General features: G+C 43.0%; 1 protein-coding gene and 1 pseudogene across 4 annotated transcripts; both read left to right on the top strand.

Moving 5' to 3' along the window:
• Positions 1 to 4,555: 4,555 nt before the first annotated feature.
• LOC132227434 (large ribosomal subunit protein uL11-like) lies at positions 4,556 to 5,204 on the top strand (annotated as a pseudogene).
• Positions 5,205 to 10,371: 5,167 nt separating this feature from the next.
• KIT (KIT proto-oncogene, receptor tyrosine kinase) lies at positions 10,372 to 95,554 on the top strand. 4 transcript variants are annotated; one of them, XM_059671005.1, is made up of 21 exons: positions 10,372 to 10,544; positions 48,361 to 48,630; positions 51,764 to 52,045; positions 53,116 to 53,252; positions 57,371 to 57,542; positions 61,967 to 62,156; positions 64,192 to 64,307; positions 76,433 to 76,547; positions 80,714 to 80,907; positions 82,075 to 82,181; positions 82,276 to 82,402; positions 82,660 to 82,764; positions 82,859 to 82,969; positions 84,292 to 84,442; positions 86,385 to 86,476; positions 87,000 to 87,127; positions 88,199 to 88,321; positions 92,747 to 92,858; positions 92,973 to 93,072; positions 93,411 to 93,516; positions 94,621 to 95,554. In XM_059671005.1, exons 1-21 carry the CDS (start codon positions 10,478 to 10,480, stop codon positions 94,747 to 94,749), a joined length of 2,934 nt encoding a protein of 977 aa, XP_059526988.1. In that variant the 5' UTR covers positions 10,372 to 10,477; the 3' UTR covers positions 94,750 to 95,554. The 4 variants fall into 4 exon arrangements, with proteins under 4 accessions (XP_059526988.1, XP_059526995.1, XP_059527004.1 ...); XM_059671012.1 differs by having other exon boundaries at positions 10,373 to 10,544; positions 57,374 to 57,542; XM_059671021.1 differs by having other exon boundaries at positions 10,373 to 10,544; positions 80,714 to 80,895.
• Positions 95,555 to 131,142: the final 35,588 nt, after the last annotated feature.

Below are 131,142 nucleotides of genomic sequence, written 5' to 3'. Positions count from 1 at the left end.
ATCAGGACTCTGTTTTTAACATTAGTACAATAGGATTACCACACCTTACAATAAAAGTAGTACTTAATAACACTTTTTTTTTTTAATAGTTGGTTTGCAGCAAGCAAGTTTTGAACTTTCAACAAGTGCAGAACACTGTGGAGCACCCAGGGATGGTGAAAAGCAGCCTGTACCCTTTGGTTCTGAACAGTCCGGTATGACGTTGAAAGCCTGCTGTTGAAGTGGTGCAGAGGGCGGTGCTTGCTCCCTGGATGCCTGGGTTCTAAGCCTACGGCACCCTCTACCCAGTGACCTCAAGTAAGTCACTTGACCTATCAGTGCCTTTCTCTGCTTATGTGCAAGATGGGCTAATAATAGGCCGACCTCAAAGGGTTGTTTGGAGAAGAAATGGGATCATATAGGCAAACACTTAGATTAGCACATGAAGCATCATAGTTACTCAATAAACATTACCTATTATTGTGATATCTCAACATGGTCATGACCCGTTACTAAGTCATAAAGGCACTTCATAGGAGAAAGGTGGGTAGTTCTGGTTACTATGTCACTAATAATAATAATAATACATAATAATACTTATTATGGATGATGATGATGATTTTGGTCAGGATTTATTTTTTTAATGTGCAAGTCAATTAAAATTAATTGACTTTAATTGTTCATTATAATTAATGTGCAAGTGTTTTTGCACTCATTCTCGAGCGCTCTCTCTCTTTCTCTCCCTCTACTCACACCCACCTCCAAACTGAGTTTGGAAGGACTCAATTCCAGCATATTATGTTCAAGGTATTTCTTTCCTATAAGACCTAAGGTATACAAGAGATCTGATTCCTAATTGACATGGGATAGCAACAGAGTGGTTACTATAATCTCCATGGCTCCAATGGCTCAGGAGAACCATTCATCCTGGATTGCTTGGTTCATGCCTGTTGTCCCCTTTCGCTCCCCAAAGTATCCCAGTTTGGATGATAAATTATATGATCACCCTACTATATCCAACTCAAGACATCAGGCATGGTTAAAAACATTTATCTCTTGCCTACCCCACTCCCCTCTCCCACCCCACTGCCACCTCTGCCCCCCTTCCACCAACCACCCCAGCCCTCCTCTTCTGTGCTTTCATCTCCACAGTCAGTCTAACTGCTGGGAGCCAGTAGATACTAGAGCTATGTCTGTTGCTGGGAATGGTTTACGCTACAGCACTGGTGTAACAAAGGCCATGCTCATGTTGTTACCCTTGCCACTGTGGAAATAGTTTCTATCAATCAAGAGTGGGGGGCGGGTCCCTAATCTGAGCCCATTTTGTTGCAAATTTTAAGAATTGCACATAGATTAAACAAATCTACCCCCTCCCTCCACCAATCAGGGTGCCTGATTTATCTGTACTCTTTTTGTGTTAAATACATTTTACCCCTTGTATTTATCCAACCATTTAATACTTTTAATCTTAGGCAAGTTTTTCTTATTCCTGCAATGTGACTTAATCAGATTCTAAGGAAAATGTAAGAAGGTAAAAAGGTCTTGGCACTCAGTATGAGATTAAAACAGATTTGGATTATACAAATTTATGACAACAATAATAATTTGCAAAACAAACAAAAAAGAAACTGGATTTCTTGAGCCAAAAACGAATCCTGATAAAATAAAAGTCATAGGAAAAGGCAACCAGATGCATGGCTTGTCAGTAATTTCATTTTGCAGACATGCGGTACCTACTGTGTGCATGGCTGTGTCTGGGGCAAGCCCTTCAGTTGAATTACAGCAGTTTCTTGAAAGAATATTTAGTGGAGAGGCTATGACAGGGTTACAAATAATTCTACCATAAGGCAAGGAGAGATATATGACCTCCCCTGTGCTGTAGGATTTATGGAACACCAACATGACTCTGAAGTTTAGAAATATTCCTAAATTCTGGGAAGTAGCATGGATTTAGATAAGAGGCCCTATCAAGTTGTTATTTATTTATTTATTTTTGTACAGTGCCCCAGGCATGGGAAGTTCTCAGCAATGGTTGTTGATAATTATGACAAAGTAATCTTTTAGCGTCTTATTTTAGCTCCAGGGTTTTTAAATGAACCCATACACTTCTTCCATTTCTCACTGGACTGTCCCTGTTGTTTTCTATTGTCCGCTCCTCCATCTTGGTTTTAGACTGTGTTTCCATTTCCCCTTTTCAACCCTCCTCTGCCACCCGCTGGGCCTTTTGACTCTCCCTCTTCTGGTGTTTCCACTTCATCCTACAAACGCCTCAGGGCTCCGCAATCTCCCCTGGGTCTCTTGCCTCATCCCCTCCTTTCTTATTCCACTAAATTGCTTGAAAACGTATCAAACAATAAATTCTTGGATTCACCTCTTCACTTGTATGGTATTGCTCAACCCATGGCAGCCTCAATTCTGGGCCTACAAACTGTGTGTGTGTGTGTGTGTGTGTGTGTGTGTGTGTGTGTGTGTGTCTGGGTATGAGATTGTGTGTTTAGTCACCAAAGATCTCCAGGTCAACTAGGTGAGTGAGTTATTACGGTAATTAAGCACAGGGGCTGTGCAGTCAGCCTGCCAAGGGTTTGAATCCTGACGTAAATTTGTTCAAGTTACCTAACTTCCTCGTGCCTCAGTTCAAATTGGGAAACTAAGAGTACCTCCTAGGTAGAGTCATAGTGAGGGTTAAATGAGTTAGTGTATGTAAGGGGTTTAGAACTGGTTAGGTGCTGTCTGTTTTTAATCATGATTTCAAACTCCAATCAATGCATTTCCATCCTTATCTTATTTGACCTCCCTAAGAAATAGGATACAAGGGAAGACTATTTTTTAAAAATATATATTTTATTGGTTGTTTTACAGAGAGGAAGGGAGAGGGATAGAGAGTTAGAAACATCGATGAGAGAGAAACATCGATCAGCTGCTCCTGCACACCCCCTACTGGGGATGTTCCCGCAACCAAGGTACATGCCCTTGACCAGAATCGAACCTGGGACCCTTCAGTCTGCAGGCCAATGCTCTATCCACTGAGCCAAACCGGTCAGGGCAAAGGGAAGACTATTACTTTCCTGAAAATCTTTTGCCACAGTCCTCTTGGGTTCCACCTTTCTGAGTCTGACGTATCAGGATCCTTCGTGGGATCTTTTTTCTCGTGCTTGTCCATTAAATGAGGGTGTTTCCCTAGGTACTGATTAGCCCTCTGCTTTTCTCATGGTGTGCTCTCTCTCTCTGGGGTGACCTCATCCAAATCCTACAGCCGCCTTCCTCTTGCCTGGCCCTCTGCTGAGCTCTAGGCCTGTGTGTCTAGCTTTGGAGAAGTTCATGAGCACCTCAAACCCAATAGACTCAACTCCAAATCCTTCCCCTTCCACTACAAACCTAGCTGCATGCCTTGCTGAAGGGATACGCATTGCACCAGAAGTTGGTGCACCATGCTAGAGTCCCTCTTCCCAATCACCTTCCCCAATACTGTTAGTGATGAAGGCCTCCTTAACATCGCTCTCATTCACCCCTCTCACCATTCTCACCACCACAGACTTAATTCCGTTCACATTCTCCCAGGGATCACTGCTTTAGGCTTATTATTTTCTTCCTGCCTCAAGTTTTGACCCCTTTCAATTCATCCTTCACTGAGCTTCTCACATCTGGCCAGCAGCCCAAAGTCCCCTAGTGACTCTTCATAGCTCAGGAGGTGAAGTTCAAGTTTCTTGGCATGAGTGGCTCTTGTTTATCTCTGTGGTCTCCACTCTCCCCGTCTACGACAGGCCCTGTTTTTCCCTAACTGTGTCACACTCCTGTGGTGCTTCCTCTTCTCCAGGCTTTCCAAGCCTCTCGTGTGCTTCCTACCCTGGAACATTCTCCTCCCTGCTTTGCCTTCCTCTCCTCCTGATCCCTCAGAATCTAACTGCCACCTCTTTGGGGAGCCTTGTGAAGTCACAGTACAATCACTTAATGCTCCTCTGTGTTCAAACATTACCCTGAACATAGAGCGTTCTTAGAGTATGTATAACAATGTGATCTTCAACCCCCTGTGTGTGTGTGTCTCTTTTTTGTCTGCAAGTCCCATGAGGGCAGCATTTGTATTTTGTCTAACTTTGCACTCCCTGCACCTATGGTAGCATATCTGGCACAGAGATGTTCAATAAACACTAAATAAAAGCTTGAATTAAGAGCATATATCACCTTTCAGCCTCACAAACTGTGAGAAGGTTATTGTTTGTATAGTCTATTCACTTCTCCCATTTTATGGACAAAACACTTTCAAATGGTTACTGGGAAAGCAAGGACTATTGAGTAGCAAACTTGAAAAGGATTATACCTTTGGTATAGTAATTTCACCTCTAGAAATCTATCCTAAATAAATAACCAGAGGCAGGGACATTTTATTCACCAAGATGTTCATCACCAAGTAATTTATGTAGGAAAAAAAACTGGAAAAAATAGAGAAGTTAAACATTCAGAATTACGGTGCATTCAATTGGACATTATGCTGCTGTTATATGTTATGTTTTCCAAAGCATTTTTAATAGTTTGGGACAATGCTTATGTCTTGTTTAATAAAAAAGCTGGGTAGAGGAGGAGGCTCAGGTGCAACTTTCTTTGGTCCTCCCAAATCTGGGTTCATCAAACACCAGCCGCCTCCACCATGCCACCGACATTTGACCCCAACGAGATCAAACTCATATACCTGAGGTGCACTGGGAGGAGCGAGGAGGAGGGGTGGGTGCCACATCTGCCCTGGCCTCCAAGATCGGGACCCCTGGGCCTGTCTCCCCAAAAGTTGGTGATGACATCGCCAAAGCAACCGGTGATTGGAAAGGTCTGAGGATTACAGTGAAACTGACCGTTCAGAACAGACAGGCCCCGAATGAGGTAGTGCCGTCTGCCTCTGCCCTGATCATCAAAGCCCTCAAAGAACCGCCAAGAGACAGAAAGAGGAAAAAAACCCCACAAACAAACAAACAAAAAACCAACCAAAAAACATTAAGCCCAGCGAAAATACCACTTTTGGTAAGATTGTCAGCATTGCCCGACAGATGCAGCACCGATCTCTAGCTAGAGAACTCTCTGGAACCATTGAAGAGACCCTGGGACTGCCCTGTCTGTGGGCTGCAGTGTTGATGGCCGCCACCCTCATGATACCACAGATAACATCAACGGTGGTGCTGAGCAATGCCCGGCTAGTTAAGAACTACAAAGGAAAATGTTTCAATTAAAGATTATTTGACAACCAAAATTAAATTAAATTAAATTAAATTAAATTAAAAAGCTGGGTAGAAAAGTAGCAAATATTATAGAATCTTAAATTATGTAGAGAAACAAATCTCCTTAGAAAAAAGAAAAAAGACTTGAAAGAAACATAACAAAATGAATTCTTCAGTAATTATATCTTGGGTGGTTTTGTTTTGTTTCATTATCATTTTCAGTATTTACTAAATTTTCTACAATGATCATTTTATTTTTACAGTCAGAACTATAAAAAAAATTAGAGATTCGGGCTGTGTGAGACTATAATGAACATCTTTTGTTCTATTTGTGTAGCACCATCCCTCCTCCTTCCAGTGAGAGTACATCAATTTTGGGGCACACATCCCTCTCCATTAAGAATGGCCTCATGATGTGGACATAGAAGACACCAATCCTGGCCCCAGGCGTGGGTATGTCACTTGGCCAATCATCATATTCTTTCTGGCTTTAATAACTGGATCCAGATGGGCATGTCACTGAAGCCAAGTCAGTATTTTTATAGGAAATGTTCAGAAAGGCAGAAGAGCTTTGCTTACATTGGTACTAATCCTATATAATAAAAGCTTAATATGCAAATCGACTGGTCGGCAGGGGGGCGGGGCCAGCTAGTGGGTGGCACCATGCCAGCCAAGGTGGGTGCCAGCGGGCAGAGGGAGGGGACCACGATCGAGGGGCAGTGGCGACTGGTGGCAGCAAAGGGGCAACCGGGGGGCGGGGCCAGCTGCTTGCCGGCCGGTGCTGGCCCCCAATTGGCCTGCTGGTCGCCTCCCGCAGAGGGAGACCAGACTGAAGCTTAGGCCCACTTCCCTTGGGTAGTGGGCCTAAGCCAGCCATGGGCAAACTATGGCCTGCAGGCCAGATCCGGCCCGTTTGAAATGAATAAAACTATTGAAAAAAAAGACCGTACCCTTTTATGTAATGATGTTTACTTTGAATTTATATTAGTTCACACAAACGCTCCATCCATGCTTTTGTTCCGGCCCTCTGGTCCAGTTTAAGAACCTATTGTGGCCCTTGAGTCAAAAAGTTTGCCCACCCCTGGCCTAAGCCATCAGTTGGATATCCCCTGAGGGCTCCCAGACTGCAAGAGGGAGTAGGCAGGGCTGAGGGACAACCCCCGCCCCCCCGCCCCATGTGCATGAATTTTTGTGCACCAGGCCTTTAATATATATATATATATATATATATATATATATATATATATATATATATGACTAATATGCTAAGTGTCCCTCCCTCCATCCCACTGGTTGCTATGATGCACACTGACCACCAGGGGGCAGACGCTCAACGCAGGAGCTTCTGAGCTGCAATGACTTGGCAGTGGCAGTTCTTGGGTGATGCACCCCGAAACCAGAGAGGAGAAAGTCCGATTCCTTGCAGGCCACACGATTCCATCTTCGGCCATGGGTTATGTTGTTGCTGGGGCACCGTTGGCCTGAATCTGGTTTACTGCACACTTGTGTTTGCATTCCACACCCTATACCAGTGATGACAAACCTATGACACACGTGTCAGAGGTGACACGCGAACTCATTTTTTTTTGGTTGATTTTTCTTTGTTAAATGGCATTTAAATATATAAAATAAATATCAAAAATATAAATCTTTGTTTTACTATGGTTGCAAATATCAAAAAATTTCTATATGTGACATGGCACCAGAGTTAAGTTAGGGTTTTTCAAAATGCTGACATGCCGAGCTCAAAAGGTTCGCCATCACTGCCCTATACTACAGAAACTTTGCAGAGTGCCCTCTTGCACTCCAGGACCCCTCTGGGGATGTTGGAGAGCCAGTTTCAGGCCAAGCTGAGGGATCCCACCTGCCGGAGGGACCCCGTTCACTCTGCAGACGCCTTTTGAGCCATGGTGTCACCCCAGGTGCAGCTGGCCCCGGAGGGACTGTGGGAGTTTGGCCTGTCTCACCCAGGCCCGCCCCACCCGCCACCTTCTAATTAATTTCCTTTCAATGTGCACGAATCTGTGCACCGGGTCACTAGTGAGCTATAAGCCTAGAGCTGCTTGAGTGTACACAAGTATAGGGAAGCAATACAGGAAAGTACAGAGATTGTTCTCCAACAATGCATGCGTACACACACACACACACACACACACACACACATCTTTCAAGGCCTGATGACCTTGAGTTCCTGAATCTAGGGAAGTCTGGAACACTATCATTCCTGGACTTTCCAGTTATAAGAGCCGACACATTTTAGGTTTCCTGTTTGTTTGCTTAAGTCAGTTTGAGCTAGGTTTCTACAAGTTCCAATCAAGAGTTAATACAGTTAGCCATAGCCGGTTTGACTCAGTGGATAGAACATTGGCCTGTGGACTGAAGGTTCCCTGGTTGTATTCTGGTCAAGGACGCATCTCTGGGTTGCAGGCTCCATTCCCAGTAGGGGGCATGCGGGAGGCAGCCAATCAGTGATTCTCTCTCATCATTGATGTTTCTATCTCTCCCTTTCCCTTCCTCTCTGAAATAAAAAAAAAAATAAATATATATTTTTTAAAAAGTTGTTTTAAAAAAAGAATTAATACAATTATGAAAATAAAAAATATAAGGTATAATTCATGAAAGGGTCCAGAGCTATCACAAAACAGGGTACAGAACTGGGCCCACACACCCTACCTGAGGAAACATTAAATGTTATAAAACATTTCCATCATTGCAAATGTTTCTGTTGGACATGATCTAAACTATTTCATTCCCATAGCAGTTCACTCATAGTGCCTTCTAGATGCCTTCTTTTAGTACACAGTGGCAGGGAGTATTATTAAAAATAGCTAATAACCCTAAAGGCACAGGGCCTGGAAGCCCTCTCCTGGACCTGGCATTAAACCTTTATGGATCTGAGGAGATTTGGGGTATCTCAAGAAAGGGGTTGGAGTGAGGGGACACTTAGATATTAGGGGAATGGCATTTTTCTAATAAGTACCCAAGGACTTTAATATTCTAACCGATATGGCTAACTTGGTGTGTACTGGCTGCACCCAAGTCCTGTTAGGGGATATTATAGTTTCTGCTCCCCACCCCGCCCCCACCCCAGTGTGATCTTCTAGGGAGGGACGTTGTTTTGTGATTGTTGTAGGTCTTGTGCCTATCTAGGTGCTCAACAGAGGTTTGTTGAATGGTGAATATGAAAGACAGTCCAGCATTGTTTAATTCTCTATTCTGGTATTTTTTTCTGATAGTTTCCTGCCTGGAATTAAATTGCAATATGGTCTCTTTTCACCCACTTTTCTGAAAAGACTTTTTATCCTTTCCAATATCAGTTGATTGAAGAAGAAAATTGTAAATTTTCTCTCTCAGGCATATTGTTGATATTTTAACTCATAGTGATTTTTTTTCTCTCACTACAAAATGGATTTTAGAAATAAATCAAGATCCCAGAAACTTGTGATTGCTTTGAGTGGTAGCTTTTATCTCTGCCATCCTAAGAGATATGGTCCAATGGCCCAGAACACAAACAGAGAACTTTGAATTTCAGTTCTCCCACAGCTGTATGATTTGAACCATTTGCTAGGACATTGCGGTGTGGGTTCCCACACTTGACTGTAAAGACTGTGGTAGGGCCCACATCTATTAACAATGGTATTTTCAGTGCCTAGTGCCTCCTTGTTCACAGTAGAAACTGAAATACTTATTGAATAAATAAATTTATATAGAAGCAATCATACATATTGATCGATTAGGGATAATTTTTAAGCGATTAGCTTTAAAAATCATTTCTCTTAAACCAACTTAGGTCCTATTAACATCAAACAGGAGAGCTTTCAATATTAAAGTGGAGGGGCTGGTTAGTTATAATTTTTGGATGCTACTTTAGAGAAGAATTTAGGTGTATCAGAATTATTCAATTGCTTTTTCAGGTGGCACCTCCCACTTATTTTCCATTCTTAAGTTCTCTGAAGGGATGTTTTACTTGTTTATTAGACTGCGTTGGGAAAGCTCATCAGACCTGAAGGTCAGTCTTAAATGCCTGGGTTTCCCGTCTGTTAGCTGTGGGGTCACTTTTGGAACGAAAATAATAAACGTATCTGCTCTACTTCACAAAGCTGCCACAAGCATGAAATAATATTCAGCGTAAGAAGGAACTAGAAAACCCTATACAGATACTGTTGTCGCCTTGGATAAAACACTTCCTAGGCAGTGGAACCTGGCTTAAGAGAATCATTTTACTGAGAATATTAAGAGAATAATTTTGCTCTTGGTACAGCTGAGAGGAACCCTGAGATCCTCAACCCTCTAACAGTCGCAGTCAAATAGAGAGGCAAAGAAACTGTATGCGAAAGGCGAGGGGAGGGAGGGAGGGAAGGAGGGAGAAAGAGAAAGGAGAGAGAGAGAGAGAGAGAGAGAGAGAGAGAGAGAGAGAGAGAGACGCCCAGAGGGCTTAGCAAAGACTTTAGTGCAAAAGGGTTTAAAAGCGCAGGCTCCCAGAGCAAACTTCACAAGGCACCCCTCCCCCACGCTAAACCCCGTCCCCAAAAAGGCTCAGCAGGAGCTTGTTGGGCGGAGGCCGCTCAGACCAATAGAAACCAACTGTGCTCAGACAGGTTACGGAGCAGGTGGAGAAACTGAGCATAAAGAATCACAGACGCTCAGGCTCAGCCTTTCACCGCGGTGCCAGGTGTCCTCTTGGTCCCCTTGGGCTAACAGGAATGAATAAGAATATCGAGGCCCAATCCCACCCCCTTCCCCAATCCAATCTGATCCCTGCACCACCTTCGCCGCCAGCAGCAAACAACCTGGAGCACGCTCGAGGGCCGGGCGGCCGACCTTTATTGTCTGGGGAGCACCTGCCAGGTGGCGGGCCGTGTCCTAATGTGAGCTGGGTGCCCAGCTTCACAAAGCGAGCCGGCAGCACCCCCTCGCCCGGGAACCGCCTCTGGCGGCCGGAGCGCAGCACAGGGAAGAGAGGTGGAGAGAAGGGGCTGGGGGTCGGGAGCGGGAAGCACATGCCGGCGTGCCCTCCTCCTCCCCGCGGCCTCAGCCCCCGGGGATTAAACGGGTCGAGGGAACTGGGGCCACAAGCGGACGGAGGGAGCGAGATCTGGGCGCGAGGGAGGGCCGCGGGCAGGGCAGGCGAGGAGGGGCGCCGAGAAGGGGCGTGGCCGGCGCGCAGGGGGAGGGCGCTGGGAGGAGGGGCTGCTCTCCACGCTCGCGGCTCTGGGGGCTCGGCTTTGCCGCGCTCGGTGCACTCGGGCGAGAGCTGGAACCTGGAACGGAGCTCAGGTCCCAGCGCAGCCACCGCGATGAGAGGCGCTCGCGGCGCCTGGGATTTTCTCGGCGTCCTGCTCCTTCTGTTCGGCCTCCAGACAGGTGGGCGAGCGCGGCGGCCACGGGGCCGCGCCCCCTCCGCTGCCTGTGCCCCGGAGAGCTCCAACTCGCTGGGGTGTTTCGGGAGAGGTGGCTCCCGGCTCCCAGTGCCCGTGCGTTACAACCGCCGGAAAGATTCGAGGCGACCCTGGAACTCTCCTGCGTCCAGCCTCGCTCACCTGCGCGAGGAACCGCCAGCCCGTGGTGGTGGGGGTGCTCGGCTGGGGTCTCCCGGGAGTGGGGGCAGCGAGCGGGGGGCTTAGGCGTCAGCGAGGTGCAGGCTGAGGGCGCAGGTTGCGTACTAGTTTGGGGTTTGCTTTTGTGCCGTGGGTGCGCGGGCGGGTCGGGGGTTCGGACCCAGCGTTATCTCCGCCGTGCGAGGCGCGGCCGCCGCTTCCTTTTGTTAAAAGTTGAGCGTGTGTGACCAGCCCACGGGAGCATCGGCCCGCAGGTTCTCAGCCGCGCCGAGGGGAAAGTTGGAGAGCCTTTTCTCTGCTCCGTGGCTGCTGCTTTCTGACCGCGGCCGTTCTTTGTGCCCCAGAGCTGGGGACCGACCCGCTGCCGTCTCTTGCTGGCTGCGTCGTCCGCGGACACGAGTCGGAGGCTGCGGTGTCCCCGGACGCCCTGCTTATGCTTTTGCGCGGGGCGCGCGCGGGGCGGGTAGCTCTGGGGCCGGACCCCGCGAACCTGGAGGTGGCGGCTACAAGGACAACTTGGGCAGGGTGTATAGCAAGCAGCCGCTAGGTTGCAGACTTGGTGCTTTTGGAAATCCCATGCCGGAGGCTCGCCCCTTTCTACGGAGGTGCCGTTTCTTTCTTGCCACGCGCCTCGGAGCGCGGGCCGCTTGCTCTCGGGGCGGGCAGGGCCATAGCGCTGGGACACTTCGGTCCCTGACCTCGGCTGTCTCCGGCGCCCGGCCAGAGTCTCCGGCCAGGCTGGCGGGGCTCTGCGAGCCCCTCGAATTGGTGTCTGCGACCTGTAATTGTAGGTCCGTTTTGTTTGGGGATTTTGAGATTTGCTACACCTCCCCCCCCCCACCCCCACGAGATACCTATACTACTTAAGAGCCGCTTGAGGTCGGGGGTGGGAGGTGGAATGGAACTTTCAGCAAATCTTGGATGTTACAGCTGTTGTGAAAATCCGGTTATATGCGCTTGGGAACTTGGGTGTTAAGGTGGAGAAGGATTGGCAGGCTCCTGGGAGCCCTCAAGCAGATTCCTGCCCCCTCTTCCCCTTTTCCTGGGTGTCGCTGGTGCGTGAGTCAGTGCAGGTCGCCCTGCCAACCCCAGGAAGACCCGCTCTCTCCCAGGTCACTTTTTTTTTTTTTTTTTTTTTAACGTGAAGGCTACTCTGATGATGTAAGGTTAGAAAGTGAGTCTGAGCTGGAATTCAAGGGCTCCAAAGGAAGCATCGCCATGAACTATTGTGGGGCTCCCTGGACTGCTGCTCAGTTTTCCCATAAAGTCTCAAGATGCAGCCTCCTGCTTCCCGATCTTGCAAGAAGGCATTGTGAGGGCTTTCCTGTGGGGGAAGAGGCCGTGCGTCTGGACCCTGGTGAGGTTAGGGTCGGAGGGATCCGGAGCCAGTGCTCAGATTCCTGAGGTATTTGACCGCCTAAGCTTCAAATGACACGTTTGGTCCTGACATCTTTGTGTCTTGGCATTTTAAATTTCAGTTAAGATACGTGAATTGAACCACCAGGAGGGCACTAGAAAGACAAACCACACAGAATAGTTCCCTTTTTAAAAAAACGAAATGAATTAATTGCTTCCTTCTTCCTCATAATTAGCCTGCGCCATCCAATAGATTTTGGCAAAGGGAATTTTAAGGTCTGGCTTTGGGGAAGGAGGCGGGGGCAGTGTGGTGTACAAAGCCTTCTGCTGCCCTCTGGTTTTTCTTTTCTCGGCGGGGTATTGGCTGTGTGCCCTTGGCAGGTTGCTTCAATTCTGGGGAGCCCTCAGAGGACAGTGAGACAGCCACATCCCAAAGGATTTTTGGGTCTGGAATTCTCCTCTTCCCGGGTTCTCGGGGTAGACTCTACACCTCTTCTGACCCCTTTCCCTGATTCCTTTGTGCCTCCTTGAAATTCCTCTGCCTCTCCTGGCCACAGGGACCATTTGGTGGTGTCTCCTAGTCTACCTCTGGCTAAAGCAGGGACATGTGGCTTGTGTGCTGCCCTCTCCTCAGTCCACATGTGCCCATCTACAGTTTTGCTTTGAGGTGCCAAACTCCACAGGATCCTTCATCCTCTCCCCTCCCACAAGTATTTACAACTCTTGTGCCCAGCAGGATGAACCTGCAAGGAGTAGTGAATCATGCCTTCCCCTCCCTCCGCTCCTGCAGGTGTAAGACTATAGATCATCCCCAGCAGCTGCACGCATTCTGGATGATTATCCTGTTGGGAATAATATGATGGCCTTATAAAGGGAACCAAATAAGTCATCTATCCCCACTCCGGCCTTTTCCAGTCACCCACACATTTGTTCTTATGGTTTTATAAATCATGTATGCCCTGTCATTAGTACACTTTTTCTGTGGCGTCTGGAATTCACTTTAGGTGTATGGTACATCGTTGTTGATCTACGATTGGGAACGGTGTGCCCAGCTCTGTCCTGGGGCCTTCCCTGACATCTCCAGTCTTCTCAACAACAAGCCCAAGAGGCATCATCCCTACCATTTTACAGCTGGAGGAACTGGCTGGGGATCAGTCAGTTCCCCAGATAATCAGCACTGAGGCCTGCGGTTAGTCCCTCAGAAAGGAAGATAAGCTGTCACTAAAATGATGGCATCAGTTTGAGCAATTTTCCATCCCCCATTCCAAAAAACAAAAATGGTCTTAGCGTTCTAAACTTGCGGCATACTTGTGAAAAGTAAAACCCTCAGTCAGGGGTAACGGCGTTGTGCCATTTACCCTGAATGAGCAAGATGAGCTGGAAGGGCAGGCTACCACTCATAGCTTTTATTCTCTAACAAATTCTGTGGGGGAAGCGGCCAAGTGTTTTGTGGCTTCCCTCGGAGCACGTTCATGTACAGATGTTGTTGTGGTGATGGATTTTGCTGCTGTTGTTGACAGCCACTAGAAGTTGCTCGTAGGATTTTGACTCATTTCCTCAAGTCTTCCCCCAGCTGATTAAGGAAGGACAGCAGGAAATGAGCTGCAGCGTTACTAAATGGAGTTCTTGAAGCTGGCCTGCAGTGTGGGGACCCCTCAAAGGCAGTGAATTCTCTCCAGGATGAATTTAGTTTTAACAGTCGACAGGTTAGGACATGGAAGTGCTTTATTTTGTTGTATTCATGTGTGGTAACTTTTTCAAAAAGGAATTGAAAGACATTTGAAGGAATCTTAAGCAAAATTTCATATGCAATCTGTAACTTGGATTTTTTTTTTTCATGGCTGCAAATCCAGAGTGGGGAGGGGCCTACAAGGGAGTTACCGCAGGTAAAGGTTTGTAGGATAAGTCATTGTTGAAAGGAGAGGGCACTTGTAAGCCTGGCTTAGCCCCTCTGATTTCTGATACTTTGGACATGAGACAGCTCATCTTTGGACTTTAGACTCTTAATAAATAAAGAGAAGTTGTAAGCTGATAGCCCATGGACATGTTTTGTTTGGCCTACATGATACTTTTTAAGAAAACATTGAGGCAATATTTAAAAAATATGAAGAATTTATATCCAAATCTCTTGGAGAATTGAAAACTGCCCCTTTAGATAAGACCTGTGCTCTTGAGGTTGCTCAAGCATGTCAAACTTGCGGCCGGCTGCTGCTAAACGAGGCATGTAGGCCCCCGCCCCCCGAGTTTGACATGCTTGCTCTAGGCCAGAGGTCCGCAAACTGTGGCTCAAGAGCCACATGTGGCTCTTGGGCCCCTTGAGTGTGGCTCTTCCACAAAATACCACGTGCGGACGTGCGTACAGTGCGATTGAAACATCGTGGCCCATGCTCAGAAGTCGGTTTTCGGCCTGGGCGAGTCTATTTTGAAGAAGTACTGTTGATATTTGGCTCTGTTGACTAATGAGTTTGCCGACTACTGCTCTAGGCAGTACCGCTCTTTACTGCCAGTCCTTGAGCGTTAAGGCATGTAGCTTGGGCCCTGGTAAGCCCAGGGGTACCACACAGCTCCCTAGTAGAAGGAGCACAGGCCCAAGGAGTGAAACAACTTTGAATTAGTCTGCTGGCTCTGCAGCTGCCAGTTTTGTAGCTATAGAACAAGTTCCTTAACCTGCTGAACTTCACTTTTTCATCCTAGTTTTTTAGCTGTGTGACTTTGGGAAAGTTACTTAACCTCTCTGTGCCAGAAATGTGTTGCTACATATAAAGTTTTTAGAATGGTGTTGCCCGGCAGGCTCATAGTACAACCTTAATATGTATCAGCCATAATTATCTGCAAAATAGGAATTATTATTATCCCTAAGATGGGAATAATGTCTTCACTGATATGATTGCCCTGCAGAGTAGAAAGAGATTGTTGTAAAGATGCTTGGCACAGGATCTGGGGTAGGATAGGCACCTAACACATGCGTAAACTCCTCTAGTATGTAGAATTTGACTGCTCCTCTTTATAATCCTCGTACGCAGGTACCAATAAGTACTAACTTGACAGCTTATAAAACGGAACAAACTTTAATTTTTGCCTTGAGTTTTATACAGCTTTTGACATAACAGTTGGGAAGCACTAGTTTTAGAGATTGAACAGATCTCGGGGTGGGGGAACCAGAAGATTTCTCCAATGAAAACATTTATACCTGGTGATTTTTCCATTCATCTTATGCTTACATTTGGTTATGACACACTTTTGTTAGATCTCTTCCATTGCCTACCTTTCTGTCAGCTAGATTTTCAACAGTTTTGCAAATTTTAAAGTTTAAGTTGAGTTGATATTTAGGGCCAGTGGCATTAGAGTTAGTTAACAGCTTGGCCTCTGAAATTGACAACCTGGGATTTTATGCAGTTCCACCACTTGCCGGGTGTGTGATCTATAAAATGGGCATGGTGGCACAGGGCTACTGAGAGGAGTAGGCGAGTTACGCACATACGGGCGTAGCACAGTGCCCCTCGCAGGGACGGCAGGGTACTGCACCGTGAGGCTGATTTTGTGTTCCTCTCTCAGCTTTATCTCTTATAAAAAAATGGAAATGGCTTAAAACCAGATTATCTAGAAGTATGTTTTGGTATTAAAATGAAGCATATACATTTAATGTCTAGTTTTTTGTTTGTTTGGTTGTTTGTTTTAAGCCGATAGTTCGTAGTAATGCATACTTCTTTAAAAAGCGAGGGCTTTTTATTTAACCTTATTTGACCTGCTTTCCATGAAAGGGGATACAGATTACTAGATAAGAATTTAGGAGGGGAAAGGTCCGTAAATGGCCATTTTCTCAAGGTGAATAAGTAAGTGTAGCTTTCCTGGGTTCCACGAGTCCTGTTAACCTTGAAAGCTCCTTGAGGTCGGCTTTTCTGTGACTGCCTTCCCTAGGAGTGAGGGGCCACGCTGAACTTGTCCGTTGCTCCAGGCTGGACACTGAGTGGTGCTCAGTAAATATTGGTTTAACATCTCTCCGCTTCTCCAGCTCTTGCAAAGCACTTTGAATGCAATAAATGCTCAGTAAACATTTCGGATTCTGTTTAACAAAGATTTATCAGTCTCTATGCCTTGGTCCTTGCAGGGACTCCAGGAACTGGCTAGGGACTGGAGGGGGACAGGTAAGAACACAGCCAAGGATTCAAAGTAGAACTGGTGTCTTAAGAAGTGGAAGGAAGGGGGAGGCAGGGGAAGGTGGAGGTGAGCCAAGGCAGGGAGGAGGCCTCCTGCAATAATGTCAACATTAAAACCATTTTAATGAAAAAAATAATAAAATAAAATACAAACAAGTGCAAAGTGCTTGGGCAAGATTTAAGAGGGGAGGTGTTTCTGTCTTGGTGGGTGGGTGCTAGAGATCAGGGATCAGTAAAAGTGTCCATGTGGGAGATAACATTTGAGATTAATTTCTAAACCTTAAAAGAGAGAGGGCAGAGTGTCTGTAGTTGAGGCTTCAATTGGAAAAAGCTACAGAAATAGAGAGCAAGACATTAAGATCTTATTTGCGGCTTGTCCAGTCTTTCTCTCAGTGTGATGGTTGGGGTAGGAGTTGGAGGGGAAGACTCTGGTTTAGCTTCAGGGAACATTTAGTGTTGAGTTCGGTCCAGATTCTAAAACAAGGTTTGAGGTTCAGGCCAGGGTGGAGGTGACTCAGTAGTGGTCCTCGGCCTGTGTTATTGGTACCGGGCTGCTCGCTCCCTCATTCCGTCCAGGTAAGCCCTCTCCGCAAATGTTCTGGAAACTTGGACACCCCCAGTGGGCAGCTGAGACTAAGGAAGGGATGTATGTTTAAATTTTATTAAAATGCACATAATATAAAGCTTACCATCTTAATCATTTCTAGGTGTCCTGCTCAGTAGTGTTAAGTACATTCACATAGTTGTGCAGCCAGTCTCTGGAACACTTCAGCTTGCAAAACTGAAACTCTGTACCCATCACTCCCTGTTCTCTACCACCCCCAGCCCCTGGCAACCATCATTCTACTTTCTGCCTGTGAATTTGGATACTCTAGGAACCTCATACAAGTGGAGTCATTCAGTACTTGTCTTGGGGACTGGCTTATTGCACTTAGCACAGTGATTTTCAATTGGTATGCCGCAAGAGGCACGCTGGTGTGCTGCAAGAATTTTTAAAATATGCAATACCTGACTAGTCAGGGACACTGACCTTTTTTTCCTTAGGTTGTCAAATAAAAAAAGTGACAACATCTAACACAACAAAAGCCATCCAGTGTGAATAAATCAAAATTATACCCCCCCCTTTTTTATCAGATTGGCAAAAAATGTGTTTTTTGGTGTGCCGCAGAATTTTAGTAGTTTGTTTGTGTACCATGAGATGAAAAAGCTTGAAAATCGCCGACTTAGTATAATATCCTCATGGTTCATCCATGTTGTAGCCTGCTGTATGTAGATGTTTGTGTATGTACATATCCCATTTTATCCATTCATCCACCAAGGGACACTTGGTTGCCTCCCCCTTTTGGCTATAATGACTAATGCTGCTGTGAACCGGAACGTACAGATACCTAAGGGAGAGTTTCTTTTCTGAGGGGCCTCTTTTAGGGTGGTGGAGCTCATGGCCCAGGCAATGAGTTGGTGGAGAACTGGGCTCAGGGATGACCAGACTCTTTAGGTGAAGGAGTCAGGGCCTGGGTGTGAGGGTGCGGGCCCTGGAAAGGAGAGAGCACATAAGGGATGGGAGAAAGATAAAGGTGGCAGACTTAATTCAGTTGGCATATTACAGGCACCTTGAATGTGTCAGGCACTAAACTTTAGTGACTAAAGAGATCAAGGGAAGGGGAGCGGGAGTTATTGCAGGGTGCATAACTGGGAGAGCTGGTGGTGAGGTGGAATTAATGGAAACAAACAAACAACAGGAGGAGGGAGCAGCCCTGTGGTGGTGGAAGGGTTTGATGTTGGACTCTGCTGTTTTTTCATTGGTTATTTACAGCTGCATGGACTTGAAACGCAGCTCTGCAGGTGGTAGACACGCGTGAAATTCTTCCTAGGGTCAGGTCCATGAAAAAATAAAAGCTAAACCCCAGAGGTATGGAACATGGCTCTCTGGTAGGATTTAGGGATTATAAAGAATTGTATGTTAAAAAATAAAAGAAAAGGAACAAAAGAAATTGTGTGTTGTGCAGCAGTGATATAATAAAAAGTGAATTTTCATGAAAAGAATACATATCAGGAAGATATAACCCTGCCTGTATTCTCTGCATTAGGCCATTTAAAAAGTATGTTTATAGGTTTCCTTAGATAATAAAATGGACATTCTGGATATAGAACAGGACATAGAGTTAATTAAAGCTTTGGGAAATAGTTGCCTTTGAAGGCAACTTAAAGAAATTGGATTTATTAAGCCTGGAGTAGATAAGGTGAAGGAAGGTTTAGTGAATGACAGTCTTCAAATATTTGTAGTATGTGAGTGAAGAATGGGACAAAATGCAAGTAGTTTAAATTGCCCCAGAATACAAGATTTTTTAAAGGAAAATTCTTTGATTGGAAGACTTGCCATCTGTGATGCAATTTGTTGTAGTTGTAATGTGGTCAATTGGTAGCTTACTCAGAAACAACTTTAAAAGATCATACTTTTGCATGTTTTACCTAGATTATATGCTCAATTCAAATCCAGAGCAGGTTCCAGAGTATGTACTTTGTGTTACTTATAAGTTTAGGGAGAATTACAGTGCCCACCCTGCCTACCCCTTAACTCCCAGCTGAAATAACAGGTTTTGTAGATTCAACATCTGATAGTGGCAATAGATCAGTGGTTCTCAATCTTGGCTGCACATTAGAATCACCTGGGAATCTTTTTAAAATCCTGATTTCTGGGCCTCATCCTCTGGAAATTCTGTTTTTTTTATTACTAATGTTGTGGCCTCACCCCATAACAAGGTTGAGAACCACTGCAATAGATGATCTTTGACTCTACTTATTAACAGATTTTAAATTTTTAGATAAATGATAAGCGGGGTATGTAGCAGTCTGCATAAATTCATTTGCTAAATACACACACACACACACACACACACACACACATTACCCCCCCCCCCCCCCCGCCACACCCACCCAAACTAAGCCAGCAACAAGCAAAACCCCCAACCCTTGATAAAGGCCCTGTGTGGTTTAGGACATCTTAAGACTATCCTGGGTTCACAAAGGCTTGCATTAGGAATTAATTAGGGACACTGGTTACTGCTCACAGCTAAGAGGCTAGGGGAGGCACAAGCCTATCATTTCAGGAAAAGGTGTGAGTGATGACACTTGCCAAGGAAAACCTTGCTCACAATCAAGGGGGAAAATAATAAGGAAAATGAACCGAGGAGAAACCCTTACTCGTTTTCTAAGTTTTTAGTGAGGTGAGCCATCCAGCTAGCTGCCTTTGGGTTTACCCCAGGTGAGTCAGGTTATGTCAGAGGGTGTTAAAACTTCAAACAACCCAGGGCTGCCAGTAATTTCCATATAATGGCCTTTGTAGAGCCTTAAGCAGAGGAATTACTTAGCAGAGGTAGAACAATGGAGGTGTTATCACAAAGAGCTTTGGAAATGATTTGGTGTCTCTTTATTGGAAGGAAGTATTTATAGATAAGGATCTAACATAGATTTGGCTTCTGGGGAAAACTGGTGGATTTTAAAATTGTGATAGGTGGATGGTGGCATTATTTATTATTTGGCTAGTGAGTGTTGTTGTTTTTTAAATATATTTTTATTGGTTTCAGAGAGGAAGGGAAAAGGAGAGATAGAGACATCAATGATGAGAGAGAATCATTGATGGACTGCCTCCTGCAGGCCCCCTACTGGGGACCGACTCTGCAACCCAGGAATGTGCCCTTGTCCGGAATGGAACCCAGGACCCTTCAGTCCACAGGCCAACACTCTGTCCACTGAGTCAAACCGGCTAGGGCTAGTGAGTGTTTTTAAGAAAACAAGGCTTAATGTTTTAAAAAAGTTGAGGAGTAGTCCATTTTGAAAGACTATGGGTACTGGTAGAGTGATGATAATTTTCAGCTTGTAAAATGTTTTAGCTGTGTTTCCAGTGTAATTTTCGCAATGTAGATTTCTCTCTCTCTCTCTCTAATAGCTGATGTTGAATTATGTACCTGGGGAAGATTTTCACTTTAAGAAATGGCCTGGTAAAGCCACACGGGTCTGCCTTTAGGCCTTTTGTTGTTAAATTAAAGCAGGCTTCTTAATCCAAAATATGTCTTTAGAATAGCCACTTGAAAATGGTTAATTGGGATGTTTAAATGTTTTTTCTACTTATTTTAGTGCAGTTGGTATATTTACTGCAGGGAAATAGACACATTTTTAGCTTGACTAAAATGCACGAGTTTCATAGAAAAGAACCACCCCTCCCTCCTGCTTTTTAAAATAAACAAGCATATGTAGAAGGGCTTGTGCATTTTTTTAGTAGATCGGAATGTGTAGCCTAATTTACATGCCAGCATTTTGAAGGGACATTATTTAGAACAATCACCTCAGTTTCAGAATGACTGCCTTCTACAGAGAGGCTGGCCCAGGAGTGGACGTATGGATGGGGAAGTGTGCCTGCCATCAGGTGAGGCAAGCCCAAGGCAGGGCCCCCAAGGCAGGGCCCCAGCTTCTCTGTGTCCTTACCAGAGACCTGGAGCAGCGCTGGCCATGCATCTGTAGTGATTTACAGCTTCACTCTGTGGTCCCTTCTTGTCTCTTTGAAACTGACCCAATACTAGGAATTCATCGGTGGGTTCACAAATATTTACGGAAGCATCAGGGGGGCTATAGCAGCGAGCACACCAGGCAAACATCCTTGTCCTCTTGGGGCTTATGGTTTAGTGAATTCCCTTCCTTTCATAAGCCCAGGCCCACAAAGAGCCCAGAAAGGGGGGAAAAAGAAGGTCTAGAGCAGTGGTTCTCAACCTTCTGTCCCTTTAAATACAGTTCCTCATGTTGGGACCCAACCATAACATTATTTTCGTTGCTACTTCATAACTGTAATGTTGCTACTGTTATGAATCGTAATGTAAATATCTGATATGCAGGATGGTCTTAGGCGACCCCTGTGAAAGGGTCATTCGACCGCCAAAGGGGTCGCGGCCCACAGGTTGAGAACCGCTGGTCTAGGCTCTCATAGAAAGCAGCTTAATTTAGCTTTATTTCAGTTCTGTGTTATGGTTAATGAAGGAAGGGAGCTGAGAAAGGCTAGGTTTCTCAGCTCAGGAGGGACTGGGTTCAAGATGGGAAAGAAGGGCCAGAGAAGGCAAACTGGGAGCAACAGGGACAGGAGAGAGACGGGCAGGACTCAGCAGGAGCTTTTTGAGGTTTAAGTCTCTCTGCCACGGGTCCTGCCCTGGGAAAGGCTGGGCATTCTCCCTCTGCTCAGCTGTCCTGCTCCAGCCTTTGCAGCTCCTTGGGCAGGTGTTCTGATGGAGGGACCCCAGAGGGGGTTGCGCAGTGTGTGCGGCGGGAGCACGGACAGTTGTCTTCACGTTCAGGACGTCAGGGAGCCTGGAATGTCACGTGCCCGAGTGATGTGTTTGGAACCATTTTCCTCAGAAAATACCAGAACGCCTTTTCCCAGCTGAGAGATGCTTCAGGGGTCCAGGCTGCATGCTCTTCAGTGTGTCTCCAAGGGCAGGAGGGTCTGCACCTCCTTTTTAAATGGTTTCATCTTCGTCTTGTTAATATCTGACCATCATTAGTTTTAATAATGGGTTCAACCCATGGCACTTTGTGTCTGACAAAGTGACATTCAGCCACCGCCAGTCGTACTCTGCGTCACGTGTCACCTCTCCTCTGTCACCAGCTGGCTCAGGTTGAGTCACTAGCTGGCCCAGGTTGACGTCATCTGACTTTTTCCATTTTAGCTTCAGGGTAGCCTTTGTGGGGCCCATGAATGATAAGCTCTTCAGTTTCAAATCAAGGACTGACTCCCCAAATAACAGTTGACACTTGAATTACTCAGGACTGGAAAGGTCCTTGTCTGTCAATTGTTGGGCATGCAGTTAGGACTCTTGCTGCCTTTAGTACTGTTAGGAAGGAACTGAGATGAAGAACATTCAGGATAACTTGAGAGAAGCAGTAAGGCGGATTCCTCAGCTGCAAGGGATGATGTCAATTAAGGATGTTGATGAAGCTACCAGCTTTAGTTATACAAGTAAGGGGTGCTTAAGAAATAACATCAGTTGCCTGAAAGTACTTGCTCTAGGGTTGAGGAAAGGCTCTAGTGCAGCGGTTCTCAACCTGTGGGCCGCGACCCCTTTGGCGGTCGAACGACCCTTTCACAGGGGTCGCCTAAGACCATCCTGCATATCAGATATTTACATTACGATTCATAACAGTAGCAACATTACAGTTATGAAGTAGCAACGAAAATAATGTTATGTTTGGGTCCCAACATGAGGAACTGTATTTAAAGGGCCAGAAGGTTGAGAACCACTGCTCTAGTGTTTCTAAGCCAGAGTTTGTTTTTTTTTGTGTTTGTGTGTGTTTTTAATCTAGTGTAATCATCATTGATAGTCATTGGTTAGCACCTATTGTTTGGGGTGAGACGATTGGGGGCCTAAATTTAAATAGGCTTTGTTTAAGTTTGCTATCAGTTGAGACTAGGGAATAGTAAAAAAAAAAAAAAAAAGCAGGGGACCTGTAACTTCTCTAGGCTATCCCCTTGGTTGTTTGAAAACCTATTACCAGGCATTATTTTTCAAGATGGAGGAATTGAACTTCTCAGTAACTTAAAAAATATATATATTTATGATGGGAACATTTCACACATAGAGAATAGTGCAACAAACCCTTATATACTCATCATTCAGCTTCACCAGTTGGATCAACAAGTCTTTGTGCTTTACCTCTGTCTACTTCATCCTCTCATTTATTTTCATCCTCTCATTATTTTGAAGCATATCTCAAGCATCATCAAATTTTATCTGTAAATATTTTCAGCATGTAGCTCTAAAATACAGACTCCCACCCCTAAAATAATGCTAATGTCACACCCTCCAAATCAATATAACTCCACAGTGTCACTGAGTATTCAACATTCACATTTTCCCTATTAAAGTAAATATAAAATATATACAAACATAAATATTTGATATATCCAAAAAAGATCCACATATTGCAATTGCTTGATATGGCCTTTAAGTCATTTTGTCTTTACAGGTTCTATTTCCCTATTTTTATTGAAGAAACTTCTTATTTGTCCTGTACAGTTTTTTAGTCTGAATTCTGCTGATTCCATTTCCCTGTTCTCTGTATTTCCTTTAAATTGGTGATTTAGTTTTGATCACAAATTTTTTTATTCACACAGCATACAGTTAACCTTTTTTTAAAAAAATATACTTTTATTGATTTCAAAGAGGGAGAGGGAGAGAGAGATAGAAACATCAATGATCAGAGAGAATCATTGATCGGCTGCCTTCTGCACCCGCCCTACTGGTGATCGAGCCCGCAACCCAGGCATGTGCCCTTGACCGGAATTGAACCTGGGACCCTTCAGTCCGCAGTCTGATGCTCTATCCTCTGAGCCAAACCAGCTAGGGCCATTAACCATTTTAAATAAACACAGTTTTACTCATTCCCCACACCCCACCCCTTTGGCAACCATCAGTTTATTCTCTGTACTATGGGTCTTTTTCTGATTTGTTTTGTTTTTTTAGATTCTACATATCACATATATGATTTTTTAAAAAACAAGACTACTTAGTAGATGGTGTGTTCTATTCAATTTTTTTCTCTCCCCCCCTTTTTTGTATACCTTGCGGACTTAGATTTGTATTTTGTATTTGTATTTTGTTCTAATGGTTTACTTTATAGAAATACCTTTATATAATACCCTTGGTTGCTCTTTGGAGGATGGTGGTTATTTTCTATTAGTTTTCTACCTTGAGTAACATTTAAATTAGCTAGTAGCTTGTTTTTGCTCTCTTTTCTCTCCCTTGCTATGATTCAAAGATCCTTTTACTCCCAGTTACTATCTATAAGGCAATCAGCAAGCATATTATGTTTTTCAGGTATGTAATCTTTCCTCCTCTAATTTTTCTGATAGCTATACTAAAATTACTTTATCAGCATATATAGCAATCACACGCTCTACTATTTCTTTGTTATCACCATTTAATCTTCATTCTACAGGTGAATATATATTTAATGCTTGCCACTAGTCCTTACGTCTTGTTCTTGACATTTTGGTCTTCTTTTTTTTTTTTTAATATATTTTATTGATTTTTTACAGAGAGGAAGGGAGAGAGATAGAGAGTTAGAAACATCGATGAGAGAGAAACATCGATCAGCTGCCTCCTGCACATCTCCTACTGGGGATATGCCCGCAACCCAGGTACATGCCCTTGACCGGAATAGAACCTGGGACCTTTCACTCCGCAGGCTGACGCTCTATCAACTGAGCCAAACCGGTTTCGGCGACATTTTGGTCTTCTTAAGCACATCCTCTAACAGATGTCTTAGGAAGCCCTCTTGGGATGTATTTTATGAATTATACTAGGGCACTGCCCACCCTCTAGTTGCCTGTCCAGCCCTGCCTCGCTCCCCCTCCCCGGGACACGCAGCAGCCACAGCTGCTGCTGGTCCAGCCCTGCCTCCCTCTCTGGCCCTTGAAGCAGCTGTTGCTGCCGCCGCTGCTGATCAGGCCCTCCCCAAGCACCAGCACTTGGAGGTTCCTGCCACCCTGCTCCCGATGCTGCACGCGCAACCTCCTCCTGCAACCTCCTCCTGTCCAGTGGACCAGCGTCCCAGTTAATTAGCATATTTCTCTATTTTATTTATTTATATATATATGTGTGTGTGTGTGTATATATATATATATATATATATATATATAAATACACACACACACACACACACACACATATATATATATATATATATATATATATATAGAGAGAGAGAGAGAGAGAGAGAGAGAGAGAGAGAGATGTTTACAACAAATTGTCCATAGCCTTTACACTTAAAAGTTAGGTTGACTAATAGATAAATCCTTGCAATCTTTTCTTTGCTCAAGTCTCTTTAATAATTTTACTGTATTGGTTTTTGCCATAAAGTGTTGTCAAAGTCAGCTGACAATCTGATTTTCTTTCCCTCACATTTAACTTGGTATGTTTGCCCAGATATCCGAAGGAATGTTTTTTACCTTCATCTTTTGAAGTCCAGTAGGTTTATAAAAGTATTGGTTGCTCTTGAGTTGATTTTTTCCCCCCAGTGACATGATGTGCCAGTTTAATATCTAATTACAAGTGTTCTTTTCAAGTAAAGTTTTCTTGTAGTATAGCTTTTGCTATTCTTTGTTGACTTTAGGAACTCCCATTATGTGTATGTTAGATCTTCTTTGCCTGTCTTCTATATCAATCACTTTTCCAAATCCTTTTAATGTCTTTGTAATTTGTTTGAATTTAATTTTTTCCCTCTTTACATCTTGTAGTTCTTGTAAGACACTATTTATTTTATTTGCTCTTTTTTTAAAATATGTATTTTTATTGATTTCAGAGAGGAAGGGGAGAGAGAGAGAGAGAAACATCAATGATGAGAGAGAATCATTGATCAGCTGCCTCCTGTACATCTCCCACTGGGTGTCAAGCCCACAACCTAGGCATGTGCCCTTGACTGGAATTGAACCTGGGACCCTTCAGTCCATAGGCCGATGCTCTATCCACTGAGCCATACCAGCTAGGGCTATTTGCTCTTGTTTTCTTTTTATTTAACACTAGAGGCCCGGTGCACAAAAATTTGTGCACTCAGGGGGGAAGGGGGGTCCCTCAGCCTGGCCTGTGCCCTATCGCAGTCTGGGACCCCTCAAGAGATAACACCCTGCTGGCTTAGGCCTGCTCCCAGGTGGCAGAGGGCAGGCCCAATCCCTAGGTGCAGCCCCTGGTCAGGCTCAGAGCAGGGCCGATTGGGGAGTTGGGGCGCCGCCCCCTGTCATGCACAGAACAGGGCAGATTGGGAGGTTGCGATGCTACCCTCAGTCACGCTCAGGGTAGGGCCGATTGGGGGGTTGGGGCACCGTCCCCTGTCACACTCAAGGCAGGGTCGATGGGGAGGTTGTGGCGCCACACCCTATCACGCACAGAGCAGGGCCCATCAGGGGGTTGGGGCTCCTTACCTTGTCACGCACAGAGCAGGGTCGATCAGGGGGTTGGGGCGCCGCCACTCTCACACTCAGGGCCGATGGGGAGGTTATGGCTCTACCCTGTCACACACAGAGCAGGGCCCGTGGGGGGGGGGGCGTGGTTGGGGCGCCGCATCTTGTCACACACAGAGCAGGGCCAATCAGGGGGTTGGGGAGCTCCCCCGTATCAGGCACAGAGCAGGGCTGATCAGGAAGTTGGGGCGCCTTCCCCTGTCACGAACAGAGCAGGGCGGATAGGGAGGTTGTGGCCCCACCCCCTGTCACACACAGAGCCGCAGGGCGATCAGGGGGTTTGGGCGCTGCCCCCTGTCACGCTGATCCCAGTGCTGGGAGGCATATTACCCTTTTACTATATAGGATAGAGGCCTGGTGCATGGGTGGGGCTGGCTGGTTTGCCCTGAAGGATGTCCTAGATCAGGATGGGGGTCCCCGCTGGGGTGCCTGGCCAGCCTGGGTGAGAGGATGGTGGCTGTTTGCAGCTGGTCACACAACCTTCAGGGTGGGGGTCCCCACTGGGGTGCCTGGCCAGTCTGCGTGAGGGGCTGAGGGCTGTTTTAAGGCTGGTGGGTGACTGAATCTCCCAACTGCTCCTTTTTTCCTTTTTTTTTTTTTTATTCTGGGCCAGCTTTAGCTCTGGCTCCAGCTCTGAGGCCTCTGCTACTGAAAGCAGGTATCGGGTTTGTTTCGGTTCTATAATCAAAACAATGTATAACTCCAGCTCTGAAATCCCAGCTCGCTGAAAGCAGGTTTCTGGGGTTTTGTTTAGCTTCTATATTTGTTACAGTGCGTCAAACTGCAAGCTCAGAGGCCGGCAAGGCAGGCGGGGAACGTTGGTTTCCTCCGTCACTAAAGCAAGCAAGCAAGCCTCATGTTAGTTTCAAGCTGCCTGGCTGCCAGCCGCCATCTTGGCTGGCAGTTAATTTGCATATTGCCCTGATTAGCCAATGGGAAGGGTAGCAGTCGTACGCTAATTACCATGTTTCTCTTTTATTAGATAGGATTCATTTCTAAGAGGGCTTTTTTTTCTAATTATTTACCTCCATTTTCATATATTTATCTTCTCCAATCAACTTATTTCTGAGTTTTTGAAATTCTGATTTACTCTGCCCTTTTATAGCTTTCCAAATTCATTGAATTTCTTTTAGCTCATTTTGAAATGTTAGGTTATAGTTTTCATTTGTTTCGTGTCTTTCTGGCATGATTTTATTGTCTATACTAGGGATGTCATTCTGTTTCTTATTTTTTCTTTAAATAACACTTTGGAATTCAACTGTGATTCTATTCTGTTTACTGTGAGTTTTCTTATATTTTTAGTAGGGCCAGTATAGCTTTTCTAGCCTCACAGTTCTAGAGTGCCCACTTGTTTTCACAAAGTGGTAGAAAAGATGGATTCTACTTTTCTACATCCTAAGATCTTATTCTGTTTCCATTTTCACTACCCCCACCCCCAACCCCTCTTGAACCTTCCCTTTGTCCCTATTTTGCTCATCTTAGACTCATCCCCAGCAGTTTCTCCTCTGTATGGAACTGTCCTAGGTTTAGTTCATAGGGATCAGAACTCCCCTACCCCAGCACATCCCAGCACCTTAGACATACATGGGTAAGATCCCCTCTGCACTCGCTAGTGAAACTGAAACCTGCCAGGTCCTGTGCCAGTTTATGTGGGCCTTCTCAGCAGGCCCTCTGGGCTCTCCTGGGAGTACTTACTGGCAATTCTTGAAGCTGTTGGTAGCATGTCCCCGCCTCCTCATACATAGGGTTCATGGGAATACCTTATCACCTCATCTTGTAGATTGTGTCCTTTTTGGTTCTGCTCTATTTGTGTGTTTTAAGGTTGGGTGGGGGTTGGGTTTGGGAGATTCAGTAATTATGCTGCCACTACCATCTTGCAAAAATCTATATGGACTTTTTAACATAAAATTTAGTAATCTCTGAGCCTATCAAATGGGGACCAGTGTAGCAAAGTCTTGACACATTAAATCACGGGTAGTTGTCTTTAAAAATAATTTTCTTTCGAAATAGTTATTAAAAATGTGTTGTAGAGAGAAAAGTCAGTGGTCATAACTATCTGAAAATGGAAATTGAATATTGTGGCCTATGCAGCATTAGCTTTCCAAGCTGATTATTAATGACAAAAGGTTGAAATCATCTGAATGCGAGGGAGCTTATATCTGAGCTAGTGTTACTGAAGAAAACGTATAAAAAGTGACAGATTTTTGCCATTGTTTGTTTGGTGTGATATTCCTTGTGTTCTGAAAGATAATAGTTTAAAAGCTTTAAACTAGAACTATTTTACTTTGAAAGTTTTAAACCTCATTTATATTTTTAATACCATCTATTAAAGATAAAATCATTACTTAATTAGGTGCATTTTTTTTCCTTTTAGCTTTTTCCCCCCAGTGAAAAATTTGCATATCTGTAATTATAGTGATTTGAAAAAAGTGCTGCCAGGGTTTGACATAATATTAATTTAGATTTCCAAAAATACTAAATTTCCTTCCTCCAACTTGAGTTTCCTCCAATTGGCCATTGACTTAAATTACATACTAAAAGGTTACAATTTACGATAGGTCTCTTTCCACCCTCACCCCCCCCTCTTTTTTTTTAGGGATAGCCATTATTCTAGACTAGAGCCATATAAGGAAGAAGTAAAACTTTCTCAATGGACATATGGGAAATTTTTTTTTTTAATTCTGGAAAATACAGCAAGATCATTTTAAGACATTCGTCTTTCTTGAGTGAGAAGAAATCATCTCAAACATGGGGCTGGTCAATTAGGAATTCTTTGCAGAAGGGTAGCAGGCTTAATGTATCGCTCTAAGTGAATGTCACCCACGAAAAATTAAGGGAAAAGTGAACACTCATTAAGCAAATTGACCAACAAGTGTTCTAATGAATGTTACAACAAATTTGAATAAACTAATTTTGTCCATTAGTGTGCTTTTAGACCAATGTGATTGTTTTGGTCTAATTATTTTTTATTTTGTTTATTCAAATGTGGAATGGATGCAGAATTAACTGTTGCTGCATTTATCTGATTAGCAATTTAGGAAATTGGCGAAAGGTATGGGACTATTCACCAAGGAATGCCCGGTATTTGATGGGGCTGTGTGCAGGCGCATTACAGTATAGGAGAGGCCTGCGCTGTTTTCTCTGTCTCACCCACTGCACATGGGACTCGGACCCTCCCTGGATTAGCACTGGCTGTGGACGGTGGGCTCTGGGTGCTCAGATGTAGTGTACCAGATTGAGGTCTGATGTGCTGCAGAAGTTGTCTTTGCCACCCAGTGTCACTCTTCTAGAGTCCCGTCTCTGTGACTGGTGAATTCTGCAACATTTCCCACTTCTAAAGCTTGGGGATTCGAGAAATCTGTGCCCGAGTGGCTGCCAAAGCTTGTCAGGGGGACCCAGTGCGAGGCCGATTTCTAGGTGTAAAAGCCAGGCAGATTTGTTCACTCAAGACAATCTGTTTTTGCAGGTTTGCTTTGATTTCCAAGACACAGATACTGGTAAAAAATATTTTTTGAGGCACTAATGCCATGGGTTTCTTCTGGCAGCTGCCTGTCTTGTGGGGGAGGGGGTCCCTGGTTATCCATGTGGGGCCTGCAGCAGCCGCATCACTAGCATCGCCTTGGACTCATCAGAAATGCACGCTCCCTCCGCACCCCAGAGCTAGTAAAATCGGAGATTCTGGAGCAGGAGCCAGCAGTCCATTTTGACAAGCCCTCCAGGTGATTCCTGGACCAGCTGAAGTTTGGGGGTCACCCGTCTAGAGTGTTAAAAATGGCTGAGCTTTGTCGCAGCCGTGGGCTCTGAGCATTAAAAAGTTAAAGCTCCTGTGGTCTCTTGGAGCGTCAGAGGAGGGTGCAACTCTCAGTTCTCCTTCTGCTGCACCAAGAAGATAGAGTGTCAGTTAGTCCAGACAGGAAAACAGACAACTGCAGCACCGTGGGACAGTGCCTCGACGGAGGCTGCAAGAAGCCTTCAGAAAGCGTGTGTGCGCGCCTGGGAGAGGGGACAGGAAGGCCCCCCTAGAGGTGGATTTTAGAAAGGACAAATGTGATTGAGGCTCCTTCTGGTTAAAACCCAGTGCTCTTGGAATAAAATGTGTGCACGCGGATCCAGTTCAGGGCCTCCGTGTTTCCTTTTGATCTCCCTTTTGCACACACTACCTCCCTTATCGATGGCTCTCAGTGCTTCTTCTTACTCCTTAAAGGCCTCCTGCTCCATCCAGCACTGCAAGGGGCACCACGCTCCCCCCTGGTCTCCTAGTGCACTTCTGATCCCAGCTTATGTTTCCTTTCGACCCCCCAGGGTAGGTCAGGTCAGCTCTCCTTGTGCAGTGCACGTCTGTGAACTCATCACATTGTAATTATATAATTGTATAATTACTATAGTTTACTTCTCGTGGGGGGGGAGAGACACGTTGCCTTGTTCAGCTCTAGCGGGAGAGCCCAGCACACAGCAAGCATGCATTCAGGAAATATTTTCAGATGAGTGAATGAATGATGGAGCGGGGTGGGGGGGCAGTCCCATCTTTATCCCTGTGCTATCGGGCTGGTTAATGTATGAAATTTTGGTAGAGATGTCACCTAATGAGTTTTATCTGCAGGAGCAATTGCCACCACCATGCAGTCCTATCACAGGAAAGGCAAGTTCCTTGCACAGCGGCAGCAACATTTCATAACTTGGTTCTAATTTGGGGTCTGGCCTCTGGGATACCCCAGAGAAGTTCTTGAGTAATATTATTCCAAGGATGTGAGAAAAGAGAGAAAGCCTCTGATCTTGGAAATGTTCATAAGTGCATGGACCAGAAGCCGGCAGCCAAGGTGGTAAAGGTGGCACCTGGGAAGTTTTCAAGGAAATGACTTGTCCAAAAAGAGCTGCTGCTTGCAACTCACAAAATTGATGTTGGGGCATCATATTCTTCCCACCCACTTCTAATAGAGGAGCCTTATTGTAGTTCCTTTGTTTTGGCTTGGAGAAAGCTAGGGCTTTTCATTCCTGCTCTAGAAGGTGAATGCATGGGGTTAGCCTTCCAGAGGCAGCAGCTTCAAGGCGGGGCATCTGCCTCGAATAAGACACCGAGTAGGCCTTGTTGATATTTAGTAAAAGGATTGCCAATAACAAACACATGTGTAATTTATAAAAATATATTTAGAGTGAGGACTCAACTTTTTTTTAAAGATAGGGGTTTCAATGGGAATATTGCTTTCAATAGAGGAACTGATGACCATCTGTTGACTAATGTGTTAAATTTGTTGATTGTTGTGGGATTTTTTTTGTTTTTGTTTTACATTTGAGGTTCAACATAGTCTTTTAGACCTATTGTAAACTCCTTTTAGAATAAGTGAATGTGATAAACACACTAAATGTTGGAACTAAAGTCCTAAACACAACTTCTCATTCGGTGTCACAACAGCTATAATCTGCTGAGTTGGCTAGGAGTGTTGATGGCATGAATGGCTATAATTTTATGTTTTAGTGCCTATGCGTTTATCTTATTTATCTTTATTAGATGCCATATTCCCTCATACTTCAGTCATTCCACATTCCTTCCTCCACCCCTATGCCTTCCCACCCATCCTGGATCCCAGTGTGGCTCTCATCCTTTCTCTGGTACTCTCTTACCTACCTTTGTTACTATCGAGCCCGGTAATTACAGCAGTAGTAATAACAGGACCGTTTATTGATTGCAGGCTACATAAAGGCGTTGGAGATGATGTAAGAATCCTGAAATATTTTAACCCCAATTTATAGGTGTCAAAACTGAAGCTTGGAGAGGTCAGGTAACTTTCCCACAGCTCATAGCTTGGATTGGAATCCATGGTTGTCCGGCTCCAAACCCCACACCAGTTTTTCTATATTCCTATTGCTTTAGCAGCACCATCTTCTCTAGATTCTGAGCTTGCCGCAGGCTGAAAAATGCTGCTAAATAAAGTTACAAAAGTTGCAAGAGTAGTACAGAGAATTCCAGAACGCCCTTCACCTAGACTCACTGATTGTTAACATTTTACTTTGTCTGTGTAAATGCATGCTATTTTTTCTGAACCATTTTGAGAGTAAGTTGCTAACTTTCCCCTCCCCCCAAGACCAATTCCAAGGAAACTCAGCTTTGTATTTTGTGAGAGCATTGAGGCCAACCAGAATGAGTTTCCTCCTCTGCCCTCCACCCAAGTGTGGCCTTCCCCCATCCAGGGTCGAGGCCCCTCCTGGGAGGTACACTCTGAGCCTCTTGCTCTTCTCCTCAGTCTTAGCCCTCGTCCTTTTAATTCAGCTCAGACCCTAAAACTCATCCACTGCGTTCCTGGAAATTGGCTCTCTCTAGACTCTATAAAAGCGGAACCTCTTCTTTGGCAAAGTAACACAAAGGCGAATACATAAAAAAGGGCTCCCTGTAGGTTTCTACCTGTACTGTGAAAAGAGGGGCGAAAGGGCCCTTGCCTCGGCCTGTTATCCGGAGCTGCAGCTAAACTGTTTTGCTCCAGCTCATGCAAGACTGCCTGCAAGACAGTTATCAATGCTGGTAACCTTTTCTCTGGCAACTGCCTCAGATAAAATTCCTTTGTATTATTGCTGCTATTGATGCTTTTGTTTTTACTTCCTTTTACTGTCTCGTGGCTATAAAATGACATTTTGAAAGTGTAAGTAGAAGGAAAACAAGCATTCTCTCCGTTCTCTGTATGGAATGGAGGAGAAGGTGCGATTATCTGACGGGTCAATTAAAAGCAGGGTTTAGAGCAGTGATGGCGAACCTGACACTCATTTTTTTGGTTGATTTTTCTTTGTTAAATGGCATTTAAATATATAAAATAAATATCAAAAGTATAAATCTTTGTTTTACTGTGGTTGCAAATATCAAAAAATTTCTATGTGTGACACGGCACCAGAGTTAAATTAGGGCTTTTCAAAATGCTGACACGCCGAGCTCAAAAGGTTCGCCATCACTGGTTTAGAGTATATCCACCAGTAACATGTATTGATTTACCCATTATGGTGAGAATTAGCTTAAATATCTGTTTAAGCCAAGTAGGATTCCTAGTGTCTTTCAGAACTAGAAAATCAGAGAGGCCTTTCAGCAGTGTAGATCACATTTGAAGACAGATTTTTAAAAAAAGGCCTCAGGCAAACAACCCAAATGTCAGAATGAATGGGTAAACAAAGATGTGGTATATACATACAATGGAATATTATTCAGCTTTCAAAAGGAAACTGACACATGCTGCAGATGAACCTTGGAGATATTATTCTGAGTTAAATAAGCAAGACACAAAAGGACAACTATTGTATGGTTCCACTTGTATGAGATCCTTAGTCAAGTAGATGGTGGTTGCTGTGGGCAGGGGAGGGGGGTGGTGGTGCAGGCATGGCAGAGTGGCGAGTTATTATTGAATGGGCAGTTTCACCTTGGGATGATGAAAAAGTTCTGGAGATGGATTGTAGTAATGTTTGCACAACATTGTGAATGTACTTAATGCCACTCAACTGTACAATTAAAAATGGTTAAAATGGTAGACTTTATGTTAGGTATATTTTACCACATGAAAATAATTCGGTGCCTAGTTGGCATCTATTTATGTTTGTGTCTGTAATGCTGACTCCCTAGTCCTTAACTTTATGGTATTTCATTGGATGTCATTAGAATGCGATGCTGCAGAATTAGAGCGAGAGCTTGTGGAGTCAGGTATCTTTACGTCTTAAGGTTTTCATTTGCCGCTAGCACAACCTCATTTCCTGACAGCACAACCTCATTTTTCCTCCTGAGCCTGGGAATTGACATTTTGGGCAATTCTCAGTTTCCTGGTAGGAGGAAATGGTAGGGTGATTAGTTAGTATTGGAGTGCTGCCCACACTCTCCGCACGTGTGCAGGACAATGCTAATGTGAAGGCAGTTTACACCTGCAGGTCCTTCTGTAATACCTTGTGAGGATCGGCTGTAGCCCTCCTCTCTGGAGTGTGCACCCAGGAGGGTCTTCTTGGAGGTAAGACATGCACACACAAAGCTCTTCCTTGGTGCTTGGTAGGTAGGTCTCAGGGGAAAGCTGGCCTTTGACTAGCATAGCTGACCTTGGCCATGCTCATCTTGCTTTTTTTTTTTTTTAAATCCTCACCCGAGGATATTTTTTCCATTGATTTTTAGAAAGACTAGAAGGGAGAGGGAGAGACAGAGAAACACTGATGTGAGAGAGACACATCGATTGGTTGCCTTCCGCATGCCCCCCTGACCAGGACGGGGAGCCTGCAACCGAGGTATGTGCCCTTGACCGAAATCGAAACCGAGGCCCTTCAGTCCGCAGGCCGATGCTTTATCCACCCAGCCAAACCCGCAAGGGCTCATCTTGCCTTTTTACTTTGTTCTTTAGTCCTTCTGTAAGTTAAGGAAGTTAAGGTTGAAAGAAGTCAAGAGCTCCCCGGCCTGCACCCCTAACTTCATAGAGTGTGGGTCTTGTTCTGGTGTTTACTGGATTTGAATCCCAGTGCTTCTTATCTGGTTCAGGTTTCAGTAAGTGCTTCCCAGAGCTCAAAACAGGGAAACCTACATATTCACAACAGGACCAGTTCTGGGCTATTGGGAAAAACCCACTGGAAATGAGAAAGTTCCTCTTTGCTGCGGGGATGGATCCTAATATATTGCGCTTGTCAAATCCAGTCCTTATCTGACTCCCCAAAGACCGACTTCATAATGGCAGATAAAGGTTTTCCTGTCTGTACATATCTTTGGCTGAGATCAAAAGGGGAAGTCCTGCTTCCTCAAACATGGGGCTGTATTTTTCTTCGGATGAGTGAGTAGGAAATATATTAAGTAGCCTTTGGTGCTGGCGATGTGTGCATGTCTAGAAGACATTTTGCAAGATAATATACTGAAGGGGGTCCTTTCCGTGTTGAATGATATGTTTATCACAGTTGTTCACTTCATAAGCTGTAAGAGCCAGGGATTCCATGTTTAGGTCTTTATTCTGTGTTCAAGCAGCAGTTTAAAAACAAATAGGTGGTTAGTCATATTATTGATGCCATGAAAGAATCACTGCTGTTAATTCTCACCACAAATAGTTTAGTACCTTTCATGTCCTGCCACTGGATCTTTATAAGGGGCTTTCTCTTGACCCTTTTATGGCCTACGTGTTTGATTACAGATCCTAGAATCTTCGCGCTTTTGATGGCTTTTACTGGGCTCTTTGTAGTTTTTCAGAAGGGGAAACCAAGGCCCAGAGAACCTAAGTGACTTGCCCAAGATTTAGAATCCCGAACTTCTCTATGTCCCCATCATTGTCTTTCCTTTCACCTTCCACTAGCTACTTTAGAGTGAAAACATGCAGTTACACATTTCATCTAAAGTGTACAAACATTAGATATCTTGGCAGACACCAAACGATCACTACTTTTTCCCTCCTTCACCTTGAGGAAAGCTGTGACCGTTGTCACATCTTTAGAAGACATTGATTGGCAGCTTGAAGTTCTGCTGTCCAGTCCTCGTAGTAAGTTTCCTCAGAGGCATGTAGAAGGTTTAACGCCCCCTTGATCTTGGGTGTCCTTTTTCAAAAGGCAAAGCAACCGGAGGGCGTCTTCTCTTGCCACCAGATGGCATGCTTGTGAATCCGGAGGAAGGAGGAGGCAAGCATGGAGGGTTCAACTGCTGAGAAGCCCCCGTGGGGCAGTGCTGAGGGACCTGAGGCGGGAAAATGCTTTATAGCAGAGCCTGAGGTCTGCGTGATTTTCCCAGGGATCACAGTAACCGCCAGAAAAGCTGCAAATGCAAATGCTACAGGAAAGGTGTGCTCAACACAGGTGATTTATTAGCATTGGGTTTGTCCATGTGGTTAAAGCAGAAAATAGAGGGCCTGACTTGGTCCCCAGGAGGAAACCACTCTCAGTAGCAGAGGCAGGAAGGGCCCAAACCACAGGTGAATCCACCCAAGCTGAAAACCCACAGAAAGGTGAGCCGGCGAGAAGGTGGGGTGGGGGTGGCGCCGCCTGACCCTGCCTCCCCCGAGAAGGCCACCCCATTTGCTGTGGGACATCCCTTTCTGGTACCAGGGAGCCTGGTGCACCCACTCTTCCTCCAGTGTCCGTGGGAAATGTGGTTCCCCTAGCTGCTTTGTGCCACTCATGCTTTCCTGAAAAGAGTAGGTCCAAAGGAGGAGGGCCTTAAAAAATGGTACACCCCCCCCCCCCCAGCCTTTGATGCCTTTGAGTCAATTGGCTCGTGCACCTCATGGCCGCATTCATCAGACCTTAGGAGCTTCCAGGCAGGCCTTCTCTGCCAGTCACCTCTCTGTCCCCGCTTCCGGTTCCTTTCTTCTTTACTGTTCTCCCTGGCTGCCTGCCTCTGTGGATGTTCATCTCCCAACTCTTCATCCGAACCCCTGTGTGCACCACCCGTGTCTTCCCCTCTGCCATTAGCCCACAGCCTTCCTTGATCACTGATTCCAAGAGCCCCCCCACCGCTTCCTCCTCCTCCTTCTCCTCCCCTCCACTCTCCTCCCCTCCTCCTGTTCCCCACAACTCGCCCGGAAGTTGCTGTCTCCAACAGTACATGTAGTCAAGCTCCTCTCCCACATCCTACAACCTGCAATACCATCAGAGGCTCTGCTGTGGTTGGTGTGGGGCGGGGCGGGGCGGGGCATGGCTGGGACATTGGCCATTCTAGTGTGCAACCAGGGATGCGAGTGAGAGATGTCAGTTACCTGACTGTCCCTCCTCACTACTGTCAGTGACAACCCTCCTGTGTGCTTAAGACTTGGGGGCTGGTTCTCTGTCCGTTTCTGCTCCCCTGCCTGCCGCCACGTCTTCAGAGGTTCCGCAGTCCATGTAAAAGGCCCTCTGCACCATCTAGCCTGGAATTTCCTGGTTCTCATTGCCCTCTCCACCCTACTGTAGCCACCTTGGGCCATGTCTTTTCCTTCTCTGCCCCTTTATCCTTCACATTCTTCACTCCCTCCCTGAGTGACTTCATGGACAGCCCCCATTACCCGCTGTGAGTATGTCTGCAGTCCTGGCCTCCCTTGTACCGCCTTCTCCCCCCAGCCCTAGATGCTTCCAGCACCTTCCAGTTGCCATCCACTGGTCCACATGTCTCTACATTTGTTTTTCCTCCTCCAATCTGTTGGCACTCATCTCCCCATCACATAAGCAAAAAACAAGGATCTCTTTCCTCCTCCTCCTCCTTTCTTTTCATTGCCCAGATCCAGCCCATCCCGGGGCCCCCTATTCACCTAGTAACCACCCATCTCTGCTCTCGGTCCCCACACCTCTGGCTTATGCTGTCATTCGCTCTTGTCTGGATCTAGCTGTCCTTGTCTCAAGTTCAGCCTGTCAGTACTATCCTTCACTGCTTCCAGAGGGCCTCCCCACAACATACATCAGTAGATCCCCGTCAGACAGGTTCACCCCCTTACATGACAGAGGTGCCACTGTGGTCCTGCCCTTAGTGCCTCCTGGCCTCACACTTCTGTGCTGTCTCGATTCTGAGGGATGCTGGGACCTTAGGGTGCTGTGTTATTAGCTCTCGTGGTCCCTCCCACCCAACAGACCTTTCTCTCCCTCTGCCCCAAGCTTGGCCAGGTCATACCATTTTCTACTTTGAGCTCTAGGAATGCTTTTCTGAACCCTCTTCCTGCCCACCGCCTCTGCTTCATTGTGTGATCATTATCTGTGCCACGGTCTCCCCCGCTGGGCTGGGAGCCCCAGCTCTGTATTCCTGGTCCCAGCTCCACCCAGGCCAAATGGTAGGAGCTCGATTACCATGTCATCAATGAAAACCCTTTCAGAAGTGCTTGCTTTGTTACCGAGCCATCTCTCTCTGCCACTAATGACTAATGCTCCAGCTTTTATTTCTCTGTCCTTCCCTTCACTTCTGTCAATTAGTTCATAATCTTTACACCAACACCGCAATGTGCTTAAGGAGCTGCTTTTTCAAATACTTTTCTGCGGTGAAGTCTTTGTTATTTTGTGAAAAAAATTTTTTTAAAGCGACTTTCAAATGGCAGATCATTTACAATGGTATATTGCTTGAAACCGTAAACTGTCTCAAATATTGAAATGGATTTTGTATGATCATTAAATATCTGTACCTAATATCCTTATGAGGCCTGGCATGCAGATAGAACATTCCTTTCTTTTTAAAACACTAACTACAAATCGGTGTTGTACCAGGGAATTCTTCTCTTCAGGCCCCATCACCGGAGTATTGCAGTGGGTGACTTAAAATGCAGTGAGGAAATCATGTCAAATACCTATTATTTACCTCCTGTCTAAATTTGAGTATATTTTAATGAGTTCTACCCAGATAAGAACTTTAATCTCTGTATTGAAAGATTAAAGATACATCTGAACTCTCTCTTACCCAGAATCCTCTGGAAATAGAATTGTGAATCCAGATTCACATGATTCATTTAGGACTGTTCTCAAACTTGTCCATGGAGGCAGTGTTCAAGGCTGGAGGCAGTCGGGAGGTGGGTGATGTGTTTGAGAGTATGTGGTTGTAAGGTAGTTCTAGTTCTTTGAAAGCTCATGGTTTCTTCCCCACCCCACCCCCCTCAAAAATGCATTTGATTTTACTTTCTATTTTATGCTATATAATGTAATATAAAAGAATGTTTAACATTATTTGCCACTGACTGAAACTGACCTTTAAGAAAGTGAGTTAGAAACACCGTAGATCAGAGAAGCATGTTCTGTAAGATGATGTCCCAGAGGATCTTCCCCTATCCTGTACCGCACATTTCCTAGATGTAGTCATTCCCTCACGGAGCTCTTACTGGGCATGCTCTGTATTCCTGGTGTGTGAGGATTTGAGACTAGAGATGGATACAGACCTTGCTTTGGGTTATGAGAGCTCATAGTTGTGTGTGTGTGTGTGTGTGTGTGTGTGTGTTGTTGTTGTTTTTTTTGGGGGGGCGGCCCTTATAGTACCTGCTTTTCCTGAATCACTTACACCTACTGAGAACTTTGCCTTTGCCTCTCCCTACCTTGATTATACCTGCCAACAAGACACACGCAAACACGAAGTCTTCAGGCTCAGCTTTCACAGCCTCTCCCCTGGAGCTTTTTATGGTCCTTTCAGGCAGAATAGTCGCTGTCCCTTTGAGTCCTGGGGACATATTCATCAACTTTCAGCATTTTTATTTCATTTGCATTGGATTTGTCTTCTACACAAGGCTGCCCATCAGTGTCTAGTTCACTGCTGCAATAGATGCATGTTGAAGTGACAGACATGCATGGCTGTGGTGGCCTGGCCACACCACGGGGGTGTGGGGACCATCTGGGGTTCTCCACAGCATGGCTTCCTGCAGTGTGTGTGGGTGATCCAGAGTGGATTTACACCTCCCTGCCACTGGGCAAGAGCATTTTTAAGGACATGAGTAGTTTTCACTGAGCTCATAATCCTGTTTCCCCCAGCTTTATTCTATTTCCAGTATCATCTACTGTTGGAAAGCCTCATGGGTGTTGTGGGCAATTACTAGAATCCTTCCATCTTGCTTTTTTATCTAGTTTATTCCTATGGGGGTATAGAAGTATGTCAGAAACAGTAGGGTATACAAATCATTAGCTTTTTTATTACAAATTGTGGTTAAGCAGTACATGAACCAAAGAGTAGTTGAACTCCAATGGAGTTTACAGCTCCGCCTTAGTCACAGTTCTTGCTCTACTTCCCCAAAACTAGAGGAGGCCTCTCTATGTGGGTTTTCCTCCCCACCGTTATTTTGCTTGATTCCTTATATTTGTGTCCCAAGGACAAAAGGTTTTGAAATGACTTCCTTACTTTTAAACTCAGTTGTAAATCAGTCTTTGCAGCTTTAGGCGTTTGTGAAGGGTGTGAAGACTGGTGGTGGTGGGGGGGGGGGACTGCTGAGACTCTAGATTGCAGTAGTGGTTGGCGTGGTCCCGCCCCTACTGGAGGCGACTGGGAAGCACCCAGGCTCAAGCAGGTCGCTCCCACTTACACACGTCAGAGAACCTTCGACGGTCAGAAGCCCAGGCTGGACTATCAATTTGTCATTTAATCCACAGATCACAAGCAATAACAACACAGGCATACCTTGAATATTTTATTTTCACTTAAGAAAAGACAGATGAACAGCTGCGTTCTTTTTGATGGAGAAGTAAAACCTTTTCTTTGAGTTTTGGTTGTCTGAGTTTGGCTTTGACTGATGGGAGTTGTGAGCTGCCGTCCTCACCATACACCACACCCAAAATGCAAGGCCTGCAGTTTCTAATTTCAGTTTCCATAAATACAGTGCTTATGAAACACTTGGAAGGTAGGCTCCCCGTGTTTGTGAATTGGAGGCCCTCCCATAATCCTCAAATGTTTTACTCACATTTAATTGACAGTTGTCTTTTTTTTTTCAGTTGAGCCATCTTATAAAGTGTTTCTGAGTTATCAGAGACTTCACAGCTCTCCCCAATGCACACACTCATATTTCATCAATATTTAAAACATGTACTTAATTTATACTAGTATATAGTAGTGCCAAGTCGAACTTCCATAAACAGGTTTGAGAATAGAACGCAATGACTCAGATGGTGTGAGTAGAAAAGCAAAAGTGTAAAAAAGAGAACCTGATAGCCTTGAATGTTCAAAGTTTCCTGGACAGTAGTGGCCAGTGTGGTTTAAAACTTAGGTTATTGAGTTCAGCGGGTTAACAGCTCCTGCTAGAAATGGCGACTTTGTAGAAGGCGATAGAGAGATGGGAATGAAGATGCCATTCATGCCCCCTCAGAACTGCATGGAACAAATAAAAATGATGACAAATTTAAGTTTTACATGAGATGGTTTAAAACAAAGTTAGGGGCTCACAGAGGCTGATACTGGAGGTCAGAGTGATCCAATGAGAAAGAGCCAAGATAGCTGAGAAAGTTTGAGGCTTCACATGGGCCTTGAATTTTAAAAAGTGTTGGATTTTAAAATTTTGGCTTTTCAAAATTATGCTAAAATCTCCATAATATATATAAAAAGTACCATTTTAAGTGTCCAAGTCAGTGCCATTAAGTACATTCATGGTGTTGTGCAACTGTCACCACTATTCATTTCCAGAACTTTTTTTTGTCATTCCCAACAGAGACTCTATACCCTGTAAACTCTCTGTGCCTCCCTACCCCTAGCTCTTGGTAATCTCGATTCTATTTTCTGTTTCTGTTCATTTGCCTTCATATAAATTCCACTTCATATATGTGGAATCATACAATATTTGTCCTTGTGAGTCTGACTTATTTCACTTAGCATAATGTCTTCAAAGTATATTCATTTGTAGCATATGTCAGACTTTAATTCCTTTTTATGGCTGAATAATATTCTGGTGTATGCATATACCTTGTTTAGTTTATCCATTCATCTATCTGTGGAACTTGGGCTGTTTCTACCTTTTGGTTATTGTGAATATCCTATATAATAAAAGCATAGTATGCAAATTGTTCCCTTGACCAGGAGTTCTTCTGGGAATTTGACCAGGAGGTGGGGCCAGCCAGGGAAATGGAGGGAGCTAGGACCCTGCCAGTGCACAAATTTTGTGCACTGGGTCTCTAGTACTGCTATAAATATGGGTGTGCAAATACTTATTGGCATTCCTGCTTTCAATTCTTTTGGGTATGGTTGAATTTTATACTTGCGAAAGGCTCTGGAGGGTATGTCGACCTATAGCTTGAACTCTTATTATTAAAATTTTGCATTGTTGACTGGTCACAAGTGCCCCTTTCCTGCCTTGTTTTTGCTCTTTGAGTACAAGGACTGTCTTCTAGGTTCAGCACTGAGGAAGGTACCTGGATAAGTACTTTCTGAATAGTTCCTGGAGTTCCTAGCTCAGAGCCGTCATTGACTAGAGCTGGTCCCCAGAATGGTGGTGTTGTTTTGTTTTGTTTTGCTCATTAATTAATGTGTTCAGGGAACAGAAAACAACTTTTAATATTAGCCTTAGCCAAACATAATTAGGGAAGTACATTTTCTAATGCAGAGTCCTGAGGTAGGTAAAACCCAGTTTGACAAACATCTGTTGAGAACTTGCTGTTCTCAGACACATTTCAAAATGTGTAATTTCAGAGCAATTTCAAAACTCAGCTGGAATGCCTTATTGGTATTGAATTTTAAATATAATGAAGGTAGAAAGGTAAGTCTGTGTGTACACACACACACACACACACACACACACACACACCTTTTAACATGAATCTCCATAGTCTTTTTTATTTTTTTTTATTGTGAGAACATTATAACAATATTCAAGATAGTTTGGAAAAAAGAGAATAAATAATACCCACAGTCCCACTTTAACATAAGCTCTATTTTCATTTAAATAGTGTGAGTTTGAGGGTTGAACTTATACATAATTTATCTGGAAAATAAAACTATGAATGCTTATGGTGGTAATGATTTTAAAAAATTTATTTTTAAAAACGCACCCTAGGCATAAAGCATAAACTAGTGAGCTCAAATTTGGAAGCTCCTTTTTTGCAGGTATCCATGGTAGTATTGGCGGATGAATTCATCCAGTCCCTTTGCTCAGTGAAGGTGCAGAGTTGACCTCTGTCCTCTTTTGGAGCCAGGCCACTGGACAGTGGACATCTGTTACAGGGGCTGGGTGTTTAGGAACCTGACCTCCCTCAGTCTTCTAAATGTCAGGGATTGAAGGGAGTGTTTTTATGACTATGCAAAAGAGGGAAAGTACAATTTCGAATTCTTACTCTGAGGCCTCTAAGACTTGGGAGTAGGTAGATAAAGACAACTGTTGCGCATCAATGCAAACCATGTGGTTGATGGGGCTGGACATGGCGGTGGGATTTAGTGAGGACAGGTGATTGTGACCTGAAGTGGTGAGGGGACAACATCCATGAAGACTGGGCTATTCCAGATGACAGGGAGGTGAATTGGTAGAGCAGGCAGTTCCTCGGGCACAGGCAGGAAAATGAGAATGCCAAGGATAAGGAATGTTTGCAGAATCCACAGCCAGCATCCTAAGGGTCTGTCTTATTAGAGAGGCAGGTTGGATCCAGAGGGAACAGCTAGCAATGAATTTCAAGAAAGTGCTTTGTAAGCTGTACCTGATGTCAGTGTTAGCTGCTGTCTCTGGTAGGGTTTTTGAGACTTGGGGTGGGGTTGTTGAAAAGGTGGTGTTTTTAACATTGTATGCGGGAAACATGTTTACACCTTTTACGTATTTATACGTTCTACCAGTGTAGTAGAGCGCGGGACACGTTTATACACTAGCGGTAGAATGCGGGTAACGTATAAATACGTAAACTAAAGTTATCGTAATTTTACTGAACATTGCCGTTTGCGCAAAAAATTAGCAAAAATGGCCCCCGCCACCTGTTAGCGCGTGATAAAAACTACCTGCAAACAATGTGTTAACTGGTGGATCTCAGGGTTATGAAATAGAATGAGTTGGGGGTGGGGTAAGCAAGAGGCTGGAGTCATGGAGACCTTATAGGAGAGGATGTTACCTCTCTGTGAGGAGGTCCATGAATGGCTACTATGGGGTGGGGCAGCAGGGGTAGAAAGGATGTGCGGTAGACATTTCAAAGGAAAGCTTGCTGGGATTTGCTGCCAAGGAAGGTGGAAGTCAGGCAGGAATCCATTTGGGAAATGATGGAACCGTGCACATCCATAGGAAGTGAGTAAGTCAGGACTGATTGGAGGGATGTTAAGAGGTTCTGTTTTCAGAATAATTGTGCCAAATATTAATCATGTGCTTTCTATGTGCCCAAGCACAGCTCTGGGTGCTTTACATAACAGCCGTATGAAATAGGTGCTATTACTGCCCCTACTTTACAGATGAGGAAACTGAGGTAGAATTGATTAGTAACTTGCCCAAGTATTACACACTTAGTGGCAGAGCCAGGATGCAAATCTAGACAGTCTTAATTCAAGAGCCAAGCTCTTACCTAGTATGCTTTACTGCTTCTCTATAACAGCTAGCACTTACTAAAAACTGCTCAGTCCTGTGTCAAGATCCTTGCATGTATTTACTGCTTTTGGCTCCCAGAATAATTCCCAGGAGATGAAGGTATTTCATCATCATTTTTCAGATGCGGAAACTTGGACACAGAGATGTTGAGTGACCTACCTTAAGTCACACAGCTAGGCCTTGCCTATATTGGCATGGTAGGTCCCCAGAAGGCAGTCATATGTATTTGCCTGGATTGCAATATCTACATATGTCCTCAAGATTCAATCATGAGAAAATTGAATTGGTTGACATATTTGGGATATAAATTCTGTAGTAATTTTTGGATTGAACTTACTGTCAATGTCATTCATAATCACTTGGAACTACTCTTATTTTAAGGGGGGTAAATAATTGAAATGATAGTGTCTCTATTTATGGCTGTGCCTGTTTTCATTATTTAATACTCTGGATGACTTTGAAAATAATCCCAACCACTTCATTTCCATATTCTGACAGTTCCATTTAGATGTTGAGCCTACTGGGCTCCGGTCCGTTCTTGCCTCCAGCCTTGTATGTGTGTGGAGGGGACACACATACTCTGCACAGGAGCCATTTCCTCCAAGAACCTGCAGAAGTGATAAAAGCCCTCCCCTGCCTCCAGGGTGTTGTTTTTCTCTTGCCTAGCCCACCACACCCAGGGACCTTTACTTCTCTCTCCCTCACCCAGGTCACCCATGACTCAACCTTTTGTATTTTTAATTGCACTAGAACCTAGAACAGGGGTGGGCAACCTTTTTGTGAGTGTGTGCCAAAACCAGCAAAATCTCTGACTCAAAATTCTTCTGCGTGCCAACCCTAATTTTTTGAGAACATGTTACGCCTACTTGATATCTCTTAAGGTGTGCATATGTGAAGAACCTTGAAGAAATAATAAAATTCATTCGAGCGACAAAAATACAGTATATGATAATGAAAAATACATTTATTTTTTAATTTATACATGTACACTGATAGTCCGACAGAAAACTTTATGACTTCGTTTAATATTATCAGTGGGACTTTTGCTGCTGCATCACTGATGACAGAGATTTTACATCAGGTTTATATTTCGTGACCTTCAGAGATATGCACGAGCTACTACTTTCATCCGTCAGGCTACTCCTATTACGAGACTTAACAAAATTCATCACTGAGAACAAAGATTCACAAGCGTATGTGGATGAAACCAAAACACTGGTTGGATCTAGGAAGGCAGGGAGAGTTAAGGCAGAGGCATAGAAATTGCTCTTCCCCTCTCTTGTCAATCCATGTCTATGGTCTTTAAGATAACTTGTTATGTAAAATTATTTATCTAAGATGCACCTACACTGAATTTATCTGAAAAATAAAAAAGTCAATATTAAGAAAAAAAATTATAAATGGAAGATTATAAGAGAGGGTTTTGCGTGCCAGCAAAAGTTACTGGTGTGCCATGTTTGGCACGCATGCCAGGGGTTGCCCACCCCTGACCTAGAACCATGAATGTGTTCTTCCTCTGACACAGTCTATAGCACTTCTCATGTTGTTGGTGCTTAATAACATTTTTTATTATAATTGACCTTATTGCTATCTTCTTCAAATCAAGGCTGCTGAGTGTCTTCTGATGTGGGGTGTACTTTGTTTGAACTCATGGTTGTAAAGCACCCAAATGAAATATTTGTCTGGATAACAAACTGGTCTTGAGACTGGTCATCTGTAGACACCTGCAGGGGACAGTTTCAGCCTTTTGGAGCACATTCCGTGTGTCCCTCTTCATGGATCTTACTTTTTACCTTCAAATGTCAACAGGTCTTTGATGTTCTTTCAGTTTTAGCCTTTGACTACAGACCTGTTTCTCTGTTTCCTCTTGCTGTAGCTCTCCAACGAGAGGTCTGTACTTGCAGCCTTTAACCTTGGAGCAAACAAATTCCCACTCAACTGAAATTGTACTCTTGGATTTCCTGTGGTCTCTTCTAACCAAATTTAGGGACTTTTGTTCATGTTCGTTCCCTTTGATCTTATACAGCATCTGTCCTAGATCCACCTTTTCTTTGAAACCTCTTATCTGTTGCCTTCCTTGCATCTTTAGCCTTTCCCCTTTCTTTCTGGTGGTCTTTTTTTTTTTTTTGGGTCTCTCTTGACTCTTCTACACCCTCTTAGCTGGGAGCGCTCTCTAAGATTGGTACTCGGTGTGTTTCTCTTTGTTCCACAAACACTTTTCCTTGATTATCTGGCCCCAGTCTTTTAATTTTACACATTATTGCTCTGCTTCCACCACCTGAATTTCAAGTCATTGAGTGAGAAGTCTGTCTACTGCCCAGGTAGCGCCTGGGAACAGGTCTCTTGCCTCTCCTGTCCCAGTCCCTTTCTGACTGTCTCCATCTCCCTGCCCCAGCCATCCTGAACTTGCAGAGGGTTTCCTGGTATGGCTTTCTCTTGCTGCCTTTGCCTCCCTCCAGCCCCTTTCTCCGCCTTGGACTTGGACGGCTTTAACTCCTCCTTCAGAGCTCCGGTCCGTTCTTGTCTCCAGCCTTGTGTGTGTGTGGAGGGGACACACATACTCTGCACAGGAGCCATTCCCTCCAAGAACCTGCAGAAGTGACGAAAGCCCTCCCCTGCCCCCAGGGTGTTCTGATTTTCTCTTGCCTAGCCCACCACCCCCAGGGGCCTTTTCTTCCTTCTCTCTTCCTCGTCCAGGTCACCCATGACTCAACCTTTTGTGCTTTAATTGCACTATCACCTAGAACAGTGATGGCGAACCTATGGCACGCGTGTCAGAGGTGACACGCGAACTCATTTTTTTGGTTGATTTTTCTTTGTTAAATGGCATTTAAATCTATAAAATAAATATCAAAAATATAAGTCTTTGTTTTACTATGGTTGCACATATCAAAAAATTTCTATATGTGACACGGCACCAGGGTTTTTCAAAATGCTGACACGCGGAGCTCAAAAGGTTCGCCATCACTGACCTAGAACCATGAATGTGTTCTCCTCTGACAGTATATTTCATCTTCCTTTTGAGTCTCATATCCTTAATGTAGGTCCTTATCGCTTTTTCCTCCCTGAGGACCAGAGCTTTTCACCAATCTCCTTGAATCAAGGTGATGTTTGGTATCTCATTTATCTACTGAAAAACCTGTGAGGACTCTACATGGTCTCTGAGGTACATTCCTCGTATGTAAACCAGATGTCCAATGCTCTGGATGATCTGGTTCCATCCTACTTAGCCTGCTTAGTCTTACCTCACATGGTCTCCACTGTGTTCTCTTCTGCCTCCTCTTGATATTGTCAAGGTCCAGCCCATTTCTTACTTTTTCTTCAGCTTGTAGCTATGTTTCCCTTATTCTGACACTTGAGCAGTGTGTTGTAGCTCTGGAGTTAGGCCCACCTGTAGGGACCACTTCCATGGACTTTGTCCCAGCACCTAGCACGGTGCTTCTGCAGATTATGAGAGCACAATTAATGAACAGATGTTTGCATTTATGCAACAGGTGCATGAATGGATGAGTGAATTGGCTGCTGTGAATTTTCTAAGGTTCAGGCTTCATGTTCAGAGTCTGAAGTTTCCATCTTTAAACTACCAAAGAAACTTATCTAGACATTAGGTTGATTAGCCTGCAACCCAACATTTGCCATGAAGTATCTTGCGGTCTGATCTTTAAAATGGCATTTTTATTTTCTGCCTTATTGTTTGAAACTCGTAAACAGTTCTCCTTTTGATGACTATCACAATATAAGGAGAACTACATAGAAATAACTGAATTCACAAAGCTTTAAGAAAAAGCCAAGCTATGTCATGGTCATGTGCATTTTGCCAAAAAGAGTGACAGGCCAATGGTTGCTTTTTTACAGTGTGGGATTTTGTTTTTTGTTGTTGTTAAGCCGGGTGGGTATCTGAGTGTTAGCATCATCGCAGTGGCCCATATTCAGAAAGGAAACTTGACCCAGCTGTATGTTTGACCCAGAGAAGGCCTTGGCATCCAGCAAGTCTTGGCTTGTAACACCAAGTGTTACCTCAGGATTAATTGAGGGTTGCAGAAAATAACTTAATTTTCTAGAGGAACTTAAACTTTAAACAGAACTCTTTCTGACTATAAATAGCAGGGCAGCTTTGTCCTATTTTTATTGTACACAGAAGATGAAAATCAATATTGGAAGAGATGCTTTATTTCGCCAAGGAAAAAAAATCATACTCAACACAATTCCCATTTTTCTTGGCAGGCTCTTCTCAACCATCTGTGAGTCCAGGGGGACTGTCTGCACCATCCATCCATCCAGCAAAATCAGAGTTAATAGTCAGTGTTGGCGACGAGATTAGGCTGCTCTGCACCGATCCAGGATTTGTCAAATGGACTTTTGAGACCCTGGGTCAGCTGAGTGAGAAAACACACAATGAATGGATCACGGAGAAAGCAGAGGCCACCAATACAGGCAATTACACGTGCACCAACAAGGACGGCTTAAGCAGTTCCATTTATGTGTTTGTTAGAGGTAAATGCTCAGCTTTCTTTGATGCTGTGCTTCAGAGAACTGAATATCCTGTTCTTAATTATGGATGACATATCGATGACTAAGCTGTGGGTAAACCATTGCTGGCTGGATCAAGGAAGCCTAAACCAAATTTTTCTTTGCTAGTTTCTCCATCTTTTGATACCTAGTGGCTTTGGATATGATTCCAGCTGGAGGTCTGCAAGGCTGTGACGCTCTTCCTAATGAGATTACAGTATGGTCAGCCCGTTTGTCCTGGTGCTCTGGGTAAACCCTGAGAGTAAATTAGGCCCTTTGGGAAGGCTGCATTTTAATGCCTTGAGATCTCAGATACTCCCACGTAGTCAAAAACGCTTCAGGGAACGAAAGGTCTCCAAAGGCCTCCACGAGACCAACACTCGAAGAGAACTGACCCACTTTTAAGGGATAAACTCAGAAAAATAACTCAGTCAGCACAGCACCCCATGTCCTTCCTCGGTTCTTAATAGATGTCAGTTGATTCATTTGAAAAATGGTGACCTCTTAGAAACAAAAGAAAAATATGTTCATGGGTTTTCTGTAACTCATTTCCTGTGATGAAGTCAGTGATTCAGCTGTGTGTCTTTGTCAAGAGGAGGTTTGCGGGGGTGGGGGTGGGGGTGGGGGTGGGGGTGGGAGGTGAGTACCTTTTTGTGTTGATGTAAAAACTGCAGCACTTGAAGCTTAAGAGAGACAGTCAGGTTATAAAGAGACATACAGGCCCACTTCTAGTCCTGGGCTGTACCTGGAGTGGGGCTATCATTGATACAGGCCTGAGGAGGGGGCCTCATCCATGATATTGTGGAAGAATAATGAATACATTTATCCCAAATCATAAACCTGAGCAACCTCAAGAGTCTCGGTTCCTCCCTGCAACATTTAATAAGATCACCTACTCCAGTGGTCGGCAAACCTCGGCTCGCGAGCCACATGCGGCTCTTTGGCCCCTTGAGTGTGGCTCTTCCACAAAATACCACGTGCGGGCGCGCGCATACAGTGCGATTGAAACTTTGTGGCCCATGCGCAGAAGTCGGTTTTCGGCCTGGGCGAAACAAGTATACAAGACGAGTGTGGATGGGAGAGTTGGAAGGGGTCGACCTCAGCAAACGTACCTCAATCAGATTGAGGACGTTTTTAGCAAAGGCCAGCTTAGGGGTACCCTAAGTAAGTTAATAACAATGTACCTACCTATATAGTTTAAGTTTAAAAAATTTGGCTCTCAAAAGAAATTTCAATCGTTGTACTGTTGACATTTGGCTCTGCGGACTAATGAGTTTGCCGACCATTGACCTACTCTGTCTTCTTTACCTAATTGTCATTAGGGAGACAGAATGGTGCACATTCCAGCTTTATCAGGGTTAAATAAGATGACTCACATGGTCGCCATAAAGGGTGCCATGAAATTGACTCTGCCTCCCCTTAGCTTGTCTGTTGTCTTTCCTAGTTGGATGGCGGAAAGGAGTCCACATTGATAGTCCACAGCTCGGCCTCTGGACACAGCTCCATAGCTGTTGAGCCAACCTGTGCCCTGTTCTTTGACAGAGGTTCTCTGTGTTTTCCAGGTGGTAATAAGCATTCTGCTTATTAATAGGATGGGTAGACAACTGACTAAAAGGGGAAAACTGCTGAATTCGTCAAATCAGTCTCACAGAACTCACCAATTTTCTGTACAGGGGAAGTTGTCCTCCATAACTTAGAACTAGACTTAATTATTACTGGCTTAAGAAGTTTGGATACTTACATAATCGAGGTTACAGCAATGTAGAAAATAGGGGCATTGTTGTAAGGGCCAGACTCAAGCAGCTGAGAAAGAGTAGATGGAAAAATGACCAACACTGGCCTTAGACCATTGTTCACCCACCATGAAGAAATTTATTCACAAAATAAGTGAAAGGCTGAGAGCTACATAATTCATCTTAGAAAACTCTTTTTCAAAATTGGTCCAAATTAAATGGTAAGACGTATATTTCAGTTATATTAAATTGATTTTTGTGGACCATCTAATTTCCAGATTGGAAAGATAATAAAACACAAATCTGTTGGCCCGACTGTGTATCTATATTACCTGTAAACGGTGGCAGCATATGGTGGATACAGAATGAGGTCTGTCTGTGCTTATATGGGGTCCCAGTCTGCCTGAGGCTTCCCCAGTCCATCCGACCCCCTTTCACTCATAAAGGTTCTGATTTAGACAATAAAGTAGTTGCTACAGTATTCCTGAAACTCATAAACTCCCCTTGTGTGTTTGAAATTATTTTATTTCCAAAAGTTATACGTAACTTTTAAGGAGTTTGAATAGAGTGAGGCCCCATTGTTATTTGTACTGGGGTGGTCGGCTGATAGTTTTCTACATTCTATTCAGAAGCCAAAAGATCCTGGAGACTGGGAACTCTGGAAAGGGCCCTGCCAGAGGGGTTAGAGCAGGGGTGGGCAAACTTTTTGACTCGAGGGCCACAATGGGTTCTTAAACTGGACCGGAACAAAAGCATGGATGGAGTGTTTGTGTGAACTAATATAAATTCAAAGTAAACATCATTACATAAAAGGGTACGGTCTTTTTTTTTTTTTTTAGTTTTATTCATTTCAAACGGGCCGGATCCAGCCCGCGGGCCGTACTTTGCCCACGGCTGTGTTAGAGGAAGGATACCTTCCCCTGACCCTAATGGGTGTTAACAGACCGCTTACAGAGAAAGAGTGATGGTTATGATAAAATATGAGCGCACACATTTTGGTCTTGGTCAGAGCTGGGTTTGACTTCTGCCCAGCCATTTCCAGGCCACAACATTTTAGGAGAATCACTTTTTTGAGCCTTCAGTTTCTTCATCTATAAAAGGGGGAATGATAGTGCCCATCACGTAGGGGTATTTTGAGAATTAAATGAAATATATGGTGTGTAATGGTCCAAGCTTAGTGCCTTACACATGGAAAGTGTTTAATAAACATTAACTCTTACTTGTTAGTGTTATTTGGGTAAATCCTACTTTTGCCTGCAAAGAAAAGAATTCAGCAGCCATTTGATCCACTGGGAATGGTTGTTAGGAAAGGTAATGTTTTCGATCTTTGAAAAGTGTTTTTCGGTGCCTGTGACCAGATTCACTGATTTTTTTATATGTCACAGATCCTGCAAAGCTTTTCCTGATGGGCCTGTCCCTGTATGGGAAAGAAGGCAATGACACGCTGGTCCGCTGCCCTCTGACTGACCCAGACGTGTCCAATTACTCCCTCACGGGCTGCGAGGGGAAACCTCTTCCCAAGGACTTGACGTTCGTCGCTGATCCCAAGGCTGGCATCACCATCAGAAACGTGAAGCGCGAGTACCACCGGCTCTGCTTGCACTGCTCTGCGGACAGGAAGGGCAAGTCAGTGCTGTCGAAGAAATTCACCCTGAAAGTGAGGGCAGGTACGGGCCCTTGATGACTTCCTTCTGGGAGCCGGAACACCCGTTGATCGAAAGAGGACTTCTCTCTTCTCAGTGGTCCATCTTAGCATAGTCAGTCGGCAGCTGGCTCTTTAATTCCCCCAACTTGAAATAATGTCAGCGGCTTGTGAATTCTTTATTCCCTAGGGGACCAGCCCATGACTGCCTCCAGCTGGGTGTGTCTCCCAGAGATTGGCATTTAGACCATACTGGGGACAGTCATAAAACCTATTGACTTTAGGACATGCCAATTTCAAAATTGCGTGAAGTGTTCTTTCCAGGAGAAACCCACTGGGAAGCTTTAGTTACACTGTTTGAAAAGATTAGCGTACACATTTTCACTCCCTTCTTTGCTATTGATATATGGGCCAGTTTCTCCTCAGCTATTTAACGTTAATGCATTCTCAAACCATTCCTAATCCGAGGAGGAAAGTACCAACTAACTATGGACCTCATTCTCATGGTGACATTATTTTGGTTGCAGGTAGGTATCTAGATTTTTGTATTTCAGAGGCCGTCTCACTCAACACCAGTTGGCAATCAGCTATTGAATAATTTTTTATTAAGGCTTTTGAAAAAGTATGCTCACTGTGGGATTAAGGGAAAATTTGATTATCTAAGACCTGGGATTTTCACAAACGAGCAAGATACTATTTTTACAACACATGGGAAAGATGCCTGTTTGGTTAGAAGAATATAATTAGTTGTAGGTCACATCCTCATGAAGCTGTCAGGGTTGTGTGAGATGAAGATGAAAGCTGTGTCACCTCGCCTGCGCTTCCACCTATTTTGAAATAACGTTGACCTGGAGCGGTATGATCTCAGAGTAGACACTTCTGTTTTCCCCACTCAATATAAATGAAGGATGATGCGTGGTTACATTGTTGATGTCTTTAGATATGCAAGTAATACAGATCTGTTAGCACCATACTTCATATTTTTACTTCAAAGATGCCAAAAGAAGCTGTGTGCATTTGAGGAAAAATGGCAAGTGAAAATTCCATGCTCTGATAGGATGCATTATTTGAGGGCCACGTCTCTTTTCATTCTAGCCATCAGAGCTGTACCAGTTGTGACAGTGTCCAAATCAAGCTATCTTCTTAGGGAAGGGGAGGAATTCACAGTGACCTGCTCCATAAAGGATGTGTCTAGTTCCGTGGACTCAATGTGGATAAAGGAAAACAGCCAGGTGAGTGAATTGTTTCCTTCATTTTTCTCAATATATCATTCTCTGCATGTGGGAGAGTTTCACGTTTTTTTTTTTAAAGTCTATTAATTGTCCTGGGGGATGGCTCAGCTGGCGTGTCTGTCTGAGGCGGGGACTGTCTGGGAGTGTGTGCAGATGCATATCTTCCCCTTTCATAACACCATATGTGGCTGTGTGCATTTATTATTGGTAAAAAGTACATGTCATTTTGTACATTTGTTTTAGATCATCTACAAGATAACTTCAGGATTATGTTATTGCTTCATGCTGTGCCTAAAACTTTAGTTAGGGAAAGTAAAAAACACACAAAACTAATGGTTAACTGCATAAATACCTTGATTTTCAAGGCTGTGATTGATACTCTTCAGGCCAGATTGTTTAAAACATTGGGAAGAGTTGCCAGTTTTTTCCCCTTCCATATTTAAAAAGAATAATTCGTCTCAGATATTTACCAGGAAGCTCTTCTCTCCCTCGCAAAGTGGCTCATCCATTTGAGAGATGGGTTTCTTTTTGTATGGCTCTGATTGCCTCCTCTGAGGCTGGTTACCTGAGATCAAGTTGCTAATGGTTTTCTATTTGTTTTAGTTGCTATTAATAAAATGGTTATCTTTAATCTGAAACATTTGGACAGGTTTAAGCTCTCATTCATTTAACAAATGCATATTGAATGTCTACTATATGTCAGATTACTATGTTAGGTATAACTTAAAATAAAATAAATTTTAGCCAGTTATATTTGAAGTCCCCCCCCCCTCTCTAAATACTCCTATTAATAGCAGGGTCTTTAAAATGTCTAATTTCCCTAATATTTTGTTTACAGTTTTCATTGACTGAGTTATCAGTAATTTTTGTTTGAATAATCTTGGCCGTCTAGTAGTTAGTTGTCACAGTGATTTTTCCCCCCCCAGTACCTATGTATGCATCATATTGGAAAAAAGAAAGGCTATATGTTTCTCCTGTTTCTCTTCTTCCTCATCATGCCCTGTATTCAACAATGGCAATTTTATGCCTTTTAAAAGAATTCTTTGCTAAACAAGTAACCATGGTGATTAGCATAATGCAAAGCATCATGATGGTATTCATGTGGACCTGTGATGAATGGTACCTTGATAAATGAAGCCTGCCATGGACTAGAAGAATGGATTGTCCTGTGGACTTGTTCTTTCAAACCAATGGCTCATAGAAATGTTTTAGTTTCCATATCATATAATTTAATAAAAACAATAGCTTATGTATGGACTTTCGACTAACCTTCCTGAACACAATCCTATATTAATTGGCTTTTTATAATTCTTGATTTCAGATGAGAGAACAGTTTAGACTGTGTGTGTATTTGAGCTTCAACATAACTTGAAAATTAGCCTTTTTGAGAGGAGAAATTAAATCGCCCCAGGCGGTTTTGCTCTGAACCATTTTTCCCAGAGGCCCTGCATGCCATTCCCAATTAATCCACTGGCACTGGTAGATAAGCCTTCAGTGTTGGGAGCTCTTTGGGGAAATCCCAGTGTGCGCCCCTCCAAGGGTTAAGGAAAACCAAATCACGTGCAAGCAATATGTAATGTGTGACTTGCAGATGGGGCTCGTGGCTCTGTGCCAAGGTTCATCTATGAATCTTTTATTGATATCCGTCGGCTTAATTTGGAATACTTAGCACTGTTGGCGCTATCAAATTTTCTTCAAAATCTATAGTATTTGATTAACCATTTAGAGTACGTTTAGCTTGCAATGAAATTTAGGGTAAACTGTTTTAGAGTTTTTGCAGTTGTTTTGTTTTAAAATGTGAGAGACTCTGAAGTTTATTCAGCACTTGTAAATCTTGGTTAGCTTTTCTAATGCTTATAAATCCTTGTATTTTTACTTGCTTTTGATGATGATCTTCGACAGTATCCACAATTATGGATACTGTCGCAGATCATACTTTGGGTATGTGTTGACATTGCATCTTTTATGTCCAAGTCATTCCTTCTGGCGCTCACATGTTCAGTGTCCCTCTGTAGCTCCCAAGGGCAGACTCTTGGGCTCTTGTAAGAACTACAGGGAAGACACCTGAAATCTGGAACATGGTATGTTATCTGCCCATTGTCACTCTGCCTTTGCAGAGAGAAGACTGTGACATGATGGACTGGGAAAGGTTAGAGAAAATGTCACTTCACCTTGCTACTGCATTTTCTTAACAACTGATCTTATGCAGTGAAGTGGCAGATGTCTGCCAATTAATTACCAGAAGAATCTCTTAGAAGGGAGTATTTTTAAATCTACACAGTGCTCCTAACTGGAGAGGCCTTTAAAAACCCTTGTTCCCTCGGTCCCTTTTAGAAACAAAGGGCTGGTGCTATTCTTGACTTGTCCGGGATCTCACAATTAGTTAACAAAAAGGTTTCTTTTCTTTTTACTCAAAACATCCAACGTTGGCAGTCAGCATTTATGTGTGCTTATTTTAATGTAAAAAACTTTCCGGAACTACCCTAATATGAGAAACAGAAATAGGTTTAATGCCACACTGTGTATAGTAGTGCTGTGCCATGGAAATACAATGGGAGCCTCCAGTGTAATTTTAAATTTTCTAGGAGGCACATGACAAAGAGTAAAAAAGTAAAATTAATGATTTTAATAATATATTTTATTAGACTCAATATATTGAAAATATTTTTATCATGTTATTAACATAAAATTACTAATGGGCTATTTTACATTATTTTTTTTCATATTGGCTTCAACATATTTTATATTTTAGACACAACTCAATTTGGATGATTTCTTTTGAAGTGTCCAGTATTCCAAATTGGCTAGTTCTTATAAAATGCTATATTGCCTGCATTTTTCGTATTTCCTTTCTGTCCCCACACATATGTATTATCATATGGTTGCAGTTTTAAGTTACACTCAATTTATGTTTTTTAAGTAATGGAAACATTTTCTTGTTTTCATATATTCATAACTTTTATGCCTGGTATACATTTAGTTCATCTGAGTTTTTATTATAGTAAACATCTTGGAGCTTTTGGTTTTTGTTCAGTTATTTCCTTCAGATAAATTTGCTGGAGTGATCAGGGCTATGAACATGCTGCCAAGTTGCTTGCCAGAGGGTCGTTCTGATTTACAGGACTGTCAGAATGGTCAGACGCTGAGCGCTTCACCGGGGGGGGGGGGGGGTGGGGGGGTGGGGGGGGGGGTGGTGGGGGGGGGGTGGCCAGCAAATCACCCTTGATCTCCTTCCATGTCAATATCAGCTCCTATTTACTTTCTATTTTAGTTGTTGTTATTTTTTCCATTGTAATAGGAATGTGTCACATTTCAGGAAATTTGGGAAGGCAGAAAGCTATATGCTGCTCCTTTTAATCTTTTCAGAGAATGACTATAGTTTGTTTTTTTCCCACGACATTTCCCACACAAGAAATCTCCCCATGTCTTGTCTTCAGACAAATAGTAAGAGTGGGATGGTGATATCACAAGGGTAAATTCACATTTTCTCTTCAGCTCATGCTTAAATAAGTTGGGGCTTGGCCTTATGTGTATTACGTACCTCAGATCTCCCTTTGATGAGAGTTGCCAAAATTCTGCTTGGTAAAAATTGTAGGGTGAATTTTCAAGTTAGTGGTAGACATTGTGGTTCTCTTTTTATGCATGAACATAATATACATGCTAATAAAACAGAATATTATTTTTATTAGCAATCTGTTTCTTTTAATCACTGGAATATTGAATAAAAATACATAATAGGAAATATCGATGTAAGTATGCTGAGTCAATATACAATATCAGTATTCTGCAGTATTTCTTATATAGTGACTTCTAAGATTTGGCACTGTTAAAAATATTTAGCACTGCAGAGAATTTGGAATGATGTCGGCTGTGGTTATTAAGAAATGAATTTTCATGTTTTTCCCAATCATTAATAATGACTGTCTCTCAATATAATCCTGTAATATGAAGTGTTCCAATGACAGACTTGTCATGATGCTTTATTATTCTTACTTAAGTCGTGTATAATGAATGCTAATATGGAGAAGTTAATTGCTGCTATTTTTAATTTATCTAGGAGAGATCCTGAATATAAAGTTTATGGTAATCTTTGATTTTTTTTTCTCTCCTGAAACCAGCAGACTAAAGCACAGGTAAAGAGCAATAGCTGGCATCAGGGTGACTTCAATTTTGTACGTCAGGATAGGCTGACTATCAGCTCAGCAAGAGTGAATGATTCTGGAGTGTTCATGTGTTACGCCAATAATACTTTTGGATCAGCAAATGTCACAACAACTTTGGAAGTAGTAGGTGAGTATCTCTATGGGAATGTATAAATTACTGGCAGTAGTGAAAGAAGAAATTACTGATTTCCTTTTTATGTAAATGGAATGTTGAACAGATTCTTAGAAATTCTTATCATTACTGAATGAATGAATGAATGATGAATGAATGAAAATGATCATGGTAGCCTCATCCAACTAGAGCACAAAAGCAAATTCTACCTGTTTAGTAGAGGGAAGTGGAAAGCTGTAACTGAAGTTGTTCAAACCTTTCATTCTCTGTGCTACCCACCCCACCCCCCAAAACAAATAAAGTATAAGCTGAGCTTTTTCAAAAATTCTCGTCCTTGCTGAATGACTTGAGTTTGGAAACGGATGTAGAATTTCTCTGTTGAGGAATGAAAATGCTTAAAGCAAAGTTTTTTTCTCAGAATCTTTTGGTAGGGCTCCTCAGCCTTTTGGTTTATTGTTTTATCACTCATGGCTCTAGCTCAGTGGTCGGCAAACTCATTAGTCAACAGAGCCAAATATCAACAGTACAACGATTGAAAGTTCTTTTGAGAGCCAAATTTTTTAAACTTAAACTATGTATGTAGGTACATTGTTATTAACTTAATTAGGGCACTCCTAAAGCTTAGGAAGAGCCACACTCAAGGGGCCAAAGAGCCGCATGTGGCTCGCGAGCCGCAGTTTGCTGACCATGGCTCTAGCTCATTTGTAGCAGGAAGGGATGAATTGGGCTTCTCCTTCCACCCCACCCCACCCTACCTCACCTCACCTCACCTCACCTCACCTCACCTCACCTCACCTCACCTCACCTCACCCTATTCTTCATCCTTAGAGGCTGTTGCATGAACCCTCAGAAAGGAGGTCACAGGGACATGGGTCACTGGTTCTACAGAGCATAAACTGGAACATGGTAACCTGTTCCCCTAACCCCATCATATCTGATACACACATTGGTTTAGCCTTTTCTTCCCTACTCTAGAAATCTCACTAAATATGTATTTTTCCAAGCATCTACTTAAAGAGAACAGAGTGTAGTGAAGTATTTGATGTTTTGATTTATGGAAAATAATAATGATTGTAAAATTACCTCGTTTACACATTTTTTGTCTTTTGAGTATTGTTTGAATTTAATCTATTTTCTTGTCTTTTTAATGCAACCTTTTTTTAGTGCTTGACTTTGATGAAGTACTTGTAGGGTGGAGAAATTCTTCATCCAGCAATAATAAAACGAGGCCATATCTGTTTTCATTTTTTTCCTTTCTCCCCATATTTCTTCAGTAACTTATGTAGCAATGGTAGAGGTCTGTGATTTGTCCCACGATGATCTCATATAATTTTGGTATTTCTGCCCATGTTGTAATTGAAAGGGTTTCTCCAGACTGAACATGGAAAAGACACTTGGGTTGCGATTATATAGAGTCAGCACAGAGAAAGAGTACTACTCTGTCCCTGAGTGTGATTGTGAACCATTTATTAATTTGAATAGAAGGCTATGCTTTTAAAATATTAAACTCAGTAAGTGCTAATTTGCTAAGTTGATTAGGGAGCATGTTGATATATCAGCTTCAGCCCCAGAAAGCAATTAGTAAGGATGTTTTGAGCATATTGTTGTATGTAATCAGATTTTTAAAAATCCATTCATCAATTTCCAAGAATATAACTGTATAACTGGAAAGACTTGTGGCTGAGAAATTTGAATCTGGTTTTGGAGTGGGTTCGGGTGGGACAAGAACAGGAAGAGACAAAGAGAAAAGGAATTTCTCCAGGGGCTGGAGTAGAATAGGATTTGGAATACAATGTAGAGTGGTAGAGAGAACAGGGCTATGTGATGGTCCAAACTTGGTTTTGAGTTGGGGCTCTGCCACTTAACTTTCTAATGTACCCTACTTTCCCTCTGCCTGTATTGTCTCTTCTGAGAAACACAGGTATAAATCCCAAGCTGTGGGAAGGAGAAGAGGCAGTAGATTTTACAGAAGTACCTGGCACAGTGTTTGCTCTTAATTAAATATTAATGCATTATCAGTTTCTTAATGTAGATGTACTTGAAAAAAATCATACTTTTATGTTATAACAACCCAGGTGGAGTTCTTTGATTCTAATAATTCTTATACTTCATGAATTTCCAGCTCTATTCCAAAATAGGACATAAAACTATATTGAGCAAACCAGACTATAGAAAAACTTGGAGGGGATTTCAAGACAAGTATTTTATACATAATGATTGTGAGAGATACTTTTGTGCAATATTGTCTATAAAGTTTGAATATTTTTTTCCATTGTGTGGTTTGAATTTATAACCTTGAAAACCTGAAAATGTAGTGCAGCAATCAGAGGAAACATTTATTCCTTCAAAATTAACCTAAATTAGCTGAAAGAATGGCAGAGGATATCATTTATGATTCAGGAATTAGAAAAAGGTGATGCTTTGCATAGCCAAATTCATTCGGATGATTTTCCATTCTCACCTGAAAAATCCTTTTTCAATTGGTACATAGAACAGTTGGACTCTATTTTTTATTCTGAATCGGTAGAAACTAAAGTGCACTAGATACTATTTTGGCCATGTCATATGGGACTTCAAAATATTTAACCAAATAGCACCAAAAATAATGATAAAATTCCATAATTAATTTTTGAAAACAATCAGAAAATTAAAAATTCTTTCATAATTCCACTGACTTGATATAACCGTTAAGATTTGTTATATTTATATTTTTGTATGCAACATGGTTTTATTTATACATATAACTCATTCTGTCTCCCTCTCTCATTCTCTTTCTCTCTTACTCTCTCTTTCTCAATGAAAGTAGACACTCCAGGGCCGTGGCCGGCAAGCTGCGGCTCGCCAGCCACATGCAGCGCTTTGGCCCCTTGAGTGTGGCTCTTCCTAAGCTTTAGGAGTGCCCTAATTAAGTTAATAACAATGTACCTACCTGTATAGTTTAAGTTAAAAAAATTTGGCTCTCAAAAGAACTTTCAATAGTTGTACTGTTGATATTTGGCTCTGTTCACTAATGAGTTTGCCGACCACTGCCCTAGGGTATGCTAGAGTAAGAAGAGATCAGCCTTAGCTTCTCGTAGACCTGTATTCAAATTTGGGCTCTCCCATTGGATAGCTAGCCGTATGGCTTTCCAGGACTTGATTTTTTCCTTCTATCAATTAGGGGTTGTAAGCTTTCTCTTTCAGTATTGTAAGATTAGATATTTGTTATAATTATTAAATAAAATGTATGCTAAAGTACTTAAGGCAGTTCTTGGTACATAGTAAGTATCCTATAAATGGTAGCTATAAAAAATAATATTGGCAATTATTTTATTGTGTTATTTTTCAAGCTCTTCTAATATTACTATTATATAGGTATATCTAAGGGCTATTTTATTTAACCAGTTTCTTATTTTTTAAATTATTATAACTAATGTAAATAGCACTTCTTTTGTATGTAGCCATTCACCTCACTAAGAAGAACTCTCAAATGGAAACTGCAGGGTTAAATTGAAGAATAATTTTTAAAAAATCTACATTGCTAAGTGCTTTCTAAGAGTTGTGTCAGTTCACAGTGTGTCATCCAGTCTGTCACTTTTCCCACACTTGCAAAATTATTTATTTCAAATTAGTTTTGCTATTTTTCTTTCAATAGGATGGATATACTTTATTTTTTGAAGCAGCTTTATTGCAGTTTTGCTATTTGTAATAAGTGAAAGTGATTCATTATCTTAATTACTAATTTAAATGTTTTTCCTTCTATATTTTTATGTTCTCTTTTTCCTGTTACCTTAATTCATTTTACTATATAGACATTTAAAAATGTTTATGTATTCAGATTTGTCTTTTACAATTTTTTTCTTCTGTTGCTTCTAAAAAACTGAGAATACTGCCCCCACCCCACCTTGTAGATGTTTGATGGGAGTCAGTTCTGTTGTTTAGTTAAAAACATGGTTTGTTAAGATGCTGTCCTTGGTTCATCTGTAATATATGATAGATGAGATGACCAGAGTTTATTTTTCAAATGCAGCATTTTTTTTTTTATTGAGCATTGAGGCTGTCTGTGCCTTCTTGATTTATGTCACCTTCTTATCAAATAAACACTTATATTGAGTCTGGGTATGGGCTATTTAGTCCTATAAATACTTTTTAACCTAACACGCATCAAAGACTAGTACTAGAAGATTTATAAGATGGTGATAGGTCTTGAAATAAGAGAATTGCTGAAGAGGTAGAGACGGGTGAATAAACATTTCACATGTATGTCCTTTCTTCCTTCATGACAGTGATTCTACAAGAGCAAAGTAAATGTCAAATGGCTAGTTTAAGTCCTCTTACTTGTTATTGCCAGTTCATGTTGGAAATCAGTCAGTTATGTTTGTAATCCAAGGACGAAGTTGTGTTTTTTGTTGGGTAGTTGTAGATAACGGTTTCTTTCTGTTTTATTTCATTACGATTAGATAAAGGATTCATTAATATCATCCCTGTGGCGAATACTACAATATTTGTAAACGATGGAGAAAACGTAGATCTGACTGTTGAATATGAGGCATACCCGAAACCTGAGCACCAACAGTGGATATATATGAACAGGACCTTCACTGATAAATGGGAGAATTATCCCAAGTCTGAGAATGAAAGCAATATCAGGTGAGAAAGGGGCCTTGCTCTGGGGATTTCCATTTCCCCTCTTCCACTGGCTTACCAGGTCCCATTACTGTGACCCAGGAATGTATGACAGGCCATCTGGCAAAGAAGGAACGTCCGGGGTGCTTCCTGAAGTCTTCATCCCAACATTTCGTTTTGCCCTGTGTTGAGAGCGCAGAAAAAAGCCCGTGCCTCAGTTCTCTCATTTGTAAAACAGAGCATTGTTCTTAGGAGTTCTGAGGATGCTTCAAAGCAGCAACTTCTATGTACGGGACCCACTTCAGAGAAAGGGGAAAGTTAGCACCTTTAATCATTTTTTTTTAAACTATAAGAAACTAAGAATCATTGAGTAGCTCTGGGCTGGGCAGTGAACCTGGGCTCTTTTACATCATATCTCTCGTTTGATTCTCAAAACAATTATAACAGAAATAGCAGCAGTAGTAACGTTATATGTAAGCTGCGTGGGCCTTTTTCTACCTTATGTTGTTCTAAGTACCTTTCATATGTTAACTCAATAATTTTAGTCCTCACAAACCTATGAGTAGGCACTCTTACTTCCCTCATTTCTAGAGAAGAAGAAACTGGGTTAAGTAATGTGACTCAGATCAAAGGGCCAGTAAGAGGTAAGTGCCTAGATAGAGTTTGTGTATTTATCGAGTCAGGAGCTGTTGGCTGTTGTAAGAATGTGGGTGAGAGATACTGCTGTTCTGGCCCAAGGCTTAAGGGTTGGAGGGAAGAGGATGGATTTGGGAGGTGTTCAGGCTACTTCCTTACCAACACTGGGTGATTGAGGGGATAGGAGAGAGAGGAAGGAGCTGAAGAAGCCCTGTAGGATCCGTCAGCCAGGTTGGAGGCTGAGAGGCACTCTCGTTCAAGATGAGGGGGCTAAGGGCTTTGGGTTTCTTGAACTTGCAGTTGACCGTGGCATCGAGAGGTGATGTTCAGGTGGGAAGTATCTAGGTCAGGTTCCCTAGAAGCAGAGCCTGGGTCAGGGGTTCTTAAACAAGAGCTTCATTAAGGGAGACAGAGACCCGCCCAGGAGAGGGGGAGCAGGGTGGGAGGGGAAAGGAACGAGAGGATATGGGTGAGGTGAAGCTGAGGCACACCTTGACTGGAGCTCCAGGGTGCTCTGGAGCTGGGCTTTTGTCTGGGGTCAGCACTCATGGGCTGTAGACATGGAAGGCAGTCCATTTTCAAGGGTGTCTAACTGCCCAGGGGCAAGTCGGGGGAGAAGGTTGCAGGTGTGTGGGCCCTTATACCTGCACCTACGCAGGGGAGATGGTGGCATAAAAATACTCTGTAGAGGAGGCATAGGCTGGGAAGTCTGGACTAGAGGGAAAGGTCTGAGAGTGAGCAAACAGCAAGCAGTTCAGTGCAAGAGTGGATTGCCCAGGGAGCATGTGCAGCATGAGAGGAGTCTGAACACACCACTGCCGTGTCCAGGTGGTTGTGTGGGTCCAGGCCTGCCAGGGCGCCCCATCTACACTGGAGCCCATGTCAGTGACTCCCCCAACAGTCCCATGTGCTCAGTCAACCCAGCCATATCTGGCGGCCCTGCAGTAAAACCAGAAGCTTGAATAGCAAATATGCAAAGGACGCCCAGAAGAAGTGGGGTAGGAGGAACACTGGGAGATTGTGGTGTTGCAAGAAGGAAGGTGAGGGCAACCGCATTGACCTTGCCTCAAGGGCCCTGCAGCTACGGCATGAAGACAGCCTGCCCCTCTGGGCTTTATCCGGGCTCCTTAAAGCAAAGCAGGGCAGGCTCGTTTAGGACATTGGTGGGAGGTGGCCATGAGGACAGCTCAGGAGGCGGGAGAGGCTGCCGTGCCTGTGGGATTGCCTTTATGCTGAGAAAGCCTCTGTATTCTCACACAGCAGGCACTTGTCCCAAATTAAATATGTGTGTGTGTTTGTACTCGTTAATGTGGATCTTGTTAGTACTGAGCTAAGTGAGCTGTTTCTCCCCAGATAGACACTGGAAAGACATGTACTGGGGGCGGCAGTCCACAGTGACTGACTGACTGTCCTCTCTTTGTAGATATGTAAGTGAACTTCACCTAACCAGATTGAAAGGGACCGAAGGCGGCACTTACACGTTTCTAGTGTCCAATTCTGATGTCAATTCTTCGGTGACATTTAATGTTTACGTGAACAGTGAGTACAGCTAATAGCTCCTTATCTTTTTATATTTTTATTGTTTCGAGCTGTGGCTCGTGTTTGTAACAGCTGCAGAACCGAGCTCACTGTGTACTATGTAAATAATGTTTCATGATAATTTTGACCTTAACAAAGACCCTGTGGTTTAGTGGTTGGGTGAAGGTTGGGCGAATGTGTACGAAAACCCAATTCCTTGTCCTACATTTCACTGACCCCGGGACCCTGTTGCTCAAATTCTGGGTGCTGCCTTTGACGTGAGCAGAGGAACCAAAGAAGTTAAAAATAACAGTTCTTTGGCCCCAGCCAGTTACTCAGTGGTTAGAGCATCGGCCCACAGACTGAAGGGTCTTGGCTTCAATTCCTGTCAAGGGCACATACCTTGGTTGCAGGCTCCATCCCCAGCCCCGGGTCAGGGCGAATGCGCAAGACAACCAATACATGTGTCTCTCTCACATTGTCGTTTCTCTGTCTTTCCCACTCCCTTCCACTCTCTAAAAAAAAATAATAATAATAAATAATAAAAATAATAATAACAGTTCTTTTGAGGGAACATTGTTGATTGTTGAAATGAGGATTCAGAGGTTGAACAGGAGCTGGACTGACATGATGTCTTTGTTGTGATGCTTTCTGGTTTGGGGTTGTGACATTTTTTGTGTTGGGATTGTCTTCCACTAAGATGATGCAATATTGATCCGGCCCAGTGGGTCCCCACCGAGAACCACGTGGGTACGGTGGGAGAGGGGAGCATGATCTGGACGTGGAACCTGAACTCCTGCATCTTGCCCTGCTGTGGGCTGCACCCCCAGTAGCGGAAGTGTCTCTGCACAGAGGTTGGGGCCAAGGGAACGCATCGCCAGCTGTTTTTTTTCCAAGTGCAGGGCTTCCTCCTGCGGCTTGTCTACAAATCCAGGTGCCTGCCACACCACACCAGCCGGGGGCCCCGAGGATGGGAGGCCTGCAAAGACACGGAATTCTAAGGGGTGGCCCACAAAATGAGCCATCCTGGGTTTGGGGGGTGATGAGACAACCTGGAACATTCCCCAGAGAACAACTTAGTAACTGCTGAGCACTTTGTGTGTGCCGGGCTGCAGGACGGGAGCCAGTTCCTTGCCCTCAAGGAGCTGGATGAAGTGTTTTTAATGTCACTTTCTCATTGGTGCGCAGTGGTGTGGGGGCTCGGTGGCCTGATCCCTGTACAAATGGCAGCAAACAGCCAGTGAGTAATCCTTGGGGCGTTTCTGATGGCTGCTCTGGAGTCTTTTGACTACGCCAGTGTTTCCAAAATTGTGTTTTCTGAACAAGATACGTGTTCAGATAAAGAGTCACATCTGTGCACTTAAACACTTTTCTTAATTATAGGCCTTCCCTGAATCCTTACTATGCTAAGGTGTGTTATGACTTCCCAGGAGGGGGCTGTGGGAGGGAGCTGATATCCCAAACTTGTTTGACCACAGAATTTCCTTTTCCAAGGGAATCGTGTTAAGTAATATCTCAGTTCTTTGGAACAGTTTTGATTACTATGGTATCTCATTAGCCCACAATTCAAATACTTCTCAATTAATTCAGATGTTAATCAGAGGAGCTGAGTGTAGTGTAGTACACAGGAGCACAATTATCTGCTTCTGAAAAATCTTAATATTCAAGTAACTGAACAGACGATTGCAGGCAAATCAGAATCCTTGCAGTCATAATTCGCATACTTTCCACCAAAACTTTATTTTGGGTGCTTTAGTGAGTTAATTAACACATCCATCACCTCACATATTTACCCGCTTTTTTTTTTTGTGTGTGTGTGTGTGTGTGTGTGTGTGTGTGTGTGTTACATTTTAGTTTGGTGAATACATTTAAGTTCTGTCTTCGCAAATTTCAGCTATGCACTACAGTGTGATCAACTATAGGCACCACATTATGGATTAGATCCTCAGGCCTTATGCATCTTAGAACCGAGAGTTTGGATCCTTTTGCCAACCTCTCCCTATTTCCCCACCCCCATCCCCTGGCAACCACTTTTCTGCTCTGTTTCTGTGAATTTAACTTTTTTTTTTTTTAAGATGACACATTAAGTAATGCCATGCACTATGTGTCTTTCTCCATATGGCTTATTTCACTTAGCATAATACCTCCAGTTTCATTTATCTTGTCACAGAAGACAGGATCTCTTTTAAGTCACTCTTTTAAGGGTGAATAATATTCCATTGTGTACATAGACCACATCTTCTTGATCCACTTACCCATTGACAGACACAGGTTGTTTTTATACCTTGGGTATTGTGAATAGCTGCAAGATAATGGTTTTGTTTCCTTGATATACCCATAAGTGGGATTGTGGGATTCTGTCTATGGTAGTGCTGTTTTTAATTTCTTGAGTAATGTCCATACTATATTCCATAGCAGCTGCACCAATGTACATTCCCACCATAGTGTACAAGCGTTCCCTCTTCTCCATATCTGTGACAGCGTTTATCTCTTATCTTTTAGATAATAGCCATTTTAACAGGTGATCTCATTGTGGTTTTGATCTGGTAGCATTTCCAGATATGTATTATGAATTTTGGCAGGTGATGTCTAGGCAATCTAGATTATAAATAGACCTCTCTCCAATCTTAAAGGTCTATCCTTTAATCACAAACCTACCAGTCAAGTGACATGGCTGTGGTACTCGGGCAGTGGAGACAGGCACACAGGCAGGACAAGTAAGGCATAAGAGCTAAAGGGCTCCTTGCATTTTTGGGCTTACACAGAACACGTGAAATGTTCAGCTAGATTGGATAGTCAGCTGACTGCTGAACTGCACCAAATTAACTCTCAGAAGTCACCAGTTTCACTCTGTTTATGGCAGTGTTAACAAGGGTTTGAAACAATTTAAGGAAATGCTAAATAATGTTTTATTTCTAAGTCACTGCATTATATAATTTGCATGCTGTCCAGTATGAGCGATTATTCATAGATAATACAGTATACCCAACTCAAAGTAATAAATCACCCCGAATGAGGCCTCTTGATGAGAAAGTTTCCCTTTGACCGCATTTGCAGAATCTGGGCTGCCTTATATGGATTATCGGTCATAGTGAATTTCAGTTATGGGTGGCTAGACTGTCCTCCTTCTGGGGAGAAGCCACTGTAAGCCTAACGCCTTGCAAATAAAGCACATGCCCAGCCTGCCATCTGGCAAAGGTGAGGACAGACCTGTCAAGCCGGCCATGCAGATAGATGGCTCTGGACTGCTTGCCAGCCAGCCATCTGGGTCACCCACCTGGTTGGAGGTCTCAGGGACCTTTTGTTACCAACCTTCTGGGTCAGGGACCAAACTGAGGTCCTTCTGCTCAGCGGCATTCGCACCAGTGGATTAAGAACTGACTTTGATAAAGCAGAGCAGAAACTTCTATTTTTTTGATCAAGGGATGGAGAAGGGTGAGCTCACACTCTGATGGCACCTTCTCTGGACGGGGAAGGAGCCTTCTACAGAAGGCTGTGGTGTGGAGTGATTAAATCCTTTAGGCCCGTGTAATTAGTCTTCTGTCGCACTCGGCCCTTGTGCACACGTTGTTTTGCACACTGTGCCCCGGCACCATCTTGGTCTTTGCCTTCATCACCTTGATCTTTGCCCTCATCACCTTGATCTTTGTGCTCAACACTTTAATCTTTGTGCTCAGCACCTTGGTCTTTGTGCTCTGCCCTTTTTATTTTGTGGTCAGGAGTCTTTTTCAGTTCCTGTACGCAGGCATAGCTCATGACACAGTTTAGGTATTGAGAAACATTAGGGTCTTTTGGATGACAGCCTGGTGACACTTTTCCCAGGTTAAAATAATAAAGGTGGGTTTGCCTTTAAGGACTACTCGGTTTGGGGGCTTTGAGGGGGCTGTGCCTTTCCAGATTCTCACGAACTGAGCGAAGTTACTAGAACTTTGCCTCTTTGGAAGGTGGAAATGTTTTCCTACCTGTTAACCTCTCAGCCTTTCTATTTCCATTTTTTAAAAAAATATTTTATTGATTTTTTACAGAGAGGAAGGGACAGGGGATAGAGAGTTAGAAACATTGATGAGAGAACCATCGATCAGCTGCCTCCTGCACACCTCCTACTGGGGATGTCGCAACCAAGGTACATGCCCTTGACCGGAATCGAATCTGGGACCTTTCAGTCCCCAGGCCGACGCTCTATCCACTGAGCCAAACCGGTTAGGGCTACTTTCATTTTTTAAAGATGATAGGACCTTCCAAACATTGGAGTGTCCAAACTATACTTGGGTTAGAGCAGGGGTGGGCAAACTCTTTGACTCGAGGGCCACAATGGGTTCTTAAACTGGACCGGAGGGCCTGAACAAAAGCATGGATGGAGTGTTTGTGTGAACTAATATAAATTCAAAGTAAACATCGTAAACATCTTTACATAAAAGGGTACGATCTTTTTTTTTTTTTTTTTAGTTTTATTCATTTCAAACGGTTGGCCCGCTGCCGTAGTTTGCCCACGGCTGGGTTAGAGGCTAAAAACTTTAAGACTCGCTGCTGACACACTCACCTATTGAGTTTTGCTGGAGAGGCTGTGCTTTCTTAGTGTATCTCCCTCTTTAGGTGGCTTCTAGTAGACCTACTCCTGTATTAAACTACTGGAATTCTTACTCATTAAGTAAAGCTAGTGCTAAGTACAACTCCTTTTTGGTTTATTTACTGTCCTTTGAGAATTTGCTGTAGGGCTACCACAGTAACTGGAATGTAGCTTGGTTTGTGCAAACATTTGTATACTTGTGTTTTTAAATTAAGCATTTTTTAAATTATAAAAATGTTATGTGAAGGATAGAAAATAAGCAAACATAAAAATCAAGCCAGTTTTATTTATTTATTTATTTATTTATTTATTTATTTATTTATTTATTTATTTATTTATTTATTTTATTTTTCAAGCCAGTTTTAAAATAGCCCCATTGCAGTATGTTTTTTGAGACCATTAAAAGATTTTTTTTTTTATTTTTTTTTTTTACAAAAGTGAGGTTCTATCTCTTTGTAACTTTGTGTTCTGGTGCTGAACCATAAATGCGTTTTGGGCATCTTTCCACGTCATAAACTACTTTTCTACAGCATCATTGTGGGATCTCATTGCATGGGTAGCTTGTCATCTCTAACCCATGTGTGATGCAGTTTTGAGACATTGTGCAGTGGGAGGGGGGACTCTGAAATGATGTGACTGAGTCTGAAAAGGAAACCCATCTGACAACTAAAGTTTATAATTATCTTGTTGAATCTCAAATGAGCGACCCTGCCTAAGTGCCCAGAAGTCGATAAGGTTATCACCTGTCAAGATCTCCCATGCGGCTGTGTCTGTAACGTGTGTCATGCAAGGTGCACTGTGCTCGCGTGCAGGGCAGCTCTAGATTAAGGAGTACTTTTCAGAGCTTCTTAAGGGGGCAGTTAATCTGTGTACAAATAGCTGTTTGTCTTCCTACATTAATATTTTTGCATGTTCACTGGTGATAACTGACAGTATCTGAACTCTGTTTTTATTTTCTGTTCCTGAACTTGAAATGAGTTTTTGTCCTTAAATTGCTCGGGACTTATGGGTGTTGTTTTTGATGTGACACTTTAATATCTCCTTCTTATGAAGAGGATCTCTGTGGATGCAAGAATTGCTGTAGACATTTAAATTGGAGAAAAGGGGATTTCGTGGCAGCCTACTTTTAAAGTAGAATTTGGTTCTCTTTTCTGAAAAAAATTTGAGGAAATGTGGCTCTGAACTAAAGAGTCTCATCCTCCCCCTCCCCCATTCTCCCACCTTAAGCCCCTCCAGTGTTGATATCATTATTTTTATTTCATGGGTCGTAACAAAGTTGGTCTGGTAGGGTATGTTGCTAATTTGGAGGATCTATTTAAAGACTATACCTGTTAGAAAATCATTAGATCCTCTGTTGGTGTGATCTGGTGTTTTTTTTTTTCATGTTTATGGTAAAAAAGAGCGATAAATGGATTTAGGTATGTAACCCTGTCAGTTTATGTTACAATTGACCCTGAACTTGGGACCTGCTTTTCTAAAAGCAGGTCTTTTATATTAGTGGAACTTCTGTATGGAATTTTTTTCCAGTTGAGCCACATGTGTTTTTACATAAAATTAGACTCCTTCATTTACAAATGTAAACAGAGTCACCTATGAGTTAGTGGAAATTTATATAAATCTAAGAATAGGTACATAATCTTTCCATGGGCATTGTGTCAACCCTTCTTTTCCACTTCTGGATTATGTGGTAAATTGAAGTTGTCATTTTTAGAGTTGTATTGTAATGTGTGCTCACATCTCCCCTCCCTGTGCCTGAGAAACACAACCATGGTGCTCCTGCACCGTGATTCTGGCTGAGGGGGCCCTCTCCAAGTACTTTCATGATTTTTTTGGATTTGTTTTAACTATATCTTAGAATTGGGCAATTATTTTGATGGCTTTTTAGAACCAAGGTTGTCAAACTATAGGCTAGATTCAGTCTGCTCCGGAATGGCCCATAAGCTAAAAATTTGTTTGAAAGGTTCAAAAATAATCAAAAGATATTTATGAGACATGAAAATAAAATTAAAATGCCAGTGTCCCCAAGTCAAGTTGTGTTGGAATACGAACGTGCACATTCGTTCACACGTCTACAGCTTTATTTGTGGTACAATGGCAGAATTATTTGTAAGAGAGAGACCCTGTGACCCACAAAGCCTAAAATATTTACTGCCCCACCCTTTACATTAAAAGCTTGCTTAGCACTAGTTAAAACATCACTTCCTTAGGAGAATGGTTTTTTTAGATGATAGACATTCTGTTAAAGATGGCTAGATACACAGGAGATTATAGTTGACATTTTGTTTTTGGTGTCAAACAAACTTTTGTTAAAGTGTCCATATGCCAGTCTCTGGCTATCTTTAAGAATGCACGAAACAAAATATATTTTCAAGATATCTATTCTGGAGTTTTAAAAAAGTATAATAATATTCCTTTTATAACTAAAAGTTAATCTGAGTTTTTCAATACTCCTATTGTAGCTGATTTAACTTTCTTTATTATAATGGTACTAGAGGCCCGGTGCACGAAATTTGTGAACTTGGAGAGGGTGCCCTCTCACAGTCTGGGAGCCTTTGGGGGATCCCAGTAGGACATCCTTAGCACTGCTGCAGAAGTGGGAGAGGCTCCCGCCACTGCCACTGTGCCCGCCAACCGTGAGCCCAGCTCAGGGCTTCTGGCTGAGCAGCACTCCCCCTGTGGGAGCGCACTGACCACCATGGGGCAGCTCCTGCATTGAGCCTCTGCCCCCTAGTGGTCAGTGCGTATCATAGCGACCAGTCGGCCCACCGTTTGGTCAATTTGCATATTAGCTTTTTATTATATAGGATTGCAGCAGGAATGTAGATTTGACTTAGACCCAAACCAGGATAGTGACAGATTGCTACCAAGCACTGCTGTATTGCCATTCAACACCAGCAGACCTACAATCAGAAAACCAAATTCATCCTAGAAAACAACCAAAATGTTCATCTATGGATGCATGGATAAAGAAAATGTGGTGTATGCATATAATGGAATATTATTCAGTCGTGAAAGAGAATGAAATCTTGCCATTTGTGACAGTATGGATGGACCTGGAGAGGATTATGCTAAGTGAAAAAAGCCAATTAGAGAAAGATAAATAACCTTATGATCTCACCTGTATGTGGAATATATTTTTAAAATGAACTCAGATACAGAGAAAGACTGCTGATTGCCAGGAGGGTGTGTGTGTGAGAGGGTGGGCAAATAGATGAAGTGGGTGGTGGTTAAAAGGTATAAACTTCCAGTTATAAAATATATAGGTCATGGGATGTGTAATGTACAGTGTGGTGACTATAGTTAATACTGTACTGCATGTTTGAAAGTTGCTAAGAAAGCAGATCTTAAAAGCCCTCATTACAAGGAAAAAATTAGTTGTAACTCTTGATGATGGATGTTAACTAGACTTAGTGTGGTGGCCATTTTTGCATTATATACAAATACCAAATTGTTATTTTGTACACCTGAAACTAATATAATGTTATGTGTTAATTAAACCTCGATGAAAATTCATCTTTATGATTCCTTTTCATGTAATCTTTTATTATTTGGAGACTTAAGTCTGTGGGATAAATCAGCGAATGATTAGGATTTTTAATTGCATGAGCAATAAATTCTCAGTAGAGATTATAAGTACTCTGACAGCTGCCTAGAAGCCGATCAGTGTCGTTGGAGACACCAGAATGGCTCAGGTCCACAGTGCTTTGAAAGGAGAAAGGGGACTATTTTTATCTTCCCAGGAAACACATAACTTACACACTTCTTAGGCTTATCTAAACCTCCAACTTGGGAGGAATTAGGGAAAGTGTCATTTGGTGTCCTGCTGGTTGCAGAATATATAAGAAACCATAGCTTAGATTTAACCTGGAGAATTATAGAGGGTTATGTGTCTTTAAAAGTAAAATGTATATTTAATGCCTTTCACAGTGCTCTGAGACACTTACAAAAATGCAGATGAGCCCAGATTTTCATTTTTTAGGAATCAGATCTGTACCTAGCTTATTCTGTATGCATTAAACATTTTCATAGTGCAGCTTATCACGTACAGCCCAAACTGTAATCATGCAACTTAGCCTTTTCAGAATGAGGTCTTTCATCACCAGCATTGGGGACAGGGCTGGGATTAGGGTGAGGCAAGAGAAGGCACCTAGGGCGCAAAATTCAAGAAAGTACTCACTCATGGTGCCAACCCTGCACTTGCAAGACCTCTAGACTGAGTGCCTTCTTAAATTCTGCATTCAGGGTGTTTTCCTGGCCTCACCCTAGTCCCAGCCTGATCAAGGGTCCCTTGAGGGTACTTTTTAAAAGTGCATTGCTAGGTTAGATCCAAAACCTATGCAAAAAAAAAATCTCCATGGGTGGGGCCAGGAATCTGCATTTTTACCTTTAGTACTTTCAATGCAGAGTGATGTTTGAGGACCCTCCGAGCTTGGCTGGCAAACCTAAGGCCCAACAGGAAAAATGCTGCTCCGCTAGCTTCAGGTTATGACTGGGACAGTAGCTGAAAAGTCTGCCTAATTAACCAGCACAGGGAGCAAGTAGGCCAGCCCTAGCTGTTGTATAACTACTACCAGGTGTCACGCTGGAAGGCTTGGACCGGGCAGCACTTATAACCACAGCTAAATGTGATTGATTATGTAATTTTGAGGTGTTCCAATTTTTTAATTAAAAAAATGTTTTATAGGTTCATTATTAGCTACATATTCATTGTAAACAAAAACATTTAAAAAATAATTTTAAAAGAATAAAATAGAAATGATCCATAACCCTATTACCCAGAGATAACCATTGTTAACATCTTAAGTATCCTTTCAGCCTTTTTTTTTTTTTCCTGTTGAGTCAATTGCACTAAATGTCATCATGTGGCATTAGGAAGGGTGAGCGACAAAAGGAATATTGGTATGAGGAGATCTGTCTTATGAACTCAGGCACAGTTGAGTCCTGTCTAGTTATCTTTGCTGCTGTCTATGTGGTGTGGCTCCTCCTCTCTCAGCATCAATCTCAGTACTAAAAGGAATTCACATGTCCCGGTATGTATGTGAGTTTCTTAACTGTGCAAAGTAGTAGAAATAGTGCCCCTACACAGGAAAGTTGACCTTAGGCTATTTTTCCAGGTCCCTTCTTGTGACTCTAATTGAATTCCTATGGAATAGGAGGGACTTGTTCCTTTGGGAGAGACGTAATCATTCAACAGCTTTTTCTGTGGGTCCACCACAGGTCAGACTCTGCTAGGGGTCAAGGGTACAAACAGACGGAGGAAGTGCAGCCTGGTGGAGGAGTGTCCGGTGATCTAAAGTCCCACAGGAACAGGGAGGAGGGACCAACCACCTTGGCTTTGGAGAGTTGAGCATGGCTTGGAAAGGAGGCGACACTGGAATTGAGTCCAGAGAGACCCACCAAAGGCTACCTGCAGTCTCCAGCAAATAGCTCGGTTCTAAAGCTCCACTTTTTGTGTGTTATGTCCTACTTTCCAGTTTGATCACACAGTTGCCCATGATAATTAAACGAAGCTTGCCAGATGGATGCTTTCGCACGGCGATGGCTCGTTTTCTTGCTCTATTTGTGAAAGCTGGCACTGGGTCCAAAGTCTCAAGGATGCCCCTACCTTGAGATTGCTTTGGAGTGTCGCTCTCTTGGGTATCTAGCCAAATGGCCAGCCCATCAGCAGGGCCAGGTTGAGTGACAGGTGGGTGTGCCATGCATGTGGACACTCTGATCCTTGCCAAGCTGTTTTGCCTGCAAGGAGTTGAGGTGCTGAGAGGTTGTTCTACAAAGATGTCAATTATCAAGTGGTACCTTCCTTTGAGGAAATAGCTCCCCAAGCCTCTGACCCGTCAGTCTTTCCTTCTCACCACAGAGTTTTCCGATCAGCTGCAACATAATTGATGTCAAATTCCCAATTTATCAGATTAAAATACATGCACAATTTCACACTTTCTTAAAGAAGCAATTTTTAGGTCATGGAAGAGAAAATTTAGAGTGGCAAATGTAGTGAACTTAATTGGTAGCAAACTTGATTAACCAAAGAGGGTGGGCACTCTGAACAGAAAAGAATAACTGAATCATTGATAATTGTTTCATTTCTGCAAATTGTTCTTAGGTTTTTCTTTATTTCTGTGAATCATTCTTGTCCTCCATCTCATTTAATTGTCATAATATCCCTATGAAATGGGTACTATTTAATTAGTGAGACATATCCATTGGTTGCTTTCCTCACACACTCTGACCCAGTTCCAGGGATCAAACTTGCAACTCAGGTATGTGCCCTTGACCAGGATTAGAATCCAAGATGGTCGGTGTGAGGGTTGACGCTCTAACATTGAGCACAGCAGCCATGACATAATTAATGACCATTTTACCCATGAGGAGACTTGATGGAGGTGCCCAGAACTGGTGAGCGTCGGAGCCAGTGTGCAGGACTGTCTACCATACATGTGGCCTCCCGAGTCCTGTACTTACCTGGGCACTCGGTGCTGCACCAAGGATCCAGGGTGAGCACATGACCGTCCTTGCCATTCAGATGTTATTCAGCGGTTCTCAACCTGTGGGTCGCGAACAATGAAAATACATCCTGCATATCAGATATTTACATTGCGATTCCTAACAGTAGCAAAATTAGGGTTATGAAGTAGCAATGAAAATAATTTTATGGTTGGGGGTCACCACAACATGAGGAACTGCATTAACGGGTCGCGGCATGAGGAAGGTTGAGAACCACTGGAGCTTGCTCCTTATCAAAGGGTTAAAATGCTCCAGATATATTACTAATAGAACAACTGAGCATAAGTTCATCCCCTTCCACTTTAGAAATACTCTGGAGAATTTGCTTTAGGGCACCCTTGATTGAATATCCGTTGATTATTGTAGTTACACAGAAATGTCAAATTAGAGCATTCCTGCTGATATAATTTACTCTTTTGGTGATTGTACTCAGGTTTAGATAAATGTATGAATAAAACTCTGGGGCTGGTTTCCTCCTCTAATTTTGTATTTTGCATCTGAAGTAAAAATTTGGAGTTAAAAGCCCATATTGTATTTTACTCTTATGTTTTGGGTTTTCCGTGAATAGGGTGATCCAGCTCTTTATCTGTACCACTTCTTCACCTCCCCCTCTAGAAAAGAGGGAATTCTTGAGGGGGGGGGGGGGCTTTGCTTTTCCTGTATTTATTCATTGCAGTCCCCACATTAACTTGAAATCCCGATGTCGGGAATTTCCACCTTTAGAATAATCGGGAAGTGTTAGTGCCTTCATCAGAAGCAGTCTTTCAGCTTCCCACTCCCTGGAAACGGAGCCCCTGCCAGGTGGTCCCTCCCTCCGCTTCAGCCATCCCCCGATCAGAGCTCTCAGAGACCCCACATCTGCAGGGTGCACTGTTCTAACTGTGGAAGCCTTTCCTGGGCTGACCTTCACACCCCCCTCCCTGGACCTTCCATGCACTGGTTTGGATTCTTCCCTCGAGTAACATGTTCCCTCAAGGTCGTCTCCAGCCTCACGAAGGTTCTGAGGGTTCTGAGCGGCGTTGAGTCTCGGGGATGTTCTCCAGCCGTCTGACGTGTGGCTACTTCTCTTTTCCTGCAGCAAAGCCAGAAATCTTGACTTCTGAGAGGCTCATGAATGGCATGCTCCAGTGCGTGGCAGCAGGATTCCCGGAGCCCACAATAGATTGGTACTTTTGTCCAGGAACGGAGCAGAGGTGAGATGATTATTTTTGTTACCACTTGACATGCAGAAGGGAAGGACTGCACTTCGGCTGAATTTCAACTACGTTTTCAGATTTTTTTCCTCCCAAAAAAGCTTTGTTTCGAGGATTCTATTTTTCTGTACATGTGGCTTTTGAGACGGCATAATTGCTATATTTTTCTTGGTAGACATTAATTTTGTTTGCTGAAAATGATTACTGAATGACTTCTCTATTTTGATGGTTATCTTTTTGGATTTATCATGCAATTCTAGCCCGCAGGTAGATAAAGCAATTTTCCAGGACAGAGTAATTAGGTTTCCATTCTATACACAGGAGGTAATGTGTCTGGGAAATGTGGCTGTAGTTATTGTGAAAAAAATTACCTCAGAAGTTAATTGCCAAGTTACCAAAAAGTAATGATCGTGCGGTTATAACGTGCATATGGCGTTTGTCAGCTCCGAGTTCTGAAGCGGCTTTCTTGGTGATTAGGTGCCCAGCCCCGGAGCAGAGCACATCTGGCTTTGTGCTTCCTCTCCCCGAGAACCCACACTTAAGCCTTAAATCGTCCTTTCATATTACCTGAAGATGAAAATGGGGTCAACCTTGCTGTTTTTATCCAGCAAATGGTATTTTATGCTCGGGCTTTAAAAGCCCGGTGTAACATCACAATTGAATAGTGCGGATAATAACAGAAATTTTATTTTTCATGGAATAGACCTTTTCATCACAACAAGTGGGAAGAGGTTGCATAGGATTGTGGTTTTCAGCTGAGTTTGAGTGGAATGTTTTCTTGGGGGAATACCATATCAATCATGATTTTAAGTCTATTCCGTCATTGGCCATGTCACTTCTTGCCGGGAGCTGGTCCATCCTTGCTGTTTCAAGGGACCTGGCATATATGGCATACGGTTCTTAATATGTTTGCTCACCTTCTTGGCGCTGTGTTTTAACCAAAGTCACCTCTCCGAGAAAGGTTGAATCCCCAGGTAGGGATTTTCCCCTGAAGTTAGGGAGGGAATAAAACCCCTCAACTAAGTGCCAGGCGGGTAATTAATCCCTTTAACTACGAACAATCATGCTTAAACTACATAATCTTTTCTCCCTGGAATGGAGATAAGAAACGCCCTAACCTTTGTAATAGAGATTGATAGGATTGAATCAACTGGTATAAATACAGTTGTAACAAGACAGAAAGACTCAGAACTCAGGAGACAGAATTCAGAAGACAGAACCTACACGGAGCCTAGAGACAGAAGAACTTCACTGGCGAGAGCATGCCAGAGGATCCTGGACCGGGACTGGCCTCGGAGCCTAGAGACAGAGCCTAGCGGGAGAACATGGCAAGGGATCCTGGACTGAACCTGACTACAGAGATTGGCAGGAGAACCTGACTGGAACCTGGACACTGAACCTGACTGGAGAGCCTGGACAGAACCTGGCTGGAGAACCTAGCGAGGGAACATGGCTACAGAACCTCTCTGGAGATCCAAAGCAGAGCCTCTCTGGAGATCAAGACCAGAACTTGGCTGGAGATCCTGGCTAGGCTGCTGATCAACTGAACGCTGTCTCCGTGTCATTCCTTCTTCGCCGACTCCGTCCACACCTTTGGGGACCCCTGGACCCGCTGGTGTTTGGACCCCGGCATATGGCGCCCGAACAGGGACCCCTACATAAGCCCCACTCTCGGGATGGATAGGACTCCACCATAGGAAGAGGGTGGATAGTCTTCGCCGACTCCGTCCACACCTTTGGGAACCCCTGGAACAGGATTCCCCTAGGTAAGCCCCCCTCCCCCATTGAGAACCCCCACACTCGGGACGGATCAGACTCCACCGTAGGAAGAGGGTGGATAGTCTTCGCCGACTCCGTCCACACCTTTGGGAACCCCTGGAACAGGATTCCCTTAGGTAAGCCCCCCCCCATTGAGAACCCCACACTCGGGACGGATAGGACTCCACCAGGGTGCTACAAACCCCCCTATAGAGGATAAGTAGGGTAAGAAGGTGGATAGTACAGAACTTAGATTGAGAAGATGTGCCATACTGAGTCCAAAGAAAGAAGACTCTGTATTGATTCTTAGATTGAGAAGATGTGCCATACTGAGTCCAAAGAAAGAAGACTCTGTATTGATCTTTAGATTAAGAAGATGTGCCATACTGAGTCTAAAGAAAAAAGACTCCGTATTGATCTTTTAACATATATGCTTATTAGCAGAGGAATTAAGGTTACTCCCAGTCAGACAGAACATTTTATACAAGAAATACGTCCATGCTTTTCTGAGGAAGGAAAGGTGCCGGAAAGGTAAATGTAGAGGCATGGGAGAAGGTAGGCCCAAGGAGCCTTATCCTTAACCCCACTGCAGCCTTTCCACCCCGGGAAAGTGCAGGATTGGCAAGCTCTCCCTGGGGTGATAGATCAGGACTCAGGTAATAGCGGAAAGCGCCAATCCTACTCTTAAAATGGATACAAGAGAGCATTTCAGGTTTTTCTTTTTAATGCCTGCTTTTAAAAAATAAAAAAGGGGGAATTTGCCGGGAGCCGGTCCATCCTTGCTGTTTCAAGGGACCTGGCATATATGGCATACGGTTCTTAATATGTTTGCTCACCTTCTTGGCGCTGTGTTTTAACCAAAGTCACCTCTCCGAGAAAGGTTGAATCCCCAGGTAGGGATTTTCCCCTGAAGTTAGGGAGGGAATAAAACCCCTCAACTAAGTGCCAGGCGGGTAATTAATCCCTTTAACTACGAACAATCATGCTTAAACTACATAATCTTTTCTCCCTGGAATGGAGATAAGAAACGCCCTAACCTTTGTAATAGAGATTGATAGGATTGAATCAACTGGTATAAATACAGTTGTAACAAGACAGAAAGACTCAGAACTCAGGAGACAGAATTCAGAAGACAGAACCTACACGGAGCCTAGAGACAGAAGAACTTCACTGGCGAGAGCATGCCAGAGGATCCTGGACCAGGACTGGCCTCGGAGCCTAGAGACAGAGCCTAGCGGGAGAACATGGCAAGGGATCCTGGACTGAACCTGACTACAGAGATTGGCAGGAGAACCTGACTGGAACCTGGACACTGAACCTGACTGGAGAGCCTGGACAGAACCTGGCTGGAGAACCTAGCGAGGGAACATGGCTACAGAACCTCTCTGGAGATCCGAAGCAGAGCCTCTCTGGAGATCAAGACCAGAACTTGGCTGGAGATCCTGGCTAGGCTGCTGATCAACTGAACGCTGTCTCCGTGTCATTCCTTCTTCGCCGACTCCGTCCACACCTTTGGGGACCCCTGGACCTGCTGGGGTTGGACCCCGGCAACTTCTGGTAATATCTACATTGCAATAATAGGGTTGGTTCAAGACCCCTGAAAAGTCTGCCCATAACAGAAGAAACCCCAGTAATTATAGTCAGCCATTTAGCAATTACTTATGATGTGCCAACTATATGCCCGACACTGGTCTAGGGAACAAAATACACCCAATTCCTGGCTTGTGAGCTCATGTTTAAAGGGTGGAGATGGACAAAGAAAATAAAGAGCTAATGCAGGCAGGTATTAAGTGCTAAGGAGGAAGACAGAGCAAGGTAAGGAATGGAATACTGCTAGGCACATGGGAGTGGGGTGGGGATGGATAATTTAAATAGACTCATCAGGGTCCGGCTCTTCATGGTCTTTGCCACCTGGAGTGCATCCTGGCAGGACAGCCTGCACCTCCCGGCATAGAACCTCCAGTGGGTCCTCACGGCTGGGGTTCTGGGGGTTGCCTGTGGTCATCGTGTTGATACAAGGCTTTCTTGCTCCATGCTTTTCCTCTTCAACCTTTCACTATTAGTTTATTTAAGTCATTTCTGTTTAACAATCCAGGGTGAGTCTTATCATCCCAATGTTACAGCTGTAGGAACTGAGTCTTGTAGATTTTGAGGTAACTTGTCAGGAGTCAACAGAATAGGTGTTTGAATCACGATTCAAACCCCAAACCTCCTCTCTCCGTCTTCTCTTCCGTGGTGCTTTCCCCCTCCCTGTGCCACGGAAGGGCTCACTCGTCCTCAGACGCTTCCGGTTGTCAGAGGAAATTTCCAGTTATGAACCCCTAACTTAGTTGGAAAGAATGCCAGACCCAGGTGTTTGAGTGAGGTGCTCCTGGAGTAAGTCTGGGCTGTTGTTTGCGTCCCCCTAGATGCTCTGTTCCTGTTGGGCCGGTGAATGTGCAGACACAGAACTCCTCTGTGAACCCGTTTGGCAAGCTGGTGGTTCAGAGTTCCATCGATGACAGTGCCTTCAAGCTCAACGGCACGTTCGAGTGCAGGGCTTACAACGATGTGGGCAAGAGTTCTGCCTTTTTTAACTTTGCATTTAAAGGTAACAGCAAAGGTATATTTCTTTTTAATCCAATTTAAGGGGATGTTTAGGCTCTGCTACCATATCAGTCATGACTTTAAGTCCATTCCATCATTGGCCATGTCATTTCTGGTAATATCTACATTGCACTGTACTGTCATCAAACTCACTAAGTTTCATTCCATACTAGTCTGTTAATAAAATGTATGCGGTAATTTTGCCCATGTTACTAGATGGATCTTACACATGTGTGTGCACATATCTATGTATGTATGCATGCATGCATGTGTGTATACATATAATGCATCATAAAGTTCATGCAATAATTGTTTTTATTTAAAAGGAGTAGAGAAGGAAAATGGGGGAATATATTTTCCTTAATATCGACACAGAAACAGAATTAGGATATTCTGAATTTAAACATTTATATTCCATATAAAATCAGTTATTTTAACACTTTGCCAGATACTATATCAGAAAGTTAACATTGCCTTTTATGAAGTCATGTTAGTGAGCTGTTTCTTTAACATCTTTAAAATTTGATTCATGAGTGACTGGCTCTCCTAACAGGAGTTAAATGATCCTTGTGGACACATTGATGAATTGGCATGACATTAGAAGACAAAGAAACTGAGCACCTACATTCTTAGGGCTCACTTTTTGTTTTCCTGAGTTGGCAAAGGCGAGTGCCAAAAGTGGTGTATTTTCAGTTTTTGAGTAATGAGGGGAAGAATTCTTACATTGTTCTGCACCATAGATTTTTTTTTCAGACGGGGCAGTAAAAAGAACACTTTAAAAGTGTTTGTCTCAGTGTAGGAAACTTGGAAAACACAAGAAAGCATAAAGAAGAAAATAGAAACCACCCATAAAGGACATTTCTTAAAAGTTGTCGAAGGAAGGAATTTAGTTGAAGTACAAAGTTCATTCAGATGTTGCTTTTCATTGACCAAGGGCATAAAATTCCTTTTGTGCTATAGGCATCTCAAGCTCTCTTCCCACAGTATCTGGTTCAAAATTATTTTTAAAAGATTCCCTTGAATAACGGAGTAAGATGATAACCAAGGCAAGCGGCTGGGATGTGCACGGCTTCGAATGGCGCCACGGGCTGTGAGCTGGGAGGCGGGCGGTTTGGGGTAGATGGTGTGGTGAAGACCCCGTCCTGCGGACAGGTTGTGATTCCACGCTCCTCTTTCATTTTAGAGAAAATCCATTCCCACACCCTGTTCACGCCTTTGCTGATCGGTTTTGTGATTGCGGCCGGCATGATGTGCGTTATTGTGATGATTCTTACCTACAAATACTTACAGGTAACTATTCGTTTGTTCTCTGCCCCGAGCGCTGTAATGATTGACACGTTGATCGTTAAAAGAAAACCCATCTTTTCCTTTCTCCCCCCACCAGAAACCAATGTATGAAGTACAGTGGAAGGTTGTTGAGGAGATCCATGGAAACAATTATGTGTACATAGACCCAACGCAACTTCCTTACGATCACAAGTGGGAGTTTCCCAGGAACAGGCTGAGTTTTGGTCAGTATGAAACAGGGGCTTTCCAAGGAGCCTTTCTGTGTTCGCATAACAATGACTTTAGGGAACCCCAACAGCTTCCCTTGTTTTCTCCCACCTGAGGCAATAAATGTTTTCTGTGCAAAGTCACCATCTTTGAAAGATTTGGCATCAAGCACGTAGGGAAATGTATCTGAACGCATGTCCTTAATTCCATTGTTAAAATCACACAGATGGCCCTTTGGTCCCACCAGCTTACTTGGTTGTCTTCCTTTCTGCAGGGAAAACCTTGGGGGCCGGCGCCTTCGGCAAAGTTGTGGAGGCCACAGCGTACGGCTTGATTAAGTCGGATGCAGCCATGACTGTTGCTGTAAAGATGCTCAAGCGTAAGTTTCTTCAGGCCACTGCCTGTCTTCAACGCCAGTTTGTCGATTTTTTTTATTTTTTATTTTTGCTAACATAAGGCGTTTCTCATTTTAGCGAGTGCCCATTTAACAGAACGAGAAGCCCTCATGTCTGAACTCAAGGTCTTGAGCTACCTCGGCAATCATATGAATATCGTGAATCTCCTGGGAGCGTGCACCATCGGAGGTAAAGCCGCCACCAACTGGTCTTTGATGATCTGTCAGTGACTCCCCTCTCCCAGTTACTGTTCTGAAGGCTGTATATTTTAGTTTTATCACCATGGGTGGGGCAGCCCAGGACACACCTTAGTGACTGTGCTGTATGTGTCCTCAACAGTGACCTCTTGCATATCTCAAGAAGGATGTCTCGTCTTGCCCAGAAAGCTTTTCTTTTTATCTTGTAGGATTTCTATTTTGCTGCCTCATATTTAGTCACTCAAGGGTTAAGATTCATTTTCATACTATAATTAAATGGAGGCCTTTAAGCCTACCAGCTCTCAAATATACACCAAATGAGGCAAACACTTCACTTTTGTTAAAAATAAGTTTCCAATTCTGAAGCCTCGGTTGAGCCTCCCATCCCGGGATTCATTTTGGACGAAAGGAACAAAGCCGTGTGAAAGGAACTGTTCCCGGAGATCTGGAGAGCTCCACGGTCAAGTTGACAACTTTATATAATTTCTTAAAACAGGCCCCATAACCGTTGCTTCACCACATCATGAATTGTTCATGAGAAACTTCTGCCCATGTTAATTAGTTGCCTGTGAACTTCAGAGCTGCCGTGTTAGGCATTCACAACACCAAGAAAATGTTTGACTTAGGAGTGCTCAGAACACAGGTGATGGTGATGCCCTGTCAATTCAGGGCTTCACCCGTTTCCTAATGGGTCTCAGCTGGCTTTTCCACGTGGTTGGCTTTCCTATTATGCTGCAGCACGTGCCATCATTTCCATGACAATGTGAGCCCCACTGTGTGTAAGCAGAAGTGAGTCCGAGGATTCAAATAGGAAGTTTGATAATAGTATAACCAGAAGTCACACCTGCCCCTAACCACTCACACACATGTAGGTTAAAAGGGGCTTGCTTGTTTCGTTTTATTCACATAAGGATGCTTTTTGGTAAGCAATGCTGTTTTGTTTTTTTTTTTTTAAAATATATTTTTATTGATTTCAGAGAGGAAAGGAGAGGGAGGGAGAGATAGAAACATCAGTGATGAGAGAGAATCACTGATTGGCTGCCTCCTGCACTGGGGATCCAGCTTACAACCCAGGCATGTGCCCTTAACCAGAATCGAACCTGGGACCCTTCAGTCCACAGGCCAAAACTCTATCCACTGAGCCAAACCAGCTAGGATGATAAGCAATGTTAATAGTTGGATTGTGTTGGTACTCAGTAAGCTTGTCCGTTGAAACGTATTGTTCTGGCTTGGATCACCATTGGGCATTTTTCTGGGAGGCAGGATTAGTCTATATAGCTCAGCTCTTTCTAACCTTTTCTTTTTTGCTTATAGGGCCCACGCTGGTCATTACAGAATATTGTTGCTATGGTGATCTTTTGAATTTTTTGAGGAGAAAACGTGATTCATTTATTTGCTCGAAGCAGGAAGATCATGCAGAAGCGGCACTTTATAAGAACCTTCTGCATTCAAAGGAGTCTTCCTGGTAAGGCTGATTTACATAAACAGTCAGCTGTTGACAGGCAGTTCTGGGGTCATAAGGGTTTGCAATCAAGGCTGATTCTTTAAAAAAAGTGAACTGAGGTACTTTGAGGTGCAAAATCAGAATTATTAAATCATTTAAATGTGATTAACAGTTTGCAGAGTTTAAATCATGCTTTTAAAGATTCAGGTAGTCTTAAACTTAGATTTTTGCTGACATATTTTTCTTTAATGCATATTTAGTTTTTTCCTAAGCTTTTGTTCTGTTCAACAGAATGAACTCTATACCTGTTTCTCTTATCATGGCTCTGCTCTTGTGTGTCAGTCCATTTATCTGTGGCACTGGTACTGTATGCATCTTTACAGTGAGACACCGTTTATAGGAAAATGCGCAAGCTTGTCAAGTCGTGACAGTAAATTCCTTTAAAGCCTTTAACAGTATGGCAGAAAGCTCTGAACCTAACTGCTTGTAGGTTTCTCGCCATCTACCTCTAAATTATTTCTATATACCTAACCCTTCAAAAAAACAAAATCAAAACCTCATTATGCTATAAAAAGGGCACATTTAAAGAAATTCTGTACCTTATTTTCATCTCTTTCATCATTGGTAACATTCTGAATTTAAATGATGTGTAAAGAGCTTCAAGTTCTTTTAAGGAGAATTAGTGTGGTTTACCACCAGAATAGAAATCATCTCTGCCATGCCTGCCTCTTTTTTCCAAATGTTAAGTTGCGCCACTAAAGAAGGTTTCCTGGATTCACTCAGCCCAACAGAAATCCTACTTCTCATGCCCAGCCCCTTATTCTTTATATTTCTGCATTTGTGCAGTGGGTTTCTCCTCTCCTTTTTATACTGTTGCTCCTGTATTTAGAGATGGCAAATCTATCTCCTAACCAAGCATGTCAAACTCGCGGCTGGTAGGCCGCATGCCAAAGGAGCTGCCGGCCTCAAGTTTGACATGCTTGTGAACCTGTTATCTCCAGACCCTTAAGGAGACCTCAGTAAACTTTACTGATGGGCAGTTACCTCTTCAAGCCCTTTTATGTACCTGTGGCTAAGGTTTTAAACCCCAGGTGAAGCTTTTACTTTTTTTAAAAATCCTTTAAACTTGAGTACCATCAAGTGGTAGTAAAACACGATACCAACCACCTTTTGTTAGTTCCTCCAGAGCAAATGCTCCTTCTATGAGTAAAGGAGCCTTATTTCTAAAGCTTTGATCCCATATGTATTTTTTATTTTTTAACTTTCTGAAATAATGGCCTAAATTGTTCAGTCCTGGGTGGTGTTCTTTGTGCTTTGGGATCCCATATGGGACTGAACCATCCGCACATTCTGAGGGAGATAGTTGTCATGGTGTTTCTATGCTAATCACAAGCAGGAAGAACTAGAAATCTTGAAGACTCTCCAGCCAAATGTTGCAGATTCAAGAGGTCCAGATGGTTCAGAAAATCATCCAAATTATTGGTGTTTATCTGAACCAAACTTGGTTTTTTTAAACCTTCTTCCATCAGTTGCTATATGTTAATGATCCCTGTCTTCTCCCCCATAACACATCACAGAAGCTCTGGCTCTTTGTCTCTTTAATCTTGTCTCTTGGGGCTAATTTAGAGAGTTTGAAGTAATGTGGAATGGTGCTTTTTTTGGCTTTTTTCCCATTAAATCTCCAGTGGCAAGGGATGGGGAATTTCTAAACTGAGTACCGTCTATGATTGAACACACACAAAAAAGCCATCTAATTCCTAGGGATTGGACCTTAATGTTGAATGTTAAAAATTCACCTCTTAACTGAACAAGGTTTTCTTCATTCAAATTTGGCAATATTTTTTTTGAATAAAATCAGCCTGTTATGTAAAAAGGGATGGGGGGATAGAACCTGGCCCTTGGGTGTTCCCCCCATTTCCCATTTTATTCGATCATGATTTGATGGATGTTTTATCTCTCCCAGTAGTGACAGTACTAATGAGTACATGGACATGAAACCCGGAGTTTCTTATGTTGTACCAACCAAGGCAGACAAAAGGCGATCGGCAAGGATAGGTGGGTACCCATCAAGTAATGAAATCAACTTCATTTACAGAGGATTTTTCTCAGACCACTGTGGAGTAGAACACCATTCCTGGTACTGACCAGTTCTCCTCTATCATAGGGCCCAGTAGCAATGCCGTTCGTGGTCAGTGACAGTTAAGGTTTTTAAGAGGGTCTACAGGCCAGAACCTGGGTTATTGTATCAAAGCATCTTAATGCATCTGTGAAAATATATGCATGTCAAACATGTATTTTGCATATCAAAATATATCACATATGTATTTTGCATGTGAAAATACGAGATTTTTGTACTAATCCACCATCCTTCTCCCCTGATGATTGTGTATAACCTTGCCCAGGATTGTGAATATTACTTAGTGATTTAGTATCTACCCATCCTCAACACTGGGGAGGTCATTGGCCTGCAAGTTCACATCGGTTCATTCGTTACCTTTGGTGTGACCTTTGTCACCGTCTTTTGTTTTCCTCGTCTTTAAGGTTTCAGTTGCTCAGAAAATCCTTCCCCTCTCAACAGGCTCATACATAGAAAGAGATGTGACACCTGCCATCATGGAAGATGACGAGTTGGCCCTGGACCTGGAAGACCTGTTGAGTTTTTCTTACCAGGTGGCGAAGGGCATGGCCTTCCTGGCCTCGAAGAACGTAAGTGGGAGTGGTTCTCAGAAGAGCCTCTCCTTCCAGAACGAAGCATTTTACAGCCGTAGTTAGAATGCAGAGTGTCATTTTGAAGTGTGGTAACCAAAGCAGAGGAAATGTAGTTTCTTCATGTTCCAACTGCTGTCTGTTTAGAATTCCTGCTCTCATTTATAAGACTTAAAGTGTAATTCTGTCTAAATGAGCTTTCTATGAATATTTTTTATATGCAATGAATTCATTTAAACCTTTTGGCTTTTAAGATATAGAAGCTATTCTTAGAGAATAGATAGCTATTTTATCAGCAGAAGCAAGGGGAAGTGCCTTACATAGCTGCAGTGCTTGGTGGGGTTTATTACTTGGGTTTTATTGAAGTTAGACTACTAACATTGCATGTATGGTTTATAAACTGTTGGGGGAATAGGGATCAGAGAGAATAATAAACATTTGGGAAAAGACTGGGGATAGGAAGAGAATGAGGGAACCAAAACGAGGAACATGGTCTCTGTAAGGGTGAGAGGAATTCCCTAGGAAGTGGGATGACCAGAATAGCATAAGGTCACAGATCCAACTAGAAATGTGTCAATGGTGACATTTCCAAACAATTACCAAACTAAAAGGGGATATGGGGTGGCTGAAATAAAGAGCTTCTCCCTGTGTCCTTGGGAGATGTCAAGTTGAAGTTGCAAAGACATGTTAGAAACTCCTATCAGAGAACATTCACAGAGAAGCATGCAAAATGAGTTTTCTTTGTAAAAAAAAAAAATAGGATACGATTATTTAATGTATTTTCCTATGAATGAAAGCAGCCCCAAGAAAGCATTTATTCAAGTTGGTTTTGGAAAGTGATTATAGTAATTACGGTCCTAATGATGTGAAACACAAATTTTGAGCATCATTCAAGGCATAATTTAGAACACTTATTTTTGGTGCACTGAGTAGTTTAAATGTAAAGCAAAAGTATTGGATGTGTATAACATATGCAGCACTCTAGTATTAAACATAGTTTTCACTCTTTAAAAGTTTAAAATAAATTTAAATGGCTTCTCCCCTCCCCCCTCCCCCTTTCTCTCCTGATAGTGTATTCACAGAGACTTGGCAGCCAGAAATATTCTTCTTACCCATGGTCGAATCACAAAGATTTGTGATTTTGGTCTAGCCAGAGACATCAAGAATGACTCTAATTATGTGGTCAAAGGAAATGTGAGTATCTACTCTCTCCTTGACATTCCAGTGAAGATTTTAGTTTCAAGTTTTTATAAGAATTGTTTTTTATGATTTTCATAATGCAAATCCTACCTTTGAGGGACCATGCATTTTAGCCATCACATTAAGTGTACTTCAGCAAAATTTGCATGGTATGCTGAACAGCACAACTAACATTCCGATAATAGAATTCCTAATTCTAATTGTGTAATTATGGGGCATGTGAAGGAAGCAGAAATAGCCTTAATTTTCATTGTAGCCTGAGAATAGCAATGAACTCAATTTTGCTCCAGTGAAACAAACGTGGACCTGAAGGTCACAGCAGGAGAATTTTATTTTGAGATTGACATGCCATGTGAAAAAGATTAAAATCGAAGGTAATGTACAGAGTTAGGTATGAAGAATGTTGGATCTGACAATCAATAGAGAGCTTATTAAATAGGTTCATAAGTTATAATTGGTTTATAGAACATAGTGATTTTATTTCAAAGTGCTTTATTTCATTGCCGTTCTCATTGTATTGCAAACCCTTGGCATTAGAATGCAGTGTCTTCACATTTTAAGAGTTGCAGTGTATTTTAGTGATGTTTGTCTGAGATACACTGGTTGTTAGAGTCTGAAACCAGAGTGCTTGATTTCCAGAGCCGTATCCCATTAGTATGGGAAGTCATGTAGTCCTGTGTCTATATTCTTCTGCATCTATTTTCCCAGACCCATTTCTATAGTCTGGATTTATTCCTAGAGGTAGCTTATGATAAGGTAATATTTTCTCCTTCATCATTATGGCATCTCTGTGGATTGGCTACACTTGACTTGGGTTTGTAGAAACAAGTGCTAGGTTTAACTTCTAATCAAAGCATTTCTTCCCTCCCTCAAACCCTCCCTTCCTCTTCACCTCCCTCCGTGTCTGTCTGTCTGTCTGTCTCTCTCTCTCTCTCTCTCTCTCTCTCTCTCTCTCTCTCTCTCTCTCTCCTCTCTCTCCTTTTTTAAAATAATTGATTTAAGAGAGAGAGGAATGGGAAGAATGGAGAGAGAGAGAGAGCGCCTGCGACATTGATTTGTTGTTCCGCTTATTTATGCATTCATCGGTTGCTTCTTGTATCTGCCTTGCCTGGGGATCGAGCCTGCAACCTTGGCATATTGGGATGACACTCCAACCAACTGAACTGTCTGGCCAGGGTCAACACATGCATTTTAAATTAGTCTCTTCTGAGGCTAGAATTCATCATTAGGAGCGTTAATAAAACCGTGTTCTCTCCATCCTGGTGCGCTGTTGGAAGGAAGAATGTGAGGTGGTTCTTTATCTAGGCCTCTCAATAGTGACAGAAGGACAAAAGGAAGAAGGCTGCAGCTTCTGGACCCAGTCTTGCCGGGCTCAGATCTGGTCCATCATTTAGTGGCTGTGTAGTATTTGGCAAGAATTATCTGACACTTACAATCATTGGTTTTTCTCCTCTTGGGAATGATACTGTCAGCTGCCTCATAAAACTGCAAGGAGGACTAAATCAATTAATCAACACTAATAAAAGAGAAAAATGGTAATTGGCGTACGAGCTACCCTTTTCATTGGCTAATCAGGGCTATATGCAAATTAACTGACAACTAAGATTGGCAGTTAACTGCCAACAAGATGGCGGTTAATTTGCATATGTAGGCACAATGCAGGGAGGCGAAAGGGAAAGCAGGAAGAAGCCCCCTGCCACTGACAGTGATCGGAAACCCAGGGGGGAGCTAAGAGCTGGGGGGCAGGGCAAAGGCGGCCCCAGGGCCGCCTTTGCCCTGCCCCCCAGCCATGATCGGAGAATCAGGTGCCTTTTCCGCCCTGGCCAGTGATAGCAGGAAGTAGGGGTGGAGCCAGCGATGGGAGCTGGGCACGGTGGAAGCTGGCAGTCCCAGGAGCTAGGGGTCCCTTGCCTGGGCCTAAAGCGAAGCCCACGATCGTGGGGCCGCTGCAGCTGCGGGTCCCTGCTGCCCAGGCTGGACGCCTCAGCCAGAGGCGTCAGGCCTGGGCAAGGGGCCGATCCTGCGATTGGAGGGTGATGGGGGTCAACGCCTGAGGGCTCCCAGTATGTGAGAGGGGGCAGGCTGAGCTGAGGGACACTCCCCCCGACACACACCCAGTGCACGAATTTCGTGCACCGGGCCCCTAGTATATATATAAAACGCCTAGAATAGAGCCGGGCGCATTGTGGCTAATACTTATATGGCACTTATTATTTCATAGCTGTCTTACTTGAAATATAAATAATCATACAATGGTGATGCTGCAGCTCCTTACTGCTTGTTATTGGTTGGAATAACAAGGATGGGTTAGTTCCCACCAGCTTCCATATTGTGGGCTCCAGCTCAAGCCAGGTGAACTAACCAATCACAGATGTCACTTTCACTGGGCGACTGAGTAAGGAAAATTTGCAGACAGGCTAAAAGCAATGTAACTCACATAGCATGTTACTACCCCCAAATTTACACCCTCATCATCTGAGCTCTCCTTGTTGTGTCAGTTTCCCTGGAAATCCTTTCATTTTGCACCAGTTCTCCTTAAATTTTTGTGTCAGGGTTTCCTACCCTGGAAAATCCTATGGATCTTTTGTCGGAACATTGTTTTAAATGCACAGAGTAAAATAAGGAGGATAACCAAGAAACGCAGTTAAACTGATCAAAATATTAAAAAGCAAATTTGTGATATGACAATACATGTGCTTTGTTACATAGAATAACATATCCTAAAAACTGCTATAATTCCAAAGTGGTGATGAGTGTAAATGCTGTACCCTGATGACGATCTCCATGACTGTATTGGTGACAGTCACGGTCCTGCTCAGCCGACTGTGCTTTATTGCCTTCATTCATACTTTAAGGAAAAACTAAGCTTCATTCAGAAGTTAATGTAAACAAGAACGTAATCTCTTCCCTTTTAAGTTCACAGGCACCTGGATTCAAGATACTTGTAGATTGCAGGTTAAGAGCCCCCGCAAGAGTTGTAGCACAACATTTCAGGGGCAGGGGAGATACTGGAAGAATTTTCCCCACCCCTATGGACTAAAATAACTTAAAGACTATAAGAAATTGTCTTCTTAATTTTAAACTCTAAATGAGTTAAGAGGAGGGTTGATTTAGTTTTCTATGGTAGATTAAGAGGAACAGTCACGAAAAGTTTGGCTCAGTTTTAGCAGAAAGGGTTCAGGATGTGAAATTCAGCCCTGAATCTGCCCCTCACCTTCTTGGAATAGTCATCATCATCATCAACCGCTGCTGTTTATTGAGTGATCGCTTATGCAAGACCATTTCTCAGCTGTCAGGGAGTCAGGCAGGACTGTGCTAAGCACGCTGACCCACATTATCGCATTTAAGCCACAAAACAACTCGTGACATTTGAAGTATTTTTGTTTTATAGAAAAAGCTTAGTTACAGATGTTTAAGTGACTTGCCCAATGCATAGTTTCAGTTGCATATTAAAGAAAAAGAAATATAGGAGTACGGGGCCAGGCCTGTTAAGAGGCCCTGTGAAATACTCAGGGACCAAATCTCTCCCCTTTCCGATTTTTTTTTTTAGTTTACCTAATTGTGGAACATACATCTTTATTGATTTCAGAGAGGAAGGGAGAGGGATAGAAACATCGATGATGATGATGATGATGATCATGATAATGATAGAAACATCAATGATGAGAGAATCATTGATTGGCTGCCTCCTGCACACCTGCTACTGGGGATTGAGCCTGCAACCCTGGGCATGTGCCTGACCAGGAATCAACCCGGGACCTCCTGGTTCATAGGTCGATGCTCAACCACTAAGCCACACCAGCCGGGCCCTTTTCCATTTTTACCATCCCTGGGTGTAGCCCTGGCTTCGTAGTCCAAGATGACCACCACTAGCCAGACACACCACATCCAGAAGGCAAGGTAGAGGAAAGGGCAGAAGGACATGCCAACTGTATTTTAAACTTTTTCCTGAAGCTTCCATACAACAGTTATAACTCATTGTCTTAAACTGAGCCACATGACTACACCTCACTGCAAAGGAGCTGGGAAATGTAGTCCTTACTGTGGGAAGCCATGCTTCTAGTATTAAGGAAATAGGGGGACACATAGTTGGTAGTAATGAACAAGTCTGTGTCACTCAAGGGCAGTGGTGGAGTCAGGATTAGAACCCAGGGCTGTCTGTCTCTGAAGCCTGTGCTCTTACCCACCACGCTGTAGTGTCCCCATCTTGAAAACAGGGATGGTATTCTTGTGAGCCACCTATCTTGGAGGTAGTTGAGGCTCATCTGAAATCACAGGGATATAAAAGGCTTTTGTGAGAGGCAGTCAAGTTCTCACCCCCAGCTCTCTGCAGGAGCCACGTCTATTGGAATAATTTGCTATGTAGCTTTTTGGAGCTTCTTAATTTACATCGCTGAATCTGTTGTGCTTCCATTACAGGCTCGGCTGCCTGTGAAGTGGATGGCGCCTGAAAGCATTTTCAACTGTGTGTACACATTCGAAAGCGATGTCTGGTCCTATGGGATTTTTCTGTGGGAGCTGTTCTCTTTAGGTAAAATGATTCTTGCCAAAGGCACCTTCATAGGCTCAGAGCATCTTCTTAAGGTTTTGCCAGTGTCCTGCTTTCTTAGGATTCACACTGATCTGCAAACCATTTGTGCCTCAGGAAGCAGCCCGTACCCTGGAATGCCGGTCGATTCCAAGTTCTACAAGATGATCAAGGAGGGTTTCCGGATGCTGAGCCCGGAGCACGCACCTGCTGAAATGTAAGGGCCCGGGCACTTTCCTGCAGATTACGTTTCCCCTTTCATTTTTATTTTTAAAGACAGAAACCCAGATGTTGAGGGTTTTCGAGTAGGCCAGTTTGAAATGTCACTTGGTTCCTGTTTAGGGCATCCTGGTCAAAAGTCATTTCTGTAGCTTATTTTTATAATCTGTTGTCACCAAGTACACAGAACGTTTTGGCAGCATTTCATACACAGGTATGCCATGCAGTCTGTCTAGGTGCCCACCCTGGAATCATTTTTCAAACAATTGCATGGCGTATGCCTGAAGCCAGATGAAGGGCACTGAGGAGTGATGGCAAACGGCTCTTGTTTTGCAGGTATGACATAATGAAGACTTGCTGGGATGCTGATCCCCTGAAAAGGCCGACATTCAAGCAGATCGTTCAGCTGATTGAGAAGCAGATTTCAGACAGCAGCAACCATGTGAGTACAGGCCCAGGCCTCCCCTCTCTGCCCCAGGGTGTCCTCCTCCTCAGGCTCTGGGGGTGAGGACGCCCCTTCCCACCCCTTCTCTCCTTGGCTTAGGTTGTAAATAGGACTTTGGATGGGAAAGTAAAGGAAAGGAAACAAGTTCTTTCTGCCTAACCCCCTGCTCTGAGCCAAAGAAGGGTGTGAGATGGGGCAGGAAGAGAGTGAGGGCTTTGCATTCAGAAGTGTGGAAGTAGAAGTTTCCATAAGGATTTGCCACGTGTCCTCCCCCACCCAAATGCTGGTCATGGGGTCTGCATGGGCTCTCTCACATGTCAGGGCCGTTCAGCCTTTGGAGGGTTGGGCTAATGTGAACTAGAATAAAAGCGTAGAAGAGACAGCTTGTTGGCGCAGTGGGATGAGCTTCTGCTCAAACAAGCATAACCAGAAAATGGCACAGAGCTGTGCGCCCACAAGCCGTATAGGATGCAGAGTTGTTTGAAGTTGGGAGGTCCTCCCAGCGATTTGGGGAGGGAGGAAGTCAAAGCCCAAATCCATTATTTCTTCTGATTTTAAGAAAGACAGTGATCCTTACTTTGCCTCGGATTTTTTTTTTTAAGTTGCTTTTTTTCTGGATTTGGGCTTGGGGCTGTCTTTCTTTTTTCTAAGCATACACCACTGGTATTTTGGGGTGAAAGCTTACTCTTCTGGGTGGCAAAGCATATTTCAAATCAAACAGCATTTTCCACCCAACTGCTTGATTCTCAATGGAAGGGCCACCGCTTTCTCAGTAAATTACATCGGCTGTTGGGTTGTAGTTAACTACCTAGATTTATAGGCCTTTTAAATAGGTTAGGTAGTAGCTGTTCTAAAAGTGTCCCAGCAGAAAAGCACTTTTTTTTTGCCATCACTTCCTACATCATCAGGCCTTGGGGAAAAGGAGGGGTAAACAAACTTGCATTTTCTTTTGTCAGTATGATTTGGGCTGCGAATGCCTTTAAACTCTCTGTGTAAGAGTCCTCCTCAAGTTACCTGGCATTATGAAGCTACCACAGTGCCCCGTCGTCACTGTGTTCGGGGTGAGGATTAGTATATTGACTGTGGACTTGTTTTCCTCAGATTTATTCCAACTTAGCCAACTGGAGCCCCAACCAGGAGAACATCGTGGTGGACCACTCTGTGCGGATCAACTCCGTGGGCAGCAGCACCTCGTCCACCCAGCCCCTGCTTGTTCACGAAGACGCCTGAAGCAGAGCACATGCCTGGGGTCTCCCCGACACAGTGATCCCCATTCTTCTGGTTTCTATGACTGTTTTGTTCGACTTGCATCCTACTCCCAGAAAATGGACACCCCACTGTAATCCCGTCTTTATGAGCACACTTTAGTGGCCGATGCTTTTTGTCATCCGCCCCTATCCCCTTGCCAAGCCAGGGTTCAAACTGCATATATTCCCAATAGCAGAGTAGCTCCTGGTAACAACAACAAAACAACAACACATCTGAGTTGGAGAAAGGGAGTGTGAAATGGGCTTTAGGCACCTTGAGTCCTTTCTGAGCCTTCTCTAGTTTCTGTTCGAAAAGTATGGTTGGTAGTGTATTTACATAAATGGCAGTAGTCACCTTCAGCCCTTGTAGCCATCCATAATGACATGATGGTGCAGTGAGGTTAGAAGCTGTGGAAAATAGAGCGTGACTGGGACAAAGGTCAGAAGTCTGTGAATGTCTGGGCTTAAGAAATCTACTTCATGATGGGAATGAGACGTAGACCATGAAAAAACACTCCCTGAGCCTGAATGGAGACTTGCTGCTGAGCCATAAGCCTCTGTCCTGCTGACCTGCTTTCTGGCCAATTAGCTGTCAGGGTGCTGGATTGGAGAGAGGGCCTCCCCCATTCAGATTGTATATACTCATCCTGCAATTGTACATGTTCATATACCTGAGGGAGGAAAACCCACAAGGTGTCTTTCTGGATGTGACTCTGCTCAAGTCTGCTGTATGTAGGAATAGATACAGAGCCAGGCAAGTGGGAAGGACACAATTAGTGCTTTTTTTATTTTTTAAAGAAAAACAATAATTGTTAAGCACAATCTTAAGAACAGTCTTCTTATGTAGCCGAGGAACTTGCTGTACAGATTCCCCAGAACACGCCTATAGCTTCAGAATGGCATTGTGCTCAATGGATTTGATGCCACTTGAAAAAGATTCACTGCATGACTCCGGCAGGAGTGAGAAAACAGTGCTGTCTTGGTTTGGATGCTTCTGTAGCAGGAAAGAAAATTTAGATTCAGGCTCCTTTGCAGACATGTCTTGGACGCTGGGCCAGTATCTATATAAAGTGTGTATGTGTGCGTGCATGTGTGTGCTTATAGACACATCTTTTGGGCGGTATTTTTGCCCTGAGCCCAAGAGGGTCCTTAGTACCCAAGAAGTAGCTTGGCTTTCATTGTCCATATACTGCTCTTCGTTCCCTTCACCTTGCTGTCCTGAGAAGCTTACCAAAAGCTCACATAGAGGCATGTAGGAAGCCGAGTGCCTAAAGTACCTATTTATTTGCAATCCACCGCCACTTAAGGCACTGCGTTATTTATACTCGACATACTGTACTCGTTCCTTAGACCTTATTAATGCTACTCTCCCACTGGAATGTATTTAAATTTTACCCTTTAGGTTGTAGCCTGGATATTATTCTTAGTTTACCTTCTCTTTCATCACTGCCCAACTACAAGAGGTCCATGTGGTACATGGCAAGGCTTCTGTGTTGTCTTGCAAGATGCAGGTCTGCTGCCTTCACGGTTCCCCCTTCCTAGTCCCTTAGGTGACATGTAGAGAACTGTGGCCATTTATCTGGAAGTAACCATTTGCACTGGAGTTCTATGCTCTCGCACCTTTCCAAAGGTAACCGGTTTCGGGGTTTATTGTCAACGTAAGAGATTGTCGCTGTTTGCCATACTTGGAAAATTTCCTTTGCGTTGCTGTTGACTTCAATTAGAGTAAGAAAAGTGGTTAACTGTAGATGTCTAGGTACTTCAGGGGCACTTCACTGAGAGTTTTGTCTTGGATATTCTTGAAAGTTTATATTTTTATAATTTTTTTTTGTTACATCAGATGTTTCTTTGCAGTGGCTTAATGTTTGAAATTATTTTGTGGCTTTTTTTTTGTTTGTAAATATTGAAATGTAGCAATAATGTCTTTTGAATATCCCCAAGCCCACGAGTCCTTGAAAATATTTTTTATATATACAGTAACTTTATGTGTAAATATGGAAACAGTGCAAGTTTAAAGGATGTTGGTGTTCTATGTGTTTTTTTCCTGATATGTTGTCCAACTGTTGACAGTTCTGAAGAATTCTAATAAAAATGTAAATACATAAATCAAGTAAATTGTTTGATTATTTCAAGCTGAAATTAAACTTTAAAGTGGTAAGGTGTGCTCACCTGGACATTAGGAAGTTTTGTGCCCAGTGTGCACAGGATCGATGCCAGACTCAGACCACTAGGATTTACATACTTGAAAATTTAAGACATTTATTGAGGATTTGATGTGTGCTATATTTTCTTCTCCTATTCTTAAAATTCATGGTCTTCATTTACATTGAAAAATAAATATAGAAAATGTTTGGAGAATTCTACACATCACTATTATTGTTAGGTTGACTGAGGTGGAATGACCATTTTTGTGGGCAAAATAATGGTCAGATAGTAACAGTTTTATTTGACTTCAGCTAATATAACTGGCATGTTTCCTTCTACAAGAGACTGTCTAAAACATGAATTCACACGGTTGACATGAGGAGTCTCCCACGCAAGTGGCTTGTATTCTTGTTGCTTAGGTTTTGAAGAGAAGCCAGTTCAACTTGGGATGTTCCTGCCCCACCTTTCAATCCTCACTTGCTTCTAGAACTGAGCGAAGTTCTAGCACTCGCTTGGCAGGAGGTACTTCTGCCTGTGAGCTCAGGGCTACCTAGGGCTGGAGCATCCTGGGTGATCAGGAGGTCTTGTCCAGAGCCGCGGATCCTGCATACAGCCTGTGAATTCTCCCAGCTTGAAACCAAGAACCACCCTGAACACGTAATCCTATTAAGAGTGTGTTAGGCACAGAAAACACCATCAGTCTCGATTTCCTTTATTGACGTGGCATCTACCCCTGCAGAAGTGTCTCCTGGGGGAAAGGGTAGGGGGAAAGGTGACCTGTAATGAAGAGGAATCTTTTTAAGGGAGGGAATTGTGTGGCCAGGAACATGTCAATAATCAGTGAAAAACTGACCACAGTTCAGTCAGGTGGTTTTCATTATTTCAGACGGGAATGAATGTTAACTGACCACAAAACAAGTCATTTCTGAGTGTTTCCAGTGCCATTTGGATTTTTTCATGTGAGCGAAGTCTTGAGTGAGAAGCAGTCCACTGCCCTTGTACTTTTAGTCTGTAGCTATGTCCCTCCATAGCCCAGCTTTCAATAGGAAAGTTTGGTCCAGGCTCAAATTGGGTTCAAATATTTTTGCTACTCCTGTCTCTACCACTTGCTGCTGTGTGATATTGGGCAGATTAGCTCTTGAAATCTCAGTTCCCGTAATAGTGGTATCTACTTTGATGTACGAAGATGAAGCTGCCAAGACTGCCTTGTTTGTATATATACATAGTGCTCAAAAATTGTAACTTTGGTCATGGCTGATTAGTCTTAGTAGGAAGCAAGAAGATACCCCTATACCCGTGGTCGGCAAAACACGGCTCGCGAGCCACATGCGGCTCTTTGGCTCCTTGAGTGTGGCTCTTCCACAAAATACCACGTGCGGGCGCGCACATACAGTGCGATTGAAACTTTGTGGCCCATGCGCAGAAGTCGGTATTTTGTGGAAGAGCCACACTCAAGGGGCCAAAGAGCTGCATGTGGCTCGCGAGCTGCAGTTTTCCAACTACTGCCCTGTACCAGCATAACTCAGTTGTTACCCCATAAAGAATTATGCAGTTGCCCTGGCCAGTGTGGCACAGTTGGAGTGTCATCCTGTATACTGAAAGGTGGTGGGTTCAATTCCCAGTCAGGGCACATACCTAGGTTGTGGGTTTGGTCCTGTGGGTTGCATACTATGGAGGACAATCAATGAATGTTCTCTCTCTCTCTCTCTCTTTCTCCCTCCTTCCCTTCCTGCACTCTCTAAAATCAATAAGCCTACCCTCAGGTGAGGAATGAAAAGGATTATACAGTCTAAAATTCTCTTGTTTATCTCTTCCATGCAAACGATATTGTACTAGTTTGCTTTGGAACTTGACTCATAGAGAGTTCTGTTTTATTAAAACCCCAACATTTTGGCTAGGAATTTAAGGCTCTCTGTTCTTGTCCCAGCCTTCCTTCTGGTCTTTTTCCCCATTACCATAAGCCCATTAATATACCCCACTCTTCTGATTCCACCCTCAGACTTCACATTCTGTTCTTTCCCAACAGCCCCCACCTTTCTCGACTCCTGGAGATTGCTCTGAGTTGCCATGGTGCTCCATACTCCTTACAATCTATTCTGCCTGGCAATGTAATTATTTGGGTTCTGGTCTTATCTCCTTACCCCACAGTATCCAGACTTAAAAAAAAAGAAATCCAATCAACACAAATACCTATATGTTCTAGAGTCATTGGCTTTATTATTTACTTGTTAAAATATTTAATTATCCAGAAACTCAGAGGTTCAACTGCTCTGAGGTCATAAGAGGTTACAACTTGCTAACTCAAATTCACTTACTAGTACCCAGAGCCAGAATCTGAATCCAGATCTGAGTCTCTGTACTTCAGTGATGGCAAATATCTGGTCTTCCCATGCTGGCATTCCCCCTCCCTTGTCCATGCAGCCATCACTCATCTCTCAGTACTCTCCCATGGGCCTGAGACACGTTAGGAGTCTAAATCTCCAGGAAGCCCAGAGGAATCAACTGGAGTTGGTCTAAGGGCAAACATACCTGTCACCTTTAAATCATTGCCAAGTTTCAGTTTTCTTGAGGCACAGGTGTTCTCTATCTCAGCCACTCCTGAAGCTGCTAGCACAGTGCTTCGTGCATGGTTAATTAGTACACTCAGAATGAATAATTAAACATTCCATCGGCTTGGAGTAAGGGAAAGCCATCTGGAAGGAAATGGGTCCAGAAAAGATAGGAAATAGAAGAAAACACAACTTTCCCCCCAGAGTGGGACCTAGAAAGACCGCTTCATTTCACACTAGGCATGAGGCTTTGAGGAGAAGGGAAAGGGGAACTGGGAAAGTTCTTTGGGCAGCCGGCACAGCTGCTGTGTGGGAAGGAGAAGTAAAGGAGGACTGGGGTGCATGGGGAAGGGTGGAGGGGAAGGGAAAGTAGCAGAAATTCTCTTCCTTATTCAGTAGGTGAGGAAGGCCTTGAAGGTAACAAGAAGTCCTGGGCTAGAAGCTGAAGACTGAGGAGACCTCCCCGACCCCAGGCTTGACCCTAGGAGCGGGGCCTCAGGGCCAGCATCTCCACGGGGAAACGCCCCCCAGGAGAGAACTTGGGATCCGCTGGGCAGCCTTCCTTCAAGTTAATTTTTCTAAAGGAAGGAGGTCAGTTTGCTAAGGCTGCTGTAACAAAGGACCACAAACTGGGTGTCTTAAAAACACTTACTGTCTCAGTCCTGGAGGCTGAAGTCCAAGATCAGGGTGTTGGCAGGGTTGGTGCCTTCTGAGGGCTGTGAGAGCACCTGGATTGCCTCTCAGCTTCTGGAGGTTTTCTGGTAATCTATAGTGTTCTTCGGCTTGTAGGTCTCTGCCTTCTGTACATGCTGTTCTTTCTTAGTGTGTGTATCTATATCTAAATTCTCTTTTTATATAAGAACACCTGTCATGTTGGATTATAAGCCCACCCTATTCTAGCATGACCTCATCTTAACTATATCTGTGGTGATCTTATTCCCAGATAAGCTCACTTTCTGAAGTACTGGGGGTTATAGTTATGACTTCAATATATTAATTTGGTGGGACTCAATTTAATCCATAATAGAAAAGTCTCAAAACTCTCTTCATTGTAGCAGGTGACTGTAGTCCTGAAATTGGCTCTGTAAAAACTCTAAGAAACTACAACAATGATCTCCAAGGTGTCAATTTCAGAGCACTCTTTTAGATTATTATATAAAACTAGAGGCCCGGTGCACAAAAATTTGCGCACTGGGGGGTAGGTGGATCCCTCAGCCCGGCCTTGCCCTCTTCCAGTCTGGGACCCCTCAGGGGATGACCACCTGCTGGCTTAGGCCTGCTCCTCGAGGGATTGGGCCTAAGATGGCAATCAGACATCCCTCTGGCAGCCCGGCAGCCCTCGGGGGATGTCCACTTGCCAGTGGGGAGCAGGCTTAAACTGCAGTCGGACATCCTTAGCGCTGCTGAGGAGGCAGGAGAGGCTCCACCACCACTGCTGTACTGGTAGCCATCAGCCTGGCTTGTGGCTGAGCAGAGCTCCTCCCATGTGAGAGCACCCTGACCACCAGAGGGCAGCTCCTGCATTGAGCATCTGCCCCCTGGTGGTCAGTGTGTGTCATAGTGATCAGTCATTCCCAGTCCTTCTGCTGTTAGGATCAGTTTGCATATTACCCTGTTACTATAAAGGATAGAGGCCTGGTGCACGGGTGGGGGCTGGCTGGTTTGCCCTGAAGGGTGTCCCGGATCAGGGTGGGGGTCCCGCTTGGGTGCCTGGCCAGCCTGGATGAGGGGATGATGGCTGTTTTCAGCTGGTCACACCCCCTTCAGAGTGGGGGTCCCCACTGGGGTGCCTGGCAGTCTGGGTGAGGGGCTGAGGGCCATTTTCAGGCTGGCGGGTGACTGAAGCTCCCAACCTCTCCTTTTTTCTTTTTTTCTTTTTTATTCTGGGATTTATTTACCTTCTATGGCTGTCACTGGAACTGAGAGCTGGCTTTAGCTCTGAGACCTCAGCTGCTGAAAGCAGGTATCTGGGTTTGTTTGGCTTCTATAATTGAAACACTGTTGCAGCTCCAGCTCCGAGGCCAGCTGGCTGAAAGCAGGTATCTGGGTTTGTTTAGCTTCTATAATTGCAACATTGTTTCTTAGAGTGCAGCTCACAGGCCGGCAGCGGCAGGCGGGGAACCTTGGCTTCCTCCATCACTGGAGCAAGCAAGCCTCCTGTTCACTTCAGGATGCCTGGCTGCCTGCCGCCATCTTGGTTGGCAGTTAATTTGCATATTGCCCTGATTAGGCAATGGGAAGTGTGTCGGAGGTACAGTTAATTACCATGTTTGTCTATTATTAGATAGGATAGTGTCTAGAATAGTAGCAGATGCTCAACACTTACTGAAGGAATGAAACTTCATGCAATGGGGACCCATCTTCCCTGGAACTTGCCTCCTTGCCTGCCCTCCCTCCTCGTCTCTCAGTTTTCCTTGGTCACCTCTTTACAGGGCAGAATTCCAGGTGGGTCCTTTATGGTCTTATTTCATTTGACATTCTCTCACTAAGTTCTGGTCTATCTCATCTAATCTCTGGGATGTGGCTGTTGCCTACCCACTGACAATTTTCAACTATGTCTCTGATATTTTCCCATTATGGAGACTGGTATTGCCAGGTAAAATAGGACACCCAGAAAATGTCTCATGCAATATTTGGGACACATCTGAAATTGAAACTTGACTTAAATTGAAATTTAACTGGGTTTTCTTGCTAAATCTAATAACCCTTGTCTTGATTTTGGGTCTCTTCAAGTTAAGGACTACACCAATAAACCACTGAATATTCAAGGTTTAGCAAGGGGAAGAAAGGTAGAGTTTTAGTGATTGTAAAGAATGTAGGAAGAGCCCTAACTGGTTTGGCTCAGTGGATAGAGCATCAGCCTGTGGACTGAAGGGTTGTGGGTTTGATTCCAATCAAGGGTACATACTTTGGTTGCAGGCTTGATCCCTGGCCCTGATTGGGTCAAGTGTGGGAGGCAACCAATTGATATGTCTCTCTCACATCGATGTGTCTCTCTGTCTCTTCCCCTTCCTTCCTCTCTCTCTTTCTCTCTCTCTCTCTCTCAAAAAAAAAAAAAAAAAGGAGGAACTTTGTTTTTCGAAGATTTGTAGGTGGCAAATCTTAGATTTGCTGTCTAAATTATTTCACCTTCATTCTTGAAAAATATTTTCACTGTATATAGAGCTCAATGATGGCAATTATATTTTTCTGCAGGTTTATTTCCACCCTCTATTTTCCATTTCTGCTGCTGAAAAGTTAGATCAGTCTGTTCTTTTAAAGATAGTCATCTATCTGTTTTCCTTTATTGCTCCCAACATTTTCTTTGGTCTTTGTAGTTTCACTATGATATGTCTAATCTTGAATTTCTTTCTATTTGTACTTATCTGTGTTCTCTGGTCTTCTTGAATTTATGGATTTATGTTTTTCATCAATACTGCAAAATTATCATCCCTTTTTAAGTTGCCTATGCCCAGCCTGTTTCTCTTCTACCTATTGGATTCAATTCAATGCATCTTACAGCATCTCACTCTATCTTCCATATCTCTTAATCTTTCTTTTATATTTTGGTTCTTTTTGTCTTTCTACACTGTATGCAAAGTAATCCTCCTTCAGCTCCTGTCCATGGAGAATAATTTTAGCATCTTTATTGAGGTATAATTAACATAAATCTACTCATAAGTGTATAAATCAGTGATTTTATTAAATTTATAGTTTTGTAACCATGATGCAATTTTCGAGTATTGCTATGATCCTCAACGTTTCCCTCATTCCTCTTTGCAGTTCATAGGTGTTCAAATGATTTTAACAAACTAGTTTCCAGTGATTCTTGACTTGTAAGATGACACCACATATTTGACCCTCTTGTAGTCTGCATTCATTCATTGAGCCATTTATTTGCTCTGGGGTCTTTCTAAATGCTTTGGTCATATAAATGACAGTGATAATTGGTAGGTTGCTTTGTTTGGATGATTATCAGTGATGATGACAATGGTGACACGATGATGATGATAGCTACCATTTGTTTAATGCCTACATATTACTTTATTTAAGACTCACAATAACACTAGGAGGTAGGTATTATTTTTCTGCATTTACAGGTGAGAAAACCTTGCCTCTGAGTGGCTCACATCTTTCCCTAAACCTCATGGCTATGGGCAGTGAAGTTTAGAAGCAAGGTCTAGTTTGTCTGATCTCTAAATCCCAGGATTTTGAACAGCAGTGTCACCAATCCAGTTGGATAGGAGCATGCCCTTTATTGGGTTTCTCCGGGCTTTGGATGACCTTTTAGCCATTTCATTTCAAAAACACGAAGTACAGGAAAGGGAAAACCAAGTAAACCACTCTGCTATTCATTATTACCAGCTTCTCCAAATGCTGGAGAGAATGGCAGTTGAAGGAAAAGTTAATGTGAGGCTTTGGAATTCGCTGTTGATTTCACAGGTTCATGATCAGCCCACTCCCTTATGCACCATGTGAACTTCCCCATATCCTCCAAGAACATTTTTCTCTTCATGTTTCAAAGAACAGTCTTGTTCATTTGAGCCTTGTGAGAAAGAAATGTGTTTGCAGAGGGGGGTTGAGGTCTGAAGTGTAGAGAGGAGCATTAGAGAGAAAGAGAGAGAGCAAATCAAGAATTTCAGATCAGTGAGAGTGTGGGTGAAAATACCACCTTTTCTTTGCTTCAACAGTTGTTATTGTTGGTTAGAAATTAACAAGCTGTTGCCCATATGTCTCCTTCACTATTGATTCCACTTCTGTTGGTTAAATGCAGTTCTTATGATGTGGGTTCTCCTATGAGGGGTTTAACCTCACAAGTGCTGGGGTCCTCAGGGTAGATGCTCCTCGGTGAGATAAATGTTCTCGAGTGGCTCACCTGTGTGTCTCCGTCCGTGGTTGGCTTTGAAGTGAGCGTGCTTTTTCAAGCACGGCAACAGGACTGTGGTGCATTTTATGAGACTGACCTTTTTCTTTGTGGTCTGTAGCTTAGCAGACACTCTTGTTCTATAACAAATGAAGAATGAGGACAGGCAAAAGGATGTCTTCATGGCTGCTGGCCTCAGGATGTAAACAGGCATTCGAGGGCAGCTGAAAACATTTGTGTCCACACAACAGGCCACCCAGCCTGACTGCCAAATCTCCTGTATAGGGCATCACTTGCCTCTCATCGGGATGCATTTTACTCTTGTGGAGTGTTTGGTGTAGAAAATTGGTGTGGGTGAACTGACTTTACTGCTTACATCCACATATTTCAGTTGACATTATACATGAATATGGTATGGAAATAAATTTCTTGTTTTTAATTTTTCAATTACATTTTACATTCGATCTCATTTTGTATTAGTTTAAGGTGTTCAGCATAGTGGTTAGATAATCATATACTTTACATGGTGTTCCCCTGATATCTCCAGTACCCACCTGGCACCATAGACAGTTATTACAATGTTACTGACTATATTCCCTATACTGTGCTTTACATCCCTGTGATTATTTCGGAACTACCAATTTGTACTTCTTAATCCCTTCACCTTTTTCACCCAGTCCCCCAAACCCCCTCTCCTCTGGCAACCATCAGTCTGTTCTCTATATCTGAGTCTATTTAAATTTTTTTTGGTTAATTTATTTTGTTCTTTAGATTCCACTTATAAGTGAAATCATGTAGTATTTGTATGACTTATTTCACTTAACATAGTTCCTTCTAGGTCAGAGGTGGGGACCATCCAGCCCTCAGGCCATGTAAGGCCCAATAAATCATTTGGTCGGGCCCTGCCAAGGCATTAGTGGTGAGTTAAATAAATGTTTGACCAATTATAGCAGGCTAATTTTTAAATTGATAATTTTGTATGGTCTATAAATGATGTTATAAATATCCAAATGGCCCTTGGCAGATAAAAGGCTCCCTATCCCTGCTCTAGATCCATCCATACTGTCCCAATTGCAAAATTTCATTATTTTTATGACTTAGTAATATTCCAATGTATATATGTCATACCGCTTTTAAAACCACTTGTCTATTGACGAGTACTTGGGTTAGTTCCATATCTTGGCTATTGTAAGTAATGCTGCAGTGAACAAAGGGGTGCATATATCCTTTCAAATAAGTGTTTTGGGTTTCTTCAGAAAAATACTCAAAAGTGGAATCACTGGGTCATAAGGCAGTTCTATTTTTAATTTTTTAGGAACCTTCATACTGTTTTCCATAGTGGCTGCACCAATCTGTATTACTAGTAAGTGTGGAAATAGTTTTCATTTGCTGAGCTATCCAATAAGCAACTGCATGGAGTGACTTTGTTGGGAAGGATACAGAGTCCCCAAACAGATTCAGTGAAAAAGAATTCTGTCATTGATTAGTTATTCCTGCCTGGTCATAGCAATGGTGAATACAGCGCATGTGCTAACTCATATAGCACCTAAGTGCTTTACATACATAGTTAATACTATCTGATTTTCTAAACAACCAAATGCAATAGTTATTGTTTTATAGGCATAAGAATCCTATATAATAAAAGGCTAATATGCAAGTTGTCCCCTCAACTGGAAGTTCGACAGGGAGTTCAACTGGGAGTTCCACCACTGGCTGGGGCTGGCCAGCCAATCATCCGCAGCCCCGCCCCCCCATCAGGGTGGGCCATCTGGACCCTACCTGTGCACGAATTCATGCGCAGAGTTTTTAGTAAAAAATAATTATATTTTAAGGCATAGACAGGTCAAGTAACTTGACCAAGGTTAAATAGTATGGGACTGAGGCAGGATTTGAATCCAGGGAGTCTAGCTTCAGAGTTTGGGTTTGAGCCACTGTGTCAAACTGTCTCTATGTATCTGTTATCGTATTGTGATCAAGGTAGACTACCTGGATCAGCCTGGGTCAGGAAAGGCCTCCCATTTTTCCTGGCCTGGGATACAAGGATGGGTCTTCTTCACTGTGATGCTTACTAGCCATGAACTTCATGGGTGTCTATTGCCCTTCTTTCTTCCTGGCTGACAAGGACTTAGGTTCCTGACCTTGCAAAATGAGATGCCTTCTTCAAACAGAGAAAGAGGAAGTCCCATGGGTGAGTAGGTGCTCCTAGCATATGTGGGTGACAATTTAACCCAGGTCTCTGAAATGCATAGTGTCTGGAGGTGACAGGGAACGTTGAAGACCATAGAATAGTGTAAGGTGTTCCAAACCTGTCACTTGCCCTACCTGTGCCTTTATTTACCACTTAGGTGACCTTTTTTTTCCTTTTAAGTGACCCCTTATTAAGTGCTAAGCACTTAACTGTATTATTTCATTGTTTCCTCACAACAGCCCTGCATTACACAGATGAAGAAACTTAGACTCAGGGAGATTAAATATATTTTGTTTGACTTCAAAGTCCCTCTCAATGCAATCAGAAATGTTCACCATTTTTAGTGGTGTGGATGCTGAATCCAAGTTAAGTAGAAATCGCAAGATGTAAAACAGACAGCGGCACAGGAGTCCCTGTTTGCCAGGGACTCACCCCTCTTTCCTACAGCTACTCCAGACTCTCTGGTCCTTCGCAGACCACATTTGGGAAACCACTGAAAGCCCCTGCAGTTTAGCGGATTGAAATCCCGCCTTGCCTCCGTGTGGTGTGGTTGACTGTGTGGCCCTCCTCTTGCGGGAAGGTTTCCTGTCCTGTGGTGCGCTGGGGGCATTCCCCGGCCTCTTACAGACAGACTCCCCTTTTGACTCACCATGAAGACGAGGAAGGAAGTACACCTTCGGTCTGCAAGTTTTCCAGACTTCTCCAGCGGCAATTTGTTTCCAAATTTCTGTTTAATTTGTATATAACATACTACTTTTGAAAGATTTGTTCAACTTATTGGTAATCCCCCTTAAGTAATTAATGTTAACTTTGATTTTCTTTTTTACAAATATATACACATGTATTTTTCCCTGTTATTTAAATAAAGGGAGATCACTATATATTCAGCAACAAGCATTTTTAACTTCCACAGTATCATAATTATCACTCTAGATCACCCCATAAAAATTAGACATAATTTCCCACAGTATGGACATACCAAAACCCTGATGTTTTTAGATAAGAATTTGTCACATTAGCTATTAGAAGCCAAAGGTCTTATATTTTTGGTTCACTTCTAACAAATGTGTGGCATGCATGTATTCATTTGGGTTAAAAGCTAAGTTGGGGGAAGTATGTGATAATATATTTTAGTCCGTTTATTAAATAAAGACGCGCGATGTGAGGGTCTAAGAGCATGCCCGGCAAGGTGCACGTGCTCACTAAAGGTTAAGCCTGAACGTATAATATCCTTTTGTAAGTAAAAATGGTGCGAGAAAGTACAAGGAATTGATTTTTATTCAATGTATTTTAAGAGTAAGATTATTAGTTTTTCTTAGATGTCTAAAGGAAATTGGAAGAAAAGGAGTTATTTTCCAATCAAACGCATGCTTCTATGGTTCAGTTGCCTATGATTAAAATACAGCCAAAACACAGCAGGGTTACATTAGATATTCACTGTTCAGATAACAATAGGTTATCACTTTCTCTCTGAACTGCTCTCCAATGATTGCAACTCCCCTACCCCCAAGAATGTCAATCTTTACCCCTGTTTGGGCTGATTAGTAAAGCATTAGTCTGCTTTTAACCGACAATGGAAGTAGCTGCCCTCCAGGTACTTGTCAGGCAGCATAACCTCCAACTCCCTAACATTCAGAACCCATCAAAAGCCCAGTTGATGGAAACAATGCATATGCACAATGTCTAAAGAATAATCAGTTCATCTCCCCCTCCCCTTTGAAGTTCAAGTTCTGTCCAGGAACTTAAGAAAGCTGTGTACACGGACTAGTTTCTATTGTGCTGTAACCCCAGAAATGCCTTTCTGAATTCTACATTGGGTTATCCCATCAGCTTCCACCTTAGATTAAGGAAATTCTAAAAATATCGTGATTGTGATTATTGTTTGGTGTTTGGAGTTGAAAAGACCTGAGTTTTAATCCCAACCCTGGCATCTATTAACAGTTAGACTTTAGGTGAGTTACGTACTTTCTCTGAGCTATATAATATTGTGTACCAACTATACTTAAATTTATATGCATATACCCAGGAAAAAGAAAATGAAGAGCAGCCCTAACTGGTTTGGCTCAGTGGATAGAGCATCGGCCTGCGGACTGAAAGGCCCTGGTCAAGGGCATGTACCTTGGTTGTGGGCACATCCCCAGTAGGGAGTGTGCAGGAGGCAGTTGATCGATGTTTCTCTCCCATCGATGTTTCTAACTCTCTATCCCTCTCCCTTCCACTCTGTAAAATCAATAAAATATATATTTAAAAAAAAAGAAAAGAAAAAGAAAATGAAGAGCAGCTCCTAAATCATAGGCTTTGTAGAATTAAATGAGAGAATCTTTGTTAAGCTCTGGCAGTTGAGTACTGAATTCATGTCTTCCTGGAGTAGCTATTATTTACCCAGAGCCCTCTAGGTCCCCTGCGAATCAAAAAGACTTATATTCACACCCATGAACTCTGGGCAAGTTTTATTCTCTAGTTTGTCCATCCCCTTAGGCTCATACCAGCCAAGTTGTATGCTTACGAAAGTCAATGGTTTTGTTCCAGAATATATTGTCAGTTGAATTTATCATAATGATGTATTTTGATATTTATAGTAAAATTTTCCAAAACATATGACTGGAATTATTTCAATAAAAATCAAGGGATAGATTTGGAAAGACTTCGTAAAAGTGAATGGCCAAGGAAAGTTGCTGTTAGAGTAGATAACAATTAAAAAATGGGGAAAGGCCATAAAACATCTAGAAGAAGTACATACTCAAAAGGCTACACAAATTGTCCAATTTAACACTCCTATTTATCTCCAAATTATAGATGATGTATTGTGAATGTGACTTATAGAAGAATGATGGCACAATAACTCAAATCAAGGAAAGGGCATTGCCCTCCAGGGAAAGATTGGGGAATAAAGGTATATTCATAGGGTTAATTTAAATAAAAGGTGTAAGGTATGTTTGTATCATGATGATTTTGTATCACAATTCCTCTACTTTAAGCAGTGTTGTTTTTTGTTTTTAAATCAACCAATGAGTTACTGTGCTCAGATCACTTCTGCTATATTAATATCACGAACAGCATTTTTAAGACCCACAAGAGAAATCTCTTTCCAACTCCAGAACAAGTGCTTTTCCATGAAAAGAAATGTTTTTGCCACATGGATTTTGTGAATCAAGTCATTGTTTTTCCTCTTTGTAGTCACTTCTAGAAAGGTTAGAACCAAATGAGTGATCTGCCCTTTACAAACGGAGACAATTTGATGTTAAGCACTTTGTACTAATCTCACAAGGAGCTTGTCTCCTGGTTTCCCCTGATTTAATTTTGCCATAGATAATTTCAAGGTTTATGTTATTTTATACTAGAGGCCTGGTGCATGAAAATGTGTGCGCTCAGGGTGGGGGGAGGTCTCTCAGCCCAGTCTGCACACTCTCACAATCCGGGACCCCTCAGGTAGGGTCCAGTCCCATCACAGCATGGCTCTGGTTCCCCGGGCCTGTGGGCCAGGAAGGGGGGACCAAGAGGCCAGTTCGATCACAGCATGGCTCCGGTTCCCTGGAGCCTGTGGAAGGGGGGAGGGACAAAGAGGCCAGTCGGATGGCAGCATGGCTCTGGTTCCCCAGAGCCTGTGGGTGGGGGGAGGGACCCAGAGGCCAGTCTGATGGCAGCATGACTCCTTTCCCACAGCACCCTCCCGCCACTGCACCACGGGCAGCTGGGACCCAGGACTGACTCCCATCGTGGGCCGCCGGGACCCTAGCCTGGTGTTTGGTCGTCTGTCTGGACGTTTAGGTCGTGACGGACCCTAGCTCTTTATATATTAGTATAACTTAATGTATCACACTGTCTCACTTCCCCAAATACCCCCCTAGCCTCCCTACAGGTCCCCACCTGCCCCATCACTGGCTCTGGGGAAACTTAGCCTAATGCTTCCCTGAACTCAGGCTTTGGAAAATGAAGGCTGCAAAAGGGAGGCGATGTTGTCTTCTGGCAACGTTTGCCTGTCACACAAGTGAATCTCTCAACAAATTGTACTGCCACATCTGGAAAAGAGTTTTCAGCCTGGCAAGCATTAGCCAGTACACAGAATATAACTCAGGGCTTCACAGTTTGTCTCATCTGGCTGGAGACTGGTCCTAACAAGCAGCAGCATTTCAGCTGCAGGTTTCCGAGAGCGCCCCGATAACTACACACCAGAAAATGCAGAGCACCACTTCATCGTTGTGGCTAGTGGACTGGTATTTATTAAAAAGGAGCTGGAGGGACACAGTGGAGGGAACTCTTCTTCAGACCTGTTGGATCCACTTCTACATGCTGCTTAGCACCGACATGACCAAGTAGGGTCATCTCAGCTCCGTGGGGTTGGGTGCGGCATCTTTGAAATGAGGCAGTCATTGCTGGGGTCCCACCCCAGCAGGTCCAGGGGTCCCCAAAGGTGTGGACGGAGTCGGCGAAGAAGGAATGACACGGAGACAGCGTTCAGTTGATCAGCAGCCTAGCCAGGATCTCTAGCCAAGTTCTGTTCAGGATCTCCAGCGAAGTTCTGGTGAGGATCTCCAGCCAGGTTCTGTAGCCATGTTCCCTCGCTAGGTTCTCCAGCCAGGTTCTGTCCAGGTTCTCCAGCCAGGTTCAGTCACCAGGTTCTAGTCAGGTTCTCTTGCCATGTTCTATCCAGGTTCTGTAGCCAGGTTCTGTCTCTAGGTTCTGTCTCCAGTTTCTGTCCAGGATCTTTTGCCATGTTCTCTCCAGTGAAGTTCTTCTGTCTCTAGGTTCTGTGTAGGTTCTGTGTCCTGTTGTCTTGTTACATCTGTATTTATACCAGTTGATTCCAATCCTATCAATCTCTATTCCAAAGGTTAGGGCGTTTCTTATCGCCATTCCAGGGAGTAAAGATTATGTAGCTTAAGCATGATTGTTCGTAGTTAAAGTGATTAATTACCCACCTGGCACTTAGTTAAGGGGTTTTATTCCCTCCCTAACTTCAGGGGAAAAATCTCTACCTGGGGAAACAACCTTTCTCAGAGAGGTGACCTTGGTTAAAACACATAGTGCCAAGAAGGTGAGCAAACATATTAAGAACAGTATGCCATATATGCCAGGTCCCTTGAAACAGCAAGGATGGACCGGCTCCCGGCAAGTCAGACATATCAGTGATTTTCAAAATATTTAGTGAGCATGAGGATGGGAGTGGGTGGGACTTGCTTTAACCAGAACAACCAGACTTTTATCTGGTTTTGTATATCTTGTTAGAAGAAAAAGTTCTACTTGAAGCAAGAAAAAGGTCTTAAAAACTTCTGGATTGGTTGATTTCTAGGGTTTCTGACTCTGTGACTGCAGCCAAATCTACTGAGAGCAAGCAATGACCTTCCTCTTGATTGTTGTCCTCACAAGGCCTCTCTTAGATGTGAGCACATGGTAGCAGCAGCCCCAGCCAAGGGCTTTGAACCCAGAGAAGCAACATCAAGACTGAACCCTCCTGGGAGGTACACAGCTCTATGGGAAATATGAGCTGCTGATGCAAGCTTCCTACCCTGGCTTTGGCCGTCGCTCTCCCCTGCCCCCATCCCCACCCCCCAATCTTGCTATGAGCTACACAAGTTTGAGGTAGATGAATCAGGTCACAGCCAGGCAGTGACAACTTGCTGCTTGGGCATTTTCCATACTAGCCAAGTGAAGTCTACAATTCTGGAATCTGAGGGACCATCTCCAAAGTCACAGCAGTTAATATCAACAACCAATCATTTAATTCCTTTTATTCAACAAACATTTTCTGAGTACCTGCTCTGTAGGAGACCCAGTACTAGGCCCCAAGCATAGAGTGATAAATAAGGCATAGACAGTGCCCTCAAGAAATTATGGTCTCCCAGGAGAGGGAGATCATCCATGTACAATTTATTATGATGGGGTCAGGGATATACACAATGCCTTGGGAGCAGAGAAGAAGAAACAACTAGCTTTGCCTACTGAGTTGGAAGAGACTTTATGATGTCTGGAATGTAGTAGCTTCTCAATAAATGCTTATTGAATGACTAGAGGCCCAGTGCACGAAATTTGTGCACTCAGGGGGTTCCCTCAGCCCGGCCTGTGCCCTCTCGCAGTCTGGGAGCCCTTGGGAGATGTCCGACTGACAGCTTAGGCCTGCTCCCCGCTGCGCTCGCCAGCTGTGAGCTTGGCTCAGGGCTTCTGGCTGAGTGGCGCTTCCCCTATGGGAGTGCATTGACCACCAGGGGGCAGCTCCTGCATTGAGCGTCTGCCCCCTGGTGGTCAGTGCGCATCATAACGACCAGTCATTCTGCTGTTTGGTCAATTTGCATATTAGCCTTTTATTATATAGGATTGCTTATTGAGAAGATAGACCCTGGAATCAGACTTCTTAGAATTGAATCCCCAGCTCTATCACTTTATCAAATGTGTGATTTTGGGTAAGTTACTTTACTTCTCTGAATCTCAGTTTTTCCATCTGAAAAATGGGGCTAATAGTACTGACCTCATCTCATAGTGTTGTTGTGAAGATTAAGAGGTAATACAGGTAAAGTCCTTAACACAGTGTTTGGCACGTGGCAAATGCACTGTAGGGGCTTGCTGATTAGCTTGGGTATTGCTAATCAGAAATTTGCAGGGTAGAGAAAGAAGGGAAAGAGAGTTCAGGGATCCAGATTAAAAACATAGGCTTTCCTTTCAGTAACTCAATGAGGGAATTTGCTTTTATTGGAATTCAAAAGAAAAAAAAAGTGGTGTATAAGCCACAGTTCCGTGCACTTGTTTTTTTCCCGTGGGTCTCATACTCTCTTCTTTCTGTATCCCTCCCTTTCCTTTTTATTTTTTTGTGTGTGTCCTTCTTCTGATTCTTCTCTTTTTCCATCCTCAGCTCATGTTCTCCTCCCTGCTCCATCCTCTCCTCTCTCCATCTCTCCTCAGCCCTCTGAGACCTGCTCTTTCCACCTCCTCCCTATTTCCCTGCATCCCTATTCCTCCGCCCCTTTCCCACCCAGCCAAGCTGGCCCTATAAATATTTCTTCAAAGTCTGAAAGACCAGGCCCTCCTCTTCTCTGCACTCTGCTTCCTCTAGCATGAAATATAGTGACAGGATTAAGTCAGAGCAGAACGAAGAAATAAATCTTTCCTTTTGTTATTGTTGCTTCTCAGTGAAATGTGCCAGTGGATGCCCTTTGTTGCCAACACAGCCAGGGCTCTCTGACAGCATTTGTAGCTTGAGGTGATTGTGGCTTTTGGCCCTCTCACTTTGCACTGTCCAACACTCTAGCAGTTTTCAGAGTTTAAATGGCAGTAAGTGACATGAACAGAACCATTCCTCCTGACACCCTGAGGGGGCTAAAGCCTGGATCCTCAGAAAGACAAAATTCATTAGTTTACTACACTCAGAAACTAATGCTCAGGCATGAAGGGTGAGCCCTGGAGCCAGGGCAGAGGGCCTCAGAGAAGTCTGGCCTGGGCACTCCCCTAGAGGGGCCTTCATTTTTTTTCTATTCTGCAAATGACTCCTGAAGACAATTGTGTGCCTGACACCATTCGAGGTTCTGGGGATGCAGCGCTGACAAAATAGAAAAGGTCCCTGCTCTCCTGGGATAACTTCTAATGAGAGAGGTAGACCATAAACAAGTAAAAACACAAACCAGATAGTTTTAGATAGTTACAAGTACTATAAAGAAAAGAAGAGGGTGATTAATAAAGGAGTGCATGTCTGATGTGTTCTTGAGTGGAAGGTACAGTTCTCCACCCATCAAAAGTCAAAAGTCAGGGAATTTCCCAAATATAGAAAGTGGGTTAGGATTCTGGATAACCAAAGAAATGACAGATGTCCACTCTATCAAGGCAAGAGTTAGCTTCTTATTCAAGTGCAATAGGGAGTCATTGGAGGACTTTAAACAGGAAGTAATCCTATCTAATAAAAGAGAAACATGGTAATTAGCCATACGTCCGCTACCCTTCCCATTGGCTAATCAGGGCGATATGCAAATTAACTGCCAGCCAACATGGCGGCTGGCAGCCAGGCAGCTTGAAGCGAACAGGAGGCTTGCTGCTTCAGTGATGGAGGAAGCTGATGTTCCCACCTGCCTTGCCACCTCTGAGCTTGCAGTTTAGGAAACATTGTTACAAATATAGAAGCTAAACAAAACCCCAGAAACCTGCTTTCAGCCAGCTAGGCTTCAGCCAGCAGGACCACAACATTGTTTCAATTATAGAACAAACACAGATCCCTGCTTTCAGCCAGCCGGGATCTCAGAGCTGGAGTGAGCAGGACCGCAACAGTGTTACAATTATAGAACACAAACAAATCAGATACCTGCTTTCAGCAGCTGAGGCCTAAGAGCTGGAGCCAAGCCTCAGAGCTAAAGCTGGCCCAGAATAAAAAAAAAAAGAAAAGAAAAGGACAGGTTGGGAGCTTCAGTCACCTGCTAGCCTGAAAACAGCCCTCAGCCCCTCACCCAGACTGGCCAGGCACCCCAGTGGGGACCCCCACCCTGATCCAGGACACCCTTCAGGGCAAACCAGCTGGCCCCCACCCATGCACCAGGCCTCTATCCTATATAGTAAAAGGGTAATATGCCTCCCAGCACTGGGATCAGCGGAGCTGCAAGGCCTCCCGGCCCCGGGAGCAGCGTGACAGGAGGCAGTGCCTAAAGCCCCTGATCACCCTGCGGCTCTGTGTGTGACAGGGGGTGGGGCCACAACCTCCCTATCCACCCTGCTCTGTTTGTGACAGGAAAAGGCACCCCAACCCCCTGATTGGCCCTGCTCTGTGCGTGACAGGGGGGAGCTCCCCAACCCCCTGATTGACCCTGCTCTGTGTGTTACAGAATATGGAGCCCCAACCCCCTGATGGGCCCTGCTCTGTGCATGACAGGGGGTGGTGCCGCAACCTCCCCATCGACCCTGCCTTGAGTGTGACAGGGGGCGGTGCCCCAACCCCCCAATCGGCCCTACCCAGAGCATGACCGAGAGTGGCATCGCAACCTCCCGATCCGCCCTGCTCTGTGCATGACAGGGGGTGGCGCCCAACTCCCCAATCGGTCCTGCTCTGAGCCCGACCAGGGGCTGCACCTAGGGATTGGGCCTGCCCTCTGCCACCTGGGAGCAGGCCTAAGCCAACAGGTCATTATCTCCCGAGGGGTCCCAGACTGCAAGAGGGCACAGGCCGGGCTGAGGGACCGCCCCCCCTCCCCGAGTGCACAAATTTGTGTGCACCGGGCCTCTAGTCTATATATATAAAAGCCTAAGCAACTGTTATGACCGAACGACTGGAATGACCAGTCGATGAGTCACTATGATGTGCACTGACCACCAGGGTGCAGATGCTCAACGCAGGAGCTGCCCCTGGTGGTCAGTGCGCTCCCACAGCCAACCTCCCGTGTCCCCTCCCCCTGGCTGGCCAACCTCCCATGCCCCACCCCCAACCCCTTCCTGGCCAACCTCCCTCGGTCCCTCCCCCCTGCTGGCTGGCTCCCCCGATGGGCCCTGATTGCAGTCCAGGCCGAGGGACCCCTCCTATGCACAAATTCATGTACCGGGCCTCTACTAACATATTTCTGATTGTTAGATGGAGATTTCAATATAGTCTAATATATTAATTGTTTTCTTTATGATTACTACTCTTTGTTTTCTGCTTAGAAAATAGCTTCCTCTATTATGACCATGAAGATATTCTCACATTTTATCTTCCAGAAGCTCTCTTTACTCTTTTCTTTACCATTCTCATTAAAGCTATAATACACCTGCAATAGATTTTTGTGTATGGCAGGAGATAAGAGTCAAGTAGCACTTTTTCCATATGGATATTCAGTTGACATGGTCCTATTTATTTATTTATTTTTAAATATATTTTTATCGATTTCAAAGAGGAAGGGAAGGGGAGAGAGAGAGAGATAGAAACATCAATGATGAGAGAGAGTCATTGATCAGCTGCCTCCTGCACACCCCCCACTGGGGATCCAGCCCAAAACTCAGGCATGTGCCCTGACTGGGAATCAAACCGTGACCTCCTGGTTCATAAGTCAATGATCAATCACTGAGCAATACCAGCTGGGCCATGGTTCCATTTATTGAAGAGAGCATGCCTTCCCCACTGCTCTACTTTGCCACTTTCATTGTCAATAAAGTATTTGTCTGTGTAGATCTATTTCTGTGCTTGCAGCTATGTTCTTGTGGTTTATTTGTATATCCTTGTGCAAACATCATGTGACCTTTATTACCAGGGCTTTAGAATAAGTCTAGATGTCTGGCAATCTAAGTTATCTAAGTTCTTCATAATTTTTTTTGTGGTGGATACTATTCTTGACTTTTTGTACTTTCATATAAAATTTAGAATTGCCTTGTCAACTTTTTAAAAAGTTACCTGCTGGGATTTTGATTGGCATTGCATTAAATCTATAGATCAATTTGAGGAGATTGACATCTTTCAATATTGATCTTCTGGCTCATGAAAAGTGGCATAGCCTCTAATTTATTTATGATTTCTTTCATTTCTCTCAGTAACATTTTCAGTATGTAGACCTTGAACAGTTTTTATTAGTCTCATTCCATATATTGGATTGTTTTGATGCTATTGTACATGATATTAAAAAATGTATTTGCTAATTGTGGCTGGTATATAAAATACAAATAATCTTAGCTGATCTTATATTCAGAAATCTGTTTAAATTAACTTATTATTTAGAATAATTTCTTATAATGAAACTTGCCTTTGTTTCATTGGACCCAAAAAATAGAAGTCTGTTTTTGTCCAACTCAGAGGATCTATGAGGCACTACCTTGTATCTTCCCCAAAGTCTTTCATCTGGATTCACCCTGAGGCCATTTTAAACTGGCAGTGACTTAGGTTTCATTATTGCTTGAGAACATTTCTTATTTTCTCAGAACCTATTCAGGCTAGGGAAACTGATTTCTTGGGTATGGATACAAATTACATCATCTGTAAATATTAACAGTTTTATTTTTTGATTTCCAAAACTTTTACCTTTTATTCCTTTTTACTACATTATTGCATTTATTTCATTATATTGGCTAGAGCCTGCAATGTAATGTTGAGTAGAAGCAATAATAGGGACATTCTTATCTTTCTCCTGATCTATAGGATTTGTAGAGCAACCCTTCACCAGATTAAGGGAGTGTACTTCTATTTCTAGTTTGCAAGAGTTTTTATTACGCATGGGTGCTAACTTTTGTGAAATGCTTTCTTTGCATCTATTCAGATGATTTATATTACTTCTTCCTTGTTCTATTAATATGGTGAATCTTATCAATTGATTTTCAAATGTTCAATCAACTTGGCTTTCTTGTAATAAATCCAGCTTGGTCCTGATGTATTTTCTTCCTTATATTCAATTTGATAATAATTATCTTGAAATTTTGCATCTATGTTTGTGACACAGTCTGACCTGCATTATAATGTGCTAGTTAGGATTTACCATCAGAGTTTTGTCTGTCTAATAAAACAAGTTTCCTCTTTTTCTATTTTCACGAAGGGTTTGTAAAAAATGGAAGTTGTTTCTTCCTTAAATAACTTAAATATTTGAAAGAATTCATTGATGAAGCCACGTGGGTCTGAGTTTTCTTGGCAGGAAGGTTTTTACTACAGATTCAGTGACTTCAACAGATAGATATAGGATTGTTTAAATTTTTTTTATTTACTCCAGTTTTGGTAGGTCTTGTTTTCCTAACTATTTGTCTAGTTCATCTACATTTTTAAATTTAGTGGCAAAAATTGATTATATCTTTTTTAATATTTTTAATGCCTGTAAATATAAGATAAAGAGTGAATAATCTTTTTATTCTTGATATTAGTTATTTGAGCACTGTCTCTTTTTTCTTAATCATGTTATCAAGAAGTTTATAAAAATTTTTAGTCTTTTCAAAGATTCCAAGTTTTTTAATCCTTTTATTATGTATTCTCTTTCTTTCACTAATTTCTGCTCATCTTTGTTCTTCCTTTTCTTGTACTTTCTTGAGTTTTAATCTGCTCATCTTTTTCTAATCAAATCATGTACTTAAATTTCCAAACATTGGGGGATATTTTTGTTTCTGATTGCTAGCTTAATTCTACAGTGGTCAGAGAACATATTCTATATGATTTCAATCCTTTAAAATGTTTGAAATTTTCTGTAGTGCAGCATTTGGACACTATAAATAAATATTTCATAGCCATTTGAGAAATATATGTATTCTACAGTTATTAGGTAAGTGTAAATATATTTATGCATGCATATATGTGTGTATATAAATATATAAAGTCAATTTCTATCCATTATCTATACATATATCTATTATGTTTATAATTAGGTCAATTTTATTAGTAATGTTCAAATCTTTTATATCTGTATTAATATTTTTTCTGCTTAATTTTATCAATAGTAAAGAGAGATGTGTTAAAATTTCCCACTGTGCTTGTGAATATTTCTGTTTCCTCTTTTAGATGTTTCAATTTCACTTTTTAAGTGTTGAAAATGTGCTTTTGCTTCAGCAAGCAGTTAGATAGGGTTGGAGCACCTTAATCCAATGAGGTAATCCTTTGCAGTCAATATTGTGAAATATTTTCAAATCATACATTACTCCATTTAACAAATATTTCTTGCATATCTACTATGTACTAGGCACTATAATAGGTGCTGAATCTTCTGCATTCTTTTATGGGTTATGAACAAAATGCAATACTCTTTGAGAAGGAATCCCCATCACTAAGGTGGATATTTCTTATTTCGTTTCCTTATTTCTCAAGGCTTTTCATCCTCCTTTTACTGCCAGATGAATTTCTCTGAAGCATCTCTTTTTTCTCATCACTTATATACAGAAAACTTGCCTTTGTTTCATTGGGCCCAAAGAATAGAAGTCTGTTTTTGTCCAGCTCAGAGGATCTATGAGGCACTACCTTGTATCTTCCCCAAAGTCTTTCATCTGGATTCACCCTGAGGCCATTTTAAACTGGCAGTGACTTAGGTTTTATTATTGCTTGAGAACATTTCTTAATTTCTCAGAACGTATTCAGCCTAGAGAAACTTTTGGAATTTCTCTATTTCTTTTAAATTCTACATGAAAATTGAACAGTTCTTTCTTCAGTTAAACTCTCTCTTATGTCATCATAGATAAAACAAGTTGATACTTTTAACATTCTACCTGGGAATTTCCTTTGCCATAACTACTAACACATTAAATGCCCTTTCTGTCTTCTCTGTGACTGCAGGTGCCAGTGTTGCCAAACTGTCTTCAACTACATAACACAGGTGGCCTTTTCCCCGGGCTCCCTAAAAATATTCTTCGTGTCCATCCATCCCATACTAAAAGTATTCTCAAGGCCCTCTTAAGACCTACCTGCCATTGTGATTTCAATACCACATATTTTAGGCTTTTGTTACAGAAACATCCCATTCCTTGTATCAATTTCTAGTTCTATTATCTTGTGCTCCTTAACAAATCATTACAGAGGGTTAAAGAGGGTTAAGTTAGAGGGTTAAAGCAACAGCAATTTATTATTTCTCATGATTATGTGGGCTGATGTGGCAGTTTTTCTGCTTCACATATAGTGTCAGCTGTTCCTATAGTCGTGGGCAGGGCGTTTGATGGACTGAGATCTCCATACTTGGTTCGCTCACACATTCCTGGTACCTTGGTGGGGATGGCTCTCTGAGATGCTGGGCCCATTCGCTGGGTCATTCTTGCACTCTCCGCGCAGTCCTGGGATCTCTCCCTTTGCATACGATCTTCCCAGCTGGATAGCTGGACTTCTTACATCTGACTCAAGTGCCAATGGTACAGTGGTTCTCAACCTTCCTAATGCCACGACCCTTTAATACAGTTCCTCATGTTGTGGTGACCCCCAACCATAAAATTATTTTTGTTGCTACTTCATAACTGTAATTTTGCTACTGTTATGAATTGTAATGTAAATATCTGATATGCAGGATGTATTTTCATTGTTACAAATTGAACATAATTAAAGCATAGTGATTAATCACAAAAAACAATATGTAATTATATATTCAATATGTGTTTTCGATGGTCTCAGGCGACCCCTGTGAAAGGGTCGTTTGACCCCCAAAGGGGTTGCGACCCACAGGTTGAGAACCGCTGCAATGGTACCTTATCTCCCCTGGCCCGCGGATGCCCTCTGACGGCTTTACTGTGTCCCAGGTCCTCCGGCCATCAGTGAAAAAGGCGACAGGAGGGAAAATGCAGTCAGCTTTTCTAACCTTTGCTTGAGATTAGGTCTGCAGTCATTAGAAGATTACTGGGAACATTCCTAGCCTCTCTTAGTTGGAATATTTTATAAAATATTTTCACTTCCTAAAAATAAGTGAGCAAAGGATAAGAGGAAATGGGAATCTGTTGAAATGATTTTGTTTGCAACTCTAAGAAAAAGTTTGGTAAAGTAGAGTGACTATATCTATTAACTAAATAATGCATTAATATTTTTTTTTTAATTTAAAAATACCCTATACTTATGTAAGTCTTATTTTTAAAAGGATAAAAATGTTTTAATTGTATACATCTGGTAAAAGATGAAGAAAAGCTAAATAACTCTCTCAACATTTTCCAGGTAATAAAACCACTCTCTCTAGTCAATTAATTTTTTAAAATGTATTCATTCTTTCAACATATATAGTATGTATTGATTACTACTACTTATCAACGACCAATTTCAATGCATATTTCTTGCTTACCCAGGGTCCTGGTATATAATAGTAAAACCATTCGTGAAGCTTATATTCTGGTGGGTGGGCAGAAATTAATCAAATAATCACCCATTCAAATTTGGTTATTATATGTAACATATAAAAGGAACCATGATTGCATATGGTAGGGACACATGGTTTATCTCAGTCAGGAAAAGCTATCCTGAGAAGTGACATTATGCTAGATGTTAAGTAGATGGAAAACTAGAAAATATCCAGGCAGAATATAGATCTGATATAAGGCCCTGAGGCAGGAAAGGCAAGGGAGTCATGGATATGGCTGGTGGGGCAGATAGAGACCACATCATGGGGCCTTTGTAGATTACACGTGTGAGCTACATGACCTTAGGTAAATCCCTTAACCTTCCGAAGTCTCAGTTTTCTTAGAAGGAGGATGATTTTCAATACGGGAAAATTCTAACTCCTAGGGGCTCTAAGTCATTCAGTGCAATTTGACATATTCATTTAGATATCCATCAAGCAGATGCAGCTCATTTTCAAAAGGAACTGTTGATTCCTGCAGCTCCATCCCCTGAAACATCCTCCTCATTACCTTCCCCTATTTCAGTCACTATTTCCATCATCTCCCCACTCGCTCAGGTCAAAAATCTCAGGAGTGAGCTTTCATTTGTCACTTTCCTTGATTTTTCATACAAAGTAAGTCATGCTGGCTCTAATGCTAAAACAGATTCCAAATCCAGCCACTTCTCACCACCTCTAAGTCCACATTTCTACTTATCTGGATTATGGCAATCCCCTCCTCGCTGTCTCCCTGACGACTCTTTCCCTCCTACAATCCATTATCCACTCAGCAGCCACAATGTTCTTCTTAAAATGTGTATATTTTCATGTCATTCTTCTGTTTGAACACTCAGTCCTACAGTTTTCCACTGCACTTAAAATGAAATACAAACTCCCATGACAAGTCCCCAGATGAGCTAGTCCCTACCTGCCTCTTCAATACTATTTTGTATTGTTTTATTTACTATGCTCCAGACACGTTGGCAAACTTCTCTTTGTTTCTCACACATGATCTTCCAGTTACTGGATCCTTCTCATCAACTAGTCTTCAGCTGAAAAGTCACATGGTCAGAGAGGCCTTCTATCCAATCTAAATCAGCCCCTCTCCAGTCTCCTACTGAATAGTCACTGTCCCATTATTTCTTCTTAGTTACTCAATAGCAGCCCATTCTCTGAAATTATCTTATCCATTTCCTTATTTCTTGCCAACTTCCAAAGAAAAGCTCCATGGGAGCAGGACCTTGTCAATCTAATCTTCCTCAACTGGCAAAGTGTCTGGTATAGGGTGAGAGTGCAATACAGGAATTTGTTGGCTGAATGAATGAATGTGTGGATGAAACCACCTTACAGGGATCTCACTCGGCCCCAGAGCCAGAATCAGTTTGCTTAGACTGCATGCTCAGGTGTCACGGCGGAGACACACCAAAAGGTGCTAGTTCTTGAATTAAGACCAGCATTTTATTAGCGTAGATTCAACTTCAGTTTTCAAGGCCCAAATCCATTCTCTTTAGTATAATTCAGGGACTGTTCTCAACATCAGTGTCTGTATCAGTAAACTCATCAGAGTTGAAATATTTCCTCTCGAAGAGTTCCATAATAGTCAGTAGCTTATACCCATGATCAACTTTTTATGTATATTTCAGTTTAAAAAAACATAAAAGGCCTCAGGAAAACCATTTCCCATGGAAGGGCATAAACTTTCCAGTAATGGCTCAAAGCATCTAGTGATTGCCCAATGGATGCTTTGTAATTACAGATTACACATTTGGTTGGTAGGTCTTTGTGGGCCCTTTGAAATTTGTTTTATTGGGATCACAGATAATTAGGGTCTTTTATGTCGACACACCATAACTGCCCCTTTGGAGCATTTAAAGTTGGCTGAACGGATCCCCAGCTTTGCTATTTCTTTGATGCATCCCTTCAGCTCCTATTACAGCTAGTCAGAGTCGCAGAGAAAAGTAAAACCTGGTGTTTAAGAAGAGCTGTTTTGTGGTCAAGGTAGACTCCCACCCAACTCCCCTGGCAGCAGCAGACCGGGTAAAGAAAGGACTGAGGGAGGGGTCCTATACTCCTGGATGTTGCCCAGCCACCCCACTCCCACCAGCCCATGGCGCAGTGTAACATGCTGCTGCCTTCTCCCCAGGTGTGCACCACCTACCTGAGCTGGGTCAGTCTCAGCACATTTTTCTCGAGGCAGGACACACCGTTTGTCAGACTACAGTTCCAAGTATCTGTTCCCAAGCAGGTGCCATGTTAACAGCACCTTGTCTTTGTTCTTTATGAGTCTTGCTTTGAGAAGTACTTTCAAATACTCATCCCGAAGTTCTCATTCAGACTCAGGAGAAACATCCTGGATTAGAAGCTGGCTCTGGAGGCTGACAGTTCTGGGTTTGAATCCTGCCTCTGGCATTTATTAGCTGTGTGACCCTGGGAAAGTTACTTAAACTGTCTGTAAACCAAGAAGAAGAATATTAGTGGCAGCCAACTTTTAATGAACACTTACTATGTGCTAGGCACCTTTCTATTTTCGTAGCCTTTTCTCTCTTAATAAAGAACTTGCCCAAAGCCACAAATGTTATGTGACAGAGACAGGGATTGAATCCAGGACTGGCTCGTGTGCTCAATCATTATGCTCTTCTGTTTCCTGGGAGCACCCATCTCTAAGATTGTTTTGTGAATTTGATAAGATAATGTTCATGAGGCACTTAGCACAAAACTAAGTAAATTTTCAACAAATATATGTTATTGTCCTTGGGGCCTTCTTATTATTTACTTGTGAAGGTTTCCTTGACTCTTCCTTGGCCAACTCAGTGGTGCCTTCCTTTGGGCTCCTATCATTTTGTACCTATTCTCCTCTGTAATATTTGGACTGTAATTATCTGTCTGCCTACTGCCTATGAGCTTATCCAGGCAGCAATTTCGCCTTATTCATTACCAAGCACAGCCTAAGACACAGTGTAGGAAATCAAGGGGAATATTTTGAATAAATTGCAGTGAGAAGGTAGACTTTATAATTCATGGACAATAGCATGTGTGAAGATCCAGAGCCCCCAAAGGGAGTCCAGCCTGATGGTAGAATAGCATTGCTGGGAAATAGAATTAGGAAGAGATGCATGGTGGGAGGAGAAAAAAAAATGACAGGGATGATGCTGGAGAGGTAAGCAAGGCTCATAGCCATGTATGGTGTGGGCTTTACTTCGAGAGCAATGGGGAACAATGCAAATGCTTTAAGCAGGGGAATGGCATGATTGGATTTGTTTCAGAAAGGTCACTGGGTGAAGTGTAGAGAATGGATGGGGTGGTAGGGAGCAAGGGCTGGACCAGAGGCAGGGTCCAGGCAAGAAAGGATGAAGCTCGAGTTAGGAGCGGTCATAAGGTGCTTCATGGTGGTAGATTCCCAATGTCTGGTGGACCCTGGGACTCTTCTGCAAACTTGGGAAAATATCTTCTACCCCTTCAATGCCATACAAGAACCCCAAATAGCTATTGTTTTTAGATTACCACTTGTAATGTGAATTATTTTCTAATCTGTTCTAGAGGCCGATCCAAGGGAAATGGGGAGCTATGGGTCTAGCCAGCACTGAGGCAACCTGTCCACCTCAAGTACTAGTAGGGGACAGATTAGAGAACTTCCAGGAAGTTCTAAGGATGAGGATAGCAGATCACCGGTCTGTCTACTGGTGAGAAGAAGGAAGAAAAAAAAATCCAGATACCTTGGTCTCTACAGATGACCTCTATTTATTCTGATCCTGCTCCTAGCAGATAACCTCTAGTCATTCTTTTATCTTCCTTAATATTCTTGCTGATACCACTGCTTTTTTCAAATCCCGATCAACAAGAGGGAATAGGGCTTTTTGTCAAAATCTCTGGGAAAAGTTTTAGGTGGCATCAGACACAGCCCTTCCCTCCAGGCCTCTATAAGCAGTTAAGGAGAGTGCTGTCTCCTTGAGTACAGATGAGAGTCCTATGTGTTAGGTGCCTGCACAGCTTTTCCTTTTCCTTTTTTTTGTCTCTTAAAATAATGACAAGCCACTCTAATCTACAAAGGGCATGTGCTCTGTTGATACACATGCCCTTGTGGGTTTCCCTTTGGCTTTGTGCTTTGGAGGAGAAGTCAGTTAGGACAGAGGACGAAAGGCCAGCAGGAGGTAGCTGAGTTTACGAAGCCTCAATAAACAATGTGAGCACGTAGGCTCCGTCGAGGGACCGGTGCACTCCTCAGGGGACAAGCTGGACCTATTTCACTCCTTTCTGAATCTCTGAATGATCTGGAGCCCAGCTATAACCCTTATGAAAATTGCAAGCTTAGTGAAGTAGACTGGATGGAGGAAGTGCCCTTTGCTTCAAAGGGATGATGCTGAGTCTAAAGCTTGAAATCTTATAAGATGTAATGGTTTATGAAGCATTATATATACACATTACATATATCTCCTCCATATAGGTTCTGTGACATAGTTATCATAAACTCTGTAAGTTGAATATATTTCCAAAGGTCACATAGCAATTAGGTGGTTGATAAGGAATTAGAGTCATTCAACTTATCAACTATTTCATTGGTCCTAACAAGGTCAAGCAATGTCTCAGATGCAGGGAATACAATGGTGATAAAGAGATTAGGAATTTTCCCCCATGTGATCTACAGTCCAGTTAGAGGGACACTCATTAGACAAAGTATTGAAAAGAAAATTAAAAATGATAAATACAAATAAGAGCTATGAAGGAAAAACACAGGGTGCTAAGGGAAAATGTAGCAAGGACATAATTTAGATGTGGTATTGTTTGTTTGTGTGTGTGTTTGTGTGTGTGTGGCGGGGAGGGGCTGTGTATCACTGAAGACTGATTATAACATTTGAGGCCTGAGAAATAGAGGGAAGAAATTGGGATAAAAGTAGGGGTAAGAGGTTTCAGCAGGAGGTGACAGACACATAAAGACCCTCAGGCAGGAAGAACTTGGTCCGTTTGAAGATCCATAAAAGGCTGAGTGAGTTGGGCTGGAATGGAGTGGTCATGAAGAGAGTGGTTGAGATCACATTATTGGAAGGCTTGCCTAGGTCACATGGAACATTTAGCCATGGGTTTTATTCTAAATGTGATGAGAAACCGTTGGAGGATCTTAAGCAGGGAAGTTATCTGGATTTTATGTAGTAAGGTAAGTGCTCAATCAATAGTAGATTAGGAGAATAGTGCAATAATCCAGGGGAAAGGTGACAGCCCTATATCTTCAAATCCTGGAATTTTGGGCTTTAGTATATGCTGTAGTGTACTTCTAAAGAGCTGGCTGACTGTTGAAGAGGGTTGTCATTTGCTGTGTTTTTAAAAATACCCTTGAGTTTTCTCTACTTACAAGGTGTCAAGGGACAATGGTGGCCTTGGCACATTCAAGAATTGGCAAAGACTCCAGCCACACAGTTCCAGGATTAAGAAAACCATCACTTCATGATCTAAGATGCTGCCTAAAATGCCATGTAGATGACATTTGAGAAGGAAACTGACCACCAGAACTTTCACTAACTGGTCCTTACCCAATAAAGGATATTCTAGCACTTTTACTACCGATGTGACAATGGACAAGTTACTTAACCTCTCTTAACCTAATTTACGTAATCTAAACAAAAGGGTAAAAGTAGTACATTTCTCAAAGAATCATACTAGAATGACAGATTTAGAATTAGATTCATATGAAGATTAAATGAGAATACATGTAAAGCACTTAACACAGTGCCTAATAGAATAAGCATTCTGCTTTCAATAAATAATAGCTATCATAATTATTAATAATGATACTTTTACAGTTATAAATGAAATAAAATTAGACACCATCAACACTTTCATGGAATCCTTAATATCTGTCTCTAGGCAACGTATTGACATATATAGCTTAACTTATAAAACATTACATTTTTCATCACCCCAAACTATTTTAAAATTCTTTGAAATTCTTGGATGAAAGAAATTATAACAACATAAAATATTATTATTCCAAAGAGAAAGTTTATCCTATTGAGCTCGACTTTTCCTAATGACTATAAGCCATCTTTAGAGTAGCTTGTTTTATTGTCAAACATTGAGAGTACTGAACACAATTACGGATTCTGCCTGAAAAATCAAACATAAATTGGATTCTGGATGCCATTTGAACTACAGAGAAAGACAATTCTTCTTCTAGCTCCAACACCTGCTCACTTTCAGCCCAGCACCTGAGTTCTAAATCTTTGATAGTCTCCTAGTGGCTCCAGGCAAGCCTGGAACTAAAGCATTAGCTTCTCGGTGAAGAAAGGGCACATCAAATATCAAATGCACAGGCTGCCACTGATCTCCCTAATTCTGCTGAAAAGACTCCCCTTTGAAAAATCTGTCTGATGAGAGTACTGCCAGGGAAATTCCTGCAATGACCATCCTCTCTCAACCTCAGCGGTTTGAACTTCATCCAGACAATTCAGAAATTCTTACACTTACCTGCCTCCCATGTGTAACCTGTATGGCCTCCTTAACTCATATGGCCCAGTTTCCAGAGAGACCTATGTTCAAAGATTTGTAGATGAAATAGCCAAAAGTAAACAAGAAAAAGTTTAGCCTATAAATTGCATCTTTTTAAAAAGAGTGATGAGGATCCAATTTATAAACCAGCAGCACTTTCATATCTCCTTTTTTCTCTCCCCAGCTCTCCTCACTGTATATTACTCTCCAACTCCCATTCACTAACACCACCCCACCCTCCATAAAATGCTTCTCCTTCTCATTTTGCTTTTCATCTCTTACTCAGTATTTAGATTAACTTGGGGTTTTTTTTTTTCTCTCTGCCTTCTTTTTCTGTAACCTCCGTCTGACCTGTGATCTTTTTTTCCTTTGCCCATCATCCAGTTCTGTATCATTGATATCAAGGGATTCAAGAGACAGATGCTAAGTCTCCACAGGAAACAAAAATATTCTGTGCTAATAAGGGCCTGATATTTGCTCTGCTGAATGCTGTACAGGATATGGTGTTCTGTGGGCTTGGGCTTGGATCATTAGGTTCCTGTTGGTGGCCTTCAGTCCCAGTTTAGACACAATCCATAGTCCTCTATAGGGAGGAATTGGAGTGGAACAGGGAAGGGGGAGAGAAAGGGAAATGTGAGTGAAGCTATGTGTTGATCCTGATGGAAGCTTAGAAATATGGGAAATAGCACATCATCAGCCGAGGTGCTAAGGAAGGGAAAATGGAGGAAAAAGGGGGATGGGGAAGAATGTAGAAGGAGCCAGTGGATGGGGCAAGAAGGGGAGAAAAGAAGAAATTAGCGACAGAGAGGTGAGGGATTCTTCAAAAAATCCACAGTCAGCAATCCCATTGCTTCTGGCCATAGTCCCCTAACTCTTGGTCAAGGAAATTGAGAGGATTTACACTGGCATTGGTTGTATGTCAGGAGCAGGTTTGATGGAACTAGGATCAAAAATCTTTCTCAGGCATCAACAGTTGAATTAGCTTCCTAGGATATGGCCCCAGATACTGAGCAGGTATGATACACTTCTCCGTTATCCACGCCCATTTCATTATGCTTTAGAAACATGCCGAGGTCTCTGCCCCAGCTCCTGAGACATCCAAACCCAGACTATCTGCTGCAGAGGCTGAGCTCATAGAGACTAAGCTGAGGCTTACTTAGACCTTGCCCCTCATTCCAAAGTAGGTCAAGGCTCCATGACTGACAGTCTTGAATGGACTGTCTGCCTATTTTTTGAAGGTTGGAAGAAACTTTGGAAATCTTACATGAAAACTTTCTCTTTTTACAAATGAAAAAATGAAGGGCATAGTGACAACTTAAAAAAAAAAATCTATTTATGATACTTTCCTATCTCCCGAAGAGGTAGAAATGAACTCTGTGGTGCCTCAAGGTTGGTCAATAGAACAGGGCTAACGATGAGCCCAGAACACTTCTGTTTCTGTGATCCTTTTTAATCCTCAGAACAATATGGTAACAAGGACAAGTGGGACAAACCCATTTTACAGGTGATAAAACTGAGTCCAGACTGTTTAAAATGCACAGATGATGGTGAGAGGGACCTTCTGCTTCAGACACTATATTCCAGATGAAATATTTATGCCACCCTAACAGGCTGCCTCCTTCTTACTTGTGTGAATAGTTTTCTTTACCTTAGTCCCCACCTCTATGGTGTTACTCATGTTGAACAGTTCAAAGTAGAGCCATTTTGACTCATTTGATGCTTAGTTTTAGTATTGACAACAAAAAGGCCTTTATTGTGTCCACTTTCTTTAAAAAAATATGTTTTTATTGATTTCAGAGAGGAAGGGAGAGGGAGAGATACCAGCATCAATGATGAGAGAGAATCATTGATCAGCTGACTCCAGCACACCCTGGACTGCGGACTGATCCTGAAACCCAGGCATGTGCCCTGACTGGGAACCAAACCATGGCCTCCAGGTTCATGGTTCGACACTCCATCACTGAGCAACACTGGCCAGGCTATTGTGTCCACTTTCAATAGAATCGCTCACAAAGCAAATTTCATAGTAGAGAGACCATTCAAGAATCAGGGAGAGGGTGAGGGTGAAAGGACAAGAAAGAAAAGAATCTTTCTTCTCACTGGGTCTTCCCTCCTGTTTCATACCTTTGGTTGTTTCTTCCCCCAGGGTGGTCATTTGGTGCCCACTTTAATGGGAGCATCAGGAAGAAGATGATGTGGGGAGTGGTACCCACACATTATCATGCTGTTGGTGGACAGGCAGGGCAAATAGCTTTCTTCTCCCACTTAAGCTCCCACTTAAGATCCCTCTTTAGCAGATAGGACCTAAATACCCCCAAACACTGCGAGGTCCAGGAACCTTAAGAAGGGCTGGCCTATAAATCCTCTGACAACATGTTCTGTATGTGTGATAGGGCAAAAGCCTTAATAATATATAAATACTAGAAACCCGATGCACAAAATTGTGTAAGGGCCTCTGCCACCTCTGCCTTGCCTGCCCCCTTCCTGCCCCACCCCCTCCCCCCCTCAGCTTTGACCGGAGTCTGGTCTAATTAGCATATTATGCTTTTATTATTATAAATTCCTAGTATCTCTCTAGTAGCTCCACCCTCCACCAACTAAGAGGACGCTGTCTTTGGTGGCTCAGTTTTGCCCCCTCTCCCAGTGACCACCTCAAGGGACCAGCCAGGGATTTGACATTTCTCACATGTGGTTCCAAAATTTCACAGACTACCTGACAGGGCATTTAAATGTTTCCCTTCACTGACTCCTGATTGGTCTCCTTTTCCCAAATTCCCCACTTTCTGCTCCAACTCATCACCTCCCCCCCCCCCTTTCTTTTCCTTTTTGAAAATCATTAGGTCGACGTTCACTTTCTTCACGGGACAAGCACAAATAAGGGAGACCTGTATCCTTTTCCTTTCGCCCACGGCCAAGCATCATGGTTTCAAGACAGCTCAATGCTGGTAGCGAGAAGCGCCTCAGAGAGTGGAACCTCATCCAGTAAAACTGGGCTGTTGTTTTTGGATCACATGCTGCGAATTGATTTATTGTTTGAAGTGATGAAAAAAGGTGTTCGGAGACTTGGAGGAGGGTTTCGCTCTGCAGAGGCGGCGGCGATGTTCCCGCAGCCAGGGAACAGTCTTCTGAGGGATTGGGAGCGAGGAAATGGGGGGTTATTTTGGTAGCTGTCAGCAGGAATTGGCTCGAGTCTGTATGTTAAATAAATACAAACTGCCTATTTAATTATTTAACAACAGAGAACAATCATCACACTGTTGGCAAGTGAAAAACAGTCAACACTCCAACTATATAAAACCCCTTCTTGTTCCCATGATGTGATCTGACCTTGCTTGCCCCCCTCGGACTTGTCTTCAACCCCCCAGGGCATCTTGTTGCTGTTTTATTGGAGCTGGAATGTGGCGGGAATTGGAGCACAAATCTCCTTAAGTAAGGAAATGCTGGAGACAGTTAACCTCCAAACGGGTTCCAAGGCAACCACTGTGTTGAAACT

The sequence above is a fragment of the Myotis daubentonii genome, chromosome 1 (genome assembly GCF_963259705.1).
Source record: "Myotis daubentonii chromosome 1, mMyoDau2.1, whole genome shotgun sequence".
In the NCBI taxonomy this organism is placed as follows: domain Eukaryota; kingdom Metazoa; phylum Chordata; class Mammalia; order Chiroptera; family Vespertilionidae; genus Myotis; species Myotis daubentonii.
This window is presented reverse-complemented; position numbering and strand designations above follow the sequence as displayed.

What these genes read in the sequence shown, in the direction of transcription:
- KIT (XM_059671005.1), top strand. Translation starts at nt 10,478, where the DNA reads ATGAGAGGCGCTCGCGGCGCCTGGGATTTTCTCGGCGTCCTGCTCCTT. An exon ending in GGGAGCGTGCACCATCGGAG is followed by an intron (nt 82,970 to 84,291) that starts GTAAAGCCGCCA and finishes TTTTGCTTATAG; the next exon opens with GGCCCACGCTGGTCATTACA. An exon ending in GAGCACGCACCTGCTGAAAT is followed by an intron (nt 93,073 to 93,410) that starts GTAAGGGCCCGG and finishes CTTGTTTTGCAG; the next exon opens with GTATGACATAATGAAGACTT.